General features: G+C 37.2%; 5 protein-coding genes across 5 annotated transcripts; 1 reads left to right on the top strand and 4 right to left on the bottom strand.

Annotated features, from left to right (window-relative positions):
* Nucleotides 1–9,208: 9,208 nt before the first annotated feature.
* On the bottom strand, nucleotides 9,209–11,009 carry LOC134670865 (spherulin-2A-like). The gene is made up of 2 exons (XM_063528681.1): nucleotides 10,962–11,009; nucleotides 9,209–10,265 (listed from the first exon to the last, which is right to left on the bottom strand). Exons 1-2 carry the CDS (start codon nucleotides 11,007–11,009, stop codon nucleotides 9,501–9,503), a joined length of 813 nt encoding a protein of 270 aa, XP_063384751.1. The 3' UTR covers nucleotides 9,209–9,500.
* A 1,998-nt stretch (nucleotides 11,010–13,007) lies between these two features.
* On the bottom strand, nucleotides 13,008–17,730 carry LOC134670864 (alpha-(1,3)-fucosyltransferase C-like). Its single transcript, XM_063528680.1, has 3 exons — nucleotides 16,639–17,730; nucleotides 14,537–14,647; nucleotides 13,008–13,209 (listed from the first exon to the last, which is right to left on the bottom strand). Exons 1-3 carry the CDS (start codon nucleotides 17,619–17,621, stop codon nucleotides 13,008–13,010), a joined length of 1,296 nt encoding a protein of 431 aa, XP_063384750.1. The 5' UTR covers nucleotides 17,622–17,730.
* Nucleotides 17,731–48,139: 30,409 nt separating this feature from the next.
* On the top strand, nucleotides 48,140–49,982 carry LOC134670863 (alpha-(1,3)-fucosyltransferase C-like). The gene is made up of 2 exons (XM_063528678.1): nucleotides 48,140–48,690; nucleotides 49,712–49,982. Exons 1-2 carry the CDS (start codon nucleotides 48,140–48,142, stop codon nucleotides 49,980–49,982), a joined length of 822 nt encoding a protein of 273 aa, XP_063384748.1.
* A 9,646-nt stretch (nucleotides 49,983–59,628) lies between these two features.
* Nucleotides 59,629–62,676, bottom strand: LOC134670551 (alpha-(1,3)-fucosyltransferase C-like). The gene is made up of 2 exons (XM_063528360.1): nucleotides 61,678–62,676; nucleotides 59,629–59,922 (listed from the first exon to the last, which is right to left on the bottom strand). The coding sequence occupies exons 1-2, from the start codon at nucleotides 62,625–62,627 to the stop codon at nucleotides 59,631–59,633; spliced, it is 1,242 nt and encodes a 413-aa protein (XP_063384430.1). The 5' UTR covers nucleotides 62,628–62,676; the 3' UTR covers nucleotides 59,629–59,630.
* Nucleotides 62,677–79,137: 16,461 nt separating this feature from the next.
* Nucleotides 79,138–138,406, bottom strand: LOC134670924 (carbonic anhydrase-related protein 10). The gene is made up of 11 exons (XM_063528757.1): nucleotides 137,940–138,406; nucleotides 108,805–108,890; nucleotides 108,294–108,341; nucleotides 102,730–102,866; nucleotides 92,055–92,246; nucleotides 89,989–90,084; nucleotides 89,468–89,534; nucleotides 88,441–88,595; nucleotides 87,664–87,801; nucleotides 81,059–81,104; nucleotides 79,138–79,301 (listed from the first exon to the last, which is right to left on the bottom strand). Exons 2-11 carry the CDS (start codon nucleotides 108,854–108,856, stop codon nucleotides 79,228–79,230), a joined length of 1,005 nt encoding a protein of 334 aa, XP_063384827.1. The 5' UTR covers nucleotides 108,857–108,890; nucleotides 137,940–138,406; the 3' UTR covers nucleotides 79,138–79,227.
* Between the last annotated feature and the right edge of the window lie 5,773 nt (nucleotides 138,407–144,179).

Below are 144,179 nucleotides of genomic sequence, written 5' to 3'. Positions count from 1 at the left end.
CGAAGGGTTCCGTACCATAATGCAAAAAAAAACAAAAAAAAACGGTCACCCATCCAAGTACTGACCACTCCCGACGTTGCTTAACTTTGGTCAAAAATCACGTTTGTTGTATTTAATCTTTATTTTATTCTTGGTTTTAGTATTTGTTGTTATAGCGGCAACAGAAATACATCACCTGTGAAAATTTCAACTGTCTAGCTATCACGTTTCGTGAGATACAGCCTGGTGACAGACGGACGGACGGACGGACAGCGAAGTCTTAGTAATAGGGTCCCGTTTTATCCTTTGGGTACGGAACCCTAAAAAGGTGCTGGCAAAAATCAAAACAGAGTAAGTAACAACAGAGCGCAGCGAGTGTCAGTAGAATTAATGGCGGTTTTTGCCGGCGACCGCATATCTATTCATCATTTAATTTTCATTTGAGCGGTCGCCCGCGCCAGTTGTTGCTGTTCACGGTGATAACTGAGTATGTGACATTTTTTTGTCATGTTAATTGTTTTTGTTCTATTGTTTGATGCTTTAAAGAGTTTAAAGTGTATGTGAGAGGTTCTTTAAATGGGTTTGATATCGAAACAATAATGTTCGCGCTTATTGGTGCGCGCACAATATAGGTACTGCGAGTTCATTAGGCATCTCGCTCGCTTTTATTACGTATAGTACGCTCGAGATGTACTGCGAGTCGTATTATAATGAAAACATGTCAGATTTTTATCTTAGAATCGTCGTCTTTGACGGGATATCCCGGCGAAATGTTGCGTTGGTAATGTTGGAATGAGTTTTCGCTACGAAAGGGGCCTTCTATGCGCTACGGCGTAGCATTACGAGTACGAAATCAGCCATCCAGGAGGCTTATTCTGATTAAGGATACGATTCTGATCTAGATTTGTTATGGACATGATCTGTCAGTGTGAAAAGTGATTTATTTTATTAACCAGATATGTCACTATAGATACTGTCAGATAATCATAATTATCTATAACTGTCTATCGTGATATTTAAATTAGTGTTTTGATATCTGAACTTATGCTTGCACAAAATATACAACACAATGTCATTTTTACAGCTTCTTTAGCTAATAAAACTTACGGTTTACGAGAAAAAAATCACGTACCTGATTTTCGTTACCGGCAACAAAACGCGCCGATGGCCTATACTTTTTACTTTCGAGTGAATGTGTAAAATATTAGTTGTGAATCGAGTTTGCTTGTGGGCGGCCATTGGCGGCGATAACAGTATTCAGCGGAGTACAATAAATGTGCGCAAAAACAGTTTTGAGGACGGTGTTTGCGGACAGTAATGAAATACTGTTTATTTATCTATTTAAACTTTATTGTACAAAATATATAGGTACAACAATGTACAAATGGCGGACTTAATGTCAAATGGCTTTCTTTATCAGTCAACCATAGGGCCAAACAGAGATAGGTACTTACAGTTAGTGGGGAGAGAGACAAAAATCAATGAATAAAAGAAAAGCAAACTAATGTACTATAATCAACTATAATATATAATGTAGCAAAACAGAAATACATTTAATCTGGCTCCACACAAATAAATCATCTTAATGTACAAAAATAAATTAAATATTTTATAAAATCTAAGATAGACAACCGTTCGCTAGTTGTAGAAATAAAAAGTGACATCTACCGGGAAATTGAGTAAACATAACTAATTAGGCGTTTTATACAGATACATATTATATTTCTTTACAGACATGTCTTTGCAGCAGGTGCGTACGTATAGCCGGTGGATTACCCGTTGACATTTTACACTGATGTAGGTGTCTTATCTAATACATACGAGTATACATGTATTAATCGAATTTAAGCTGTTGTGAGATATACTAACATTGAATAATTTTACGGTTTAGACTCACTTGTTTTTAGTCACTCGCGCGACATGTTTCGGAGAGCCTAGGTCTCCTTTCTCAAGCACTAACAGTGCGAGCAGCGTTCACGACGGCCGTGTATCGCGTACACATCGCGTAACATGTCGCGCGAGTGACTAAAAACAAGTGAGTCTAAACCGTAAAATTATTCAATATACATGTATTTGTGGTACAGTCACCAGTTGTTATGCCATTAAGGGCCACTTGTACCATCTCACTAACCGGGGTTAACCGGTTAAGCCTGGAGTTACCATGGTTACCAGTAAAATTTGACGCTGGGGAAACGGTTTAACCGGTTAACCGCGAGTTAGTGGGATGGTGCAAGTGGCACTAAGGGTTCTTGCTAAATCGGAAATTGTAAGTATTGACCAACCAATTTAGCTAGGACCTTAAACGGCGCAACAGTCGCGGAGCGTGATGGTACTTTTTTTAAGTTCTTGAATAATAAAAATATTATGGAATGTAAAAAGTATAAGACGGCTTTAATTTGCTGATTGAACACTTTCATTTTCGATATCATCTAAACTTTCTTCATTGGATTACTTGGAATCTTAAGGATCTTCTTTGGATTCGTGCTTTTTGCAATAGTGAATTTCTTTTTTTGTGCATATAATATATGTATTTTGAAGAAACACATTATACAACAACTGTAATTCACAATTAAACATTTTCGAATATCGTTTACGTAGTATGTACTTAGGTACATAACAGAAGTGCAAGTTGCAGAAAGTTTCCGAAAAGTTCTCGGAAATTTCAGTAAAATTTCACAGGTAATGAATGAAACGATCATTTTGGAAATAGTAACTTACGATTCCTAAAAAAAAGGGATAAGTTTCTGAAATGTTTCCATGTGGAAATTTCGCAAATTTTGAAAGTTTCCAACGGCACATAAGTAGATTTAGAGCCTTATACAACCAACTTACCAAACAAATACATTCTTTGCAGCAGGTGCGCCGGAACATGGATTATTCTGTTGACATTTTACGCTGATGTGGGTGTGTTATTTACGGCACACTTTTAAAATGAATACCGATTTCATTTGTCATTTTAAACTTATAATTTATTTGCGTATTTAATTATGAATGTGATGTAGTTTTAATTTGTACTTAGGTATATCTTCAGCAACGAGTTGTATTCAAAGAATTAGTATTAGAATTTTATAATAACTGGTATTTTTATAAGTTTTTTAACTTCTTCGGAGTCGTATCCACATTGATCGGAATTGCCATTAAATATATAAATAAATTTAAGGGGAATAATTTTTATTTTTATTATTTTTTTATATAAAAGTTTACCTCATAAATATGGCTTAAGGTAAACTCATATAAGTAATTACCTAATTAGAGTAGATTTTATTTATTGACCTTTTTGACAGTTACCTGTTCCTTGTGTATAGATATTTCTTGATTAATATAGGTACATTGTACCTAGTCCTAAGCGATGCATTTTCAACGCACTAAATTACTTTTAAACACCATTTTTATGTAGGTAAGTAATAAATATTTGAATAAACTTACATTGCGTTGGATCACATTGGTTCAAGAAAAAACAGCAGGTTGCACTCCGGGAGTGCCGGCAGAAGTGAAAACTCAAGGACATTGTAACGGTTTTTCGATCAGGTCACGTGTCCGTCTTACGAATCTTACGGTCACGTGACCTGTCGCGAGTTTAACATTTTTTCCCCATCACAAAAAGTGCACATCGCCGCTAAAGAAGTATTCACTTCAAAAAAAGTTTCAACTAAAAATAATCATCAGACCGAAGATTGATGTGAAATATTTACTAAGGATAAACTAAATTTTGTTTGTAATTTCGAATAAACGCCTTATGAAAAACACCATGTTCAGTTTATTCATCCCTCAGCAGTCCCCGTCCTATTTGTAAGTACTATAATTGAAAATGGCTCCATTTTACTCTCGGCTTTTTTCTCCGGCGGGCAACCTATCTTTTTCACATAAAATCGTTGCACTGTTTAGAAAAGTAACGTTCCCTATACACGGAAAGGGCGTGCACCGATGACTCAGGACTAAAACTGCGTCCAATAACGAAAAGTTAGTTTAGCTTTAACTTACTTCGCACATATTACGTTTCTCTTCTAAGCATTTTCTTTTGTTGAGTAAGATTCGTTTGCTTTCCAACCTATTTATGGGTCCGTAAAACGATTTTTACTGTCCTAAATAGTGCGACCAACTCGAATATTAACTGGGAAATTCTTATCCCAGACGATTGATAAAAAAAACCGGGCAAGTGCGAGTCGGACTCGCGCACGAAGGGTTCCGTACCATAATGCAAAAAAAAAACAAAAAAAAAGCAAAAAAAAAACGGTCACCCATCCAAGTACTGACCACTCCCGACGTTGCTTAACTTTGGTCAAAAATCACGTTTGTTGTAAGGGAGCCCCATTTAAATCTTTATTTTATTCTGTTTTTAGTATTTGTTGTTATAGCGGCAACAGAAATACATCATCTGTGAAAATTTCAACTGTCTAGCTATCACGGTTCGTGAGATACAGCCTGGTGACAGACGGACGGACAGCGAAGTCTTAGTAATAGGGTCCCGTTTTACCCTTTGGGTACGGAACCCTAAAAAGTGACTTTCTAGTAGATATAGTAGCTGTTTTTAGGATTCCGTACCTCAAAAGGAAAAAACGGAACCCTTATAGGATCACTCGTGCGTCTGTCTGTCTGTCCGACCATTCCCCCCCCCCCCTTTATCTCTGAAACTACTGGGCCTACAATTTTGAAAAAGTACACTATGTAGTACTTTACCTATAGATGACAGGAAAACCTATATTAGAAATGTGCAGTCAAGCGTGAGTCGGACTTATGTACGGAACCCTTCCAACGCGAGTCCGACTCGCACTTGACCGGTTTTTTGGAACTAAAACTGCTTTTTGTGTTACATTTTGAGTTACATACATAATACAAATCAGATTCGCAACAGACCATAACTTCTTGCTTGGCTGTTCGTCTTCTCCTTTCTGGTACAAAACTATGAGCATGCTTCTTAAACACTTCATTCGGTTTCGGCGAGCGGCCAAATCCCGCTCCAACCTAATCACCTCCAATATCTCAAGAGTCCCCGTAAGTACGGCCGGCGAAGTAGTGAACGAAACTAATTAACAAGTTGGAGCTCAGCGGCTGTATTCCCCTCGTATTCCTGGCTTTAGACTCGAATGAGCCGGTGTAAAGTAAGCGTACTAGTGCTCGACATGCTAATGCCCAATAGATGACACCTTGCTGTCACCTCTAATGACAATGACTTAAGTTTCAAGATGACACGTACTGGGACCGCTTCGAGCACCAGTACGTTTACCTTATATGGTAACAGAAAAAGTAAGAGGTACCTTTTACTTTCTTTCGTAAAAAAAAACACATAAAAGTTTGGGTTTTGTATAGTCAGAGTCATTATTTAAAGAAGTGTTTATGTTTGTGACGTTTATTGCATAAATTTTGTATAGAGCGTCACAATGTAGGTAAAGTTTTAACTGAAAGTCTTTACTTTTGCGCCAATCGAATTATCAATGAATATTCGTTCGCATTGTCTTGTGTGTGGCATTGCGCCTCCGATATATTATACGATACTCTCTCAAAAATGAGGCCTTAACTGGTTTGCAGAATTCAGACGCTCGCCTGCGCTAAGAAAGCAATAATAGTAATAGCCAAGCGGTGATTTTGTTAACGCCACAGTTATCAACCGAACTTTGCCACTAAAACTAATATCGAATCCAAAAGGTATTTCTTTCCACGAACTACTAATACGGCTTAAGCCTCTTACTAAAACCTTTCTAGTTTGATATAAGGTCGCAAATGGCGTGTCTATAGTAATGACATATTGTAAGCTGTTTAGTAAGGTGGCAAAAGTTCACTTTATTTAGTACTATTTGTAATCTAAGTAGTTATGGCGTGGTCAGTGAAGATTTTGACTATAATATTTTTCAAACTCGTAGGGTAGAATGATACCTGTCATCTTCATATAATTTATAACCTAATAAAAACGCTAAATGTCGCAAAATTGTATTGAAATGACAAATGTCATCCTACCCTTCGAGTTTGAAAAACATTATAATTGGGATTTCCTAATAGACTCTAATATGAATTTATATTTGTATATTGTTTCTTCGCTAAATAACAATACTTAATAACTTAGCATTAACTAACAAAAATAGCGGTTAATCCACCAAGGTTTTTTTTTATATTTATAGGTTGGTACTTTAGTCAAATCTGTAAAATAGAGTATTCGTTTTGGCTAAGTACTCATATTGTGACTTTTTTGTTTGGTTATTTAACACCAAGGTTTAGAATCTAACTATTTAGGTAAAAAACATTAACTGCAACAACATTAATTATTCTTATTTTTTAAATCGAAGTACTACAAATAGGGAAAAATGAAGTACCTATAAAATAGCTATTAAAAGTTGACAAATAGTCTCTTCGAGTTTCAAAGCTTCCTCAACTTAATCAAAACATAAATTAAGAAACAGGAGTTATGGAAGTCGCGCAACCTGCGCTTTCACAAGAGTTACACGGAAAGCGGGGGCTCGATTCGGACTTGACTTGTTACGGTTTTGAGATTGTTTTGATACGACCTTCCAGATCAAGTTTTCATGCCAAATGAAATAAGGGCCGTGAGTGAAATGCGTGCCAATCACAACGACAATTCTTTAATTCAAGGTTTATTAAACTTTTAAGGGTTCCGTACCCAAAGGGTGAAATAAAAACGGGACAGACATTATTACTAAGACTCCTCTGTCCGTCTGTCTGTCACCAGGCTGTATCAAATGAACCATGCTAGCTAGACAGTTGAAATTTTTACAGATAATGTATTTCTGTTGCCGCTATAACAGAGAATATTAAAAACGGAATAAAATAACTATTTAAGTGCGGCTCCCATAAAACAAACGTGATTTTTTGATAATAAATAAATAAATAAATAAATACATAAAAAAGTCAAGCGTTCGAAGTTCACATTCATTATGTTAGCCAGGTAGAGTTTGCTGTGAGTTTATTTTTGCAGTTTGCTGAAGTGGGAAGTGTGCTCGAGCTATGATTGGGATCCTTACCTCGACTGACAGCTAACTGTGGATATGGATTCAGAATCAGAGATTATAAGGATTAAGGTCTCCTGGGGTAAACAAAAATTCTTATAATTTCACATTTAAAACTTACAAAAGTTTAGCCGATGTCGATGTATCCGATGACTTAAGGTGACCGGTGACATCTGCAGAAATCACCTTTTTATGTCTCTCAAATAGAACCAACTCTTAACCTTTCATCTGTGGCTTGTCAAAGATGTCCTATTTAAATAGTGGCAATTGATGTTAAAAAATATTAAAATTCCGCAAAAATTGATGCCCGATTCGGGTCTGGCCACAGAAGAAAAGTTAAAATTCTAATTAATATATACAGATATACCGGATATATATCGGATAGTTGGCTGTCCAACACTTATCAGCCCGGCAGACTATCCGATCCGATCATGTTACATCGAATCCGAAAACCCTAAGTTGACCGCTAAGTTTTACATGAACTGTGGCGTGCCACTGTCACTGCTAAGAGCACAAACATAGCATAGTCTACACTACTTTGTATAACGAAATGGTTCTATTGACGTGATAACGTCTCATAAATTGATGAACACCGGTAGCATGCACAAAAAAGTGTCACGTTGTGGACAGATCTCCATGGTAACGTTACGTAATGTAATGGCAAAAAGAATAGATGGGGCATTATCTATGAAAAGGGACCTTATTGTCGATGGCGCTTACGCCGCACAGCGTCGCGCGGCATTGTATTTATATCGGAGCATCGTTAATAATGGCGTAAGCGCCGTCGACAATAAGGTCCCTTTTCATGGATAACGTCACAGATAGTATAGAGGGGTCCTGTCACTGTAAATTTTGTAGTCACAGTAAATTTACTGCCATCTATCGACACACGACTAAAACTCATAATGAAAACGTATAAAATTATCGAAAAAAAATATATATATGGATAAATGACTTTATTATTTTTATATCATTTTGATCCACGGTCATGTTATGTTATCTATGTGTTAAAATTGTTAAATATGAAACGATGTCGTCACGCCATGTAGCCGAGTATAGGCTAAAGGTGTGTGGGCCACCTATCCGAGAACGACTTTTTCTTGATTTCCGAGGCACGTTTTTTCCTTAGACTTTATTCATTTTATACGAAGTTACATATGTCTTTGGTAATGGTAATCTTTTCTTATCGTTATCACGTAAAATTATCGACCGACAGGTTTACAGACAGCCATTATTTTTTCGTTTTGATTGGAAGAAAATCCTGGGAATGTCCATAGCGTTTTTAAGCAGAACTCGTTCGGCGCCGCCAAAGTTGCAGTCAAATAAAGTTGGAGAACTGCGACTAATGATGTATGTCACCGACTTGTTTCGTTTGCTAGCAAAACACTACAGGGGTTTGCGTTGGTATGTTTATTTGAAAACTAAAACTAAAATAAGTATAATAATATGTAATTCACGATGATCAGAATATGTCATTTTTAATACGGCGCATAGTAATAGGGATTCAGTAAATTATAATTTTATTAAAGTAAGGTTTTATCCATTATACATTTTTAAACGTCATGGAAACGTTTTTTTTTTATGGAAACTGTATGTAAATGACAAAAAACTTACCTAAGTAAAGTAATTGTCAAGATCTCAAAAATGTATTATTATTATTTGGGCTCCTTTTTAGGGTTCCGTACCCAAAGGGTAAAACGGGACCCTATTACTAAGACTTCGCTGCCCGTCCGTCCGTCCGTCCGTCTGTCACCAGGCTGTATCTCACGAACCGTGATAGCTAGACAGTTGAAATTTTCACAGATGATGTATTTCTGTTGCCGCTATAACAACAAATACTAAAAACAGAATAAAATAAAGATTTAAATGGGGCTCCCATACAACAAACGTGATTTTTGACCAAAGTTAAGCAACGTCGGGAGGGGTCAGGCCGCGTAGCCAAGATGCCAATCGCTTACGCTCCGTAGCGATCGAAACGCAACTGTCACTGTCACGCTAATATGGAAGAGTGATAGAGAGACATATTGCTTTTCGATGTCGAAGCGATAGCGATTGTAACCTTGGCTAGGCCGGCAGTACTTGGATGGGTGACCGTTTTTTTTGCTTTTTTTTTCTTTGCATTATGGTACGGAACCCTTCGTGCGCGAGTCCGACTCGCACTTGCCCGGTTTTTTTTCGTTTGGTTAGAATCTTCGTTATCTTAATTCTGAAAAATTGTATTATAACACAAAATGATAATTTTAAACAACTCGCTATTAGGAAATGATTTTAATTTTTGTAGTAGTAATAGTAAAACACTTTAGTATACAAAAATCTAAACGATACAGGAAAAATAACATTCGTCATTAGTACAAAGGCGAACTTATCCCTTTAAGGGATCTCTTCCAGCTTTGAGCAATAGAGGGAAAATTTGATACGGTAGACATGCGTACACGCATGCCTACTGTTTTGTTGCTTGAGTCTAGACACTTCTAAGCGTCATTCCAATCAATCAAGTCAAGTGTCAATATGCTGGACACTGGTCGACACGATGTGACTTTTTCCACTAATCATCTTCCCAGTATTTTAATCAATAGCGTATGCAAATGCGTCGATAAAATATTCTATTGTGATTATATCAGTATTTCTCTGGACAGCCGACATACTGCCAACGGTCTCTATGAGCTCTCTTACATTATATACCCAGAAATGATGACCCTTATATCTTAGATAAAAGTTAGCAGCCACATGTCCAAAAACACTTGACTCATAGTCCACTAACACGTCTATATTAACTTTAGTAGCGTTTAATACGTACACAGCACTTTGGGAGGGTTTTAAACTGATTTTATCCTCAATTTGCAAATTCATAGCATCTTCGGTAAAGTTATTGACACCTAAACGTAACACCAATTTCCGATTCAAATTTACTAAATTTACATTATAATCAGCGTTTATTGACATTCGTTTACCAGTGAAGTTGTTGCTAACATAGTTATTAACATCTGTTTTTATATCACAAACTATTACAGTACTGTTTGACTGGTTGATACAGTTATATTTAGATAGTGTTACTACCTCAGTTGCGAAATTAATAATCTCTGCTCTTTTAACATCTGTTACTCTTGTAACTTCAGTCCAATTGAACTTTTCGTACAAGTTTCCCCATGGTGTAGGGCTTTTCACAAAAACGCCCTCAGGTCTGCCACCTGAGTATGCACGCACTGCTGCCATTAGCTTTGAAGTAGTCATGTTGAAGCTTTTCATTTCGATGTCGCTAATGATGTTTCTGTCAGTCCCATTAATTGTTACCGACGACTCGTTTTTCGCTGCTGCTGCTTTAACATTCTGCTGAAAGCCAGTGCGGGCAGTAGCATAATAATGAACCTAGTTCGCATATTGTAATCTTGTATGAATAATGGCTAGTATGCACGACCGATTGTTTTGATTTCCTTTGTAGTAGCGTCAAAGTTATCGAGCTGCCGACGTGTATCGTGTTGTTTATGAGGCATAGGTAACTCTTCCATCTATAGCAATTTTCCAGAATTCTTCAGAAACAATGTAGATACCGTACTTATACGATGTTGTATGAAGTATCCAGGACTTACATGTTGACAGATACAATTTATGTTTTGATATAAATATGGAAAACCGTTATCGACTGCGTAAGCTATTGTGCGAATGTGCGTGTGCGCAGCTCCGGATTTGAGTTATCGAATACTTTGACTGAATTAACTTGACTGGAAAAACCAAAAGAGCGCGAATGAGCCGAGTAAGTTATACCTAAAGCGATAAAGTAAAAATCGCCGCAGTTTGTTATTGGGAAACACGGCGATAACAAAACATAAAGTAGGCAGTTATTTTCATGGTCCCACTCTTTCTTATAGATATTTTCACGATAAACTGTAATTTTATTCTTTCTAATTCTTTATACCTATAGCATGTACCTACGTATATACTTAGCTATCGATGCCGTGATCGGCAACGGCGACCCTAGCTAATTACGAGCGTGAGCTCTAATAATATGGCTCGCAAAGCCGAACTTACTCTTAAAAAATCTGTCGCAGGTGGGGCAGTTAAGATGACCAGAATCATGATAGGTATGGTAAACGTACTCGTACTGGTGCTCGACGCGGTCCCAGTACATGTCATCTTGAAACATAGAGGTGACGGCAATCTATTGGGCATTAGCATGTCGAGCACTATACTTCGTTTTTTTAGCATTAGAAATTAGGTAAACACTCTTAATGTGTCTTTTAATTGAAAAACACGTTTTAAAAATAAGTTACGGCAAATATGTAACAATTATGAATCTAATACGATCATTTATATTCTTCTGCTATTATAAGTAATAGTTATTGATTTTTAAAAAGCGTTTTTCAATTAAAAGACATGCCAAGATCGCTTACCTTCTTTCAAGTTCTTTCTAATGCTAAAAAAAACGAACTATAGTACGTTTACTATAATTATACGACGGTTTAATTCTGAAATTGTAACAATAGCGTGTGTCATTATATTTAAAAAAAAAACCAACGTGATGCACTCCGGGAGTGCCGGCAGAAGTGAAAACTCAATGATATTGTAATAACGGTTTTTCGGTCAAGTCACGTGTGTCTTACGAATTTTCATTCTGTTGGTCACGTGACCTGTCGCGAGTTTAACATTTTTTCCCCATCACAAAAAGTGCCCAGCGCCGTAAAGAAGTTTTCACTTCAAAAAACCCTGACATAGTAACAGTAGCAATAGCAAAAGCAGTCCCCAAAACGTTTATTCGCAATCCTCTTACCGCGCTCGTTAAGACTCATTATTCAAAGCCTCAATTCGGGATAATTCCAATTACAGTCATCACCGTTGGCCGCCATTTTTTTACGAATATAATTAAAATTTTTGCTGACACCTTCGCCGCTAAGGCTATTATATTATGATGACGGCCTCTCGGTTCGATAGGCCGGTTGAATTTACGGATGGAAGTGAAAATTACAATTTCAGAAGGGTCATATTTAACTAGTATACTCGTAGTTCTGTTATTATTAACGCAGACGTTATACGTCACAGACAAATAGTACCAACATATATATTAACATACCATGAGACTCAACATATTAATATACTTTTTACCACACCAGCTCGGAAAGGCTTACTTTGCATTTTATTCACATGTGAGGCAAAGTAATCAAATGCAAATTTTGAGTTGTTTTCTTATGTTTGCTGGTAGAATTGACTTTTAAATGATAATTTTGGATGATAAATATTTAATAACATCCATTTGGATTTGATTTGGTTTGATTTTGTTTGATATTTTACATTTAATATTTGCTTCGGGTTGGTGTGATGAAAAATTTTGTGTTTCACTCGGGAGCAAATTTTGTTTAACTCTCGTGCTTTGAAACCCTCGCAACGCTCAAGATTCCATGTTTCGAACCACTCGCTATGCTCGTGGTTCAATTTTGGAATCTTTCGCTTGCTCGGGTATCAATATTAACACGAGCGGTTAAACAACAACTTTGCCCCCTTGTATAACAAATAACTATTCTGAATATTATTGTTTTGCTGATAGTTTTAAATTAGTCCTGTTAAGCCTAACGGTCACCTGCAATAATATGTTACTCTTTGAAGGCCGCAAGAATATGTGACACGCTCTTATGGCTCTACATATAAGATCGTGTCAGATATTTTGCGGCCTTCCTTGTGTATCATATTATTGCAGGTGACTGTACGTCATGGAATTATTATTATTTTAATTAATAGTATTTTTTACAATTTAGTAAAATAAAATATATATCAACTCCTCTAGGATCATTTTCAAGATTCACGTAGCTTTTTTCTAAATAAATAATAAGTGTGTAACCGTATAAAAACAAAAATGTGTATTTAAATTCTAACTATTTAAACACGTTTTAAAAATGTATATACCTAGGTACTTTAACATTCAGTAAATAAACTTTTATTAACTTATTAGATACTTGATACATAGTAATAAATATTACTTAGTTCTTAGGATATTTTAATTATTGTAGTTCTTGGATTGAAATTAAACAAATGATTAATATAAAAAAAAGACTAAGTATAAACAATTTATTAGTTCATCATAAATTATACCTTAGCACTGCTGGAATTTTTTTGACTATCTAATGCCTTTGCATCAGCCACCTTTTCCTGGCAGGCGCCCTCAGTGTTCCACCACTGGGTGAAGTTTCCAAGTTCAGAAGGCTGCGGGGAGTGGTTCAGCATTTCGCAGAGCCGGCACAGGTGGGACCCCAGGGAGTTGGTTTTGTAGTCGTAGTTATTGTGCCACCTGTAAAGAAACATAATTATAGTGCTTAAACTATAATTATGATGTAGTGCTTACACTATAATAATGTACCCTTAGGTAAGGGTAACATTTCATTTCTGACCGCAGCTGCACTACTAGTACGAACGCGTCGGTGTTATTATCAATTTGCATAGTAAAATGAATGGTAGCGCTGCTGGCGTTGGAAATGGACTGTCACCTTAAGTGTACCTATGTAGTATGTACGATATTTCATTGATCAACAAGATCGGCTACGTCAGCCACTTGTGAGCATACCAGAGACAGCAACGGAGTTGATAGCAGTCGCCGTGGCCGAATCGGCCGTGGAGTCCTTACTTGGTAGCTATTCCACCAATTCGCACGATGCGCTTTGCTTCTTCTTTCCTTATGCGCACTGCCAGGGAATGGAATTCCTTGTCGGCGTCTATATTTCCGTGTTCTTATAACCCGGCAACCTTCAAATCAAGAGTTAACAGGCACCTTCTGGGCGAGCTCGCTCCATCGTAGGCCATGTCTACGCCTCGGCTAGTCTGTAGCCATGAGTAAGCCCATTCATAATAAAAAAAAGGAGTCATTATTATTATTATTTCATTTGATATGTTACCAGTCAGTCATAATTTTACAGACGTACCTATACAAGCGGTTCAAGAATATAGCTCAAATGCGTAAAAGATGACTCAAAATAGAGTTACTTAGACCAAACGTCAAACTTCTATAAAATTATTACGTAATAAATGACACTTGCACTGCGTGATATCAAAATCGTTGCAGACTTATCTTGGTTCAACTCTAGAATAGTCCGGGTCCAGGTGGAGTCTATAGAAAACGTGATCCTCGTCACTCATCATAGATCGGACGTTTAGGCATAGAGAAATATAGTGAGAATAGAGTGCTCATCCCATAGGTACATCAGTTTTGGTACCAAAACGACTATTTTCGCAGTCGACATCTAGCGTCGAGTAGCGGAACTGTCAGTACTGCTAGTCGATACTAAAATTCTCTAGTGTCGCGACTCAGGAAAATTGTATTGAACAACAATTTACAACTAACATTAAAAACAGAAGTCGTTGAAAATAGAGTTCCGGTTAATCTTGTTATAATGTTAGCTGAAAATTGTTGACCATTAGACTTTTCGGTTAGTGCTACATCTATTGTCAAGTAGCAGTACTGATAATTACGCTACTCGATGCTAGATGTCTACTACGAAAATAATAGTCTTTTTGGTACTAAAACTGAAGTATGGAGTGAGCACTCTATGTATTTTTAACTCTATGGCTTAGGCCAGGACCCGGACCGTTCTAGCGTCAGCCATCCTGTATGTTTAACTTACCCGAAATATGTGTAATAAGTGACCGGGTCCTTAACGATCTCAAACATCAGAGATGCCAGCGCCACTGGGGCCATTTTTTTCGCGTCAATATACGAGTCTGGTGGCAAAAACCTGAAAGCAAAACAGTAATTCATCATCATCATCATCTCAGTCATAAGACGTCCACTGCTGAACATAGGCCTCCCCCTTTTGGGGGGGTGAATGCCATAATCGCCACGCTTGGCAGGCGGGTTGGCGATCGCAGTCGAGTACACCGAATTTGAGGGACGCTGCTGCCCGTCCACCGGTGGTCTTGGACGTAGTTTAAGGACATACCCGGGTCCTGGACGGAAAAAGCTGAAGCAGGCCTTGCAATTATATCAACTTGGCTAAGATCAAATCTACTATCACTAAACACCTCTAAAACTAACTTTATTTGTTTTTCTAAATATAAAATACTACAGCCGCCACACAAGCAACAAATAAAAATTCACAATTGTGACCTGACCGACCCCCTGAACTGTAACTGCACACAACAAATAGAAAAGGTTACGTCAACTAAATATCTTGGTGTAGTTATTGACCAGCGACTCTCGTGGCACGGACACATTGAGTACATTACTAACAGGATACGGAAGATTGTATGGATTTTTAAAATCCTAAAACAAATTGCTCCCACCAATTTGCTAATCAAATTATATATTACCCTTGGACAATCCATTATGTCTTACTGTATACCAGTCTGGGGCGGTGGCAATAAAAGCAAATTCATCGAGGTTGAAAGAGGACAAAGATGCCTAATTAAAGTTATGCTCTCTAAACCTCAACGCTTTTCCACTAAAGAGCTATATAGGACCACAGGTCTACTCTCTATGAGAAAGCTATATATTTTAAGAACAATATTAAAAATTCACCCTACCGTTAAATACAATCAGGGCGTAAATTCCAGAAGAAGGACATTAAGAGTAAAACCAGTACCATTATGTAAGTCTGCATTCGCAAAAAGGCAATATGAATCACAATCTGCCAGACTTTACAATGCTATAAATAATTATGTATCTATCTATAACCTGACATCAAACAAATGTAAAATTACAGTTACAGAAAAACTGAAATCCTTAACCTATGAAGAAATAGAATCCCTTATTTCTTTTGCAGTATAGATGTATTAATAGTAGAATCATACTCACACACACACACACACACACACACACACACACACACACGCACGCACACACACACACTCGCACACACTTAATAATAATAAAAATGTATATTTTAGCTTAAGTTAGTGTAAGGTAGTTTTTAGATTAGATTACACTAAACTAAATCAAATTTTAAATGTATAACGAATAAATTGTTAGAACAAAAATGTTAGCTGGGAAGAGCGGGGTCTCCTGTCACAGGTATAATTATACTTACTAGGAGACTCCATTAACTGTATTGTTAAAACGAAACCTTTACCTAAATATATAATTTTTCATTTTCATTTTTTTTTTGGACGTAGTTTAAGGACATACCCGGGTCCAAACAATAATTACTAATACTATATACCAGCGGTCGGCAACCTTTTAGCAGCCAAGGGCCACATAGTTAACGGAGGTGACGCGGGCCGTACTTTGTTAATATTTATGACTTTAAGACGTTGTTTTAGTCGTTTGTCACTATTACATACAAAATAGACAAGGTGGCTCTCGGGCCGCAAGTGACAGGTTCACGAGCCGCATGCGGCCCGCGGGCCGCTTGCCGACCGCTGCTATATACTATAATATAAGTTATTAAGTTAACTGGAGACTGATGACCCACAGTCAAACTCATTGTTGAGTTTTGCGGGGTTGACTATTTTTATTAAGATTACCTCTGTATTTTATTAAATAACTAAAATAATTTGTTCGTGCTTAGTATCCTTACAATGGAAGATATCTCCAATAGTTGATCACTTTACAGGCAATCATTCTCTAGGTTAAACAGGAATATTTATTATTTAATGGAATAATATATGTATTAACCGATATGTAGAAATTGAGTTATTGTAGAATAAGTCAAGTAGTAATGAAGTTATATTGAAAACTACAAGGTATTAGCAATAGCAACAAAAAGGCACTTAGGATGTATAAACTCACCTAGAATAATCAGCACCTCCGTAAACTATAGGCACAGTATAATAATTCAACGCATTCGACACTTTTTCCGTCACGTAATCCACATCTAACGAGTTTTCAAACGCCAGATAAAAGTAATAGTCTCTTTGCAACATCTCCAAACAAGAATTCGTATCATCCTTGGGACAAGCATGTTTACCGCACATACCATAAATGTCTATTGTGAAATTATACATTTCCAGATATTTATTCAAGTCGGATACAAGATGTTCCCTTTTACTTTTTGTATTGCAGTGTGATACAAACCAAGCGGCCAGCTTTGTTTTGCCTTTTAGCTTCGATTTTACACTGTTGGAGAGTGGGTAAGAATTATCAAGCCACTGCATCTTTAACTGAGGTCCAGCAATTGTACCGTTTTTGAAGTAGATATTGAAAAATGGTTGGGGGATTGTTGAGTCAAGCCTATAGCTCCAAGTCCAGTTGTAGTAGTTGTTGTATGAAGATTCGCAGATAGGGAATATACCGGCTGGTTCAGAAGCAGTAAAGATGTATTTCTGATGCAATGCTCTGATGCTCGGATGATAATCCCAATTGTTTTCAACGTCGAATAATATAGCGTCAAAATATCTAGGATCTTGCAGCATGCTTTTATCGTTTGTCATAAAACAATTGTAAATTGGGCAGTCGTTGTCCAAAAATGGCCGCTGTCCGTTAATAAAGTCCGGACTTGAGTAGTGAGTCATAGCTTGCGTCCACTTTAAAATATATATTAAATCTGTTGGTAATCTAAGCGGTTTCTGAAAGGTTAGATCAAAGATCTGATATTTGCTCTTATTTTTCTCATTCATCTTTTTAATTTCTCTCATTATCTTCTTGTAAGTGCCGGGAGGTCTGACGATGTATTCAATTTCGATTGCTTTCTGCGGTGGGCGTAAAAGTTTTAGGAATTGTATGAGAAGCGCTATATAGGCGGCAAATAATACGGCCTTCAGTATTTGAGACATGTTCGAGACGCGAGTGCCAGAGTGCGTGTGTTCTCTTAAATGACTGTTGTTTACAAAATACTTGTGTTGCGTGATTGTGGGATGAATGCGGAATGTATGACGTTAAATGATCAGGTTTACGTGGAAAGGTTGAATACTAACTATTTGTTTCTTCCTATTGTTTCTCCTGTAAAAAAGTAGGTTCGCCGCTATCCAAAATAAAACAACAAGATTAATGTTTCAACTGGTTTCAACTCTTTGTCATTTGGCTACGGAATGCGTTAAAATAACTAAACAATTTATACAAACACGTACCTAGGTATTTTTAAAGTATAAAATATATTTGAAAGTTTTAAAAAGCAAGTACATGACAAAATGAAATAAACAACCCGTATACATATACGTCACTGCGGAAGGAAATTAAACACAATTGGTTTTGCAATAAAGTCCATTTTCCATCGCTTATGCCCGGCGCCACTCGTCTATTTAGGAGGATTTGCATAGCGTCCGCCGAGAGGAGCGCACGTCTCGCGTACGCGATTCTAACCTAAAAAGTATAACACATTTCGCAGCAGTATGGTTTCTACGTCCTTATTCGACACGCGCTCGTCCGGACAAAGAGATTTTCATATTTAATTTTCTGTTTAGTATAATTGCCGACATATTTCGCTCTGTGTAGTTTTTGTACTATTTGCATACGTGAGTTTTACCGGGACATTATACAGCACGTTTGTTGAAATTGAAATATATTTTAAGTGTCTAGATTTTTTGGTATATGTACATATTTGAATTACGGGTATTTAGAGATTATGTACATTATATTTTCTAGAAAAAAGTACGTGCTTTTGCTTTGTGTACCTTCATAGAATGTAGAGAAAACTATAACCCCACTCGTTTTTTTATTTATTTTTATTTTCTATATTTTTCTATATACTAAACTCACTCTCCATATTTCTCTCCGCTATTGAATTTCAGTAATTATTTATAAATCACCTACTTACTAAAAATATTTATGGGCTTATTGTAAAAACTAAAGGCTGTTTTGTAATGTTCGGATTTGTTAAAAAAAATTTATCACAGATTAAATGTCAACCTACAAGATTAGATACCTAAAGTTTGCTCAATAGAATTTGGTCCCAAAATACTACTAATCAGCTAGCGCCTCATCTGAACATGAAAAATTCAATTCAAATATAGCAGAATGTGCATCCTTCTCAGTTTAGGCATTATGTCCTTTAATTAATAATTAATGAATCTAGAATTTCACATATTAATCGGACCAAAATGGAAAATCGTTAAGATATTAAATTGTAAATGTTCAATATGCTATAGGTACCGATTGTTCATTGTAAAAGCGATCTAATGCCGTACGGAATAACTTTTAAAATAAAAAAACAAATAGTTAAAGCGTTGAAAGGGTATTTTATAGTCGATATTGAATATGAAATGCAATAAAGCGACAATTCGGAGTGAAGAATTAATAGCCGTATGATTTAATGCACTTGTACTTTAGTGCACTTCAATACAATTTATCAAGGCTCAAATTGCATTTTATGGATTAACATGAAAGGTGGAAAAAAACAGATGGGGCCTGACACTTACCATACGACTACGACCGACATAACAGGGTATATAGGTAGGTATATTAAAATTAATATCTTCTTCTTCTTCCTGGCGTTATCCCGGCATTTTGCCACGGCTCATGGGAGCCTGGGGTCCGCTTGACAACTAATCCCATGATTTGACGTAGGCACTAGTTTTTACGAAAGCGACTGCCATCTGACCTTCCAACCCAGAGGGGAAAATAGGCCTTATTGGGATTAGTCCGGTTTCCTCACGATGTTTTCCTTCACCGAAAAGCGACTGGCAAATATCAAATGATAATTCGTACATAAGTTCCGAAAAACTCATTGGTACGAGCCGGGGTTTGAACCCGCGACCTCCGGATTGAAAGTCGCACGCTCTTACCGCTAGGCCACCAGCGCTTATTAAGAGTGGTCAAGTACATATTACAGTTTTGTAGAAAGAGAGAATAATAATAGTCATTAATATTAAATACTTAATTTTACATTTATGTGACTAGGGTCAGACCAAGAAAACTGAGCAGGGTTAATTAAACGCCATAGGTTTATAGAAGTTTGACGTTTAAAATATCACTTGCACAGCGTAGGCTATCAAAATCGCTGCGTAGTTATCTTGGTATGACTACCTACTAATACTTTTTATCGAAATAATTTAACTCTGTTTAACTATTCTAACATAGCCGGCACAACTCCATTCATGTCAAAATATATTCAGAACGGGCTCTCAGTACATTGTAATGTAAAACCGGTACGGTATGCAAAACAGGCTCCGAACCGACATCGTCAGCAGCTGTTGACATGCCAGTGTCTAAAGATGTTGACCGTACTTAGGTATAGAGTGTAGTACCCTAGATTGGGCTGAGATATTAGATACCTATTGAATTAATAATAGGTAATATGATTTTTAGAGCAACGTATTAAACTTCTTTCACGGAAATTTCATGGGACCACTTCGGTCTTGTGTCTCTTGTTTAGAACGAAGAATTCAAAAGCCCCTTATGGAGTTATTTTTATATAGTAATAGATTACTTAAGGAATTTGAGTACTACGTCAAAGGTGTTCTTAAAATATCGTATAATTTCTTCAATAAAAATATATATTCGTAACACAGAAACGTCGATTTGTTCATTAAATTGACGGTTGAAAAGCGCTGAGAAAGAAAATCAACTGTAACGTTCTTCTTATCGCTTACCTACAAATAATTTTATTGCTCTCCGGCAAACCAATTTATATCCGAAATAAGACCCGTAAGAAAAATATGACTATTTTACAAAAAAATGTCTTGCTTTCGTTTCATAAATTTTTCAATCATTTCATTTCATTCCAATGTTATACTAAACACGTAGTTTCAATCGAATATAAAGTATCCGTTTCAGCTAAAAAAATTGTCGATTAAATTTCTTGGGAATTATTCAAAATGGCGGAATAATGGGTTCGGGAGTTTTAAATCTCACAGAGCTAACTAGAGTAAAGTTATAAGTGAAAGACTGATATGGCGTTCGGTTTGCAGAGGATTATGTAGGTAAGTGCACTTAAAGCCACCATTCCGATTTAAAAGTGTGGGTGCGAGTAATTAGATCAGAACTACTAGTACACACGCAGAAAAAAACGTGTTTTATCTCAGCTCTTCTGTTCGCCTTCGCTTGGAAAGCTTTCAGAATGATACGGGAACGAACCGTCGACGTAATTCTCTGTCGCATTTTTAATAAAATGAAGTTATCTGCTGAGTCTACGGCGATAATTTCATATTCAACTGTCGGGGGTGCTGACAGGGTTTATTTTTTAAATATTTTCATCTGGTACAATCATTTTTACACTCGTGTTTTGGACGTTTCAATCTAGGCCGTTTGGAGTGGGACATGCCAAATATATGATGAAATCATGATACAAAAATATTTTTTTATTAGAAACTTCTAATGATTAAGTTTTTAAGTACAGACAATCTCCGGATAAAGAAATTAGGTCAAAGGATACAAGCAGGTTGCTAAGTTCTTAGCAGTTCCGTTTTAGTTCAAATAATAAGAAGCTTGCTATCATCTAATCTGATTTTAACTTCTTGAAAATCACGAGTTTTGGGTTAAAGTATGACTCACGCTAGACCGGGCCGTGGCCGGGCCGGAGCTTCCGGCCCTTTTTTTCTGTGGAAAGCACAACGTGATCACCGATCAGCCTTCATAGAAAATCACATGTCGGAAGCCTCGGTCCAGGCACGGCCCGGTCTAGCATGAATCATCCTTAAATCGACGTGATCACTTTGGTCTCTGATTTACATACTTACATTACAGAAATTTACAGACTAGGGTCGATAGGTACCCGGGTACCTAGCACTAAATGTGCCTAGCACGTTGCTGGCGTTGCCTCTTTGAACAGCCAGCGAAATATGCTGGCCGTCATAGAAAGTGATATATCGGACGTCTCGGTCCGGGCACGGCCCGGTCTAGCGATCTAATATATATCTCCGCTTATATTTTAATTTGAATAAGTACAGTTCAATCGGCGGTCTGCTGCATGCCTTTTGAAATTTGCCAAGAGTACCAAAACAAGGCGCTAATGACAATCACGAATCAGCCAAACTAGTCCGCGCTCCAAAAAATAATTGGAGACAGTCGAGTGCTCAAGTGCTCGATGCTCGAATGCTTGAATGCTCAAACTGCTCGGATGCTCAACGTTTGCAGGCGTAATTAGTGCAATCAGCGGGAATCACGTTTTAGTGAGGCGGCGAGATATTTGCCCTTACCTTTTTCCTTGTTTTGTTGAGGTAAAACATCAATTGACTTAGTCGCGTTAACTTTAATCTACAATTTAAATAGGTAGTATATGACAAAATAAAGATTATAGCTTAGAAAAATATAGTTCTTGTGTAAATATAAAGAAAATATTAAACAGCCTTGGCGTACGCCACCTGCATTTCTGTGTTGTGGAGGGGAGAAGGCTATGCGACCAAGCCTGGTTTAATTAATGCTTTAGATAACAGAAGGTGTCGCAGAAAGCAAACCGGGACTGGAACCTCAGGCGAAACGACTTCATTTCGTGTGAGAGCATGCACGACTGCACGTAACGAGTGGCACAAAATGGTGGGGAATTCTAACAAGCAAGGGCACACACTGTACCTATAAAATAAAAATAAATGAATAGTCAGCCTGTGTATGTCCCACTGCTGGGCACAGGCCTATAGTCTATAGTCCCCACGCAAGCCCAATGCGGCCTATAAAAACTTTTTTTTTCAGTTCGTTCATTCGATCCCGATTTTACCAACATTGTGGTGCATTGTTTACCAATGAGTTGCATTCGAGTGCACCTAGTAGCGGACACTGCACAGCGTAAACTGCTCTCGAGAGCGTGTACCAGTTTGTAGCTCTTCAAACAATGCCGTGACGTCAGCTTACACCTGCTCTATCTGCTATAATTAATTATCAACTAGTGAATACGTGCCCTAATAAGTAAGTGAAAATCGTGTAGTCTAAATCAATGCTTGTTGTTACTTTTCACTATACTTACTTCTCATCTTTGGGTACTTAAAAATAAAGGCCAAGAATAATTTGTACATTTTCGGGTAGTTATAACGTTTCTTGATTAACAAACCAAACCACCTGGATCAGTCACTGAGCGAAATGACTTTAACCTACATTACTTATTTGATCATGTAATAATTTCACCTACCTTCAACTGGCTTAAGAAGCCATTTGAGGGTAGATTTTGTTTACTCTTTTTTAAATATCTAAAGATAATACACACTATAAAAATAATTAATTAAGATTGTGTAGATATATCTCTTGGGCCTACTATTAATAAAATAGACGAGGCAAAGAGACAAAATGCTATTCGACATTTCGTTTTAAATCACCGAAATTGTAATAAGCATTTATAATCACAGAGCGCACTGAGGGCTCAAAGCTACGATTTTAATGAATTCGACGCCTTTGAAGTTAGTGGATGGTAGGCCGTGTTAATTATTCCTTTATTTTAAATTAATCTGTTATGATTTAAACGAAGTGCTGAATAATATTGAGTTGTATTTAAACAATAAGTATTTTGAAGGGTTCTAAGAATTTATACCAGTTTATTTTTGTCTTTCTTTCTTAATGAATTTCTGGCCTTTTTTATGTACTTTTAGGCTCCTTGAACATATTTTTTGACATCTGATTTCTAAGAATGTTTTTTTGTCTATTTTGTGTATTGTTTTTTCCATGTAATCGAAAAGATGAAACGAAAAGCTATTTTCTTTCAATGTACGACATTCCTACTTATAAAATTATGTTGCAACAGGTATTGTAGGTACATTAAATACAATTGTAAATACTTACTAGAAATTGTACAAGTCATCTATTTAACGAAAATTTAAATAAAGATTATAAAATCCGAATTTGACAGACAGCAATTAACATGGAATATTTTCAAAAGAAACATTTCTTGCCACAAGCAACTTCAGCCCGAGTCGATCCTGCAACTACGTTTTCATCGTTAGGTACGAAAAACCTTGAGTATAGTTTGTGAGACAAACGTGAAACTAAATAGATGATCATAAATATTGAAAACTAGTTTTTGCATGTGACTTCTTTTGCGTGGAATTAATTCTAGCGGTTAGAGTAAGTTTAGCGCCTAAATAAAATGTAATGGCAATAATTTTGAGCATAATATGCTTAATTGCTTACACCAATTCATAAATTTTCTCTTTTCCACTCCCCTTTTCACCTTCTTCAGGGATCACTTCTAACATAAAAATGCTATATCCTTCCCCTATCTATCTCTATGCCAAATTTCAACTTAATCAGCCAAGCGCTTTAAGTGCGAAGATGAAGAGGTAACAGACGGACAGACAGACACACTTTCGCATTTATAATATTAGTACCTATAGATTTTGTGCGCATTATATACCTTTACGTCGAATGATGGTCCCTATAACAGTTCATTTTTACATGGAGTATTAGCTATCATTTAAATTTTTTGTAGACATTAGGAGAGACCGAGGTGAGTTGTGACAGAGGAGAGTTGTGACATCGTCGATTTTTTGGAATCTATTAACTAGATCGCAATAGCGCGCGTTTGTTAGTTCAAGTTACGAGCTAACAAACGCACACTGTTGCGACCTAGTTTCTAGTTAATAGATTCCAAAAAAATGACGATGTCACAACTCTCCTCTGTCACAACTCACCTCGGTCTCCCCTAATCGGAAGCTTAGTACATTCATTAATTAAGAAATGTAGCATTTAACTAACAAAGATACCATCATTGGACGCGAGAAGTATAGGCGAGTAAGGTTTTATATCGGGCTCTCTGACTATTTAGTGAAATTTGAAATTCAGTGTTGTCGCTCGGCGGAGGCGCGGAACCGTTAAATGAATGAACTTTTATAACTTAGGGTTCCGTAATACCGACTTTAAGGTGATGAACAGCGCTCACTTTTTAATGACTTTTTGCTAATATTCTGCGCGGCTTTGGAAGTTTTGTGCGGTTTTTTCGCGTAGTTCCGAAGTGATAAGTCATTACTTTAAATAGGGCTGTTCAAAGGTAGAATGTTAATTTTCAAAGTAAAATTTGGACTGTGAATAAGAAAAATAAATGGGTATTGATATAGATAAAGATACTAGACCGTTCGATAACTGTTAATGTATTTTTATGACCAAAACATTAACGATCACAACTATGACGTTTTCAATGCACCAGCTAGTAAAGCTTATCTTTATTCTTCAAAAACCGATAGTAGGTAATTGCATTTTATCCTCTAGAATGACAAAGTGATTTGGTTGCATGGGGGGGTTAAACAACAACTTTGCCCCTTGTAAAAACAAATGAGTACCTAACTGTTTAAATAAAGGAAGTGTCGTTCACTATAAGTAGAAAAAACTAGCTAAAGGCATTAATGGTAATTCTTCTTATCTTATTAAAATGTTTAGAGTAAAATGCATGCTGTGCTGTAATTGGTGGCGCAATCATAATTTAATAGTACCGTAAAATGGGGTGAGTTGGGTGAAATTTGACTTTCAAACCTCGATAAAAAAATATTTTTACATGTGAAAACTGAATGGTGTATATAATAAGTGGTTCGGACGTTTGTATTTTATTTTGGGTAGTTCCATTTCATAGCTTTGACGATAAAGAGGAAAACCCACCTCACCCCGTAGTGCCTCGTATTTGGGGTGAGAGGTTTTCTCATACGAAGGTGATTCTGGAAGATTGTTGGATCGATTTTTTTTATTATGCGTATTACTATAGCCCCATTTTAAATTGGAATACATTATTTTTGTAGCAGTAGCCTTAAAATCCCTTCTCACCCCCCTCTCAAACCTTCTCTCCACATTCATAATCCAACTCTCCCCGCGAAACCTACTCACCCCGTTTTACGGTACACAAGTGTGTTAGTCCATCAGTTGTGGTTGCCACTTTTCGTGAACCTTAATAAAAAAAAAAAAAAAAATAATGATGCAGAAGGCGGTGATCTTGGACACAGCGTGGATAGTCCGCCGGTTCCTCCTTCTGCAGTCCTGACCACCGGCAGCTTGGGCCAATAGGTTAGGAGTTTTATAATGTTTTTATAGAGGTACGTATTTTTTCTTATTTAGTAAGTGCTTTTATATTTTACTTTATATTCATATAATAAATCACCTAGCCTAAGAGTTGAAATAAATAAGTACTTACAGAAGATAAAATAAAATAAAGACACTATTTATGTAGTTCGGAAATTTGTGTATTAATAAAAATAAAACCAGTATGTACAAAATTATGAAATTGTAAATTGCACTGCACGTAGTGGAAATTCATGAAATGACGAGTTTCCATCAGATTAAGCCAAGTTTTCAAGTTAACGCGAAATGAGCGCAGACCGCTGAATACAACTAGTGGTGTCCGATGCTTTCAAATTCCCGGGAATATTGCCACCGGCAATTATGAGCAATTTTCATCATTGCGTTATTATTACTATAAAGAAGCCAAACAATGAAATTGTCGCAATCGCAACCTTTAGGTACCACGCAACTGAAACGTCGTAAGTGCCGTGAAATTCATAGCGCTTGAAACGCGTTTAGAGTTACACCAAGAAAAGTCTGCAGCGATTTTGCTAGCCCACGCAGCGGAAGTTTTTGTACGTCATAATTTCATAGAAGTTTGACATTTAAAATGACACTTGCACTGCGTGGGCTATCAAAATCGCTGCAGACTTTTGTCGGTCTGACTCTAGGTCGCGATATTCATGCTCCGCTTCTATAAGTAGTTTATTGTCAGCCGACAAGAACTCTTGATGTAAAATACTGGGTCTCTGTGCCGTTTCTATATGTGGTCATAATAGATCAATGTTTTGCACTCAGTATCATTACTACTGATACATAAAACTTTGTAAGACTGGTGGTGTCTCAGTGTTAGCTTAGTTAAATACCTATGAAATATTTGCAAACATCGGTATTAGCACGGCCACATATTCCTTTAACTCAAACTACACGGCCTTATAATCGTAAATAAACTGAGTTTTTCAATCACTCCTCATCACGCATTGCGCATCTGCGAATAACTCTTACTTTACAGCATCAAATATATAGTGACGGTCAAAGTGGTCAAATATATAGTAATCCAAAGTCAGAATTAGGTGTAAATATTTTTTAAATACATTCATCTCTTTGTTGGTATAATTGCTGAACATAAGCGGCACCAAGAATTTTTTTCAAATCCTAACGTGTCATATGTAGCGTTTCTTAATAAATTAGTGGGCTACAATTTATATTTTTTCGTATTCTTTATCAATAAAGTGAACACTTCGACATCAATATTACCAATTTAACTGGCTGTTTTCAGCTAAATGCAATATTTCCGGACACGGTCCATCACTAAAAACAAGTCGATTTAATTACCAGTAATGCGATGAAAGACCCGATGGTGCGGAATCGAGACAAAAGTTCCAAGTTTTGCAAGTTTTTGACTTTAAATGCATACCGAACACCCAATGATTTAATAAAATACCCACTATTACATATATCTGTATCTTTAGGTATTTAAATAGAAGTAAACAAATAATTTGTACATTTTCGGATAGTTGTAAAAATTTTTGGTTAACTAACCAAATACAAAACCGCCTCGATCTGTCAATGAACGACCTGACTTTAACCTACATAATTTGATCATGTAATGTTTTCATTTACCATCAACTGGCTTAAGGAGCCATTTGAGGGTAGATTATTTTTATTTAAATACCTAAAGATACTATACAGGCTATAGAGAATGAAGATACTTTGACGCGTAGTCTTATTCGTTATTTTTGATGGTGACACTGTTTCGTAATATTAAAATGTTGATGATAAAAATCTTCTGAAAGAATCGAAATATGACTTAAATATCCGCACTCTTTCTGCTGGCAAGAGCAAGTCAAGTATGCCTCTCTGGCAAGGTTTTTTAGTAGTTTTACTGTATTTTTTGTTTACTAATGTTACTGGTTCGTTTTCTGTAGTTTGTCTAGTAGTTTCTTCTTCTATCCATGACGTAGATGTTTTACTGTATTTTTTGTTTACTAATGTTTCTGGTTCTTTTTCTGTAGTCTGTCTAGTAGTTTCTTCTTCTATCCATGACGTAGATTGTGATGTTTTACTTTTTTCTTCTGTAGATGTGTTCTCTTCCGAATCCTTCTGCGTTTCTACAGTGTTAACAGTAGTAACTTCTGTAGCATAAGAAGCATTTAAGAATATTAGTGTTACCGATGTCTGTGTGTCAACATCTGAGCTTCGTATATTAATATCATCTGTTTTTGAGATTTCGTTGTCGATGATTCTATAAGTCGCTTTGGCGTAGTTAGACCTTTGAGGTCCATTTATGCTTGACGTATCCCGCTTTGTATGTGTTTGGTTCTTTTCTGCTTCAGTATTGACTTTCTGAAAAGATCATACAACCATTTTGTAGAATCAACATGGTGACAAAAACTAAAAAGTTGTTAAACACAAAGGTAGAGCTAAACAAAGAAAAGTCTTCAAAGATTTTGATAATGATAACACACGCAGTGCAAATATTATTTTAAACGTCAAAATCTATGAAATTATGACGTATACTGCGTATGCTATCAAAATCGTTGCAGACTTTTCTTGGTCTAACTCTAGGTTTATCAATTATTTAATATGAATAACATATACAGTACATTAGTAACATCGGTTAATATCTCGTCACGTGAAACTAAGTAACAGTTTATTGGCAATAGTACCTATAGTGGAGTTACTTGAAACCTAACTACAATTCGAGGTATCTACGGTATTAAAAACTGTTATTAAGACGAAAAGAAACTACCGCTTCTCCATGCAAACGTAATCTTAATATTCCATTCTGGATATTAACATTATAGCAAATATTTTTATGCGATTTGATGCATATTAACAATAGCTATGCCTCTTCGTTGACTATTTTAAGAGTAAGGAGCAGTTAAAGATATGTATGGAATTTGAATAATTCAAAAATACAATTCAAATTCAAATTCAAAATTATTTATTTCATGTTATTTACACACATAGCTATACACATCAATAAACATACAATAATTACTCATAAACACAACATATACACATTAAAATTGACAAATAGATATAATACAGTGGTAGCCAAACTCTTAATTTTTGCTACCACTGTATCACACTTGTAGGGGAATGTAGTCCCTCACAGTGGAGCATTATGGGACAGTCTGGTTTTTCCGCTATCATTCTCAAGATGGTGTTGGGACTGTCCCGCACCCGGCGCATCAGGGATGCGGCGCGCCCACGCATGGTCGCCTGAAAACAATCGACGCCCGCCTCAGCAAACATCCGTGACGCGCTACAATACATTGTGAAGAAATATTGACAATAAATTGTGAAGAAATATTTTCCATGAAGTTAATCCAGGAAGGAAAATGGGGACTAGGTACGTATGGAGATCGTCCACTAGTCCAGGTAGTCCACTATCCTCTAAGTTAGTCACTTTGGTCAGATACAGTAAAACAGAGCACCTTGTGACAGCTTTTGCAACGTCTAGTGTTGATTGCACAACCCGTGGTGCGGGTACTGTGACAGGGCTCGGCGTTGCAGATCAGCATACAGCAGATATGCTATAAGTAGGTACAACATTTTGAAAAAACCGGCCAAGTGCTAATCGGACTCGCGCACGACGGTTTCCGGACCATTACGCAAATTAAGGCAAAAAACACGTTTCTATGGGAGCCCCACTTAAATATTTACTTTATTCTGTTTTTAGTATTTGTTGTTATAGCGGCTCATCAGATATACATTAGGCATTTGTGAAAATTTCAACTGTCAAGCTATCTCGGTTCATGAGATACAGCCTGGTGACAGACAGACGGATGGACAGACGGGACAGAATGACAGTGAAGTCTTAGTAATAGGGTCCCGTTTTTGCCCTTTGGGTACGGAACACTAAAAATGAGTAAATGTCTGTCATCGTGCGCAAATTTTGGGTAAAACTTAGAAAGTCCATTTAATATTAAGGTGCATAGGAGCAACTCCAAAAATGTGGTAGTTTTGAAAATCACTAATATCTACTAAACCAGCAGCTTTTCATGACGAAAAGAACAGTTAAACTACACGTCACACGTTAAACAATTTTCACGGACAATTAAAACAAATCATATGTTATTAGATCCTATTCCTTGAGAGAGGAAAAGACATCGACCTGCCCGATTCCGTATTAACAACTTGTTACGGTTTTGATCTTACTTTGATACGACCTTGGAGATCACTCAGGCTGATCGTTGTATGTGAAATGAAGTAAATGCGTGAGATGCACGCCAATCGGTAAGACGATTGTCGAGTTCGTACCAAAACCAGTTCAAAGCAAAACCGTAACCGTTAAATTTGAATTTAGCTCCTATTCTCACGCGCAGCCGTGGTTACGGCTTGTAAGTAATGGCAAATATCCATTGATTGTGTAATGTGTAAAGTATACGACTGCCTGGAATTATCATAGATGGCGCTGTACGGATCGGATCATTATGCGATAACTCTGGAAGCATTGTTGTACATAACGCTTATTTTTACGCTTAAAGTCTCGAGCCCTCTAGACTCGTAAGTCTTGAAGACTCGACAATATTTGAGAATTGTACTTATTTATTTTAGGCGTATAGATGTAAGAAATCGTAATTGCCGCCTTTGAGGCGTTAAGCCTTGAGAGACATAAGTGTTCTAGTCTTTAAGCTTCGAAATGAGCGTTATTCACAACAATCAAAGTCAAAAGTGATCACAAAAAATATGGCGCACTACAGCGTAATCTGGTTTGGCTGTCAAACTAGAAGAAACTATTTTGTCTTAGACTTTACCTCACTATCACAATCAATAACTCTTTATTAACAGATAATACACTAACCATAATGAGAAGAATCACTATGAACTTCGCACAAGTACACATATTAACAGTAGAATGGTCGAATCAGCACTAAAGAGTACCTACAAACGCGCACTTTTATTACCGAACAATGTTTACAACTATGATGGCCGATGTTTTTATACACAGCCGTACTTTCTTATTGTTCCGGTGACTAGTTTCCCATTAATGTCAATATACTTAGTCACCTCAAGAATAAACTAACATATGTAATGTAGAGCGACGGAAAATATAAAATCGTTAAGCGAAAGGTGGCCTTAAAAAACTTTTTCATCAATGGGAAACGATCGAAAAAGTAGTTCAAACTCAGCCAATGTTGCAAAGAAAGTGCAAAAAAACTGTTGTTTAATATTTTGCAGGGAGCGCAAAACTACAACATAATACCAGGGTGAAAATGTTTAACGTAGGTACCTACTAGAAGACGACATACAAACATACCTCAATATATTAATATATAAAAGAAAAGGTTGTTAAAGATTTTTTACGTTTTTGCGAACAAACATCCAATAGCTAGCTTATTAATCGCTCTATTATTACTTAGGTACTTAATTTTTCTACTTAATTTTACAGTGCATTGGTGTTAGCTGCAATGCTGTAAAATTTAATTTCAATAAATATCAATATCAATATCAATATAAGGGGCATTGGGGCAACTTCGAAGGGTTAATTTAGAAAATGTCTTATATCTACTTACTAGACAGGAAGCACTTTTACTTTAACAACAGTAAGCTAGACTAGACTTATATCGACCGGGTTATGAACCGTGATTACCTTTTGTTTTTGAGCTCCCGATATTCCGACGCAGTTACATTCTTGTTCACGGGTAAAGGATAACTCACGTTAGACCGGGCCGTGTCCGGGCCGGAGCTTCCGGCGCTTACTTTTCTATGACATGATCGTGATCGCCTGTCATGACAGGACACGGCCCGGTCTAACGTGAGTCGTCCTTAACTGAAGACAGCGGGTGGGTGTAACCGAGATGAATTCAAAATTTGCCCTTTACAATATTAACCCGCTTTCGAAATTAAGTCAATGACGCTTACTTAGATACATAGAAAACATCCTTAACTCAGAAACGTTCGCACACACAAGCGCGATAAGAGTTCAGTTCAAATTCTAAGCTCAAATCTCAGAATTTAATTCCCAAATAGCCATGCCCAAGATTCCCTGTTTCGGCTGTTTTCGGGTAACTACTTACGTCCCTCGCATTTTTGTCGTATCTCGAGATAAGATCGTATTTGCCGTATATTTACTGGGGGAAGCTCAACATCGCGCGGCATCCGTACATTGCGATATGAAGCGCGCGTGTCCACTGCATAACGTTACAGATTAGATATAAGGTGGTGGTAGTAGTGCTCGACATGCTAATGCCCAATAGATGACACCCTGCTGTCACCTCTATTGACAAATTAATTAAGTTTCAAGATGCAATGAACTGGGACCGCGTCGAGCACCAGTACCATCACCGTAAGAGTACTCCCATGACGAAGTCCCTTCCAAAAAAAATGTAAACCTAAGGAAGGTTTTTTTGATCAAGAATCATCAAGAGTTTAGAAAATTAGTACCTATAGATTGCCAGTAGAAAACCAGTAATAAGCCAGGTACTCAATAAAAGTTCTAACTCGACGTATTACATACCGGGTGTGGCCTGTAACAGGAGCAAATAATTAAAACATAGATTGTACTCCTCAAACGGTGAAACTTTTGTTCAACAACTTTTAAAAATTATGAAGAATTTAGACTTCCTATTTTTCATACAAAATAAATATTATTTTCAATGGACGCCATCGCCATGCCATATCATTTGTGATTGACGTTGCTTGTCATGCCTTAAACATAACGATATTCGCAATACATTGCGTCTTAGAATAAAATTTAAAGTGTATTAAAAATCAAACCACAAGTTATTTTTAAAAGTTGCTGAACAAATGTTGGTCAGTATGAGGAGTACAGCCTAAAGTTAAATTTTTTGCTCGTATTACAGGCCACACCCGGTATATGGGGTCCCTTTGTTTCCCATAAAGTTTTAAGTCATAATGTATTGTTTGTCATATTATCGTTAGTCATAAAACTGAAACCGTTAACTTTTCAGGATTTTTGTAAGGTTATTCTATAGATGGGTTAGGTTAGGTTAGGTTTGTTTTATGGCAATCCTGAAAAGTTACGCGTTTTTGAGAAAAATCAATTATGACTAACGAAAATTCGGACAAACAATACATTATGACTTAAAACTATTTGGGAAACAATAGAGACCCCCGGTATATGGGTTGAGGCCTTCGAAACTATAAGAAATATATAAAATGTTTGCTGTGGGATTAGGGCTTACTCAAAACGGTTCAAAATCCTAAATCTGCCGAAACTATGCGCAGCGAGCTGCAAAATTTAATGGACACATTAGGTATAAAAGAAATTAATCCATAAAGTGGCCATGCGCTTTTGCAGCTGGGTTTACGGGAATTTTAAATTGTGACTGCGAGTGTGACGTCATTAGCGCACACGCACACTGTTGAAGGTACTATTGGCTATAGGCTTATCCGCGTGCCATCTAATATGCCTATCGGATGACACACGCAAGAACGGACCGGGTCCGGGCCGAGGCATCCGACATTTCTGGATCCGGATTGTTCTAGCGTGGGTAATAGCTTTTTGTGCTCGCAAACCCTTGTGTGTGCCGTGTACCCGTCTCGTGTTTGTCAATGCGAACGCGCGCCGCTCCGCGCATCTCGTAAGTACGCTTATGATGCGGTGTTGCAGTTTATTTAATTTCCTCAAAGGCATTACTTGGAAAAAGCAAGTTTTCAAGTGCCCCCATCTCCCTCAGTGAATGTCTGTCTTGCGTCCCGCTTGCGCCTTTTGGAGGGAAAGAGAGCGTGGGTCTATAGAAGTTGTGGATGTTGGGTAGTTTTTGCCTTTTAGGCTGATTCTTTTTATTCGCTTGTAAGAAGGGGGAGCGGGTTTTAGAGTACATTGCTATTTGATAAGAAAAATTGACATCGGTGCATCAATTATTTCTTATCGTCATTATGACATAATAGTAGATTGTGTCACATGGGAGAAAAATGACATATCTATGGCGAGGGCGTAGATTGAATCCTTAACGAAGCGAAGGATTCTAAAGTAGAATCCTGAGAGTAGTGAGGGGTTCAAGTATGTCACGCTCAAGATGAAAATAATTTTGCTACCAAGTGACACATCTTTTCACTTGTGAAACATATATCACATGTGAAAAATATATAATATACTACAATTACTACATTCAGAGTACCTACAGACTGCTCTGCGAGTGAAAAGAAAATCTTGAAAGACCTCTTCGAGATTCAATGATACTCGTAATTCGAAATATAAGGCTTAAATATATGTACTCGTAATGTTAGTTATTTACAAATATGTACTAAGGATTTACCGATGAAGTCATGTTAATAATACCTATACAGAGCCTACAAAAAGCCCCGTAATAAGCATTCAGGCCACCTGGGAATCTCAAGAGTGGTCTCCCTCAAAGAAAAACGCTGTAACTGTATAAGAATTAAATACGAAGATACGTCCTTTTGGTTCGGAAGTGTAGGCAGGCAGAATCGAAGTTCGCCGGTAAGACTTTTAAAAGTCTAATTTTCCTTCATACGCGACCTGGGTACGGCGTGCTGGGAGCTGGGTAAGAATAGTGTGGATGAGTGTGTTTTTGTATAGTCCTCCTCATAATTTTTTGACACTGATTTAAACTTTCACGATTATTAAACATTATAAAACTGCACAACACTGTTCACATCACCACAACACAACAACAACACTTTTTTGTTGTTGTGGGTACAACGCCGTCCTCGAAACGTCGGAGGTAAATCTTAAAACTTAAATACGCGATTATGTCCCGTTGTGCAGTTTGATAATGTTTTTTATCACGACGACCCTAATTAAACATTATGGATGTTGTCTAGCGTGAGCCCTTATGTGGCCAAGCCGAACTTGGTCTTCAATACCTACTCTATTGCACGTGTGACAATAAAGTTGGCCAGCTTCGTTGAGCGTGTACACGTAGGAAGGCTTAGGTCTCCCTTTCTGTAACTGGCGTTTTGTGTCTACGAGTACATAAGCTTGTCAGGCGGTTATCCTCAAACATTTTGGCACCGTTATGGATGGTAGAACGTCAAGATGACAATGCGTGAGCATAAACGAAGCTAATGTCATAAACATGCATTGGTAACACGAATGTTATAAAGCTTACTGTTACTATTGATAAACTATTGTGGATTGTCTTTCTTTAATAGCGTTTACTGAAGAGCTGGCATTAGAGAGAGTATTCCATCTGTTACAAAATATAGTCTGGCAAACCCCATTTTTCTGTATATAAAAACAAGAAAAATTATACTCACTTTTTTCTTTTGGGTACCTACTAGTGCTAGTGTAAGACAAAGACAGTTTGATTCTCTCTGTCTATGTTTGAAATAGTCCCTGTAGTAGACAGTCCCTGGCAAAACTATAGTAAAATCATGTCCATATAATACAAACGTGTCTAGATGCACCTAAAGGTACAGTCGAGTAAAGTTGGCGGTCCCAACTAGTATTCCGCTCCCAATCATAAGTTTCGAAGAAAGAAATTACTATGCATGCCGTGCATTCATTTATGACCTTTACTTTTGCAATGCATTACTAGTTATTTGTTTCACTCGGGGGCAAAATTGTTGTTTAACCGCTCGCGCTAATATTGATACTCGAGCAAGCGAATGAACCCAAAATTGCACGACGAGCGTAGAGAGTGGTTCGAAAAATGGAATCTTGAACGTTGCGAGGGTTTCAAAGCACGAGGGTTAAACAAAATTTGCCCCCGATTGAAACATAAAATTTTTCACCACACCAACCCAAATATAAAATATCAAACAATCAAACCAAATCAAATCCGGATTAATGTTATTAAATATTTATCATCCAAAATCATCATTTAAAAGTCGATTCTACCAGCAAACATAGGAAAACAACTCAAAATTTGCATTTGATTACTTTGCCTCACATGTGAATAAAATGCAACTTTGCTATCAGTTTTTGAAGTGCAAAGTAAGCCTTTCCGAGCTGGTGTGGTGAACATGTATTTACTTCAGGGTTCAAGTCTGTAACATTTGTTTTGCAATGCACGTGGTTGGCGCGTCATAATGTTTGTTTGTTTGTTTTGTCTTAATTATAATACTAATTCTAGATATATGTAAGTCATTGTAATACCTAAACCTATATACCGTCGGTGCGAATAAAAAAATCACTATGTGTTATTTTACGATTTTTTGATTTTGGCATATTTGAATTTTTTGTCGCAATTGGCGACATGTTTCGGGCCCTTCGGGGGTCCTTCCTCAGGCTCGTTGTCGTCTAAACAGTTTAAAATATGTCTCACGAAAGTTTAAGATCGATATTTCATTTAATTTCAAAATATGTATATCGACACATACGTAATCGTTTAATGTGTCCCACACTGGGGGCTGTCCATAAATTACGTCATCTATTTTTGACGATTTTTGACCCCCCCCCCCCCTAAAATCATCCAAAAATCATGCTTCGAATGACCCCGTTTCCTCCTACGTCATGCTACCATCATCCGATGTCCAGACCCCCCCCCAAATTTGAAATGACGTAATTTATGAATAGCCCCCAGTGCGGTGGCATCACGGTGACTCACACCAATATCTTCCAAAGTAAGATAACCCAAACAATACAAACTGCTGTATTCGAACTTCAAGATATTCACAAGAGACGACACGTACTAGATCCATTCTAGATACGTTATAGTTTAGATATCAACTAGTTCTTTTTTGCAAGGCAATTCGGGCAACCAATGTCACTTTTACGTTAGATAGAGTAAGATATCTATTAAATGTGATCCCTAAGTCATATCCTGTGGAAATCGTTCAAGAGTATCTCCAGAATCGCGCAAATGTCAAATTTGATAGGTTAGATCTTAAACATATCGTTATCGTATCTTGGTGATGTCTAAAAGATATCTAATAGATATCTATTTCAAAATCCGAATCGGGCCCATAGTCTGCGACATAAGATCTTGTGTCACGGACGACAACACTCGTAGTGTCAGTGTTATCTTAGCTTCTGTTGCATCTGAGACTGCCTACGCCGTCCCAGTGCACTGCGGTGCACTGACTTGTAGCCACAAACAATATTCATGCGGCCATAGATCCAAGACGGGGTAGATGCAAGCATATACCGGGTGTGGCCTGTAATACGAGCAAAAAATTAAACTGTAGGCTGTACTCGTCATACTTTGACCAACATTTGTTCAGCGACTTTTAAAAATAACTTGTGGTTTGATTTTTAATACACTTTAAATGTTTATTCTAAGACGCAATGTATTGCGAATTTTCTTATGTTTAAGGCATGACAAGCAACGACAATCACAATGATATGGCGTAGCGATGGCGTTCATTGAAGACAATATTTATTTTGTATGAAAAATAGGAAGTCTAAATCCTTCATAATTTTTAAAAGTTGTTGAACAAAAGTGGCACCGTTTGAGGAGCACAATCTATGTTTTAATTATTTGCTCGTGTTACAGGCCATACCCGGTATTATGGTTACGTGTCATTAAAATTTTAATGCTGGTTAAACTACAACATACCGGGTGTGGCCTGTAATATGAGCAAAAAATTTAACTGTAGGCTGTACTCCTCATACTGATCAACATTTGTTCAGCGACTTTTAAAAATAACTTGTGGTTTGATTTTTAATACACTTACAATTTTATTCTAAGACGCAATGTATTGCGAATTTTGTTATGTTTAAGGTATGACAGGTAACGTCAATCACAATGATATGGGGTAGGGATGGCGTTCATTGAAGATAATATTTATTTTGTATGAAAAATAGGGAGTCTAAATACTTCATAATTGTTAAAAGTTGTTGAACAAAAGTATCACCGTTTGACGAGTACAATCTATGTTTAAATTATTTGCTCGTGTTACAGGCCACACCCGGTATATATATCTATCTCACTCTACAACATAATTATATGCGTCTAGATTTGCCGTTTGTTGAAATTTATGTACCTACTTATGTTTATAGCGTTATAGGAATGGAATGGTTTCGAGTGTGAATAGAAAAAAATGGCCTATAAACTTGACTTCTGGATGAAATATTTTAGAATTTTTGTATAACTTATCTAAAAATATCGAATAAATACAAAAAAACATATTTTTTTATTTTAATATTGCGTACCTAGCAGTGGCGGCGCGTCAAACATATTCATAGGCAAGCCGGGGCTAATTTGGGTTACATATTCCCTATACAACTCTACCCAAACGTCCAAAAACAGGCAAGCCGGTGGGAATCGGCTTTTATGGACGCGCCGCCACTGGTACTTACCTAGGTACTGTTAGGTATCTTTACTGAGCTAATAACTATAATTATTATCAACTTTTAATTTTGTTTTTAAGAGTTGATTGACCCACCAAGTTCGTTCAAGGTTTCCAAATGTCTAAAAGTTCACAAACAATATTAATAGGATATGAATGAAATATCTGTAATAAACGAGCATGAAACTCCGCATCTAAAATACACAAGTTAGTCTAAACCATAGACATCCTTTGTTGGTATTCCGACTAGCCACAATGTGCGATGAATCACTGCCTTCGATGTGTTTAGGTAGACCACCCGATTGTACAGTAAATCTTAAGAGTCACACATATCTAATATTAGCCGCTGCCATATAATCGAAGTTATGCTCTTATTTTAAAAGAACATTTGAAAATAACATGAACTTCGATACGAACATTCAAGCAACATACATACTATAATTTAAAAGACGTAGCTATAGTTTGTCAAAGGACTGTCTCATTTCAATCATAGAGAGAGAATCATTATTATCTTTATCTTACACTAGTAGGTAAGAAAGGGATGAGGTATAGTTCTCCTGGTTGTTTCTGACTTACAAATTAGTTTGACCAACTATAACAGGGTGTTTGGTACATTGTTTGCCAAATTAAAACGGCAGATAGGTTGAGTCATTTGCTATGTTCTCAGGCCTAGAAATTTTTATATTTAGTGCAAAAAAATTTTTTCACTTCTATGTTTATATTTGGTGCAAAAAAAATTTTTCACTTCTATGACAGTTTTTCGTAAATTTCAAATTATAGTAAAAAAAAACCATGGCCAATTTTGTTTTTCTAGGCATGAGGAGATAGCGAATGACTCATGCTATCTGCCGTTTTAATTTGGCAAACAATGTACCAATCCATGCAACACATTCTGTATTTATTTCTATTAAAAAAACTATCGCGCAAATACCGGTAAACTCGGGTTACTTTGATTTGATAAATCCAGACATTCCAGACACAGCGAATCTATTCAGAAATTATCGAAATGAGATATTCGATTTCGAACCGTAATTCTTATTGTAGAGATGCGTTTTTGTCTTAAGTACGACAGCAAGTAATATTGCCTCTACGGGATTAAGGGTTAAATCCTGTAATCTAGAAGCTTAATCGAGTAATCCAAGTCGGGCAGGAGCGTGGTCACCCGGATTGATTAGGTAGGGCTCATTGTGTCAACCACAATCCTGATACTCTCGCGATACACTGATGTAAGCTATTGTAGGACGTGTAAATACCTAGAAATACTGTAGGTACTCGTAGATAGCGCTGGTGGCCTAGCGGTGAGAGCGTGCGACTTGCAATCTGGAGGTCGCGGGTTCAAACCCCGGCTCGTACCAATGAGTTTTTCGGAACTTATGTACGAAATATCATTTGATATTTACCAGTCGCTTTTCGGTGAAGGAAAACATCGTGAGGAAAGCGGACTAATCACAATAAGGTCTAGTTTACCCTCTGGGTTGGAAGGTCAGATGGCAGTCGCTTTCGTAAAAACTAGTGCCTACGTCAAATCATGGGATTAGTTGTCAAGCGGACCCCAGGCTCTCATGAGCCGTGGCGAAATGCCGGGATAAGGCGAGGAAGAAGAACTGTAGGTAGATAGCGTTTTTTTAATACGACCGCATTTAATACGATTTTCCGCATTAAAAAACACCATTTTATAATGTGTTTAAGATGCGTTTTGGCGTGATCCCTTCAGTCGATCTCGCCACCAAAAACCAATAAAGCAGTTAAAAAAGGTTTTTATCCTTGTCGTACTTCCCTGTCATACATCTAAAGGGGCTCCTCTCATATTGCAACAAATTGCAAAAAATCAAAGGCTGGTCGAACTCTTTCACCTCGCCAAGGACAAACAAAAATATGCGGAGCTGACTGCTAACCTTCACTAGTTGGAGAGGCACCTGAAGAAGAAGTAGAACAAATTGCACTCTTTAGCAACAGAGTGGTCAAAGCTTGGAACAAACTCCCAGAGGACGTAGTATCGGCCCAAAGTGTCAATGAATTTAAGAATAAACTAGACAAGCACAATGCAAACTCTACTCAACACTGAAAACTCGATTGATGGCTCTAAATACAGGCATTATCAGTTATTTCAACTGCCTGCCTGCTTCACAAATAATAATAAAAAAACAAATTTAGATACTTGCCGGCTAAGATGGTGCAGTGCAATGATTACAATCGATCGATCACATACCGCCAATACGGATGCCGCACAGTACCGCAAATCTAATGCAATCATTAGTGACGTTTTTAGAAGCCTACCTAAGTATTTGCATCGTAGGCTCCATCGCAAATACCCCTTTAACGACCCTCAAAACAGTGAAAAGAAGTAAGATTTCCTCAGAGCCAGATAAAGGCTAAGCAACGCAGGTACCAGAGCGCCATAAATTGAGAACATCCTCCCGCGGACCAATTAGTGCAAGATGTTGCCTCGCGGCTCGCGCTTGGACGGCACATGCGAAAAGGAACCAGCAATAAATATGAATTTAAAAACTAAACTGTAATTTAAAAACTACATACAGGCAATAATTATAGCATCAGCGCCTACCTGAAATACACACATAAAAATAATTGTATCTAAACCTTTAAAAGAAAACCACATCTAAACCAACTCAAACAACCTTTTTTCAAACACCTTAAGGGTATTATTTGACAAATGAATGAACCTCAAAAAGAGTCTGAAAAGAAGTAAGAAAAGAAAAGCAACGCAGATACCAGAGTGCCATAGATTGAGAGCATCTTCCCGCGTACAAGATGTTGCCTGGTGGCTCGGGCTTGGACGGAAAATGCGAGAAGGAACGAATAATATATATGATGAAGTCTCTAATAGTTATTTGTTTTACAAGGGGGCAAAGTTGTTGTTTAACCGCTCGTGCTAATATTGATACCCGAGCGAGCGAAAGATTCCAGAATTGAACCACGAGCGTAGCGAGTGGTTCCAATAATGGAATCTTGAGCCTTGCGAGGGTTTCAAAGCACGAGGGTTAAACAAAATTTGCCCCCGAGTGAAACAAAATTTTTCACCACACCAACCCGAAGCAAATTTTAAATGTAAAATATCAAACAAAATCAAATCAAATCAAATCCAAATGAATGTTATTAAATATTTATCATTCAAAATCATCATTTAAAAGTCAATTTTACCAGCAAACATAAGAAAACAACTCAAAATTTGCATTTGATTACTTTGCCTCACATGTGAATAAAATGGAACTTTGCTATCAGTTTTTGAAGTGCAAAGTAAGCCTTTCCGAGCTGGTGTGGTGAGTAATCATTGATGACATCCAAACCTTAAAAAAATCTGCAACTCGATCGGTAAATTCGGTTTTGAGATAAAAAGGGACATTCGTTAGTGCACTCAAACTGAAAAAGTGTATTATTATACCGATACCGTTTCCTTAATATTGTGGGTAACAAGACTGACAATAGACTAAGAGCTAGACTCGGAAAATGCTACATCATAACGAGAACAATCTTTATAGCGGCATGATGATAATATGAATGTTTCGCAGCTTTCAGTAAGTTATTCATATTATTATGCTTAAGTCTACGTACTTAATAAATTTCTTAGTTCCAGTCATGTATAACGCCGTCCCGCCTTCTGCAGTCGCGGCAGACTCCAGTTTTTAACGAAACTCGTGAAAGCGTTAATTACTTTCACGGCAATTAATATGATTAAAACATCTATTTTGTAATCTTAGAATGTGTGGTCGACTGTCAGTTATTGAATAGCTGTGATATTTCTGAGTAGCAACTTCTAATGGCAGTTGTTGAGAGGGACAAAATTGTGGATTTTATTCTGAATTTTAATATGTTTTAATCAAGGGCAACGGCCGCTATGAAGCTTGACAGTAGTCACGTTTTCCATTTATTGTCTGCCTCTTTCGCACTCATGAAATTTCCATATACAATTGATCGCTCCCTTTTCACTTCAATTTTCTTAAAGCGTAAGCGTCATTCTTGACTTGTGGTGAAGGCCCGTCTGTAACAGACATTGTGTTAAAAGTTATGCTATTGGAAGTCGGTTAAAAAGCCCAAAAGTTGAATACACAATTTATTTCCCGTTATCAATACAGAACAACAATACCAACGGGATGCGGACCAACGAATTGTCATTTATAACTTCCTATCCGTTGGAAACAATGTCCGATGAACAACGGGCTTGTTTGTCCATCTACAATCTACAACGTATATTTTTGATACAACTACATATTATATGGACAGTTAAGGCCGAGCCACACCGGCTTGCGTGTGCGTGACGTGCGCGTGTGCGTGCGTTAAAATGTTGGAGCCGCACACGCACACGTCACGCAAGCGGTGTGCCATCTCTCATAAGGATCTGTATACTACAACGCCGCACGCGCACGTGCACGTCACGCACACGCAGCCGGTGTGCACAGGCATTTAGTATTATAGGCTCAAATTAATTGATTTTCTTATGTCTTACCATGCAACTTTTATTTTTAACGGGCTTCTAAAAGGGAGGAGGTTATCAATTTGACCATATTTTTTTGTATGTAGGTATGTTACCTCTGAACTCCGTCATTTCTGAACCGATTTGGAAAATATTTTTATATTTGAATGTACTCGTAGTCCCTAGTTGGTCCCGCTTTTGTCAAACCTCGGTTCTGATGATGGGATCCACGGGGCCTGGAATAGGTTTCATCTTTAACCGATTTCCAAAAAGTAGGTTCTATGGGAAAGAACATTTTATAATCAATTAAATACATCCATATTCCTCTTAGTATAAATCTGTATTACCTAGAAAATCTGTTTAACCAAGAAAAGTCTGCAGTGATTTTGATAGCCCACGCAGTGCAAGTGTTATTTACGTTTGTTGCGTATAATATTGACGTTTAAAATAACATACGCACTGCGTGAGCTATCAAAATCGCTGCAGACTTTTCTCGATCTAACTCTATAAAGGAATGTATCCGTTCACCCTAATTAACCCCGTATAATGACGTAACGAAATATTTACACCAACTAGAATCCCAGCCATTCGCAGCTACCACAGATTAGCGCTACGTCACAAATATTCCAAGATGGCGGACGCGCAGGCATGCAGGGCATCGTTGGTATTCCGCGAATTTGACTGGAATTCTGTCTGGCATGCCAATCAGCGATCGTTGCTAATAGTGGCTTCGGTATAGTTTTAGAAGTAAATTTCTGCAGTACGGTACGCCAATTTAGTAAGTACAAAAATGCGGTCAATTTGATAAATGTGAGCATGTGGTAAATAGGTAGGCCTATTTCTACTGACATCGGTTTAACAGCTATGGCGCAACACACACGGGCTAAATTTGCCCGAAATTTAGAGTTTGAATCTCTTCGTTCCCCAGAAAATGCCTGGAAGAAATCATTTTTTAAATTTTTAAGCGATGGAGTCGCCTCTCGTTTACTTCAACTTGTGTTGATGTTTTACTGTACTATTTTCTTCTATTAGGTGTTCTAAAAAGATAGTATTATTGTATTGTTCCTTTCTATTTCGCGACCTTAAAATATTATAAACATTTTTTTATATAATTTCCTCCATGTATATAGATAAATATCGTAGATACCTATACTTTACCATTTTCATATCACTGAACGAAACACTCAAACTGTCATTTTTATTCCCATTCAAAGACTTCGTTTACACAAAAACACATTTACTACATTTGGCTTAAATGGCGCTTACGCTTTTTTTTAAGTTTGTAGTCAAAATCAGGATTATCACAGTGAGCTTTCAAAGGGGTATTACAAGGCTTACAATATTTTCCACTCCTATGTTTGTTAAAAATACAAATAAGGGATTTTAACGGAAATATATTGCTTTCATAGAAATCGTTAAAAATAGTTGGTCAAGCAAAATCTTGTCAGTAGAAAAAGGCGCGAAATTAAAATTTTATATGGGACGATAGCCCTTCGCGCCTACATTTTTTTTTAAATTTGCCGCCTTTTTCTACTGACAAGATTTGCTTGACCATACTTACAAATGGGTTTTTACCTTTTATCTCAATTAGGAACCTAATCAAAATATGTACCCATTCCCACTTACCTTTATGTTTCAAATTTCGTTCGCCAGATTCCTTGGTTATATGTTATGCGTATGTAAATTCCAAATTCAAAATTATTTATTTGTTAAACATAGGTACAACAGGTCTTAAATGTATAATAAAGTATCACTATGCTTCGCCATATGGCATACAAATATAGAAGACATGTATGGCACATTTTAAACTAAAACTTAATAAGTAATTAAAATAATACACGTTAAATTAATAGTTTACAAAATTTCCAGAGTCTGACAAAAAATCTTGAATTGAGTAGTATGCCTTAGTTATTAGGAAATTATACAGCATTTTTTTAAATTCGTTTAAATCATTCTGTTTTAAAATCTCTATTGGTAGTTTGTTATAAATTTTTGGTGCCATTCCAAAAAAGCTTTTCGTTAGTAATGCAGTTTTACATGACCTAGAGTTTATTTTATGTTTTTGACGATAACTATTGAAATAGGAGAATTGGTCAGGATTAGACTTAATGTATAATGCGACTTCGTAAATGTATAGACAGGGAAACGTGAAAATATTTAACATGATGTACCTATAGGGTTACGATAAACTACTTATTTATTTATCGATATTATACTACCTACTGGAAATAAATGTCAATTAAAGATGTTTTAAGGATTTTTTTCTATCGAGCCTTCACCCTTTTAAGGTTTTGGTTAGAGGCTGCCCTTGCAAATAAAGTCTAGTTTCAGTTGGGACTATTTTGTATATTAAGGTCGCTGCTTTAGGTATTTTCTATTTAGTCATACCTTTTGTACAGTGAGCGCCTTACCCGCTCCGATATACCTATCTGACGGCGACTGTATATGATGTATGGTGTTCAAAGGGAGAAACCAAAATTGATTTCTGAACACGTCTTAGACGTCGCCCTTTATAAAACTATAAATATGCCTCCAAGTGTGAAGGCAGCCTCCCAGTTGTCACGTGCCCCAAAAGGGGTATATTTTTATGGAATACGTAATTTTGTTTGACTTCATACGCGATGTCCATATTTGCCGAAGACTCCACGTCCTACATGCAAAGAGCTGGACATGTGTCCATAGTTGTCCGATACCGTCACGATATTATATAGTATAGTATAACATATTATACATAGCGAATAAGCCGAATAGCGAACATTCATATGTGGACAGTTGAATGCCAGAAAAATGGACCTCTTATCGTGAATAGTCACTTCGGTATTCGCCTAGCCACAAGCATGCGTGTGAAAGATGGGCTTAAAAAATAAATAGATGGCGATCACTGATCCCTTAGGTCGTCTGAAGTAGCGTTTCAGAGAAAATACGATGGAAAACAATTATACTACATCGTAAGAGCAAAGAAAAGCAAGCAAAGATGGATGGAATGGGTGAGATTCAACTAAAGCGTTTTTTCTTAAGTACATTTCGTAAGTTTATTGTACTTTCGTATAAAATATACCCATGGCTCAATATAAATTAGCCATTTAGGAATACGGAGAATGACGACACGTCCATAACGTCAAGATTTAAAAAAGTTGGCTGTATGTGATTAATACCCGTTAGATAAAGATATTTGATGTATGTTTTTAGGCACTCCATATAAAGCACAAATGGATGAACAATCGTTATGTTAAGAAGAATCGATAAGTAAAATTGTAATGTGTAGAGTCTATGCGGAAAGAGAAGAATCATCGAATTTATGGGGTTCAATACATTCCACGACTTCTTTTTACAAGCTTTTATATAGTTTCACCTGACCGTTGTCTGTCTGTGTGTAATCAAATCTTGCAAGTTAAAATTGATCCGCTTCCCGGTTTCCGATTGAGCTGAAATTTTGCATACATATGTAAGTCGGGTGACAATGCAATATTATGGTGTCATCGAGCTGATCTGATGATGGAGACCGGAGGTGGCCCTATGGCCCCCACTTCCAGAGTTTCTATGAACTCTGTGATAAAACAACGAAACCTGTGTTTGTGGTTCTTAGAATTGTCTCGATGAGTATTAGTTGCCTGTGGAAAAAAAAGTACAGTCAGTGATTTATCACCATCAAGCTTGTACCAAAAATGAAATTTTTGCCAAAAACTTATCACTCCGAACAGACTCTAGCGATTTGGAGAAATATTTCGTATTGCTTGATAATGGAACTGCGCTCCGCCTCTAACGAAACAGGTCTTAGCAAATAGAGGGAGACATCGACGGATAGGAAAAAACGAGAGCTTTTCGGCGCACTGTCGCCTTTGACGGCAAAGTGCTTGCTGTTTGCCCTCGGCGTGTGATGGCCTTTACTTTGTTTATGGCTTAATTCCGCCTTATGTTTCTTATTTAACCCTTCAAAGTAGCAAGAAATGAAATGTTGAAAATACTTGTAGTATGCTAGTATAGAATGTATGGATTTATAATAAGCTTCATAGTTTATATAAGCTTATACTAGTTAATTATAATACCAAGAAACCGTCTAAGTTAACTTTGCACTGACTTCAACAGAAAAAAGTGATGAGTGTCATTTAAACGTCACAGAAGTTTTCGTACTTTTCGTAGAATGTGATTGCAAATACCATACAGAGTTAGCTCGGTCCAAAGCTCGGTCCCACTTTAAAGTCTGTGCGGAAAGAGTCATAGAATGTATTAAAATAGTTACTTGCGATACAAGTGCGGAAACGAGGAAATTCGAAAATGCGAATTACTTATTCGCACGTGTATCGTACAACGTTTTACAGTACATATACTATGGCCCTTGTTATTACAAGCCTTGTTATTACAATGCCTTTCATTATGTAGCAGTCACATAAACTACTATTGTAGTTTATGTGACTGCTACATAATGAAAGGCATTAAAACACGAGTGTGGGTTTAAGAAACGAACGAAGTGAGTTTCTTAAAAGGATCACACGAGTGTTTTAATGCATAATTATGTACAGTTACATACACTACTTTATCTACACACATATAATTACCTTCTTTTATACATTCACTAACCTCATATTTCAGCCGACATCCATCGTTACTCTCTAGCAGAACTCGCAGATTTGAAAGGTGCCGTCTCCTTAAATATCTTTTTATCACTAATTTTACATGAAACTTTTGTTTAAAACTTGTTTAAAAACAAGAAAACAAATTAATTTTATACCTAAAACTAATTAAAAGATAAACTGTACGTCAAATGGCGGAAAATGAAAACTTTTTTCACACATTTCACGCATCCGTAGTTTTTTTTTAATTCATAGACAAACGAATGAAGTCCCTATTCTCATGTCACTCGAGATAAAATGTCGTACGGCTTATATTAAAAAAATATACTGAATTGACGTTTCGTATCGATAATTGTTTTAATATCTATGGATACTAGAATAGACGCCCACTTGAGTTTTGACAGCTGTTCCAAATTTAAACTCATAACCTTACAAAAATCTATAAAGTTATAACTTTAAAGTACAGATTTTACCTACTACCACAGATAAGAAAGTACTCATAGTAAAATTGGTTGTCATAATGCTAGTCATTTCCTATGGTTTCTGAATGCATTTTAGAGCATTAATGATAATGTGCGTAGATAAAACTTTTTGTGGATCTAATTCGGACTCTACGTAGGTATAATCCACAGCGCAGGCTTCGTCACTATACAGATAGCTCATCCACCTCAGGTTATAGGCGTAGGTATAATTATAATGACACATTGACATTTATGTCACTGTCATATAAATAATTACAAAATTGTTTACACATTATTCCAAGAATAAATCTCTCGTTGTAATCACAACATACACCGACAGTTACTAGGAAATACGAGAGGAGAAATACCAAAGGCTTACGTATTTCGTTTGTTTAATACAAAGTTATTTGTTTACAAGAATTGCTTGTGTGCAATCTCCAGTCATTCTTCGCAATCGATGTTAAGACACCGCAATGGTCATTACAAAGTCTAGAAAAGTGGCAAAACTATTCTTCATACTTACTTTGTCTGGTTTAGTTATGTACGTAGTATTGGCTTTTTATTCTCTTCACAAAGCTCAAATGAGTGAGCATAACGCCGAAAAAAGAAGAAATTGGCAAGATGTTACCCAAAAGATCGATCTAAGCTTGAAATACATATTGCTGGAGACGAAAAATCCAGAGGTATTTTCACATATAGAAGGCCAAAAATTGTTTATCGATTACCAATGCCCGCATTTCTTGTGTTATTTGACAACGAATAAGAATCTTAAACAAGAGTTTGACGCTGTGATCATGAATGTGACTGATGTATCTAATATGGCTTTGCCTCTATCACGACCAGAGAATCAACGATATATATTCTATGGGATGGAACCATCAGACGAAGTGCCTGTCTGCAATCCGCACGCTGATAACTTTTTTAACTACACGTGGTCTTACAAACTGGACTCAGATATTGTAAGTCCGTTTTTTGTGGTCCGTGATATGAACGGCTCTGCTGTCGCTCCAAATCTGTATGCTGAATGGGCAATGAGCTTGCCCAAATCTTCTCAGAAGCTGGAAGAAGTCATGAAGTTTAAGAATAAAAATAAAGCTGTTGCTATGCTCGTTAAAAACTGTAAAGATAATGAAGGAAAATTCTATGCTAATAAATTAAGAGAGGCTTTGAAAGTGCATGCGGAAGAATTGGATGTTTTTGGATGTAAAAGGGATTATCCATTGGCAGGCAGTGGTGCAGTTATTGCGAGGGAATATTACTATGTTCTGGTGATGGCAGGGAAGGCTCACGACTATGTTACGGATAAAGTATTGAAGGCGTATTGGAATAATGCTGTGCCTATTATTAGGGCACGAGCGGATCTTACAAAGTAAGTCTTTAATTTTTTATCTTTACATCTTTTCTTACACACGTGTGAAAATAAATATTATGATTGTATTTGCATAGTTGTTGTCACACCAATGTAGTTGTATACGAAGTGCGTAAATATAAATATAGGTAAGTATTTATTTTATTTTATTTTTAAGAATAAATGTGTATTGCGACCACCAGCTGACCTATAACAATTTTATATGAAAATACAATTTTGCTCATGACGTGACTTTATCCGCGGTAATCGCAGTGTCTGTATTCGACAACAATTAAATAATTTAATTAAAATTCAATCTTTTGCCGCAAGCGTACGACCCAATTCGATTTGCATCATAAAATATATCATTAGCGTATGCGAGAATTGAGCACAAGTTTACAATGGGATGAAATCGCTTTTTAGCGATATGACTGCTTGTTTTCTACCTCTATATACTTAGGTAAAAAAAAAAACAGTGATCTCTTTTTTGTTCTTGTAGATATTATATGATATTAGTAAGTATATTTGTTTTATTGCAATAGGTCTGCGCTTAATAATAATACAACACAGGTAATAGATAGGTAGGTAGACAGATATTTAGCTCGATATTGTTTCCTGAACTGTCAAAGTTTTCATAGATATTTGGACATCGCCCGTTGGATTTCAGTGCATTCACATTTCGAGAGAATGTTCTAGCGGCTAACGAGCAAAACGTTAGAAAAAACTTTCAAAGTAACAAAAAAATGTTTACACGACCTAAATGCTATGACAATAAAGTCGTGTAAATAATTTTTTGTAACGTTAGTTGTAAAGATCTCTTTGACGTCGACTGTACATTCCATGATGAACTATTGTTACCTAGTTTGCGATTGTAACAGCGCCATCTTTGGTGAAATTAAGACATTAAACTATATCGGCTCGAACAATTACATATACTTGATATACTCACATACACACATAGACTTAAATTCGTTAACCCCTACTCTGTTAAAAGTACGCTTTATATGCCATTAAAAAGCTTAAACCCAGCTTTGCCTTTTAGGTTCCTCCCTCCAGGGTCCTACATCAACGCTCATTTCCACACCCCCGAGCAGATCGCAGCCATCGTCCACTACAGCATCAACAACCCCTCCGTTTACCGAAGCTTCTTCAAGTGGAGGAACTTCTACACCTTCCACAAACGAGAGGAGTTTGATGGGATCTGCGAAATCTGCAGTATTCTCAATGGTAGGGCTTTGTTTTACTCCAATTCTAGCGCGCATTTGAGGGAGTGGTGGGAATCCAGTCGCATAAGTAGAATTAAATGTGCGTAGGTACTAAATTATGTTTTTTTTTAAATATATTGAACCGATGTTAGTACAGTTAGCATCCAATAGATGGGGACGGCCAAATATATCGGAACTAATTCTTATTTTCCGTATACGACGGCAAGAGTTGATAACTCGAGATATTCTATTGGAGTTTAAACTTAAAATAAAATTATTTCTTTAAGTTTTCCCGCCGTTATTGTAATGACTTGGAATGACAAATTAAATGGCAATTAATTAATGTTGTATTCTTTTTTGGAACACTATTTTATCGATCTTACAATCAAGATGCCATATAGGAGAAGAGCGAGACAGACCACAGATTAGAGTGACAATAAAGGGGCCCACTGATTAACAGTCCGCCGGACGGTATCGGCCTGTCAGTTGTTCGGAACTGTCAAAATTTTGTTCTAACTGACAGGCCGATACCGTCCGGCGGACTGTTAATCACTGGGTCCCTTAAGGCACACGAGTATATCACAGGTATCATCTTCTTCCCGCCGTGAACGGTGTGTTACGATATATTTGGCTATGACTATTACAATATATTTGTGACGTTCCACGGCAAAAGGTACCTTATGGCGGCTGGCGCTTACGTCGCATAGCGCCGCAATAATACCGGAGCGGCGTTAATAGTAGAGTAAGCGCCAACCGCTATAAGGTACCTTTACCCGTGGGACGTCACATTTGCTGCTGATCGTACATAGTGTACATACAGTGGTATTTACTAAAATGATAAAGTTAGTGCAGCTCAAGGTATAATAATTATCAATGCGAATAATTATCGCGACATGAAGGACTGTTTTCTTAGTTATACTGAATATTTTCAGTGTTTTGTTTAATTTTGTTAAATTATTACGTGCTGCGGTTGTTACAAGAAGTTAATTTTAATAAAGAATTTACTTAGTACCTACCCATTTATTATTATTTTAACTATTTTTGTATCTCCGTCTTGGATTTCACGGGACTATAAATCCCGGTCTTTTGATAGGCTTGCGTGGGGATATAGATCCAACACGTAGAGGCCTTTTAATTTGGAGAGCTTTTATCGGCTCGATTCGGGACGACGTCAAATATCTTCACTATTTCATGTCTAGTGAATCTCTAATTCATTCCCCTAATCGCGGCGCCAGTCGCCATAAGGTACCTTTTCCGTGGAACGTCACATATCTTTACTATTTCATATCTAGTGAGTCTCTAATACATATCGTATCTAGTTAATCTCTAATTCATTTCCAGAATAGCGCCGTATGTCATGTAGAACTATAACAATTTTTATTGTATATTTGTAAGAAAAAACGCCACGCCAGCAGCGTGCTAGGCACATTTACCGGGGTACCTATAGACCCTAGTCTGTACATTTCTATAATATTACTTTTTATATTTGATATAAAAGTAATATAAATTATAGTAAGTATTAAACAAATCGCCCTTGAACTTATGAAGATATCCCTTTCTGTATTAATGACCTTTTATCATTTCAGTGACATTTTCTTGTCCCGAAATTTCCGAAGAAAATAATCTTGGCATTTAACTTAGATCGATTTGTTTGTTTCTTACCCTCGTATTTCATGGCAATATGGACCTTATTTGGAACAGGATAGGGTTTAAATTTCCTAATTATTTCTGGAATGTGTACGACATTAAGAAACTACTCTAAGGGAATATATCAACCATTCAACCCTATACTAAAGAACATTAATAAAAATCGGTGCTTTCATATTTAGTCGTAGTTTAGGGTAAATGATTCAATCCACAAAATTACCAAAACTTGAGTTAAGTAACTATAGGCACCGGAGACACGTTTAAGGTACATAAAATCATTCAGAAAAAATAATCACTCTTAGCTCACACAATATTTACAATGATTGATATTGATATTTATTGAAATCAAATTATACAGCATTACAGCTAACACCAATGCACTGTAAAATCAAGTAGTAAAATTAAGTACCTAAGTAATAATAAAGCGATTAATAAGCTACTAAGATATTACATGTTTGATTCGCAAAAACGTAAAAAATCTTTCAAAAGTTTATGACTTTCGTCGGCAAACAAGTCGGAGTTAGGTGCAAAAGATAAGAAATTATTAAGGAGTGTCCGGGAACGGACAATTGGAGAGTACTGGTGTGCAGTCGTGTGAATGGTTCCATTATCTAGGAGGTGATGGCTACGACAACGTAGGTGGTTGTCGGGAACAAAAAAGGTAGTCGTTTTCGTCACCAAGTCTAGGCAGTCTGATTCAATGATGGATGGTTTGATGGTTTCGGAATTAGCCAATATTTTGAATTTAGTTAGAATTACAAGTACATTAATATTGCAATCATAACAGAATTAATTTGCATTTATTTTAATACTAGCGACCCACCCCGGCTTCGCACGGGTTAACAAATTATGCACCTAAGCCTTCTTGAAGAATTACTCTATTAATAGGTGAAAACCGCATGAAAATCCATTCAGTAGTTTTTGAGTTTATCGCGAACATACAAACACACAATTCACACAAGCAGACAGACGCGGGCTGAGGACTTTTTTTTATATAAGGCGTAGTGAAAATAGCTGCAAACTGCTTAACCCAGAACCAAGTTTAACCAGAATTAGCTGACATACTTTCCATCTGATTATACTTTACTAGTCCATCATCATCATCATCATCATCATATCCGCATCCAGCGGACTCCCGCGACCTTTACCAGTCAGTCCACCTTTACTAAATATTTAGTCCATTAAAAGACAAATGTAACACCTTGTATTTCGATTTTAATTCTTTGATTCCACACTAATCTACTTCAAAAACGAAGTCAAAGAAAGCACAAGTGTAATTTACTAAATCACAAACATTACAAACGAAATTCCCCGAATCATATTCAAGCTCCAGGAACTGTCTCCCAGTATCAATCACTTGAATTATTAAAGTCACCTTTTGTATATTTCTTTTGCATCAGAATGGCGCGCCTGTGATAGACATCCCCCGAGACAGATTTATTATTGAATACTTTTTATCCCTACTTCATACACACAGTATCTACACTCTAGATAGTGCATATATGTTACACTGTGGAGAATACTGTGCTTTGGGTGGTGATCGGTAACGTTTTAATTTCATGACAGTGTTGTTGAGTTAAGGGGCCCACTGATTAACAGTCCGCCGGACGGTATCGGCCTGTCAGTTGTTCGGAACTGTCAAAATTTTGTTCTAACTGACAGGCCGATACCATCCTGTAAATCAGTGGGCCCCTTTAAAGGAATCTGTAAAGTAAATTTCAGCTGAAATTCTTGATTAATGCTAATAACCTTTACCTATATGGATCTTAAATTGACCGTTTCCATCAAAATTGTTACTCGACCTCATGGCAGCATATGAAATTAAAACGTTGTTACCGATCACTAGCTGTGGGGGCATTTAAAATCGATGACGCTTGACGTAATGAAAATATGCAGATTATTTATTCCAAACCCACTTAAATAAAATTTCATGAACATCGAAAATTTCATGAATGAAAATTTCATTGGGATCGGAACGGAATTTAAAAAAAAACTCCGTCTTAAAAAAACATCATTATGGCTTTGTCTACACACGCTCCCAAGAGCCTGTTTAATATTGCTTTATAAACTTCAGAGCATCTATGTGTGCCGAGTGAAGGTAAGTCATCATGATTGCTTCGGAGTACGGAATCCAGGGGAGGTAATCTACACGTGCCGTAGCCTGACAATACGACGATAGTCCATCCATCTTCCTTCGTTTTCTTCCTTGGATTTTTGGGTTGTTTATTCAGGATGGGCGTTTGGGGTGTTCTGATTTATTTTAAGTTTTGAATAAGTTTATGATATAAGAACGATGGTATCGACCAGTGAGGCTATTGGGAATTTTGATATAACTTTATAAGTTTTGTATAGGTTTTAAATCATTATTTAAAATAGTAAGTACCTAATCATGATTTTATGCGCTGTGGCTAGGGTTGTGAAGGAATTCTTATTCCTTTGTTTAAGTCTTAATTTTTATAAATATTTTTTATATATTTTATAATATACTGTCAACAGTAATGAGGTTGGCAACTGTCAAAGTTTTTCATAGATGGCGCTAGCATAGGTTTAACGCTATCTCTAGTTTTGTTGAAAATTGGCTTAAAGGGTAGATGAAGCTAAATTTCATAGCTCCAAAAAAGGCCATAGAATTCCAAAAACGAAAAAAATTACACCCTTTGTTGGACTGACAGGTAACACCTATGTGAGCGCCATTTGTAAAATACTTCAACCGGTAACCCCACTACATTAGGTATACTATCACTACTTAACCCAACAACATAATGCTGGTAGCGTCTAGCCCGCATTCGAAATACTAATTTCTTAAATAACGTTAGGTACGTTTCTAGGACCACGCATGCCCTGACTATTTTCTAAGCAACTATGCCAATTGATAGTGTCATGACACCCCAGCAAGCAATAACAAGGCCTGAGCAAGCTCAGCCACTCACCGGCGAGCCTTCTCGAATATTCAATAAGGTGTTGATCACAGATCTGGCTAAAACTAGTGTAGAATCTACCTGTATACCTATGTAAAGTCGACGTCAAAGATATGTTTACACTTTTGCACCTTACTCCTTTGTAATAAGGCGAAAAGTGTAAACATATCTTTGACGTCGACTGTACCAACAGCGGCACTGAAGGCCTACCGCGAACCAAATTCTACATGTTGCCTCTGTCGCACTTGTCATTTCGTACGTGAGTGTGATAGGGAGGCAACACGTCCCTCTGGTTATTGGTGGACCTTTGTCTTTGCAATAAGAATTACCAGCTGTGCGGTCAGTTTTGAGTTTTTATACCAGATTACGGCAAAATCGAAGCGAATAAGTTTTTGTCAAAAATTTCATTTTTGGTACAAGCTTTTATCACTGACTGTACTTTTCTTACGACAGACAACTAATACTCATCGAGACAATTCTACAAACCCCTAACACAATTAGGTTGCGTTGTTTCATCACAGAGTTCCTATGGCCACCTCCTGTCTCCATCATCAGATTAGCTCGATGGTACCATAATATTGCATTGTCATCCGATTTATACATGCATGCAAAATTTCAGCTCAATGCAAGATTTGATTACACACAGACAGACAGACAGGACTATTTTTCCGGTAGGTATAACTAAAAATCAAAATATCCCATACCTTTCACAATATTTCTTTGATATTATAGAATAGTATTTAGGTAAGTATAATGATTGATCACATAAAGCTCACTTGCACCATCCCACTAACCCGGGGTTAAGCGGTTTAACCGTCAACCCAGTGACAAATTGTACTGGTAACTCTAGGTTTAACCGGTTAGTGGAATGGTGCAAGTGGGTCTTAGCTAAATTAAGTGCATAAAATATATTTACATAAACAACCGTGATACTGAAATTTAATACCGGTTTATTTGTATGAAAAATATACCGGTATTGGGTCCCTGGCTTGAAAATAGACGCCGATAGTACACAACCCTCTTGACAGTACATTAGCATACCGTAGTGGGTAAGTAGGGCCTGATGAATATGCGCGTCGGCGGTATGCTAACCAGAGGGGCTGCTGACGGTACTTTTGGATATAACTAGCTCTCAGTCTGTGCTGACGGTACTTTTTATTACAGATTTTATAGTAGGTAGATGTATTGGGCTCATTTAGACGGTCCGAGAAGATTTAGAGAGTGCGTTTTTTTTTTTAATTATTATGAATGGGCTTACTCATGGCCACAGACTAGCCGAGGCGTAGACGTGGCCTACGATGGAGCGAGCTCGCCCAGAAGGTGCCTGTTCACTCTTGATTTGAAGGTTGCCGGGTTATAAGAACACGGAAATATAGACGCCGGCAAGGAATTCCATTCCTTGGCAGTGCGCATAAGGCAGTGCGTTTTTTAAAAGAAACAAAACTGCAATCTTTTTAGCGTTATTTTCTTTATTTAACAATTTTTACCAATGAAAACTAGAATCAGATATAGATTTATTACTTATGTTACCTATATGTTTATGTCGAGTTTCAAGTCAGTTAGCATTTGGGAGCGGCATTTCTGCGGCAGGAGTGATTCTAAAGCTTACTTTGCCTAATCGTATTCATAATTATACCTAAAACCGTATTTTGCATTATTTATTTATAAGGTAGATACAAACGTTAAAAATTAAAATAAACTAACTTATCTATTAAATAAAACTAAATTAAAACTAAAAACTAATACTAAATAAAATTAAAATACGTCCAAGAAATTGGGCCCCTTTGGCATGGTGCCGAGGACGCTGGCATCATTTCCCCGCTGTATTGCTAAGCTAATACGTTGAGCGAGAAAGCTGCCAGCTCTTCGGTCACCAGTGAAGTCTATAAGCCTTTTTCCAAGCTCTTTAAAAAGTTGTACAACATTAGGACCCCATGGGCCAAGGGTCTCAACCCCAAATGGCATAAAAATATAATATACTCGGGGCCGAAACCCCTGTACTTCTGGATTTGAGCTTTCCGGCCTCTTTAGCCGCCGCACCTGCGCATTTAGCATTTAGATTATCAATTACTTACCGTGCCATTATTTCGCCGCCTAATCACGTTAAATAACTGATCGGCTCCCGGGCGTATCACTGTTAGAAAGTTAACGTGGATTATGACGGATGACAGCTGGGATCATGGGAGCTTTGCCGTCAACCCGGCGAAAAGGTACTCGCCAAAACAATAGATTGTTGATGTAATTAGAGACAAAATTTGTGGTGATTTATTTTGCTGCTTACGAAATTGAAATTATTAGATACAATCATACTCTATAGACTAACAATATACCTATGTATATATCATACCTTTAAACGAGCAATTCTTGTATGTATATGTCTTTATATAATTATATTTCGGAAACGACTCTAACGATTTCGATGAAGTTTGCAATATGGGGGTTTTCGCGGGCGACAAATAGATTTAGCTAGTTTAGTTTTTATACGTTTATCGAGCGAAGCTCGGTCTTCCAGATATTTACTTACATTAGTGACACCTCACCCGCTTAGCAACTTCTGCTGCTGACTGTATTATTTCGATTTCACTTGCTTTCTGTTAGACAAAACTAAGTTACCTAAACTAAGTAATCATAATCATAATACTATATTGGGACCATGGTAATATACATAGATGTTACACAATATTATAAACAGTTTCACATGGGCCCTGTTAGGGCAAAGCAAGGATGTATGTACATACTATATTTACACTAGATAGAGTAGAAGTTTAACAGTCACTATATACAACTGGGGCTATATACAACTCGTGGGCAGAACCACGGCCGCAACACGCGCGGCTAGCACCTCCTGCTGGTCCCGCGCTGCCGAATGGCCAAGGCGCGGAAGTCACTCGGTGTTATGGGTGTAAAAATTTACAACACACTTCCGAAAGAGGTCATGCAGTGAGGCACTCAGCTAGTGAGGCAATATTTACAAGTATACTTAAGAAATTGTTAATTAGTTTAGCTTGTTACACAATAAGTGAATTTATGTTGAGAACTGCTGATGTCATTGTAACTAATAACTTAAATAAGTGATAACGATGTATATATTATTCTGCTGTGTGACGTGTAAAATTATTTATAATTTTATCAATAAATATCTCAATCTCTCAATCTCAGACGTTTGCTTTTGTGTCCTTTTAGTTTTTTCATTTCCTATTTCTACTTAACTTTTTTATTTAATCTTCTACCTTGTGTCAGGGTCCGCTTTGCCCGGACTTATTGCCTTAGGCATCCTCAGCTGTGAGATTGTCCGCTATCACCACGTTTATTTAATCTTTATTGCACCGTAAATATAAATTAAAAATTTAATTTATTTAACCAACAAAAGATCAATTTCGTTAGTGACACATTTCAATCTTGAAACCAATGTCAGTACACACACAAACCTTTTAACTAACTAATTACATATTTCCATATTTATTTAAGCACATGTGCAGTGCACCACAGAGGTTCAGGTAGGCCCCAAAAAAAAAATACAGTGACAAAAACGGACTTAACTTTTATACTAGGTAGGGGGAAGCGGGGTAGATAGGCACAAGGGGCAGTTTTGAACACCCACACTAATTCCTTAACTAAAAACTTATGTTCACCTTCTGCAACATTAAAACGTGGCTTTGTATGTGTGAGTGATGTACGTGCTTCGACACATCTCTCCTGACAGCCGTTGCCGCTTGGTGCGTGAAAACGTGTTTCCGCGGTCGCATAGTAAATAAATTATGATTTTTTTATCGAGTTGTGGTGCGAAATTTTCGACTGTACCGGATGAACATCATAATGAGCGCTTAGTACGTTTATTCAGTAGTAGGGTTAGCTTATTATTTTAAAGTAATACTTACTAGTATATTTTAAATAAATTATTTTTAATTTATTTGACCATTAGGGTACTTTGGTACAATAAAGATTGGGGCAGTTTTGAACATGTCAAAGTGCCCCTCTAGTGTATCTAAGTGCCCCTGCCAGTTTTTTTGTTGTGAATTCTTTTTTTTTATTTCTTTTTTACTGTATAGTGCGAACGTACAAAGAGAAAGAAAATTAACAAAGAAAAGTTAAAACAACCAAAGTAGCTTTTTGTCAGAAACTGACAATGATTTCATTAAAAGTTGTTTTTTGTAGTATTAGTGCACCTGCTGCTTAATAACTGTAGTATGCTCTAATAGCACCGCACTTAATAGACGTTTTATAATGTTTAAAAAGTTTACTACTGTTCAGCTAACTGAGTTGATCTGTAAAGTGTGCTCTGGGGGGCAGTTTGAAACACTTACCGGGCACTTTGATTCACGTGCCAAAGTACCCCAAAATGATGTATCAAAGTGTCCCATGTAATGTATCAAAGTGCCCTGCAGGTGGGGCACAATTGAACAAATCCCATTTTTTGGTAAAATCCATATATCTCTTTTACTGGCCATAAATTTAACAAAAAATTATACACTTTGTATACCTTGGTAAATTTATCATCTACTAAGTACAAAAAAAATGTATTTTGAGTTCATTTTGGGGCCTACAATCGATTTCAAAAAAAGGTGTACCAAGCTGCCCCGCTTCCCCCTACGTTTAAAAAGATAGACTACGTTTTATTATCGCACTTTTTTTGGAAATCTCAGTTCGGGTCCCATTTGTCAACCCGGTAATTCGGCACTGTATGGTACGAGTAGATTGGCTCGCAGTGTTGGACCCCGGCCGAACTCTTAATTGGCTTCAGCGGCCACCTGAGTCCCCTAAATAGTTCCAATATTGCCTGTTATACATATCTGTTCGTCGGGCATGACTGTATATGTTGTTCTACGTACTTGAAATTGAGTGCCAAGGCATAGGTAGGTACTTAAATAAGCTAATTTGTAAAAAAGGACTGCGTGGTACAATTTGATATACGTGTGCATATACCTATATATATATTTAAGTGTCGGTAAAAATAGGTATTTCTTTGGGTAGCACATAATACATATTTATATATATGACACTGTTTCACTGGTAAATCACGTAACAAAAACTTTTGAAAACCGGATATTCTCCTTTTTGGAATCCTTTAAAATTATAGTCCTGGTGAAATTCGGCAAACTTACACAGTTAACTTTAAAAGTAAATCCCGTTGTACACTTCCATCCTTATAAATGTATAGGTACTTGATGGGACTTTCTTTGTGTCGTAACAATTAATCATAATCCGATTCAAGGAACGGATCACTCATAGCAGCACACCTCTTTATATAATTCGGATTCCACCACTTTCTCACATTATTCAGCGATTGCGGCTTATAGTTCTCATTGAGCCTGGAACACAGATCGCAGAGGTAGTTCCTCGGTCGAGGTGTGTAGTAATAGTGGTTCTTCCAATCGAAGAAGAAAGAGTAGGTGTCAGGGTAAGTCATGAGGTAGTTCATGATACCGACCAGTTCTTTCATTGTGTGGGCTTTCGCGTCGATGTAGGAGCCGGGAGGAAGGAAGCTGAAAAAAAAAGTTATGCTACTTAAGGCCACTTACGCCATCCCAGTAACCCGGGGTGAAACCGGTTAAACCTGTTACAATGGTTACCAGTACAATTTGACACTGAGTGAACGGTTTAACCGGTTAGTTCCGGATTAGTGGGATGGTGCAAGTGGCCCTTAGTCGATATAAGTTAGAACCAGGTTAAATGGTAGTGGGCGTGGGCCATTTTGTTTAACCTCTAGCCGCCAATACGTCAAACCTTGCCAAGCAAAATTAAATTTTATTTTGTCAACACAAAGTTCAAATTAGAATGGAACAGGAGACCTATTTATAGGTCTCTGGGCGGCTAGAGGTTATAAAAGCGATAGCCACATGACAATCGGACATTGACAAACGCCAATGAAAATAAAATGTATCCGGAAGACCGATGCTACGAGAAATCACGTGACTATTTCTACACGGTGGCCCTCTCGTAGAAAATGGACCAGCCAAAATGTATGAAACAGTCAAATTATTTTTTAGCAATTTCGGGGTTGGTCCCATAGTAAAAGTTGCTCAGTATAACATTGTTTTCATGACTAAAAAGTTAAAACTGATTGAGATTTTACATAATATTATATTAGATTCACTCACTTTATTGTTTGTCAAATCTGTCATCGAATTTAATTTCGTGTAGCTACCGCTGGCGCTAGTTATGCGCGCTTAATGCCGCACCACGATGTGACCCGACCGGATTGTACAAGTTCGATCGGTTAATCCGTGTACTTAATTCATCTCTTTTTGTATTAGCTGTGTAAAATGTGTGTAATCTATTTTTCGGTTTATTTTATGTTTCTTTACTAATTTTTTTTGTCTGTTACCTTCCGTGATTATTTCTCACTTGATGGTCTAATCGGAAGATCAGCGCTGGAAGTCGCCAGCAACATGCTGAGATGGGACCATTTCGTGACACTTTATTTTTCACTATGTTTTTTCTATGTATGTCTGTTGTCTGTGTGTTTACGAATAAAAAACTATTCTATTCTATTCTATTCTATTCTATAATCCCAAAACCTCCCTGGCAATGGAAATGCACTTATTTTTTGGCCACCCTGTATACATTATTTAAGATTCCATTGGAGTTTTCAATCTAAGGTTGCCATTTTGGCTAGGCCTTAGAAGGAGACAAACGCTATAAGCTAAATGAACCGTGCTTATTGTAAGTACATCTTCCCTTAACCTATCTATGCTGTTATGAAAATAAATCGAGATCATTAATCACAATATCTCCAACACAATATCCAGTGGTTGACTGGTAGAGAACGCCTTATGGCATTAAGTCCGCCATTTGTACTTATAATTTTATGTGCAATAAAGTTTAAATAAATAAATAAATAAATAAATATCTTACCTAAAATTAACTATAAAATATACTTAACAAAATTCATACACTCTTAACGAAAGGATTAACATTATTGTACTGATCAGGGGGTTAAAAGTTTAAAATAGTAAGTTATCTGAAAATTGTAGCTGGATGAAAGTGTAGTTCCCTCATTCAGTAACTTTAATTCCAATCGGTAGAAACCAATGGTCTTCTCAATGAGATGCGATTTTGGTTAATAGCAACTCAAAAAAACAGTTGTATTGTGAACCATATTAATAGTACAGTAAGGTTCCAACTCGAAGAAGAGGAACTAAAGAATTAAGACTTTATGAAAACGCACTCAAATGACCGCTACTTAAAAACTTCGATTTGACTATCGTAAATTATAACGAGCAAAGTTCAAAATGTACCTCGAGTAATTAGCTCGTCCGACAACTATGGGGATGGAGATGTGGTTCAAAGTATTAATGATTCTATCAGTCACCCAATCTTCGCAGTTAATCTCTTCTGTTACTAAACTGAAAAAATAGTTCTTTTCTATCATCTTGTAACATTTGAATTTTCCTTTTTCTGAACAGCTTTGATGTCCACAAGCACCGTATACGTCTAAGGTATAGTTATAATTGGCTAATTCAGCTTGGAATTGGGTTACAAACTTCTCATGTAGCACTTTCGATGAGCATTCCGTTAGTAACCAGGCAACTGATTTTGTCTTCCGCTTTATCAAATCTTTATTTCTAGAATCATGCTTTAACTTATCAAGCCAGGTCATATTTATTTTAGGGCCGATAATTTCTCTCTTCAAATTATGGATGTTGAAAAATGGATGCGGAATATCTGAGTTAAGTTTGTAGGACCATGTCCAGTTGAAGAAGTGGTCGAGGTTCGAATTACAGATCGAATATTTTGTAGATGGATCTAAACCATGGAACACGTAAACTTGATGAGGGGATCGTTGGATATATTGATGAGGCTGCATCATGTAAGATTTTAAAACTTCTCTTATGTTGAAAATAACAGCGTCATAGTTGCGAACATCGCCTCCGAGCAAACTCTTGTTGTACGAAATATAACAGTTGAAAATCGGGCACTGTTGTCTCACGAAATCTTTCTGTCCCTCGTTGTGGTCCAAGAACGAATGATCTTCTCTCGTCGTCCAAATTAATACATACTTCAGGTCTGATGCAAATCTAAGCACCTGAGGCTGATATTTGTTGCTACTTGCATAGTGTAGCAGGAAGTTTGGCACAAAAGTGGACGCCAACACGCAGCATAATAAAGTTATAGCGATAAAATATTTAATCCAAGATTTCTTTTTCTCTTGACTGAAACTAAGTTCTTTCACTTGATAGGAGTACATTTTATCTACTTCTAAACACGAGACTTCACCGCAAGTTAGCTTAAACTAAGACTGAACTGGGAGAGGATGGCTTAGCTCTAAAGTAGGAACGAATGTTGATAGTTAAAGATATTTGTGAATACTTTTAAGTGAAAGAATGGCTGTTTGGTTACGATTGTTGTAAACGCGGAGAAAAAAAAATAAGCAAATATTTAGACACTTTCTAGCTTTGTTGAAGAATATTTGACAACTGGCGGCATGCCAATGGGAGTCTTTAGTACGCTTACTCGCACTTGTAAAACCTAGTATACCTTTTGAATGTATAGTTTGCATGTTGGATACACTCTATTTTTCAAGCAAATGCAATTCTCTTTAAATAAATCCTGCTGGCATTTTTTATTACGGAAATATTAACGTTACTCATTAAACACAAGCTGAAACGTAACATACATGAAAAAACCATTTACAAGGTAATTTATGCGTCCAATTTTCCAAAATGAAGTCGCAAAGTTAACCGACTGCCGCCAAAATGAGGAAAAAAAACTACGCGAAACCTTTTTAATTTATAGCGAAAAAATATCTCGCCGAACGCGTTATTGTAACGTACGCGTCTGCTAATCAAAGAATAAAAACGACTTAAATGTAGGGATATTTGAACGTACTTAAGTCAGTTTTGAAAGGAGAGAAAAGCGTTCTGATATTAATTTTGTCGCGAATGTGATTACTTTATATGATTTACTTTTCTTTGTTTTTTTTACGCGCGGATTAAATTGAGGAGGGACTCCGATGTTGTACGTTTATTTTAAGTTAGGTATATTCCTCTTGAATGTATCCCTCAAGTTCGATACTTATTTTAAGGATGATACATAGGCCAATCCGAACTGTACACTTGACATCAAAATAATATCTAAATGATGTCAGTTAGTTATCATTCTCGCGTTCATTTAGCTCAGACTTTTCAGTCGCCTCGGCCCGGACCCGGACCGTTCTAGCGCGAGTCATCATTTACCCCTACTTTATGTGACACACCTTTTATCATTTATGTAGGTGGCGAAATATCTACATAATTTTAGGCGTTTGTCAATCAGTAGGAAAGTAGGAATACATTATTTTAAATTCTGTTTTATTTTTGAAGTAGGTATGTATTTGTATTGCATGTATGTCAGTCTATTACAGAACCCCTAGTGTATACAATAGCATAACAAGCTGATGTACGTTCGCATTTGAATTATGTCTATTTTTGTGTGGGATTTTGAATAGCTAGCCAAGCGGGCCGTTTTGGAAAATCCCATACAAAATGACACTTAACGCAAACGCGTAGGTACCTACGGTACGTCACGCCATCAAATGAAATTTACACTAGAGCACCGAATAATAGTACTAATAATACTAATATAACTAATAATAATAGTACTAGGTACAGAAGACTCACTCTCTAAAAAAACGCGTCTGCTACGTTCAACACAGATATGGCCGCTAGGTGGCGACAGCGCCACGCGCGGTTTATGGCTAGCCAGCAAAATTGGTGTGGAACGGATGTACTTCTAGCTAAGCGACGAAATCGCGGAGTGAGCCACGCCTGACTAGGGGTACCTTAACTGGAGCAACATTTTAATGAATTGAAAGCGAGACCATTATTTGTGTTGTAGATTGTGAGCGTGCATCGTATTAAACGCGAGACGCTTATTTTCCGTTGTTACGCCTCAAATTGTAGACACTTGAGTACAGATTAGCTTCGTTACCCTGCGCTGGAGCGTACCTGGCTTTAGGGAGGGGAATGCTATCGATAGATTACTATAACAGCAGGATTAAATTCGTGCAAGTAACGGAGCGATATGAGATAAATAGCGAGAGCGCCGTTTTTGAGACGTGTTTTTCTTTTCACCTCGACACAGACTAAAACAGTTTCGAGAACAGACTAAAAATATTAGACACTTAGTTTTTTTGCTTGATAGTATAAGAGTAATTTATGTTTTGGCTGTCTTATCGATTCTATGCAAATAAGTAAAGTTTTCATTTAATAAAATCTCTAGATTAAAGAAATCTATTTATATTTAAATATGAGTTCTATCTTTGGATTCACTGAGTCATAGCTTGCTTGAGTCATAGATGTTGGTATATCTAACATCACACATAGTGTCGTGCTTGTTATATGTTGTTATAACGAATCGTATTGAACTGTGTGTGTTTACATACTGTGCTTAAATGCTCAAATGTACCTAATACTTAGTACCTATTAAATTAATCCACTACGCAGCATTTCGCTACATACGGAAACCCATGTTATCGGCTACGGCGTGGTGCTCCGACTTACTTGTGCTAGCGAGAATTACGCCTGTAGCTGATAACATGTGAAAACCCGTAGGTAGCGAAAAGTGACTACGGACTGAGCGCCCGCCTGGCGGATTTCTGGCAGTGAATGCGTAAACGATGTTTGTGATAAAAAAAAAACATATTTCACCACACCAACCCGAAGCAAATATTAATTATAAAATATCAAACAAAATAAATAAAACCAAATCAAATTGAAATGAATGTAATTAAATATTTACCATCCAAAATCATCATTTAAAAATCAATTCTACCAGCAAACAGCTAAAAAAACAACTCAAAATTTGCATTTGATTACTTTGTCTCACAGATGAATTACTGATAGCAAAGTGCAAGTTTGCTATCCAATTTTGAAGTGCAAAGTAAGCCTTTCCGAGCTGGTGTGGTGAAAAACATATTGTGAGTTATACGAGTATCACACCCGGTGTAGTTGAAGTAACTATCGATATCCCAACCATCGACATATTCCCACCCCTCCGTATGTTTCCAAGTGGTCGCGGAGCTCGCAGAATAATGATTTCTTTGAGTCCGTTTGAAGTGCTGCCATTACGACGATACGTTTGTGCACCTAATAGCGATGCCAGTAATTGTACCTTTGTACCAGCCTGCGGGGGATTCACAAAGCTTTGCTTTGTTTTAAATAAAATATTAGTGTATTGTTTTCGTATCAAGTATGTACCAATAACAAATCTAGTAAAGTATGCATTTTAATCTACTATAGGCCCTTGTTCCACCGCCGACGAGGAGCGATAAGCGAGTAGAACGATAAACTAGAAACGAGTGGGCGAGCGGCGATAAGCGAGTTTTAGCTCCAACAGTTTTGTCGCTCGGCTATAGGCGAGTATTCGAGTGCGACGGGCTATTACTCGAATACTCGCGTCACTCGCTCGGGCGGTGTAGCGTAGCCGAACACGCAGACTGATTGGTCTCGCAGCTTGAGTTCTAACTACGAAGCGAGCATCGCCGAACGAGTACCGCTGAGGATCTACATGGACAGGATCACAGGATCCTAATTTTTTGTTCGTTTCTTGGGCGAGAAAATCGCCGATAGTTAATCGCTTACTCGCTCTTGGTGGGACAAGTGCCATAAACCACACCACAGTATTTAACTTCTCACCGACCATTTCGGTTAAGTAGTAGACCTATTTCTTTCTAATCGTATTTTTTACCAGGTTTTTGAAGGACCACGAAGAAGATGCATGAAATTGTAATGTAATTTAAAATTTTATTTCACGCCATCATCCAGTCCTAGTATATTTTAATTTTAATTGATAACTACAAGTTATAAACATGTACAGCCAGCCAAGAAAGTTGTTTACCACTTTTCGACTCTATCAATCAGATAATAGAGTCGAAAAGTGGTAAAGCACTTTCTTGGCTGACTGTACACAACTGAAAAAAGCGGTCGCAGTTCCATACTAAATTAATGCGGGAGTAAATTAGTGCATGACATGATTGCGAATTATCTCATGTTAAATTTGGTAGTTTGGCTGATCACACTGTCGGCGTATTATGTACGGTACGTGATAAAATATTAAATAACTGTCACTTTTCAACACCGCGGGATAGAAAGTGACGGACACCGTTTTATCACGTTGCCACGTAGACAAGACCGACCATCATATCCGTACTGGTATCTGATTTGCATAGGTACATTGTATATAATTGAGACGCATGTAAAATAGAGGCCATGCCATGCCATGATTTTTATTTATTTATTTATTCAAACATATAATATTACACAGTATTACAGTGAGACACTAAGGCACTGTGGAATGCATACAATATTATTATTATCTTAAAACATTAACATAAAGTTGTGTTATACAATAACAATAATCTTAAATACTAACTGAAGACGGGTGATCATCCATCGCCTCACATAACCTCTTACATTCGTCACATAACGTCTTCCAACTACTGGCAAAAACATCGCATTCAGGTGCTGATTTGAGAAGTGCGTTTAGGTATTGTAAGGCGCGAACTAATGGAGAGTTCCTGTACGCCACAGTGCGCGCTTTGGGAACTGCCAGTAAGTCGCGGTTACGTGGCCCAAAATTAATCTTTGATTAAAACAGAGGGGGCACATGAAGGCGTACCAGTTGCAAGACCAGCTGGGGACAGTCTGAATCCCCACGTATTATTCGGCACGAATATCACATATCATAATCAATATCATATCTTAACACATGTTACTGTGTTTATGGCTTGCATGTTGCACGCCGATCCATTATGAGCGTGATCATGTCGAGCTGTCAGTACATGCAAACGGTTTTATTCAATTTTGTGAAGGCGAAGTACTAAGTAAAAAATTATACACGGTGTAACACGAGGAAACCGAATAATTTTAACATCGTATTCCTGATCATATTTAGAGACAAACATGTCCTAAAAACTTTTTTCAAATTCGGTTAGTTTCAGTAAACAATAAACTTAGCTATTTTATTTAAAGTAAGAATATCTAAATAAAAATTATGTATTGTATTAAAAAAATATCTTGTTTAATTGCTGTCATGTAATTAAGTCGGCAATTAAAAGGTGTGACTGGATATATTATAAGGTAATAGGAGAGATTGAAATTATAAAAAACGTTATAATTGAGTAGAACTAAAATTACGTTAAGTAAATTCACGTAACATGCTGCAGGTGACCGAAGAGCTGGCGGCTACCTCGCACAACGTATCAGCATTGCGATATAGCGAGGAAATGCCGCCAGCATCCTTGGTACAATGCATTAAGGGCCTATTTTATATTTAAGCTAATTATTAATATCGTTTACTAGTACCACTGTATATAAATAAATGTTTTTTTCTTTATTGGATTAATATCTCCATTCCCACTTCAATTTACGCGTAACCAAATACGAAAAACCAAACGCGTATAAAATAGAGCAAATAAAAACTGACGTGAAGTTTCCGAGTGCATTGGACGTCTAACACAAAGCGACCAATCAAATAGAGAGCCCAAGAAAAGGATCACTTGTTCAATTCAATTTCGTTTGTGCAACCGCACCCGCGGTTTAAGCCCGCTCCACACTCGTGCGCGAATCGCAGCAGGAAGTCGCGGACGCGAGCTTGGAGTTGATTTCGCAGATCTGCGAACGCGCACGAGTGTGAAGCGCGCTTTAGACATAGAGGAGGTTATGTGAAGTAGGTTAAATAAAACAAGTTTATTACTGCCATAACACGCATAATAAACGTAAATGACGTTGGAAAATAGTTATTTACGATACAAGTGCGGAAAGTAGGAAATTCGAAACGAGTGGCGATAAATTAAAACACGTCCGACGTGACGGGAGTATTTTAAATCGAGACGAGTTGCGAATTACTTATTCGCACCGTGTATCGTACAACGTTTTACAGTACATAATGGCCCTTTAAACTTTTCACATAGTCACGGAAAGTGCTCATTCTCGTACTAGTGTGGGAAAGTAGCGCCATATATGTACGTATGTACGTACAGTAAATCAATTTTTGAAATTCAGTTTAATTTATAATAATAAATCACTTGTCAAAGAACATGGTAATTAATTGAGTTTTTGAGTAGGTAATACCTATTGCTTACGACGAGACACGTAGTGAAGACACACTACTCATTAAAACGGGTTTAATTCGATCTTTGTTATCAAATCAGCTTAGTATGCAAAACTTTTTCTCAATCGAAAATCGGGGGGTCGATTCTTTACAAATTGAAGTTGATTTGATCTCATTTTCCACTCGCCCGGCTACTTGCTCGTAGTTAAATGCGAGTGAGACGTGTTGCAAGTGATAGCATAAACAACAAATCATTATTTTCTTTAGACTGGACAGCTTGAAGGCAATTAGGGAGCAGACGAATTGTCTCAACGTAAACCCATTTAAGTATGTGGCTGGCGAAACTGCGACCGCCGCTGTTTGCTTAACATCGCGGTTACAACGCATAAGCGGAGCGGAAATGCTAATCATGCACCCACTAATAATAGATCCTAACAAATCATGTCCGTTTTAAATTAAAATAACAACTCATTTTAGTGACTTCCTGATATTTTGACTTGACACTATAATATATTCACGGTTTAAAGTGCTACGAGTTTTTAATATAGTCTACATACTCACTATCTATGTTGTCTGTGGTTTGTCTGGTTAATGATTCACTTTTTACACACCACAGCTGGACATCTGTTAATACCGTTCACATTCTCTTTTAAGAAATTTACCAACTTTAAGAAAACCTTTTGCCTCATCTTTTTTGCTGATATACCTTTTTGAGCCACATTAAATTGTATTTCACAACCCTCTGGTTCTCTCGATAGAACGGCATGAAATACCCTGAAAGATAGACAATTTAAATATAATTTAAGGTTTTTCTGTTATGACTAAAATAATAGGTACCCTAGGTACCTATGTACTTCCCGGAGATAAGGTGGAGGAGAATAATATCAGAGATTATCTAAATAGTAGTAGGCTGTACTCCTCGTACTGACCAACATTTTTTCAGCAACTTTTAAAAATAGCTTTTGGTTTGATTAAAAATACACTTTAAAATTTATTCTAAGACGCAATGTATTGCGAATTTTGTTATGATTAAGGCATGACAAGCAACGTCAATCATAATGATATGGCGTGGCTATGGCGTCCATTGAAGATAATATTTATTTTGTATGAAAAATAGGGACCCTAAATTTTTCATAATTTTTAAAAGTTGTTGAACAAAAGTGTCACCGTTTAAGGAGTAGGTACAATCTATGTTTCAATTATTTGCTCGTGTTACAGGCCATACCCGGTATATGAGAAGACAATATTGTTACATAAATAAGGCGGTGTCACGCGTTGCTTGTGTCTGTGTCCTCTGACTAAGTGCGCTCACAGTGTAAATCACAGTAAACATTCGCTCGCGCGTGATTTAACACCTAGTTAGCGGCCGGCTCTCTGCACTTTGTACTGCTTATTATTTTACTGTGATTACTTTTAACGTGCTAAACTAAATTCTCTAAACAGCAAATGCTTAAATTGTCAGTAAATGCTGTAAGTTCATTCCACGGTTTAGCTGATCATATGATTAAAAGCGGCTTTAATGGCGGGCTACAATAAATGCCAAGATAAAATAAATAAAATATTCTTCTTATGTGAAGGGTTCATAACTAAATAGTATTTTGCCAATATCTTGCCACGAATATTTTGCCAATATTTTCTTTAAATAAAATAAAAAGCTTTTATTGATTCTCTACATTCTACAATATTACATAAAAAAATTTAAATGATAAAAAATATTGAAGAGACCCCTCTTCGGGTGAATGCCTCCTCCAGATTGAGCCAGTTTTGCCTGTCCTTGGCCTTCTGTGACCAGTCTTGACCGGCTATAGCCACGATTCGAGCCATTTTACTTCGACCTCCCCTCTATTCCTTGTCCCCGAAGGGCCCCGTCATGGGGTGGTTATTTTTGCCCACCTGTCTTTATGCATACGTGCTGTACAGTTTTGCCAACTTGGCATAAATGATGCCAGATCTGGCATATTTTTACTTGCTTTGGCACCTAAATTTTTCATTTAGCATCTGGCATATTTTTTAGCATAATTTAGTCTAAGCCCAGTTTGCACCAACTTGGCAGCAACACTATGCGCCATCGCCTTATGTGGTTCATATTTTCATATGAATTTTGACTTTTGTGGACGGATGGACGTCGACGGACTATATAAAGTTGGTCAAGCAGATCTTGTCAGTAGAAAAAAGCGGCAAATTTGATAAATGTATGTGTTTTAAGTGTCTAATTTCAAATGACATTTAGCATATTTCAAAAACTTTGACATAATTTTGGCATAATCTAGACATTAGTCTAGCCTTTTTTCAAAATCCGAGTTGGCAACACTGGTGCTGTATGGCCACACCATTTTCATTTTTGCGCAATTGATATTGCGTCTTGGTGTACTCAAACTACGCCCTAAAGCACTTTAATTCTTTGGCGCACTGTACCTATTATACTTCATCAAATAGCGCAAAGTGGAACACATCTTCGTTACGTGCTAATTTATGAACTTTCTTCTTCGAGGGCAATTTAGGGTTACGTTATAATTTAAATACCATTTAACACATGCTCCGTGTGTTTTACGACTATAGGCGGAGCGGAACTTTGTTATTTATTAGTTGTGAGCAGTATAGTTTAACCTAGTTTAAAGTGTAGTTTAGTTTAATTTTAAGTAATTAAAACAACGATTAACTAAAATATTGGTCCGATACATAACGAGACTATTACTTATTACTTAGATTGTATGGCGGCGGCTAAGCTCTCAGTGACTAGAAGCGTCTTTTTTATGATTCCGTACCCAAAGGGTAAAAATGGGACTCTATTACTAAGACTCCGCTGTCCGTCTGTCCGATGTCTGTATGTCCGTCTGTCCGTCAATCCATCTGTCCGTCTGTCCGTCTGTCCGTCTGTCCGTCTGTCCGTCTGTCCGTCTGTCCGTCTGTCCGTCTGTCCATTTGTCCGTCTGTCGGTCTGTCCGTCTGTCCGTCTGACCGTCTGTCCATCTGTCCATCTATCCATCTGTCTGTCTGTCACCAGAGAATTTTCGCAGATGATGTATTTTCTGTTGCCGATTTATAGGCGGAACGGAACTTTGTTATTTATTAGTTGTGAGCAGTATAGTTTAACCTAGTTTAAAGTGTAGTATAGTTTAATTTTAAGTAATTAAAACAACGAGTAACTAAAATATTGGTCCGATACATAACGAGACTATTTCTTATTACTTAGATTGTATGGCGGCGGCTAAGCTCTCAGTGACTAGAAGCGTCTTTTTCATGATTCCGTACCCGAAGGGTAAAAACAGGACCCTATTACTAAGACTCCTCTGTCCGTCTGCCTGTCCGTCTGTCCGTCCAACTGCCTGTCTGTCACCAGGCTGTATCTCATGAACCATGATAGCATTTGAAAATTTCACAGATGATGTATTTCTGTTGCCGCTATAACAACAAATACTAAAAATATAAAAAAATAGTATATTTAACTGGGGTTCCTATACAACAAACGTGATATTTTGCCGTTTTTTGCGTAATGGTACGGAACCCTTCGTGCGCGAGTCCGACTTGCACTTGACCAGTTTTTATTATCATTTATTTGCCTACAGAATATCGTAACGCTAACTTTGTACACCGTACATTACTCGCTAACAAGGTTGTTGGAACAATGAGTGCTGCATTATGCTGTCAATGAAGGGTAACTTAGTTGCGACCGGGGCCGAGCGTCAGCAGAACAAGCGGTAATGCCACAATATAAAATTACAACAGGGAGTATTATTGCAATGTTCTGCCGCCAGAGTGCAGCACTAGTGCACATACTAAACCATAGAGTAACTTATACATACTAGGCCTTAAACAGTTTTTTGATAAGTTTTCACTATGACGTTGATGCATCAAGGCAGTTTGTTTACAGGTAGCCTACGTCGAAACGCGAAAATTGAAATTTCGTCATCTGCCTCTTTATCGATCGAATATGCAAGAGTGATAGAGAGGCAGAAACCGAACTTTCGATTTTCTTGGCCTTGTTACGGCTTTTGCCTACGGCTACGGCTCATGGGATCCTGTAGTCTACTTGACAACTAATCAAAATTAGCGTAGGCGTCCATCTAACCTGCTAACCCGGAGGAGAAACTAGGTATTGTTTGTATTAGTCCAGTGTCCTCACAATGTTTTTCCTTCACGAAGAAGCGACTAAAAATATCAAATGATGTCGTTGTTGTACGTAAGTTCCGATAATCTCTGAAATATTGTATTATATATGCATGATTTTAGTTACTCCTATTTATATACCTCTCTCTGGTCGGTCCCTCATTACTGAGGATCGTGGTCACTGGAACACTTCAAATAAACAATCTGTCTCCATCGGTTGCGGTCCAAAGTAGCCCTCACTACTTGATGTAGCTTGGAAGAGGCGGTAGCTTCCTTTATTTGGTCAGACCAACGTGTTGGCGATCGGCCTCGTGTTCTCTTGCCTTCGGTATTGCCAACAATGACCAATTTTTCCAGATTGCTATCCTCTCTTCGCATGATGTGATCGAAATATGACAGTATGCGTTGCAGACATATGGTGGACAGCCGAGTCTTGATGCCTAATAACAAATAAATATTAACTTTAAATTATATACCTAATAACAAATAAATATTAACTTTAAATTATATACCTAATAACAAATAAATATTAACTTTAAATCGTATATCAATGTATTTTGTACGTAATCAATGTATCAAAAAAACAAAGTTTTTGAAGATCTAAACAATATGGTGTAGACGTTGTATGGATTACGGGCAGAAATAAATTAAAAAATAATGGCACTAGTTGGCAGAAATTAACTTTGCAAAGCTAATTTTTTGATAAATAAAATTGTAATAAAAATATATTTTTTAATGTATCACGTTTGCTGACGCTACATTGGGCTAAAACACCCATCAGGGGCATCCAGGCAAAACAAAGTTAGTGCCAAATATTTTGCTAAAAGTATTTTTAATCGAATTATTACTGAGTTTTTTGGCACTTTTACTATACTTATATGAGCAAACACGTAAAATATTTTCCAAATGCTGCAACATTTTAATCTGGATTTGTTTAATCATAAAAAGTAGGAAATAATCATTTTAAATAGTAGAAAGACAAATTTTGTTCCATTTCATTAAAACCGGTCTAGCCTAATGGGTAGTAGGGCAGTGACCCTGCCTGTGAAGCCGATGGTCCGGGGTTCGAACAGTGGGGAGACACTCCTGACTTCGGTCGAACTCGGCTCCATTCGGCTCAGCATTGCTCCGCAAGCAATTATTAGGGTTGGCACCACTTGACGTCCTTTTGAGTGCACGACCACAGATAAGATAATCACTTGAATTTTGACAACCCTAATTAGCCAAAAGGGATAGTGCCATATATTAGAAAGAGATAGCATGATTCGACCCTGAACCGCTGTCAAACTTCAGGTTTGTAGGAAGTGTCCTTTCTGTACGGTAGTACTATTATTTCTTCTGTGGTTCGAATCGGGTAAGGGCATTTATTTATTTGTGTGATGAAGACAAATATTTGTTCCAGAGTCATGGATGTTTTCTATGTATATAAGTATGTATTTATCTATATAAATATGTATGTCGTCGCCATTCGTCGCCTAGCATCCATAGTACAAGCTTTGCTTAGTTTGGGCCTAGATTGATATAGAGGACATCTTACACGGCCTGTGTAAGATGTCCTCTAATATTTATTGATTTATTTATTTATATTTTAATTTGTTAAATCTGAATCAGGCTCCTAAAACAGGTAGGTAGCTAAAAGTACATCCGTTCCACCCCAATTTTTCCTGATCGTAACAAACGCGCTCTGTTAGAGAGTGAGTCTTCTGTAACTAGAACTATTATTTTATTCTGTGACATTTGGGTAGCTAGCCATAAGCCGCGCGTGGCGCTGTCGCCACCTAGCGGCCATATCTTTCCTGATCGTAACAGACGCGCTTTGTTAAAGAGTGAGTCTTCTGTACCTAGAACAATTTATTCTGTGACAGTGTCCATATGATATATAGCATCAGGCACTTTGAAACGCTAATGCACTTCCCGTGCACGCCGCCATGTTTAAAAACATGTTAAAGTGTTACACAACTTCAGCAGGAAGACAACCGACGGCGGAACCGGAAGTTCAGCCGCAGACAACATGGCCGCCGGCCGCTTCCGCCGGCTCAGTTTCCGGTTTTAGCTTTCCAGTGGATGTAATAAGTTTTAAAAATGTCGCAGCCGAGGCGTATGTAAATGTGCAATGATGTGTTTCTGATAGGGTTATGCATACAGTATTTTTATGTTTTGGTAGTATATTTTAAAGCCATTAAAGACAGATACTAGACTAGATACATTAATTATTTTCGTTTGAATGGAAAATGGCCCTGAGAATGCAATGAATAAATTATGAATTATGAAATGTTTTTTTAAACACGTCGTTTGCTTATTAAATTATGTTTTATCAAAAATAAGTTAGCCTTTGGCCCTAAATAAGTCCCAGTGGTTGATTCTAATTTAACAATTTGTTACGGTTTAGATTTGATTTTAATTTTGAATTTCAAGGTCGAGAAGATCACGACAGTCGGACAGGCTACAGGCCTCTACGCCGTAGCACTTTCACGATAGCGTCTCAGTACTACGAGATGGCGTAGAAAGGAGAGTAACGGCCTGATTCGAACTTTAAGATACGTCAAATATTACTAAAGATACGACATGGATTGTAAAAAGAATCGTTTCTTCAAACAAAAACGTCACTATTGACACTGACACATTTAATCCATGTCGTTTCTAGATCTATTAATTGACGTATCTTAAAGATCGAATCAGGCAGTCTGTTGACTCATTTCTGGCCAACTTTTTGTGGATTAGCTTATAATAAAATAAAATACGTTTAGTTTCTATAATTGTTTAATATTTTTATCAGATTTAAGACGACACAAGCCTAAATCTACAATAGTATACACAAAGGATACAGTTTTTACAGTATTTATACAATACATGAGCTTTTTAAGAACTTCTATATAAATTCTTAACATTTAAAAATAACATAGCTACTAATAGCACTAGTTTGTTGGAGTATATTTTATAAACAAATATATATAAACTATTTATAAAAATGCAAACGTATTAAATGCTTTGGTTTGTTTGAACAATTTTACGGTTAAATGATGTAGGTATAACTAATATTAGGAAACAAAATAGCACACTATGTATGTTAAAAATTAAATAATGTTTTTTCTATAGATAAACTGCCCGATTCGAACTTTATGATACGTCAATTAATAGATCTTAAAACGATATGACTTAGATCTGTCAGTGTCAAAAGTGACGTTTTTGTTTGAAGAAACGTCATATTTGACACTGACATATCTAATCCATATCGTTTCTAGATCTATTAATTGATGTATCTTAAATTTCGAATCGGGCCAAAAGTCATGGGTATCATTAATAGTAAGTAGGTACGGTTATATAATCTACTCTTAATATATAAATTACGCATACGCATAGTCGTAAAAATATTGTTTCCATTTTAACAGTAGTTACCTAGTCATAAGCTTTGTTTAAATCTAATAATTAGTTTTTTTCTATTTTACCATACCTATTACTTAATATGTACCTTCCAAGTATATTAAGTAAATGATCATAACATTAAATAATTATATCATATTCACAGCTATAAGAAGAATAAAAGTCTTAGTAACAATAATAAATAAAACACCGGACTAAACATTAACCCCCTTATTCATAAACGTTTACTAAAGTTGACAAGCCGATAATAATCGTTTGTCCCTTTCCATCATACCAATACGTCGGAAAGGGACAAACGATTATTATCGGCTTGTCAACTTTAGTAAACGTTTATGAATAAGGGGGTAAGACTTTTATTTAAATGACGAAGGCTCCGTAAAAACAAATGACAGAACCTAAAAAGTAATTAAATAATAAGTGACGTCATTAAATTTGATAACAGATACCACTATTAGAAGCACTCTTTACGCTCAAGATCTAATGTCTGTTTTCACATGAATGTATATATTTTGCTCCCTTAAGACTAATCTACGCATATCTCTACTAAATTGAGATATATTATTTACACAACTAAAGTATTCTTAGCCGTATATTACAATTCGATTGTCTGGTGTCAAAATTTAAAATTTACATCGCCTACTGGCGTTATATCTTTTGAAGCATTATACCATAGTTATAGTTTTGCCAAAGCTTACCCATAGGTATAATATTCCTGTATACTTATGTTTTGGATAAATACAATTAAATTGTGGACGAAATCCGATACTTCCATTTATGATTAACCTATAAAACACCTATACATATATACAGGTAGGTAGTACATACATACATATACTCATACCGTTATGGTTTAATTAGATCTACAACTACATTTACGCAATAACAGTCAGAACAGTAGGCTCACTTTACACTTTACATTTCATGTGGGTATTGTTGTACCAATGGCGTATTAACTAAAATGTATTAGAGTTAGACCAAGAAAGAAAGATGGTAACCGGACTTTAGGATCAAATTAATGACGTTTCAATTTTCTCTCAACTTATTAACTTTCAGGGCTACACAAATTATGACTAAAAGTGCGACCCAGTGGAAATTCTATCGATGTTGCGCTTTATAATTGCATAATGATTTATGCAATTATAAAACGCACCACACTCACTCAGGGGCGCAAAACTGCGGACCGGAGAGCTGGCAGCTACCTCGCTCATTAGTCTTGCAGTTCAGCGGGGTAATGCAGCCAGCATCTTTGGAATCTCGCCAAAGCCTGTCGCAGGCTAAGTTCCCTGTCAGGGAACTTTTTTAGACTAGGTTAGTTTTAGTTTGTATTTAGGATACTTCATGTAACTATTTTTAATAAAGTATTGTTTATGACTTTTGTGTTTGTTTTTAAATTATAATAAATTCATGTAAAATTGTAAAACGTGTAAAGTGAGTTTATTGCTCTGAGGTTTCATCTGTGATACAGCGTACTAATCATAGTTAAAAGCATTGTTACACTTTCATATTGCTTAGTTTGTTATCCAGGGAGATATTGTCTACACAATTGACGTATTACAATAATATAATAACATAGAATAATAGAACGACCTGAGGAATAATAGGTTTTAAAAACCTACTAGTACCAAATGTAGTACGAGTAGACTGGTATTTTTAACGCTTATCTGATGGTTTAACCAAAATTGACCTACTGGTATTGTTTCAAATACAGCATAGTTTTACCTCAGGTCTAATGAAGTATAATCTGAATAAGTAGGCAATGGAAAAAAGTTACAAATTGAATCTAAATTCTATAAAACATTCCTATTTACAAAGCTTAAAAAATTACAACGACGCATAAATACTCGTAGATATTATAAATTTACATATGACTTTTGTATATGTCGGCGGCCGATCGTAAGATCAGGCAGATCGTAATGTTCCTGTGTAATGTTTTGACGATAGTCACATTAAACCAATATATAGGTAGGATAGTTTCGTTAGGTTGCTTCATATGCCCGAAGGGCAAACTGCCCAGAAATAGGAGCCCCGCGTAGCGGGGCTCCGTCGACTCAGAGATCGGGTCTAAGATTTTCATGTTTCACGATATGCCTAGGAATTTCACGATATGCCTGATCTTACGATTAGCCGCCGACATATAGATGGCTATTAAAGATTTAGGTAAAACAATCTTCTAAACAACAACATAATGCTCACCAATAAATACAACATGGATGCAGTTTTACCCTCCTAAGGCCCAGCCATACAAATGAAAAAAGCAAAATTTGCCACAGAAATTTGAACCTTTATTGTAGGCAATAGAGTTGATTTTGCGTTGTTTAAAAACTGAACGACACAAACCAAAAGCAACTCTATTCCAATCGAATATGATTTAAATTTCATTGAACTGAATAAGTACTGTAGGTAGGACCATGGGCCTTAGGAGGTTACACTACATCGATATTTTCGCAAAAGTTACTATTTTGTCGATTACCAATAACCTCCAGACTGTTTGCCCGATTCGAACGTTAAGATACGTTAATTAATAGATCTAGAAACGATATGGATTAAAATGGCGTTTTTATTTGAAGAAACGTCACATTTGACACTGAAATCTAATCCATATCGTTTCTGGAAATGTATGATAAGGATCCTGACCGAATTGACCGTACTTAGTTAGTTAGTTATGCAGAAAACGACCAACTACATTTTTTATCAATGCAGAAAGCTACAAATTCCACTAAGTTATTTATTTATTTACTTTACTTTATTGCACAGAATACAAATAAAATGTACAAATGGCGGACTTAATGCCTAAAGGCATTCTCTACCAGTCAACCATAGGGCTAAACAGAGATGTAATAAAAATGGTGCAAGAAGAAAAGTATGAGAATTTAATTAAGAACTATTGCAAACAACTGAAAAACATAATTAACACAAGTATTACTTATGTATTAGTTGTGTATTAGTTATGGTCACTTTGACAAAAATAAAAAGTTGGTCGCTTTCTTTAAAACTATTTTTGTTATCTTTTTGCATTTTTTCGAAAGCATATTTTATGCTCGATAAAGCACAATCGCGGTTTGAACCCAAAATTTTTTACCCCCACACGCATACATACGAAAGTTTAATAATGTACACAATGTCTCAAGCATTATGTAGTTATGATGTAATTTTTGTCGTGAATAAACAATATTTTAAAGTTTGATAGGTAACCAACAACATGGTATCATTTACAAGAACGTCACATTTGGTTCAACTAAATATGGACTTTATCAGAACGATGTAAAGATCTAATTGGGCTGCAGCATGGCTAGGTCTTCCGCGCTCCTGTACCGAAGGTTGTGTTCACGAGGCCATTGAGTTGCTGAAATATTAACACATTTAATAACACGGACATTAAATTTAATAACACGGACATTAAATTGAATAACACGAACATTAAATTTAATAACACGGACATTAAAAGGCACAAAGATACCGATTCTGATTTTAACGATTTGGTAAAATTTTCATTTTAGCCGTTCACGCTGATTTACCTATAGGACAGGTACAGTCACGGATATATTGGAGCGGCCAAGGTGCTCACGATATCTGAACAGGCACTCTAACGCCCTGACAATAGAGGCGTGTTCAGATATTTGTGCGCGCCTTAGCCGCTCCGATATATCTGATGGCGACTGTATTTAGCGCACTCTTAAAGATAATTGAAGTGTGCAAATAGGAAGCCATCACATAATTAAGTTAACATTCCACGTGCGCAAAAGGGACAGACTAAAAATGAAAAAAGTGACCACTTTTGAGCCTCACACCGGCTATTTCCCGTAAACAAATTTTTAAATCAGGATTGGCTAACGTGAATAACGTCTTCGCACAAGCTCCGAGCAATCCATCCATATGCACACAAATGAGCAATCTATATGCAGACTTTACGAGTACCTACAAATTATTTTATTGAAATATAAATTTAAGTTTTTTTTTTAATGGCATGCATCTATTATTAAAATAATTGAATAAAACAACAAAGAAAGCAAATTAATAAAATAACACTCGTGCAGGTAACAGGGTAGTTTTGAAAATACTTATAGTAAATTAAAAAGAATACTATCTATAGCATAAAAAATGTATTAACAAGTGCGAACCAGCAATACCTACTTTTCTGTGACACTTTTTTTGCACATGCTTGGGTTTACATGCAATACTTTTTTTGGTACGAGTCTTGCGTGAATATCGTGCTGAAAACATGTAACATTAAGATTATTAAAAAAACATATTTATAACAACTAAATATTATGTTGTGCCCACTGATTACCAGTACGCCGGACGATATTGGCCTGTCAGTTAAAAGCAAAATTTGACAGCTCCAAACAACTGACAGGCTGATATCGTCCGGCGAACGGGTAATCTGTGGGCCCCTTTATATCTAACTCAGAGGCCACGGAATGCACGCCGGACCGCACGCTTCGGCACGCTTGACGCTCGGCCGATCGTCAAATATCGCCATACATTTGTTATACTTAACTATGGCGATCGGCGTCAGCGTCGAGCGTATACGCTCAAAGCGTGGGTTCCGTGGCCGACGCGTTAGGGCCCCCCCACATCTATTCTAGCGTCTTTCGAGCGTCGGCGTCTATCGGCGTCTGGTCAGCGCTATGGAAAATGACGTCGCTGCACAGTTACGTCGACGCAGCGTCGACGTTGCGTCGAGCAGCGGCCATAGAATTGTAGACGTCGACGCTCGAAAGACGTCAGATGTGGGGCCCTTAGTCTATTAATAAGTGTTGTTTATTATTCCATTTTTATCCCCTCTTTGTAAAGTTAGAAAAGTTTCAACATGCTTCGTGCTTTTACACATATGAAAGGTAAAGATGGTAGTTTTATATTATAATAATCATTCACGAATAGGATAACATGAAGGTAATAAAATATCGTCATGCTACGTGCTAGTGTAGATAGACATAGAAGCGAAAATGTTAAAATTTCATGGAAAAATTATGGAATCTTTCAAGTTTTCTGACATGCTTCGTGCATTTGTTTCTGCCATCGTTGAATTTTGATATCGGATAATTAAATTAAATAAAGTAATACTAATAAGTAAACTGTATAAAATGTTTTAATAAATACCTGTATAATGCATATTCCGGTACATGTCGGGACAGTTGCTGTTGATCTGTGGAAGACATACAACATATATTATTAATATTATAAATTATATGCGAAGGTTTTTTATTGTATCCATGTATGTACAACATTATAAGAAATATTAAATTACATAAATTACTAAAAGACATAAATAGGAATATAAAACTAAAACTAACTACAATTAAAATAATTAAAACTAAAAATTAAAAATATCTATCAAAATTTGGTGCCCTCGGGAGGGTGCCCAACACGCAGGCAGCGTTCCCGCGCTGGATTGCGATGGCAATTCGCTGTGCGAGAAAGCTGCCCGCGCGAGGGTCACCCGTTGCCTCCCTCAACCTTTTCCCAAGCTCCTTAAGGAGCATATGTGCGCCAATATTATTATGTAATTTCAACAATTAGTACATTACTTAAACGCTGTCAACGAGTGGGCCTCGATTCTAATGTTTTTTTAGTCAATAGGTATAGTGGAAGTTTTATTAAGGGTTTACCAGAATACGACTATAAGTTAAGCATACAAATGTAAATACTTGTCTCCCAATTTGTGCCGCTGTGGCTTTAGCTGTTAAGGTACAATTGTCAACTTAAATAATAAACAATAAACAATACAAGTTATCTGCGACGGTAGCGCGGTCGCATTTTATCACTTGTCACCATGCCTGTCACTTTCGAATAAGTATGTAAGTGCGAAAGTGACGGGCATCGCTGTAGTCAATTACGCAAAATAAGAAACTAATAAAATAAAATCTAACATTTAAATCTCCTAACGTTTTTAGTCATTACGGTAAATAAAGCCTGTAGCTAGTTCGATAATAAATTGCGCATATGCGCAATGCGACGGTTACCAAGTCGCACGTTTAAATGACGTCATATGCATTCTCTCCTACCACACTCCACCTGCAAAACCCTATCTCACATCCCCGCTTAATCTAATTTAAACTTTAATCAGCTTGCGCTTAGGTCGTTTTTACTGTAACTAGTTTGATGGACATAGGATTTTTTGAGAGGTTTTGATGGGAATAGTTTGAATCGTTCAATTAAGTGTGGAACCTGGTTTAGCCAATATATATTGGCTGATAGAATAGCCACAAGCAATTTGGTATTATCTGTTGCAGTATTTGAGGGTAAGATGTGGTTAGTGATTTGACGCGTTATATTTCACTTCTTTATAGTGTAGAGCAGAATTATGTATTCTGTATTACTGTGAAATTTTACTTTTATGCTCCGACGAAGAGATGACCGAGATGGCGTAAGGCGGTGGGCGCAGTAACGTTGCAATACGTCCTTCGAAGTCACGCTGCGATATTCTCAATATTCCTACTGGTATTTAAATGTTAAGTTATCTTTTTACTTATGAGTCTATTCTATTACTAAGAAAGGTAAAGGATCCGGCATGGCTCAGAACGGGTTTTAGTTTCTTAAGTTTTATACATACAGGGTCATTTTTGGACCGTTAGCCATATTGTGCGAGGTGATTAGGTAGGCCATACTGAACAAGTTTTTCTAACTATGCGACCAACTCCGAAATCACAAAAATTTTCTTGGCAACACAATGTTTGTTTTGTATGGGAAGGCCATTTCTTTTTTTGGGATTTCGGGGTTGGTCCCATAGAAAAAGTTGTTCAGTATGACTTACCTAATCACTTCGCACAATATGGCTAAAGGTTCAAAATGATATGTAAAATGTAAGTATTAGATAATTAAATAAAATTTATAAATAAAAAAGAAAGGTAAACATTGTGCAAAAGGTTAAGATAGTTTTTTTTTAAACATTTTAAAGATACATTGAGATTTTTTTTCAGCAAGCTAACTTTGCAAAAATTGCATGGATTCTCCATCTATCGCGCCTTTTTAAAATCTGCCACTTTATGCTACTATAAAAGCTGGCTTGCCATATAGTTACCAAACTCAAGCAAGCATATTGTTTTCCTTACTCTATAGTTGCCATTATAGATGCAGACTATACCGGCCAGACTACAGATGTAGTGCACCGGACTTCCGCCTATAAATCGCCGGGGATACCCCAGCTAAGACGAGCTTGTTCGACTCACGGCGTAAATATAATTTACACCCGATGTTAATTAATTCTGCAGTGCTGCGGTTGTGGCTTGAGGGGTGGTAGCTTTAGGTTATTGACTATAGGGCTTTGACCTTGATAAATTGTTTATAGCTGGCAAAAATCGGTATAGTCTTGGGTCGTCCCAGTTCTTAAATTAGTCCTATTCTGCTTTCCTCACTCATTCTACATTGAAAGCCACCGACGATTGTGACGAATGTAGAATGGGTGACGAAAGCAGAATAGGACTAATTTATGAACTTGACGAAAAACGAATGGGACGACCCAAGACGATACCCAAAAATCGCTGAAATCGAACTCTTACTTATAGTTCTATTTTAATGGACTGTTCGTTCGAAGCTCGTTCGCTCAATTTCGGAGAATATTTGTGGTGAGACTTAAGAGCTCATGTAAAAGCGGTCCAGGTCCGGGCCGATGCGTCCCGCACTTCATTTTCTATGGACGATCGGTGACCACGTGATGACTTTAATATAAAATGAAGTACCGGATCCGGACCGTTCTAACGTGAGTTATTCGATAAGATCGTCTGTTATTTAACCTCTTCTTACTGTATTATTTGTATTGCTTTCTGTAATGAGGTGTGCAATAAAGAGTATTTATATTGTATTGTATTGTTATTCTTTATCTATATATATAAATGCAAGTGTCCTGACTGACTGATTCATCAACGCAGAGCCGAAACTACAAAAGATAGAAAGTTGAAATTTTCACATTAGATTACATTTATAAAGTGTGCAAGAGATAAGAAGCGATTTTGAGAAATTCAACCCTTAAGGGGGTTAAAAAGGGGATGAAGGTTTGTATGGGGTTCAAGTTTTATTTTAAGCTAGGAATTTGAAACTTCGTAAAAAGATATATTATTAAAATACAAGAAAACTAAATTCAGCGTTTTTGAAAATTCATCCCCTAAGGTGGTGAAAAAGGGGTTGAAAGTTTGTATGGATATAAAATTTTTTTTCGAACGCGGGACTTGAATCTTTGTATTTGGGGATATTATTAGAAGACAGGAAAAGTAATTTCAGCGTTTTGTAAAATTCATCCCCTAACAGGGTTAAAAAGGAGTTGAAAGTTTGAATCCACCACAAATGCTTTGAAACTTCTTAGAAAGGCGTAATAGCCGATTACAAAAAAAGTAATTGCAACGTTTTTGGAAATTCTACCCCTAAGGGGGTTAAAAGGGGGATGAAAGTTCGTGTTGGGGTGCAAATTTTATTTTAAGCTAGGAAGTTGAAAGGTATTAAATTAAATTACAAGAAAACTATTTATTTATTATTTATTTTAATCTTTATTGCACAATATATGAAGGTACAAATGGCGGACTTAATGCCTTAAGGCATTCTCTACCAGTCAACCAATCTAATTTCAGCGTTTTTGAAAATTCATCCCCTAACGTGGTGCAAAAGGAGTTGAAAGTTTGTATGAATATCAAACATTTTTTTTTCAAGTTCAAGCTAGGAACTTCAAACTTGGTAAAAGGGCATTAACATTACCTATATATTAAAAGTTTGTATTATAAAGTTTGCATCGATGAAAATTATAGTTACTTACTCAAGATGTAAAATGTTCAAGATTAAGAGTCCACGCGGACGAAGTCGCGGGCAACAGCTAGTTTCGTATATAAAAAAACTTTAAAAACGTTGCGTAGCGGGGGGCAGTTCATACAAGTAACTAAATGTTAAATAAATATTATCTACAGTGTGCTCGCAGTGTAAGCTGCGATATGTTCAGTTTAACAGTAACACCCCCATGAGTTATAGCATCGCTTAGTACACTGTTACAGAGTTCGATTGTACACCGCCGCCGTGCGGTATTAAACAAAAGGCCTACCGCGAACCACGTCCGACGGATTGCCTCTCTGTCGCACTTGTATATTCGTACGTAAGTGTGACAGGGAGGCAACACCTCGAACGCGGTTCGCGGTAGGCCCTCAGGCCTTGCCTCGGGTCGGACCAACACATGCCGATATTATCTTCTGGCTTGTATTGTGTCTAGGCGCACTTGGATAGTGAGGTAGGGCATTCGTTTATGGGGCTCTAAAATCTTGAAATTGATATGATTGATGTTTATTTGTTTATATTATAAGTTTACTACTTACGCTAGCACACTTATTGTTTATTTACAAAATATATACCTACCTAAGAATTACAGTCAACAAAAACCAACTATCAGTAAACAATAAACTTAAAAGTACTTAATTCAGATATTAACTTCCAAAGAACAGTTAAATACAACTTTTAGCTCTATGAGCTGTAGACCTCGCGAGCATGACTTAAAAGTCTTAAAACTCAACAAATGTAATAGCTCCGCTATTTTAAAAAGTTTTTAGAATTTAGAATTACCATGCGCTTTATATTTTTTGAATACAAAAGTCAAAGAAGCTTGTCCATTCAGTTGTAAAAGTAACGTTGATAAAATTTTCCTAATTCCTTTATCTTAATTCCAGTCTTTAGGGAATAAAACGGAGAAGCATCTAGTCTGTAACACAGGCGACTGAACTTATCCAAGGACTGTCTTGGAACTAGAAGCAGTAAATAAACTGTAATAGAAACTCAGACTAATGGCGTCCGTGGAGATGTCATGCGAATTATTTGGCAGTCTCTAGTCTTCTATAGTTTAGTCTTTAATTTCAGGACATATCATCGTTGACATTCCATAGTAAATATCAATATCTACCTTTTAACCGCTGTAGACTGATATATAAGACAAACAAAATCGGGCTCATTTCGCTGCGGTATGATAATTAAGACAAAACTTCGTGTAACTTCGTACCGCCGGCGACACGAGCAGGCTCGATGAAAAATTCTATGGCGATTAAAAGGTAAAAGGGTGGGATTATTTAATTTATGATACGGATTTTCACATAAAGATCACCTCATTTAGATTTATGTAATAGTTATCTGTACAAAATCACTAAGTGCATTATTATGACAGTGAATTGTTACAATCAAGTAACTTTTGGAAAAGTGACACGACAGCACTAATAAACGCTAGTCTACATGTATTTATAACTTTTACATACACATTTTCCTAATATCGTCATACAGTTTCCGTAGAAAAAGAAATGGTTAATATTCCTATCACTACATCTTATAAAACAACGTCCCACCACCGCGTCTGTCTGTCTGCATGTTCGCAATAAACGCCAAAACTACTAAACGGATTTTCATGCGGTTTTCACCTATCAATATAGTGATTCTTGAAGGTTTAACTGTATAATTTGTTAAGGTTTACTCATACAAAGGCGGGAGCTGGCCACTATAGTTCGTTTTTTTTAGCATTAGAAAGAACTTGCAAGAAGGTAAGCGATCTTGACATGTCTTTTAATTGAAAAACGCTTTTTAAAAATCAAAAACTATTACTTATGAAAGCAGAAGAATATAAATGATCGTATTAGATTTATAAATGTTACATATTTGCCGTAACTTATTTTTAAAATGTGTTTTTCAATTAAAAGACACATCAAGATTGTTTACCTTATTTCTAATGCTAAAAAAACGAACTATAGTTTAAGGGGCCCACTGATTAACAGTCCGCCGGACGGTATCGGCCTGTCAGTTTTTCGGAACTGTCAAAATATTGTTCTAACTGACAGGCCGATACCGTCCGGCGGACTGTTAATCAGTGAGCCCCTTTTGTATAAAACAAATATTTTTTGTATAAGACTCCATGCAACTATAGTTCCAAGTGCAGCACAATCTCTGTCTAGTTCTTGTTCACACGTTCTAAACAGCTCATTTGCGTTTGATAAACCGTGCTGTTTTTGCTATCACAGCCCGTTTTATTGCTCACTGCAGTTGCGGTTGATATCTCGTTTTTATTGTTCGCAGAAAAATGTGGATACCGCTGGGTGCTTTAAGCAGTTTTCTTGTAGTCTTTGGCTATTTTTACTGTTAAATTAATTTATTTTATATATTTACATAATCTTCGAAATTATTGATTTATTTATTAGATGACGGGCGACAGAGAGGTATGGAAGAAAGACATGCTGCGCCGACCACAAGTGAATGGGACAAGGGCAAGAGAATGATGATGATATATTAATGACATGGTACAACGATATGCTTAATGCTGTACCTACTATTGGAGAAGTTGGAGAACGGAACGAACCCACCAACTAAGAAATTTAACTTAAGATCATGACCTCCTCCTTCTTCTTCCTCGCGTTGTCCCGGCATTTCGCCACGGCTCATGAGAGCCTGGGGTCCGCTTGACAACTAATCCCATGATTTGACGTAGGTACTTTTAACTTAATATCATGACCATCGGTTGAAAATCCCGGGCGAAGGATTTTTTTTCACTAATATTAAATTAAGGCACTAACGCGCTGCTTTCTCCCCTTCATTGCCAAGACATTTGTTTGTCCATGCTGCCTGGGCTGTCGCTTCCAAGTGGAAATTAATATAATTAAAAGTCACTTTTGGAGGTGTAATTGTAGGTAATCATCCTGTTGATGTGAAAGGCTAGTGTTGACATCTTTTGGCTAGTGTGGTAATGATAAAAGACGATTTACCTGAGAGCCTTGCTTGTTGAAGTTGATGTTAGTCCGGACGGTGCGGTGGTGCAGTGGCTGAGTGGGACGTGCATTATTCCCTAGTGGAGCTTTTGGAGATATGTCCGAGCCTTGCATCAGGCGACGGAGGGCGTACATCTGTGAGATTGTTACCAAATTATCATCTAATTCTAGTACAACACAAGTAAGGGTTAACTGGTTAAATCTGGAGTTACCAGTACAATAGTGAATATTACGCAAAACTCTGCATAGGGGGCGCCACTACAACTATCCATCAATCTGGGGGTCTACCGCAAAATAAGAAAATCGAAATTTCGTTAATCACTCTTGCAAATTTGAGCGATAAAGAGGCAGAGCGATTTTCGTGTTTCTCGGTAGGCTCTTGTTAACAAATCGCTTTGATGAATTAATGTCATATTGTATTGTCTGTGAAAAGCTGTCAAAAAACAGTTTAAGGCACAGTATAGGTTACTCTATGGTTTACTAGCTAGATTAGTGCTGCACTCTGGCGGCAGAATATTGCAGTAATAACCTTATTAACCCGGTGTAACGGTAAACTCCGAGCTGACCCTGGATGGTGCAAGTCGCCCTAGACTAAGAAAGGTAAGGAAATAAATTTCTGGAAGTTCAAAAACATGTTAGCAAACGTGAGTGTTTAGTAAATAATAATTGGTGATGATGGTGATGCTCAATGGAAACTAGAGATCAGAGAAAGAGACAGAGAGAGGAAGGGAGAGAGAGAGAGAGAGAGAGAGACAGATAGAGAGAGTATATTACCTCTTGCTTGGAGATATAAATGGGCTTGTTAAAGATGATCCACACAGCGGTCTCCCAGCAGCCGGGGTGCGTAGTCGACCCCTCGTAGGTGAGATACTGCTGAGTGTTGGGAAGCAACGAGCTTAGCGGCAGATGCTTGATAGAAACCGAGCTACCTGTTATGTTAAAATTGGTTAAAGTAAGGACACTAAGGACTAACAGTAAAACTCTTTAGGTACAGAACAATTCGTTAAGGTTGACTGAACATTGGACTTTAGATCTTTATAATAAGAGCTACAAATCACCTAATAGTTTTGACGATTGTACCTAAACTTGGAAAAACTTTGTACATTTTCTATTAAATATTAAAGGACGTTAACAGTAGATAAACGTGCTATATGATCACCTGGGGGGTATCTAATAAGTGAGTATTTGAGAAAGTAAGACATAGGTATTATATCATATGCTGAGTGATACATTAGGTGGTTTTAGTGGGCATTGTGGTAGTACCAAGCATGTCTCACTCCGCGATTTCGTCGCTTTGCTACAGGTAGCTAAAAGTACATCCGTTCGGGCCCAATTTTGGGGTTTGCCATAAGCCGCACGTGGCGCTGTCGCCACCTAGCAGCCATATCTGTGCTGATCGTAACAAACGCGTTTTGTTAGAGAGTGAGTCTTCTGTACTTAGTACTATTATTTATTCTGTGGTAGTACACACCTACGGTGATTTTAAGTACCTAACTAATTTAAAAGATCGACTGATATGGATTTAAAATGCAATTAATAAAGTTTTATAAAGTGAAAAAGATATTTACTTTTCATCATAATTTTCAGTCTTGTACAAGAGTTTCCATAAAACTTAGAAATCCGTTAAAAGTGGATAAATTTACTGTCTCGGGTGAGGCTAGAACTCGCGACTCTGGATCACTAGCCCATTGCTCTGCCAACTAAGCTACCGAGAACTGAGCTAAAAATTTTGTTAATTCAATTTAGACACTTATCGTGCCATCTAGAGTAATTTTAGATAATTAGAAGCTAGAATACTTACCTCTGTAATTGACTCTGTTGAAAGCACTAGTTATTAACCTGAGCTCTTTATTAGTCGGTTCACCGATCTGGAACAAATATGCAACTATGAGAATAGTTCTCAGACTTTGGACAACTATCCAGTTTAGCCTGTAAAGTGGGGACTAATATACTGAAACTACTAGAGGATCTTTAATTTCAAGTAAGCATACTGAAATATAAAATGTACGTTTTATTTAGATCCCTCTTGATCTAATCGATGAATTCAATGTATGCAGACTATGCAGGTACTTTATGAAAACAGACTATTATTTGATTTCTCTAACATAAGCTGATAAAATAAAGATAAAAATACTCAATGTTATAAATATACAGTACAAATTTTTTACATCACGTTTTAAAAAAGTTTCAACAACATCCATTCAGCATGGAGCTGTGCATCACCCATTGCTCGTGAAAATGGAGAGCCAAAAACAAAATACATTACCATCCTAAAAAAACGTTGGCAACATAGATTACATAGAAAGTAGAAAGGTTACTTACTTGAACCATGAGCGAGATGCCCACGATGCCCTGCGACTTGTGTTGCGCCTCGGACATGTTGTGGTACAACTCCTTGTTGAAGCCGTATAGCTGGATCTGTATCAAATAGTAGAGGAAAGTCATTAATTACATGTATCATTACATGTACAGTAATATATATTTGATCATTTGGTTGGGATGGTTTTGGCCCTTTAACCATTTGACATTCCTTTCTAGTCATTCGATTTCGAAACGTAATTCTTATAGTAGAGATGCGTTTTTGTTTTAAGTATGATGGCAAAATATGTTGCCTCTACGGACTAACGGGTTAAAGTTGTCAAAAAGCTTGTTTTTTTTACTAGACTGTGCAAGTCAAAAGAAGACAGAATTTTATAAAATCATAGAAATAACTATCGTTTTTACATGTAAAAAAAAATTAAACTGTTTATTTTTAAAAAATAATTAACATTCCATTAGCTTAGAACTAATCTTACATTTTTAAGATTATCAGAATCGATGTGTGTTAGTAAACCTTGAAATGTTGTACCTCAAGTTAAGTAGGCATTACTTCTTAAACGTTTTTTCTGGCATAAATATGTAGGTATGTGTAAGTAAGATACTATTTCTAACATAATAACTTGAAATTAAACAAATGTTCGATTTATAAAAAAAACTCGCATGTATCTTTACAATGAACAATTTCTATCATAGAAAACTCGCATTTAAAATTTCACAATCGAGGCACTTAAAAATGAAACTCTTTCATTTGCAATTAGCACAAAAGTTGGAACCGGGGGCCCAGAAGTTGAACAAACGGATCGCGATAACGGCGATGGGGTAAAACTTGGACGTGTTAATTTGCTAAAAGTTGGCTTTAACGATTTTAAGGTCCAGTAATCTTATTAGGAAATTGAATTCATTGGGAAATTCTTTTAGAATATTTTAAACGTCTTTGTAGCTTAGCTAGGGTTGCCAGATAGATTTGGCCGGATTCTCCCGATTTTTAGCATGTGTTCCCGATTCCCAACAAAGTGAAAACTGTACCTACCGAAAAACAGCTTCACGTTATAAAACTATAATTTCAAGTTCCGAACTGTCGTCGAGCGAGCGAACGACCGACCCGCGTCGAGCCGCTCGCTGCCGCGAATTTTTCTTTGTATATGCTCACCGCTGGGCGAGTAACTATAAATATCGCCGTGTCTCTTTTATTTACACGGGAGTGCTTATCTTTTGTTCGTGTTTATAGCCGATAGCTCATAGCTTACTAGCTCGCGGTGGGACCAGTGCCATATTCAAGATCTCAAAGAATTTATACTATTTTTAAATAAAAACGTCTATGGGCAGAGCAACTGACGTAGTGCCAATAATGTAAAATATCGTTGTTTTTACTTTAATTTAATTTGACTGTTTTTTTTCCCGACTTAAGTCCCAAAATCCCGAAAAATGGATATTTTTTCCCGATAATAGCGCCTTTCGATCTGGCAACCCTAAGCTTAGCAGAAGTACTGAGCGAACTGTGTGTCTTTAGTTAAGTATTCATTTAGACGCCTAACGAGTTTTTATATATGTCAACATTCTCAACACATACGCAAAAAAAATATCGTATCATGACAAGTACAAAACCATAACAACCATTTGCAAAATCCTTAAATGTGAAAAGCGTGACCAGCCATTCTAGATCATCAATGTCTTTTTTTAGGGTTCCGTACCCAAAGGGTAAAACGGGACCCGATTACTAAGACTTCGCTGTCCGTCCGTCCGTCCATCTGTCCGTCTGTCTGTCACCAGGCTGTATCTCACGAACCGTGATAGACAGTTGAAATTTTCACAGATGATGTATTTCTGTTGCCGCTATAACAACAAATACTAAAAACAGAATAAAACAAAGATTTGAGTGGGGCTCCCATACAACAAACGTGATTTTTGACCAAAGTTAAGCAACGTCGGGCGTGGCCAGTACTTGGATGGGTGACCGTTTTCTTTTTGCATTTTTGTCCGTTTTTTTTTTGCTTTATGGTACGGAACCCTTCGTGCGCAAGTCCGACTCGCACTTGCCCGGTTTTTTACAAAGTAGGTTTTTTACCTACCTCTCCAGGAAATGTATGGTGGTCAATTTGGTGCTCCGAGCCCCGGTTATCCTCCAGTCCATAGTGGAAGTATATTTCCTCGAACTGGTAGCGGTAGGAGAGCGGCCCTCCGCTAATGTTGACCTGATGTTTTGAGTCCTTCTCCACTCGGAACACGAGGGACTGGCCAGTGTTTTGGAGGACCCCGCTGACCTGGTAAAACAGATATTAATTTAATTTTAAAAGGTTCCTGAAGAAAGGCCAGGTCAAGAGCACCCTAAACCGGCGATCGTGTATGAGGAATATTATGAATGTGAAGGAAGCGAAAGAGGTATGTCAGGATCGTAGCAAGTGGAAATCCGTGGTATCTACCTACCCCTCCGGGAAATAGGCGTGATTATATGTATGTATGTATGTTAAAAGGTTCATCGGAACATATACAATACCTACTCATTAGTATTTTTGAGCAGTTATAAAAACTCAACCTATCAGATTAAATTACGAATTTGAGATTAAGATAGAAAAGTAATAAGAACTCATTCTGTCATAGACAGGGAAGAAATAGTTATTTACGATACAAGTGCGAAAAATAGGAAATTCTCAACGAGTGGCGTATTTTAAAATAAGATCGAAGGGAGTGTTTTGAATTAGGTACCTATTCGCACGTTTATCGTGCGTTTTACAGTAGGTACATATGGCCCTTTAAATTTTCGACGTAGTTACGTAATGTGCTTATTATAGCACTGGTGTCATAATGTAGCACCAGATGTACTTACTGTAAAATATGTAAAGGGACAGATGTCATTTCTATCTCATATATAATCTGTTACGCGTAATAATTTTATAACCATATTGCGTTATAAGTGGCTTTCCAGATATAATTTTGCCCCGAAACAATGCACAAAGTCATTAGCGTTGAAAATCACTATCGCTGTTGAAGTGCCCGTCCCAAGCATTAATCACACTAGATTAAAATAAGCCCCTAAATGTAATCAACTCGAAAACTAATTCAAATAGCCATTAAATCCGCGTTGAATTTTAAAAGCCACATTCGCGGGTAACTTTAATTTGGTTCTGTTATGAATGATAACAGCCATTGGCCTCACAAAGAGTAGTGGACTGAAATAGGCCAACGCGGATATAGATTAGGAAACCACAATTTGCATTGACATGTTGTGTATTGCTTAACCCAGGCATTTTTATATAGTTCACAAAGTTCCGTTGTAGTTTCGACAGGTTCTTTTCCTGTTCTGTTCGTCTTATGGTAACATTCCGTTTCTAACCGCAGCTGCACTACTGATACTGAACGCGTCGCTGTCATTGTCAATTTCCATAGTAAAATTGTCAGTAGTGCAGCTGTCGTTGGAAATGGAATGTTACCCTTAAACTCAATCCAAGATACATTCAGAGATTTCTTGGCCTAAACAAAACTTTGAGAATCCCGTCATACCCGTAAAGGTGACATTCCATTTCCAACTGCAGCTGCAATACTGTTCATTTTACTATGGAAATTGACAATGACAGCGACGCGTTTCCATAGTAAAATGAACAGTATTGCAGCTGCAGTTGGAAATGGAATGTCACTCTAATACGCGTTAGTGGATACTCTGACGTCACGTCACGGAAAATTATAACAAAATAACATCATTATGATGTCCAAATGTATAGTTTGTCAAAGGACTGTCTCATTTAAATCATCATCATCATCATCTCAGCCATAAGACGTCCACTGCTGAACGTAGGCCTCCCCCTTGGACCTCCATACATGCCGGTTGGTAGCGCCTCGCATCCACGTCTTCCGGCGACCTTAACAAGGTTTCGACCCCATCCATTTCAATCATTGACAGAGAGAATCATACCTACTATCTTTGTCTTACACTAGTACTAGCGCCCAAAAAAAAGGATGAGTATAGTTTTCCTGGTTCTTACTGACTGACAAATTTGACCAACTATAAGTTTGGATTGGCCTCACGGTTATAATAGCGTAAGTCGCGCACTGACAGTCGAGGCGAACGCACGTGCGTATACGAGGCTGCTACTCAATTGATGCCCCGCTGCGTGCGGGGCTGCGTGAGGCAGCGCCAGGTCTATGTGCATCGCGTGTGCCGCGTATTGTTGCGGTTCTGTGCGAGATTTTTGTTAAAAGTGTAAGATGGAGGTCGATAAGGATTGTAAAGCGAGCGATAAGCTACCTATGAGAAGAATTGAGGCAAACAATGCCCCAATAAGTGCCAAAAATGGACAAGACGTAGTGCAGTGCTACTATTGTGATAATTCATCTGAAGAATCAAACTTTTATGACTGGATTGGCGATCAATCTATGTGTAAAAACCACAAATGTGTATGTGGACAAGTTAGTGCTGTGAAAATATTTATTCATAGCGAATTGGAAAGAACCTCGGACGGCTCCGTAGTATTGAAAACTAGGTATGTACACTACCTAACCAATATAAATAAACTTAAACAAGGCAAGGGTCCTCTGTGTGAGTGCTCAGGACCATTATTTGTGCAAGTAATTCCACAAAATGAATTCATTATTCGCGAGAGAATAACATGTACCTATTGTAAAAAACTGAGCCGCGTCGAATTCAGATGCGACAGCATAAAACCTATGGCGAAAAATCTAGTTGAGGGACCATGGACATCATCAGCTAGAGTTAAAAATGCAAAACAGAAATTATCTGAAGAAAATCTGAAAAAATATAATGATTCTAGAGGTATTACTAAGACGGTAACCATGGAAACCAATATGACAACAAAGGATGCTATACTGCCTAGCAATAGGATTGCGCACAAAAACAAAACGCAATCAAAGACTTATAAAAATACTGGATTGAGCACTATACCGAAGGCTAATTTAGAAACGAGTAACCCTTTCTCTATACTGCCGTTGACGGAAGATGAACACGATTACGAATTAGACGATACTATCTCAGTCCTGAGTGATAATGGAGCGGTCAAGCGACGCCGTGTTCGAAAACCTCGTATGTTACCTCTGGCTAGTCCTGTAACTAACCTACCTAAAGATGATCCGTGGAGTAACAATGTGCCTACCGCAGCTCCACCGAAAATGACTGAGCCTGTTCAAACTACTGATAAGGAAAAAAGCACGAAACGTTACCCTCCCTTTGTGTGTGAATATGAGGACTGGATCACTGATAAGAATGAGTGGAAGTCAGCGAATGAAATGGCTCGAAGTACCAACTGTGAAATACGAGCAGACCCAAGGAGTAAGAAAATTACGTATTTTCCGAAAAACAGAGAAGCATATCAGGCGATAGACTCTAAGCTGCAGGAAAACCCAATTAAATATAATTATTACTCGCACGGCTGCAAGGACGATCGCCGCCCAGCAAAGAAACTTGTAGCCAAGGGCATCCATGCAGATGGCTATACAGAGGATGAGATCAAAGCAGATATTCTTACAAGATACGGCCTTAAATTAGAAAGAGTAATTGTTATGAAAAATTCGACTTTAATTCTCATTTTTCCCGGGGAGACTGACATGAGGGTGGCTCGAGACATAAAGTATATCTTATGTCAACGGGCAACATTAGAAAAATATAAAGTTCGAGATACAGCGGTAACTCAGTGCAAAAGGTGCTGGCAATTTGGCCATGTACAATCTCACTGCCGTAGACCTCAACAACCAGAGTCTATAGAACAACAAGAAAATGGAGAAGTTTGGCATGTTTGCTATAACTGTCACGAAATCGGGCATACAGCTAGACAAGCAAAATGCCCATTGTTTCAGCTAGAAGTCCAAAAACAAAAGGACAGGCGTCAGGCATTCGCTAAAAATATCCAACAGACGAAACAGCAACCACGTAAACGTGATTATGTAAACAATTCTAAGGTTATAAAGAATGGCGCTAGTTACGTAGCAGTCACAGCAGGAATAACAAACAACCCTGATACCATGAGTAAATCTGGCGAAAAGGAAGAAAGTAAAGTCAATACTTCATCTGATTTACTCTCCAAGGCTAAAGATCTCATGAAGAGTTTACAAGCAAAGGGATATCCCGCAGAAACGATTCTTGATTTTGTGTTGGAACTCATTAATGGATAAGTTGCCCAACGTGCTTCGAAAAAGAAAACAGTGCTTGAGAATTGTGCACTGTAATATTCAAGGCCTTCGAAACAAATATATTGAACTTAAACAGTTGGCGCTAAAACATAAACCGGATATTTTAATATTAAATGAGTGTAAAATTGACTTCACTAAAAGCAAATATAATATACTGGGTTTCAATAAGATCTATGATGCCAGGGCAGCTCATCTTGTTACGGCTATGTATATAAAACAAGGTCTTCGCTGGAATCTTACTACAGTAATCCCAGGAGTGGAAGACGTAGACAGGTGTATAGAGGGTGTGGCCATTAGGTTGGAAACATTAAATGGCGGTATAATTATACGTGGTCTGTATAATCCACATCTACGCTTTAATCAAATCCGAGCAGATTGGGACGCATTACTGGAAGATAACACTACTTCAATTAATGTTGGAGATTTGAATTTAAGGATGCAGGAACTTGGACATACTCAAACACAGGGGGCTGGCAACTTAGTACGACATGCCATTAACAATAGAGAAGCAAAGCTAGTCCATACCAACTTACCATCGCGTCCATGTCACCGAGGAGACGGAATACTCGATGTTGCACTAGTTACACAGGAGGCTATGGAATTAACTTATCGAACTAAACAACTTGATTCTATCTCATCGGATCATTATCCATGGCAATTAGAGGTAGACATAGAAACGTCCGAACATATCCAACTTAGACGAACCATGCGGAATATTACTGAATCTAAAGAGTCTCGAATCAAATTTCAAAGCATTATTGAAGCTAATCTGCCGCTTCCAGAACCAAGTACTGATGCTGAAGCTGACTCATATGTCAATAAAATGGAAGAAATACTGACTGGGGCATTAGATGAAATGGCACCTCTGCGAGAGACAAACCGGAAAGAAGAACTACCGATGAACATCCAGTATATGATACTACATCGCAACCGCAGTAAACTAAAAGCAAAAAATGCACCACCAGGACATATTTTACGTCGTATATACAATACTGCTAAAAACATTCTGAAAAGAGCACTACAAGAATATCGAGAGCTTCAATGGAATACCGTCATTGAAAGCCCCGTTGATAACTTCTCTAAAATGTGGAAAATTCAACGCTCACTTAAAGTTAAGCCACAGCGTCTTCCTGACCTGCCAGGAATGTTGACAGAAGAAGATACAGTTAACACGTTGGTCGATACAGCAGTTGTTAAGGAAGCGAATATAGATAATGATCACAAGAACTCTGAAATATTTACACCATACCAACCACTACCGCGTACTGACGTGGAGGAGGTAGTACGAGCTCTTCGCCTCTTCAAAAACAAGAAAGCGCCAGGTCCTGATCAATTAAGGGCAGATGCATTGAAACTTGCTGGTCCAGCGTACCATAACGGCTTGGCATGCATTATAAACTATACTTTACACACGGGCTATTATCCAAAGAGATGGAAGCTAGGTGACTGTATTTTTCTGCATAAACCGGGCAAGTCCCATACCGAGGCTGCTTCGTATCGTCCGATTACGTTACTAAGTATCATGGGTAAACTCTGTGAGAGGATCATGTACAGGCGAATTCTGTCTGAAGTTAATCGACTAGAACTCGTTCCAGAATATCAACATGGTTTCACAAAAAATAAAGGAACGGGTACCCAAATCTTACGGACTGGCAAAGTCATTACCGACGCTCTGGCTCAGGGAAACAGCGTAGCCATGGTCTCGACTGATCTTAGTAAAGCGTTTGATTCGATTAATCACGCGGGGCTAAGTAAGAAACTGTTTGAGGCTGGAATGGCAAATAATGTAATAAAATTAATTGAGAATTACCTTTCTGGCCGAGAAGTGCGTGGTAAACTTCGCACGTTGTACGGAAGAACAATACCAGTTCCGCATGGGGTTCCACAAGGCTCCATTCTGGGACCAATCTTATTTAATCTATATGTGAGCGATATACCCAAGAATAACATAGCTGGCTTAACGTTATCACAGTATGCTGATGATTTATGTATTCTCAATGAAGCTTGTCGTCCAGATACTGCATCGCGACGTGCAGCATGGGCTGCCAAAACGGTGATCAACTATTATAAGGAATGGGGTTTGAAGTGCAACGTCAGTAAAACGGACTGCGCCATGTTTACTAACAAACGAAAATACAGTCGGGCCATACGCCTCCAACATGAGAACTTGCCAATCAAATCGAGTATTAAATATCTTGGAGTACACCTTGACCAAAGATTAGTCATGAAAGAACATGTAAAAAATACAGTTAAAAAGGTTAAACAGGTTCGCGGTATGCTGGCGCCAATTATAGGATGGTATAGTAAAGTCTCGCTGGAAACAAAAATAAAAGTAATAAAAGCGACTCTGTTACCAATAATAGATTATGGCATAGTTCAACTCTATCCTAGGGTGAGTAAATCTAGGTTGACTGAATTAGAGAGACAATACCGCATGGCATTGAAAACAGCTGCTAATTTTCCCCGTAACACGAGTTCAGAAATCATTTGGGAGATGCTTGATGAAGACCCATGGTACATACGTGCTAGAGACCTCCATGAAGACATGCTCCGTAAGTTAAAGGATCAGCAAATTCCGGGTCTTACGCAACCCGGGGACAGATATGATAAGCCGAACCACCATAATCCTATGTTGCCTGGTCTGCGTACTGGTGAAATTGACTATGTGTGTAGACACGAAAGAGGAAAACCACTCTCCAAGCGAATGGCCCCACCTCGTATCCCTGTCATTTAAATGTATACATAGCTTTCGCGTGAGCCAGTTCATGTCTGAACTGAGCCCCATTTACTTTACATTAGATCTTTTAATACCTAAGACATATATGTAAAATAATACTGCTTGCACTTGGCGGGCCATAATTCTGTAACTTAAATTATATAAAATAAAGTTTTATTCTATTCTATTCTATTCTATTCTATTCTATAATAGCGTGCCGTTATGCACGCCTTATCTAGTTCGGTAAGTCATCGTTCGCGTGTCAACGAGCAATACGTCATCCCCACTCAAAGTAACTTTCTGGATTTAATCAAGGTGCGACCATTGATTGATAGGATCCACCGCCCGTGGCGTTATGATCTATAAATACTAGTGACGTCATCGCTATCCGCGTCAATAATGGTCCCGTTTACAAGGCATGATAACTTGCATCCAATATTCGATACATTATTAACTAAAGTTTATTTTTTTTATACGGTAGACTAAAATGATACTTCATAGTATGAACATAAAATGTCATTTCATACTATGAAATGTCATTTTTCTCTACCGAAAAAAAAATAGATTTTACAGCACAATGAATTCTGTCAATCGACCAAATACAGAAATGTAAATCGTATGCATGTTCTAGAACAGTGTAGATAGGGCTTAAGGACTAAAATTATGCTTGTAGATAGGAGACTCTGTCAAGCTACTACTTGTGTAAATATCTGCCCACGCGTTTGGTCTGCGTCACAAAGGAATAATTAGAATAGAATAGAATAGAAAAAGATTTATTTTGCACAATAACATTATACATTAAATTTAAAAGCTAATTAACAAACATACCTACTTATATAGACTGGTAACTTGATAAGTCTGATAAGCAATTAAGCATATTACCATCCTTTGCGCTGTCGGGTAAAAAAAAAGAAACGGGTACCTACACCGTATCACAAACGCAGTCACAGTGAAGTATGCGAAAGATCAGCAAAGCTGAGATCGGGCATAAGATAGAGTCGGACCAAGAAAAGTCTGCAACAACGCATTGCAAGTGTTATTTATACGTCATAATTTCATAGAAGTTTCACGTTTAAAATAACACTTGCACTGCGTGGGCTATCAAATCTGTTGCAGACTTTTCTTGGTCCGAATCTATCTTATGCCCGATCTTCAGCTTTCCTTTGGCCTCGTGCGAGGGCTCCACGATTGGATACTTTTGGCGCTACGCCCCCTACGAGGAACTCTGCATTCGTAAGACCTCTTTGGAGGGCTAAAACCCGTTACTCAATTAAAATCTTTCGTGGTTTAAAAAAAATAGCTAACGTTGTTTCAATTCGTTTCATAAAACGTGTACATAACGTGTGGTCACATACTTTAAAATGCCGAGAGCCGAGATTTACGCATTAATTGCCCAACAGAATACTATCCACGTTCAATCCTTTGGTTAAAATCCTCATTTGGGCACAAATAGATAAATCTGAATAGAGTTGACAAATCTAGCTGCGGTACAAACAACTACCTGATCATTAGTAGACCTTACGTAGTCGTGATAAGGTTTCAATTTGGTCGGTTAATTTGTGTGGTAACGTAAAGCGATAGGACCAATCGGCCGCGGCAGTAATCCCCGCTTTTCACGGATTACCTGCATCCAACATTAGCTACCCGTACTACCGATTAAATACGATTAGAGGTAAAACAGTAGCTAGAATAGATTAGATCGAGTTTTTACTTTTTCAACTATACTGACTGGTTGATTGGTCTTGGGCGAACTTAATGCCTCATGGCATTAAGTTCGCCTTTTGTACACTGAGTTATTTTTTTTGTGCAATAAAATATACAACATACATTTACCTACTTTAATTTCAGAAATGTTATAATAACAGTGTCACATTTATGCTGAACCTCGCACTAGGCAAAGCCTGTCCCGTGGGGGAAATACGGTTTACAGTTTACATCCATGTGTATAAAGCAACGGACTATTAATTTCGTTGATTTTGAACATTGACACGGGAACGATGACCTACTCTCATTAAATTTTTTTCTTACTATTTGTAACAATTTTTCGTTGCCCTGATAACTCACAGTCAACGTAGCCCTGTTTTTCCTAAAGTCACCCCACTTTACTTATGCAAAACCCGTTCGAGGATACATCGTAAGCCGTGCTAATCCAGTGTATGTTGCAAAAACGCCTTCGATATCCAGCCCGATAGCCTATCGCACGCATACATTACCATAGCATTACCTCAGTAATTCACTCTAAATGAATAATTCTGCATGAACTGAGCCGTTACAATATTCATTAGCCGAACATTGCAGGCGATTATGGACTTTAAAGTATTAGAGGTAAAGTTAGGAATGGCGTACGTTTACGTGGTTAGTGTTTTGTTAGAGCTAGATTGGCGGCGCAGTGCTCCTTGCATTTTTTATTGGCAATTTCGTTCTTGTGAGTGAGATTTAGGCTTTGTGTCAGAGTTAATTTATTTGGTTTAGGAGCATCAAGTGCAGAAATGTATGGAGCAGTATGAGATGGACTGGACCGCCATAGCCGAGTTTTTCCCGTCCCTTGTTGGTGTTAAATGTAAATTTCGTGGCAGTCTCGGCTAGAGCATTAGATTAGCTTACTTAGTAAGATACAAAGAACGATTGTGCCAAGCGGCGTCGCCTGAGACAAAAGTGCAAACTCACTGCACTTACTTTTCTCACTAGGCTGATAACTACAAAAGCTAAAAGAGGTAAATTAAAAAAGTGTAAAAACCAAAAATAAAAAAAATCTTTCTTCTAGTTTGGTCATACATATATGGCCTAAGTGTTTCAGTTAACTATACCCACTAGTTATTCGAAATAATTCTACTCCAATGAAATATAAAACACGGTTATTTAACGGCAAATCGTAAAATCCACGTGCCGTTAATGGTTCAAATAAATAAACAGTCTCACATTTAGTGCCCGTATGCACTTTATATCGAGTACGTGTAAGTTTAATGAAAAAGCGGCAATCCCATACGAATCACACAGGGACTTACTTTCTTTCGGTTCAGCCAGAATGGCCGAATCGGAATGCTTTTGATTTATTTAGCTGCAATTTTTTCGAACTTCGCTCTGGTGTTAAAGTAAATTTACGTGCAAACTTGCTTTTGGGAATTCTATGCGTGTTCGATGTTAATAAAAATTCCGTGAAACGGTAGGTTGTGTTGAAGGGCCCTAAAATTTGTTTTTGGAACGCATATTTTTTAAAACCTTGTACTTATATCTTAACCTATTTGGAATCTCAGTCTCACCTTTGTGAATTTTTTTTTCACCACACCAGCTCGGAAAGGCTTACTTTGTACTTCAAAAACTAATAGCAAAGTTGCATTTTATTCACATGTGAGGCAAAGTAATCAAATGCAAATTTTGAGTTGTTTTCTTATGTATGCTGGTAGAATTTACTTTTAAATGATGATTTTGGATGATAAATATTTAATAACATTCATTTGGATTTGATTTTGTTTGATATTTTACATTTAATATTTGCTTCGGGTTGGTGTGGTGAATTTTTTTTTATTACTTATAACTAGCCTGCTAACTAAACTATTAGCCGCGGAAATTGCACACTAATTGACTTTAAAACGTTTTGCTGCCAAATTTTAAAAGCGTCAACACCCCGTCAAATCGAATGCCAATCCAGGCGGTCTAGCATAAGTTGCGTTCTCGCGCGCTAGTCCATACTTGAAGTCGCGCTAGATGTATGGAGTCGCGCGCGAGAACGCAACTCATGCTAGACCGACTGGTGTTGTTTGATAAGAAAGAAAAAACCAGTATATAATCAGTATTTAGCTTGGCACCGACTTCAAACGTTTCAGTTGTTAGCGCATATAAAACGGAATAATATTTTATTTTATCCTTTTTGAAGTCGGTTTTTTTTAACGTACCTTATGTTTGTCGAATTGTATATCCCTCAGCCAGGGGTCGAAGAGGAGCTTATCTGGTTCTATATTGACGGGGCTCTGCCGCCGGCCCTTGTTGCACATGCTCCACTGCGGGTTGATCAGACCCCAGAAGCCGGGACCTGTAGAACGGAAGAGGAAATAAATAAATTACAAGAAGAAAATAAAAAAACAATTTTTTAAAACTTTAAGTAGGTAGGTTAGTCGTTTGACCTTGAGGTCTAATCGAAATTTGACAATGGGTTACGATCGAAACAAGTCTAAATTCTTAAGATCCACTATCGAGTGAACGTCTATTTCTATATCGACAATACAAAATGATGTTACGCTATGACTATAATTGTAAAACAAAAGAAATATGAGGCATTATCTATGAAAAGGGACCTTATTGTCGATGGCGCTTACGCCGCACAGCGTGGCACGGCATTGAATTTATATCGGAGCATCGTTCATAATGGTGTAAGCGCCATCGACAATAAGGTCCCTTTTCATAGATAACGTCACATCTTCTTCTTCCTCGCGTTATCCCGGCATTTCGCCACGGCTCATGAGAGCCTGGGGTCCGCTTGTCAACTAATCCCATGATTTGACGTAGGCAACTAGTTTTTACGAAAGCGACTGCCATCTGACCTTCCAACCCAGAGGGTAAACTAGGCTTTATTGGGACTAGTCCGGTTTCCTCACGATGTTTTCCTTCACCGAAAGGCGACTGGTAAATATCAAATGATATTTCGTACATAAGTTCCGAAAAACTCATTGGTACGAGCCGGGATTTGAACCCGCGACCTCCAGATTGCAAGTCGCACGCTCTCACCGCTAGGCCACCAGCGCTTTTAGATAGATAACGTCACATATTAAATCTTAAATAACCAAATTCGGACTTTGACGCCTTTGATAGGAACTGGTGGGAGACGGGTCAAGACCAGGATACGTGGAAAGGGAGGAGGGAGGCCTTTGCCCAGCAGTGGGACTCTAGGCTCATATAAATAAATAAATAACCAAATTCGGAAATAAATGTATATTCCTACTATTCTTCCCCATAGTTGCCTTATCTGCCATTCCAAAACGCACGCAAAGCGATCTCCAGATAAGTAAAAGTAGAATAGAAAAGTTTATAGTTCGCGGTAAAGTTTGAAAGGTATCGATTGCCAACGGTGTTTAAATACATACCTACTATATATAGGTCACTAGATAAGTTTTGCAATATACAAATATAAAACAAGGAGGTGGCCTATCACATAAACTTTTTAAAACTATATTTCTATATAGACAATGATTGGGAGGAAAACATTTACTTTCTTTTTAAGTTTACTTGTTATTTACGGTAAATGTTTGTCTAATAAAAAAAATAATGAAGTATATTATTTATGAATTCAATACTTTCTATGACACTTGACATCATTCCGATTTTATCGTACTTTTTCATATTTGATATAAACCGAACGAAAATCCATGATATCCTAAGTATAGCCCAGCAGTATTGTGTTATACAGGGTGATTTCTGGGTCGTGATCCAGAACCACTTTTTCTGACTCTGTAAATGATCCACATTATCACATGATAGTATTTGATTAAAAGATAATTACTTTAATTATTCTTATTTTTCAAGTAAAATTAATGTTATACTAAGTAATTATGGTCACCCTATGACTTTTGACATACTCTGTATGGAAAGCGACAAGACGTCACATTGAGTAGGGTCACCAAATTGTATGCAAAAATGTTTTTTCCTACTTGTCATCTGGAAAATAATCATCATTATTGGATATAAACAATAATTAACAACATCATTAGGCTCATCTTTGGATTCTGTATGATGTCTGGCTCTCATGCTCCACGACCCCGAAATCACCCTGTATATATCATCCAAAACGAAAACTACAACAATAGGTACGTATTGTTCCAGCCTTTATCCATAGCGGCTCCATTTTCGAGAGCAAAATAACCGTTGTCCGTCAAATCACAGCGATTTTCAGCGAAAGCATACAAAAGCTGAACAGTTCCCAGCTTCATAATCATTTCCATCCGAACTACCGCATCGACACAAAACCTGTATTCCACAAAGGCCAGTAAATATCCAAGACGAATAACCTCTATACAACACTTCCTCGCCCTCGCCCCTTTAATTTTTTTTTCATTATAGCTTTAATCGTATAAAATATCTTGCTTTAATGACTTATAAAATTAAAATTCAACTTTCCTAGCCGCTGACATATGCACAAAAATATAGTTAAACAATAACAATAACAAAAGCATTTTAGACATATTCTTATTTAAAAAATTTCTAAGGGCTCAAAATGCTTTACGCTATCTACTTTTGTCACTGAAGCGCAGTCTATCAATTCCAATTTTACGTTTTGAAATTATAGATAACAAAATTTAGGACTTAAAAATGTATTAATTTAAACTTTAGGGAGGCAGTTTCCATACGCAAAAAAATGGATGCCATCGGCAACATTGTCGATTCTCGCGGCATTGTCAGTCCAAAGAGAATTAAATCACTACGGCTGTCAGTCTTATTTATTTACTATAGTCTTATTTCACTAACCCTACATTTTACAACTGAATTAACATTTAAACGAATCCTACGAATAGGCATATTTAAAACGATGACGCACCAAAATTATCCTCGCTACTCAAACAGAACGGCTATCCAAGCCCATGTAATACACTATCCAATTCAATGGGAAATCGGGACCGCAAAATTCGGCCATCGCTGTGCATTGAAACGTACGTAATGTTAGTAGGGTGTCCGTGTCATTACCGGGGTCCCGTCATTACCGTTACATTGGGATTTTTGTAGGTCAAATAAAATATATACCACGGTAATTATTTTTCTTTGTAAAAATAAAGGTGATAAGAGAATATGTTTACAACGTAAATACCCACTCTTGTTTAGATATGAATAGTTTGGCGATGTGTTATTAAAGGTAGATTGGAGATACAGTGTAATTAGGCTAGCATAATTATACGTGCTGGGTTTCAGTGTGTGTAATCTAATTTATAGTATCATGCAAGGCGCGTTTATTATTTTAATATTCAATGTCTGATGGAGCCTTAAATAAATACAGCGTTGCTAGAAATATTTTATAAAAGTATTTCGGGACATGTATCCGAAAATGCACTCAACAAATATATTTTACAATCCATACAGTCATGTATTATTTATAAGTCTGCCGTAAGAGTATAAATAATTATGATCAAAACGGTAACTGTAGGCATTCAGTATCTGGCGGCGATCTAGGCCAATTTTTTTTATCTGTAGGTTTTTATTGAATGTAAATAATAAATTTTATTTTGTTTGTTTATACAGAATAGAATACAGAATACAGAATACAGATATTTATTGGTAAAAATAAAAGTACATTCTACAAGTCACAATAAAATACAAATTATACAAGTAATAAAACAATAAAATTATAGATCAATAAAATAACAATAACAAACAATCATAATTTTCATTTCACAGTGTTGGGTCAATGATCTTTGGTTAAGGTTATACACATAAACTCATCAATTGAGTAGCATGCGTGTTCAATAAGCAATAATTTAAGATTATTTTTGAAAATTGAGTCACTATTCGAGTCCTTTAATGTAGACGGGAGTGAATTGTACAGCTTTGGTCCGATTACACTAAGCGACCGTCGCGACTTAGCGAGTCGGCAACTCGGAGCAACCAGTAGGGGAGACCTGCGGGGCGGCTGATCACAGCTACGTATGGATGCATTAGTTTTATACGTATGTATATTTGCTCTGACGTACATACAAGCCGACAGGACAAATATACAAGGTAAAGTTAATATTTTATGCTTTTTAAACAGCATTTGTGCTGGGTGGTCAGGGGGTTTACCGTCGATTATGCGGACAGCACGTTTCTGCATCCTAAACACCCTATCACGTTCAGCGGCTGTGGCCCAGAGCTCAACACCATGTGTAAGGATCGAATGGAAATATCCGTAATACGCTGTTTTGAGATTGACAGCAGTTAGACTGGGTGCTAACCTGGACAGTGCATAGCAGGCTGAGGCCAATCTGTCGCAGGTCGACTGGATATGGGGACCCCAAGTCAGCCCAGCATCTATTTCAAAACCAAGATATTTAACTGTATCAACCTGAGGGATTTGGATGTTATTAAGTACAATATTTAGTTTTGTTTTAATCGTGTTTCTTAACTGGAAGTGTACAATATTCGTTTTATCCAAGTTTAATAACATGCCATTGGCATTAAACCAGTTGACAAGATGGTTTATTACAAAATTAAGTTTCGTTTTTAATGTTTCAAAATCATCCGCATGTACAATCACACAAGTATCATCAGCAAACATGATATATTCTGAGCCAGGGCAAGCGCTCGTGATGTCATTTACGAGGATCAGAAATAAGTTATTACCAGCAATTGATCCTTGAGGAACTGCACAGTCACCTACTGCTTCTAGGTTTGACCTTGAGTTATGTACATACGTGCATTGTTTTCGGTTATTTAGAAAAGATGCAATCGTTTTATGAAATACACCAGTAATCCCATACTGAGCTAATTTAGTTAACAGGAGAGTATGATCAATCATCTCGAAGGCGCGCGACAGGTCGCAGAAGACTGCAGCGACCTGTCGGGCGTCCTCGAGGTGTCGCAGCACCCGTGACACAACATCCCGCGCAGCGTCCGTCGTCGACCTTCCCGGTTGATATGCGTATTGTTGACTATTTAACAAGCGGTTTGAAATGAAATGTTGCATCAGTCTCTTACTAAGTAGCTGTTCTAAAACTTTTGAAATGATAGGCACCAGAGATATCGGGCGATAGGATTTGGGTGAGTCGTATTCACCTTTTCGATATTAATAGTGTACATAAATCTAAAATAATTTGCCAAATAACCTAACTTACTAGTACCTACTTATCTGAATTAATGTAGAAAAATAATTTATCAATTACATTATAATTTTTTTATATGTAATATTCAATGTCAGTTTCACATACGTTTATACAGCCATTATAAATGTTGTCTATCCGATACTTCTCTTTAAACCGTCTGCAATACACGAAAGTCAATGATATATATTTTTTTAATATATGAGTGTTTATTATGTAATCTAATTCTGACCCTTTAACCTTATGTCCCAAGACCTTCAAATTACTACATACATACGTAGGTACGTCCGTGAAGCTAAATATATTCCAACCAATCATGACTGTTTGAATATTTCCTAAAATAATTATGTTTGGCTAGAGGTTAATCGCGCAACACAGTCATTACCATGTCATCAGATTCCAATGTCCTTTGACTGTAGATAAATGTCACCCGGGTTGGACACTAGCCTGTACAAATGATACGGGCCGTCATTAAGATGGTATCTCCGTCATTACCCTGTGTCATTACCGTGCCGGGTAGTTTTTCGAGTGAACGTGATTAGGGGAATGAATGAGAATTGATATGATAGTGTCATTTGATAGTTCAGAATGGTAATTACAAAACTATTAGATTTCTAAAAATATCATGAGTAATAATATTAGTTTGTATGGAAAATGACTGATAAATGTAGAAAAATGCTTACCAGAAATTCCATCGTACGTCCACCATTCCTCCCAGCTTCCTGATATATCTGTAAGGAAATAAAATAAAAGAAATAAATATATATTATATTAGGTACCTACTTGCAAAATAGAGAATACGAATGAGTATGTTTTTTATACATAAAACCTTTTTCTTCCATACAAAAACAATAGAGCCCACAATATCAATAAAGTCCACGTTTAAGAGGAAGTGAAGTAAGCCACACACACAAACACAAATTAATGCTTATAAGTAGATTGATTTCAAACAAAACTTCAGGATTTTTTAAACTTTATGTTTATAAAATTACCTTATTCGGAAAGATAAATAAGATAAAAGGAAAGTAGTGATAAAAGCACGAAAAATTTCGTACATTGATCCACGATTTTCTATCTACTTACTCTTGCATTGCGTGTCCTGTCAAAATCGTTGCAGAATTTTCCTGGTCTAACTTTAGACGAAATTTTTCGTGCTTACGCTAACTTTAGCCTAACTTTAGTTTAGCAACTGACCTTTGACTGAAACACAGAGGAGCGTGAGTATGAAGAGCGAGCATTGGTGCATGGTGGTTGAGGTCACGACAGCATCGGGTCTGGGGCTGTAACAACAAGAAATAATGATTATTCGTACAATATTCTTCTAACAAGTCTACAGGTCTAGAATGACAATGGTAATTGTGGTATGCAAAATGGAAGACACGTAGGTATATTACATTTCAGGAGTGCAAAAGTATCTAATCTACCAGATACGACAAAAACGTGACCACTTTTGAGCCACAGGTCGCGGCCGCTAGTGGCTACTAGCGGCCGCTATAAAACGTAAGGTTAGCGGGCTGTAAATTTAGAAAATGTTCAGATTTTTGTGTGCACCTTGTCCGATCCGATATATTTGATGGGGACTGCTCATACAAAAATACTGTCAGTCACAAATTACTACGTATTTCCACGCACCATCAATTTACAGCAACACAACATAACCCACTCCCTCCCCCCCTCCCTCCCTGCTCCCTGACACTGCGGGGTTGCGAACTGCATCGCAGCCATAATTTTGTTTTTAGTTTTAAGATATATTTTGTATTAATATGTATGCTAGTTTTAAGGTATTTATCTATGGGCCAATAGTTGCCTGAAAATAAATGTTTTCATTTCATTTCATAACCAAATCTACTACCGAGCTAGTGAAAATAAGATGCAGGGGCCAAATTCGACATGTACAACTGTCAGATTTCGCATCCACGTCAAATCAACAGTTGATTTTATTGCATAATGAGTGTTGATTCCATCAACGGTGGATAATATCATTTGGTACAACGAAAACTCAACTCTAAACTAAGGGTGGTTCGGTTTGGTTTGCTTGTCACCCTAACTGTGGATTGTTAATGTCAAATTTTGACATTGTACGTATTGGAGAACTTTTGATTTTTCCCACATCAACGGGAGATCAACACGATACCTCAAACGTCACTTGTCGAATAGGGGTCCAGATTTGCAGATGATAATATTTCGACATGCCTGGATAAATTAAAGCCGAATACAGATGCAATAAATATATGCAATAAAGCCGCTCACAGTGGTCGTACAGTTGGCTTTAGAAGCTGTCGTCGATTTCTTACATTTAAAGTTAAGTTAGTTTTGCTCGGAAAACGTATAAAAACTCAAAAATGCGCGTTTCCCAGAGATAAGACTCGATTTTTTAAGACCATTTTTATTTGTGTGTTTACTTATCAGTTTTATCACAAATATTTGTTCCTGAGATGTGGACCTATCTATTACGTACCTATCTAAGTAAGTATATCGTCACCTAGTGCCCATAGTACAAGCTTTGCTTAGTTTGGGACCCTAGTCCCATCGATCGGTGTAAGATTGTCCCCAAATATTTATTATTATTATATTAAACTGAAAATCCCGTAGTTCTAACGAACAAGATCGTCCCTTTACAATCGTGTTGTTCGAAACAACACACTTCCGTAACTTAAACTTCGCCTTATGTAATCCAAACAAGTGTAAAGTGCAATCAATTCACTTAATCAAGCCAACCTGTAATCACGGGCATTGTTGAGAGCTTATAAATGAATTCAAATGATAGCGCGGCTCGTTAAAGGGTAGCCGCGCCGGAACCGCTATCAGCGGGTTAACGGCGCGGCCTTAAGCATGAGCGATAGCGGAAATGGCTCTACTAAAAGGACGCTGAGCTTGATGAATTTCGCACATTGACACGCCACTTCCTATCTCTATCGCACGTGCATAAATCATATTGCTGCCTGGATCACACAGTGGCTTGTCCGCCGATCATTAGCGGGACAGCAATATAGTTATGCGTTCGATAGAGATAGAAAATGGCGGGTGAATGCATAAAAAGTTTCGTACTATATTAAGCGTTCTTGTTTAAAAAAATATTATGCTAGTAATTTACCTCGAAGTGTACGTATTCGTTGTCACTAACACTGCATAGCAGCGTCGTTTTCGTTTACCTCACATGATAATTAAAGAAATACATCAAGAAAATTGTTTTCTTTTCAAAACGTCGTTCTTACTGACCCTATATAAACGTCTTATTTATTAATGTCTTGATGAAATTACCTTTTTGACATTTTGGCAATGCAGCCGGCTGCATTTTACTGCGGCGCGTCATTACTGCCGCAAATATCAAAAATTGACAACTCTGTCCAGATTTTTAACGCTGGTGCAACCTCCATCTGAACGGTACCTTAACGCCAAAACATTTTCAGCTGGCTGCCCTAAGGAACTTATACTCATAATGATGACATCAAAACGATTTTTTTTTATTTCACTCATAGCGCTCATGCCTTGTGCCCTAACACCGACGCAAGTAGGAGTGGCTAACGACCAAAGATTGCCCGCGGCTCTAAAAGATATTTGGCGCGAAAGCTTTCGTTAAAGATTGTAATCGTCCCGCGGGGTTGTATCGGCCGTGTTTGCGCCGTTTTCTTAAGTGATTATTTTATATTATCCTTATACAATCTATACAATAAAATACACTTTATAAAACAAAGTCTGCCGCGTCTGTTTGTTTGTATGTTCGTGATAAACTCAAAAACTACAACGATTTTTACATATAAATAGAGTGATTCTTGAGGAAGGTTAAGGTATAGTGAAGACTTGTCTAAAACTGTTTAAGGCTTAGTATATTTAAGTTACTATTAAGCAAAGAGAATAGATAATTAGTAGCCCCTCTCTACTACTCTACTCCTGTCATAGTAAATTTTGTACTCACTGTAAATTTACTGCCATCTATCGACACACGACTAAAACTCAAAATAAACACGTATAAAATCATCAAAATAGTGTATATAAATGGATAAATAATTTTCTTATTTTTATATTATTTTGACCTTTCTTTCTTTTCTTGATTTTCTTGATTCTTTGATATCTACCGGGTGTGGCCTGTAATATGTGCAATAGTTATTTGTTTTACAAGGGGGCAAAGTCGTTGTTTAACCGCTCGTGCTAATATTGATACCCGAGCAAGCGAAAGATTCCAAAATTGAACCACGAGCGTAGCGAGTGGTTCGAAAAATGGAATCTTGAGCGTTGCGAGGGTTTCAAAGCACGAGGGTTAAACAAAATTTGCCCCCGAGTGAAACACAAAATTTTTCACCACAGCAACCCGAAGCAAAATTTAAATGTAAAATATCAAACAAAATCAAACCAAATCAAATCCAAATTAATGTTATTAAATATTTGTCATCCAAAATCATCATTTAAAAGTCAATTCTACCAGCAAACATAAGAAACAAACTCAAAACTTGCATTTGATTACTTTGTCTCACGTGTGAATAAAATGCAACTTTGTTATCAGTTTTCGAAGTGCAAAGTAAGCCTTTCCGAGCTGGTGTGGTGAAAAAAATTAAACAGTAGGCTGTACTCGTCATACTGACCAACATTTGTTCAGCGACTTATAAAAATACGTTGCTTATCACGCCTTAAACATAACAAAATTCGCAATACATTGCGTCTTAGAATAAACTTTAAAGTGTATTAAAAATCAAACCACAAGTTATTTTTAAAAGTCGCTGAGCAAATGTTGGTCAGTATGAGGAGTACAGCCTACAGTTTAATTTTTTGCTCATATTACAGGCCACACCCGGTATGAAGTTACATATATTATGTCTTTGCTATTAAGAAATTAGTGCTGTACTCTAGCGGCAGAATATTGCAGTAATACTCCCTATTGAATTAGAAGTACGCCTTTGTAATAATTTTAGTCCAGCCGTCCCACCGTTAAGAGGGCTTACCGCGAACCACGTTCGAGGTGTTGCCTCTCGGTCGCACTTGTAAACTCGTACGTAAGTGTGACAAGGAGGCAACACGTCGAACGTGGTTCGCGGTAGGCCCGCAGTTCGCGTGTCCACTCGCAATTACCTCGAACTCATAATTATTTGTCTTTAGTGTTAATTACAACCACTGATTCATGTCTGTAGGCGCAGGTCACTTATGTAGATGGATTTTCACAACTAATTATTACAATTTAGACCAAGTGACACGGGTCACTTTATTTGGGATATCCACACCGTCCTATTGTTGTTATTCTTTAGTGCAGCGGTCGGCAACAAGCGGCCTGGGAGCCTACCTGGTTATTTTGTATGTAATATTGACAAACGACAATGTCTGATAAAATCATAAATATTAACAAAGTGCGGCCCGCGTCTACTTCGGTAACTACTATTAAATTTGGCCCTTGCCTGATGCTAAAAGGTTGCCGACCGCTGCTTAAGTGTATGAACCAGGGGGCCTAGCCAAGTTGACCATCGAAGATAACGCTAATCGAAAATTAAAAAATTAAAATATCGTATCGTAGTCACGTGATTTTTCGGTAAATCTGTCATCCCTCCCATTTTCGTTTGGCGTTTGTCGATGTATCTACGATTGATATCTTGGCTAAGGTTTCTGAGATGTCTATAGCATAGCGGCCTGGGGGTACAGCCAAGATGACAAAAAACTATGGGCCCGATTCGGATTTTGAAATAGACATCTATTAGATATCTTTTAGACATAACCAAGATACGATAACGATATGTTTAAGATCTAATCTGTCAAATTTGACATTTGAGCGATTCTGGAGATACTCTTAAACGATTTCCACAAGATATGATTTAGAGATCCAATTCTCATCTAATAGATATCGTACTCTATCTAACGTAAAAGTGACATTGGTTGCCCGAATTGCGCTGCAAAAGAGAACTAGTTGATATCTGAACTATAACGTAGCTAAAATGGATCTAGTACGTGTCGTCTCTTGTGGATATCTTAAAGTTCGAATACTGCAGTATAATGGTAACATTCTATTTCTAACCGCAGCTGCACTACCGGTACTAATTGCGTCGCTGCCATTGTCAATTTCCATAGTAAAATGAACAGTAATGCAGCTGTCGTTGGAAATGGACTGTCACCTTAATGCCCTTAAAGTCTTTAAAGGTCACAGTTTGTCCCTCTGCTTGAGGCAGATAAGGTCAAGAGGTATCAAGTTGAAATTAATAAGAAATTCTCAAGTCATACTTAGTGTATTACTCGATATAAAGCTTCCATTAATTCCTCACATAGTTTCATATGAATGATTTTCCTTATACTCTAGCCACCATGCTAGGAAGATAGCTAATACTTAATAATAACAGTCTAAGTTTGCACCACTGCATAACATGCACCACCCCGCCTCGAGTTATGCGTGCTGTAAATAAATACAGTCGACGTCAAAAATATGTTTACACTTTTGCACCTTACTCCATTGTAATAAGGCTAAAAGTGTAAACATATCTTTAACGTCGACTGTACGAGCGTTTAATTTGCTTGGCATTAGCGTTATCTGCAGAACCGAGATACGGTTAATTTCCTCTCTGGAGAATCTTTTTTGCTAAGGAATCTAAGGATACGAGGAGCCCTATTCAGATATATCAACTTGATATGGTTTTGATCTCATTTTGAAGATATCTTACGCTGTTTAAGTGCATGCCAAATGAAGTGAGTCGTGTAAAAGCTGCGCGCCAATAACCAAGATGATCGTTAATGTCGTATCAAAACCGTATCACATTGTTAAATCTGAATAGTGTTAAAGATCTTGGATAATATGGAGGTAGGTTGTAACAATTTGAATACACATTGGTTAAATTTAAGTTGGTCTAAAATCTAGATGGTAGTGACCATGCTTACGAATCAGGTGAATCAGGTGGGCAATTATTTGTAAATAATTTTGATACTTGATCCTAAGTTATATAAATATAAATATTTTCCGAATGTCGATTTAAAATGAGAGTGTAGGAAATTTCGATTGTATGGCGGCGGCTAGGTGTGACTCTTAAAGGATGACTCACATTAGACTGGGCCGTTGCTGAACCGGAGCTTTCGGACGTCCGGAGATTTGTTTTTTATGGAAAGCACCACGTGATCACCAATCAGCTGTCATAGAAAATGATATGTCGGACACCCCGGCCCAGTCCGGGCTCGGCCCGGTCTAGCGTGAGTGATCCTTAACTCTTAATCATCTGATATTTGTGCGTTTTCAGAAATAAATATCGAAAACCCGATTCTCACAGATCCCGGTGTTTTTGGGTTCTTTTCAACTTAGAATCACTAGCATATTCAATTTTGATGATAAAATAAAATGTCCCAAAAATTTGTATGAAAATTGTACATTCCACTACGTCACGCACATGCAAGTGAAAAACTTTTTCATACTAAAACGTGACGTAATGGAATGGACATTTTGGGACATCTTTTTTTAATGGTCGGATGAAGAATGCTGTCGATTCTGAATAGAATGAGCCCAAGAACGTCCAGATGTGAAAGAATCAGGTTTTCAATATTTATTTTTGAAAACGCCAATTTTGCAAAAGCGTTGGCATTGAACTGCAAATCGATAAGCAAGTGAGCAAGCCATATCCCCCAACAATAACATTTGGGTCCCCCCGGCGCCAGCGCGGCGGGCGCCAGTCTGTCTGCGCCCGTACCCCGAGAGAATTGGGACAGATACTTTCTTGTACGCTAAAATTGTTTGAAACTGAGTGCCTACCGCGAATCACGTCCGACGTGTTGCCTCTCTGTCGCACTTGTAAATTCGTACGTAAGTGTGACAGGGAGGCAACACGTCGAACGTGGTTCGCGGTAGGCCCTCTGCACTCAGTTAACAGTACGCTTCTGCAATTTATACCTAGTGTAGGTAGAAAGTCGAGTCTTTTGAGTCTTCATTTGAAAAATTCGACTCGACTTTACAAGACTGCGCTAAAAAAACTTCCGAATCTTCTAAGGACCTGTTAAAACAGGTTTAGGTACACAATGATTAGTGTTAAATGCGAGTAACAAATGTAGAGTTAGTCCAAAAAAGTCTGCAGCGATTTTGATAGCCCACGCAGTGTAAGTGTTATTTATACGTCATAATTGAATAGAAGTTTGACGTTTAACTGCACACTTGCACTGCGTGGACTATCAAAATCGCTGCAGACTTTTTTTGGTCTAACTCTACGATCTCGCACTTTACAATCAATGTGTAAATGAGGCCTAAGACCCTTGTTGAGGCCTTTATTTATTCTTTTTAAGCCCAACTTAGAAGAACTTGCGCCTTTGAGTGTGTTTTTATTTTCATGCTTTACACACGACCGCCCAAAAAAGGAGTGTATTGTTGAGTTTTTTGTTCTAAAAAACCGTTTTCTTCATTTCAATTACAAAGAAATCTTTATATTATAAGATGTCGTGATATGAAAAACGCCTTTTAATACGAATAGCTCATTAAATGTGAACTTGTTTCTAACAGAAAATGTGTGGAAATGTAGAAATAACAAATTTCAACCGACTTTTCCACGACTCACGCAATTTTGAAGTTTATTTATAGCGTGGTAAAGATCAAAATGCGCTAGATGGTCGTTAAAAGTATTCCTCGCAACCGGAAGTAAACAGCGGTTGGTAGACAAAGCTCGTTCTGCACCGGAAGTGGGTGTATCTGCAAGTTACGTTACTTGTTAATGCAATACAAGTGTTTCTCTACCCTATTGTTTAGTTTTGACTTGGATTATCTGAAAGATAAGATGCTTATTCTCTCTCTTTCTCTGGCGATAGTTATAGGGCCCGATTCGGATTTTGAAATAGACATCTATTAGATATCTTTTAGACATCACCAAGATACGATAACGATATGTTTAAGATCTAACCTGTCAAATTTGACATTTGCGCGATTCTGGAGATACTTTTGAACGATTTCCACAGGATATGACTTAGAGATCCAATTCACGTCTAATACATATCTTACTCTATCTAACGTAAAAGTGACACTGGTTGCCCGAATTGCGCTGCAAAAGAGAACTAGTTGATATCTAAACTATAACGTATCTAGAATGGATCTAGTACGTGTCGTTTCTTGTGAATATCTTGAAGTTCGAATACGGCAGATAGTTAGTTTGACTATTTGCACAGAATAAGTAATACCGTACAGAAAGGAAACTTCTGACTGAATACTTTATCACCTACTACTGTAGGTACCTTAACAATTAACATCCTGTACTACATGTTGTTTTAAGTATCCTATCAAATAAAATTAATTCTGATTCTGATCGCAATAATGCGTTTCCTTTCTATATGGTAGTATATATTATTTATTCTGTGCTCTGGTGATGTCACGCTGCAATAAGTACTGCAGCTGTGACGCTGATGCAGTCTGAATCCAAACGGTACCTTTATTGAACTGCGTGCGAACGCTGCCTTGGCCTGCTTTCCGTAACCGAATATCACATTAATTATGTATCTATTATGCTCGAATGCGTAATTAACTGATTAATTATGTGTAATTACGACTCTTTAACATAACATTAGGTGTGTGAATCGGTGCCACTTTTCATGCCAGCTGTTTTAATATAATGAAAATATTACTCCGTATTACGGGGTGATATGAGAAAATTTAAGTATGGATTTTTTTTTATTGTCTTATTTGATTTGATCAAGGCCGATTTTTTTTCTTTAATATGACATACATACAATATATTCAATTAATTACTTTATTCGGAAGTACCTAACAAGATTCATCAAGATTAAGTGCTCGAGATTTTCTAATTCTGTCACAAGGAAGCAAAATGACATATGTAATATCTACAGGCCTATTCGGAGTTCAAGATAATCACAAGATCTAGAGACGATTTAGAGATCAACTAGATCTACAGTAGATATCAACTAGATGTGAATTGGATATCTTAGTCATAACTTGTCGAAATCGTTCAAGAGGACCTCCAGAATCGCGGAAACGTCAAATTTGACATATGTATCTTACATAATATCTTTAAATTATCCATATCGTAACTTGTTGTAGTCTAGTAGAAATCTAATTCATTTTCCGAATCGAGCCGCTAGTTACCTACCAATTTAGGGCGTAATGAGGGATTCAAGTTTTAATTAACGCCGAAATAGTTTTGCTACCATATGACCAACACTGCTAGCTACCGCGAGTTACAATGTCCACTTATTAACTATGATAGTGCCAAAACTAAGTTTCCGTTCCATAAAAGCAGGGGTAGTAGCTGTCGGGTCATTGACCTCGCGGCGCCAAAACGTCGCGACTGCCGGAATGTATCTCTATCGCAGATAAGGGTGCTTTCAAAGTGGGGGTGTGACGTCACTTTATTTTACTAAATATTTCAACAATCAACAGATGGCGCTGGAGGGCCTGTCGTACAGTCAGCAACAATAGTAACATATGAAACTAAACGCCAAAATTATCTGCACTCAGAATATATTTCCAAAAACAGATATAGCTCTACAGTTGGCGTTCAAAACAATGATTTCAAAGGTAAAGATAAACCCGTTCATATAATTACGACCGAACATTCAGGTTTGGTGTGCCTGAGTGGTATGATACAACGCGATTCGTTGATGAGTTTGCATTACACCCAAAATGACATTTAAATGACACCGCTGACCTGGCACCATTCTTAGTGCCGTCTTTACGAAGTAATATATAAGTCAATGGTTCAAAAATACTTGTCACAGTCTTATTGTTCTACGTATAACCTCGTAAGACCCAGGGCAATTTGGGCGCTTCTGAATTTGCAACTTTCTTTTTATTTCTATTATTATATGAGTTCAAAACTCGAATTTAATTTGTATTTGTACAAGTACACGGGGACTTACGAGGATAGAGATATAGGCAGGGGAGACCGAGGTGAGTTGTGACAGAGGAGAGTTGAGACATTGTCGATTTTTTGGAATCTAATAACTGTTAGTGAGCTCGCAACAGTGTGCGTTTGTTAGCTCGCAACTTGAACTAACAAACGCGCGCTATTGCGACCTAGTTTTTAGTTAATAGATTCCAAAAAATCGACAATGCCACAACTCTCCTCTGTCACAACTCACCTCGGTCTCCCCTACCTATCTCTTTTTGTTACGTTATTAGAGAATGGTAGACTTTTGACACTTAGTCTGATCCGTTAATATCAGTGCTACCTTCTAACTATTTTTTTAAACTAGATGCTAGGTAAAATGCTTCAGTAGAGAAACCTGAAAGCTCCCGACTCATTCATCAGTCGGCACTAGTAAATTACTATGGATGGGGCCCGGGGGACGCGATACTAGTTTAATACCTTAACGCAACCACTGAATAGTGATAGCACTAACTATATAGTGGGCAACTATCTATCTAGATATACTAATGTGTCACATACAGGTCAATACAGGTAAAGAATAACTCACGCTAGACCGGGCCGAGGCCTTCCGAGAGCTTCCGGCGATTCGTTTTCTATGGAAAGCACCACATGATCACAGATCAGCCGTCATAGAAAATGACATGTCGACCCCTCGGCCCGGGCAAGGCCCGGTCTAGCGGGAGTGATTCTTAAGTAGCTGCGGGGTAAGTGTAATTCTAGTCTTCATACGGCGCGGGGCCTGTTTGTGGTCGTATTTGATATCCGATATCGGATCGGACAATATGAAGCGCTTTAAGTCCTCGCTTCGGCCAGTGTGTTTTTTAACAACCTACATTAGTATGCAAAAACTACCCCAAATGAATAAGGTCAACTCCTCAAAATTCTATTTCGCCCTCAAATTTAAAAATAACCGCTACATTTAACCTCGTTCACCGTAATGCGGTGTTCCGTCACCAAAAACACCGTATGTAAACTGGGTTCTTTTGTCAAATAAGTCTTTTTGTACTGTAAAATGGCGGAGGGACAAAGGCTTATGTTACATTAGAGGAAATTAGATAGGGACCGCCGGAAGTGTTGTGTAGACGACAAAAATACTGACGATATTAAACTGGAGCCTTATTCAGACACAGGCAGTTGATGCCAATGTAATTTTAATTGAATGTGAATGTCGTTTTGAATATGCGTTGTTCCCACACTCAGGTCAGGTGTCATCTCAGCAATAATACAATTAATAACGTTCATCAAGGCTGTCATCAACACCATACCCAAGTTATTTGAAAAAATACTAATTAGAAGCACATACCTAATATCTACCTAATCTAAGAGCTATATATTCTATGCTGCATAATATACTTAAATTATACTGCTATGGTATGCAGGGTAACGATATTCAACTCAAAAAAAATTACAAATTGGACATGTTTTCGTGATTTCTAGCCAACTTTAACCCTTAAGGATTTGGTGGGAGTCTGCTCATGAAAATTATAGTCTAGTTTCCGTGTATAAAAATACAAGATAAAAACTACAATTTGGTTTAAGCCCCCTCTTAATCCTTGTATGTATTTCTCGTTCAATATTAATGTATATAGCAAATAAGCTTACAATAATTTTAAAAGTGGAAAAAATACTGTCTTGTGTGAGACTTGAACTGACGGCCTCTGGATCGATACTCTAGCGCTCTGCCATCTGAGCCACCAAGACCTCATCCATAGCCAGCACATATACATATATAGCATGTATATAGCTATCGATTCAGATTAGCACAAAGCCACAGGCCGCGTAGCCAAGATGCCGATCGCTTACGCTCCGTAGCGATCGAAACGCAACTGACACTGTCGCACTAATATGGAAGAGTGATAGAGAGACATAATGCTTATCGTTGTCGAAGCGATAGCGATTGTAACCTTGGCTACGCGGCCAGATACGTCACAGTACGGTCTGCAAGTACTCAGCGACTCGAAGATATCGGATTCCCGCAAACGAAATACAAATAAATGTTGCCGTCTATTACACCGTTTTGATCATATTCTTAATTATTGGAATTTTTTTGGACGTCACTGGTATGATTTAATTTATAGCATGGCAAAATAACTGACGATCACCGCTGCATTGCTGCCGCGACTATAAGGGTAACATTCCATTTCTGACCGCAGCTGCACTACTGGTTCGAACGCGTCGGTGTTATTTTTCAATTTCCATAGTGAAATGAATGGTAGTGCTCATTCTACCAATATAAATCTTTGTTTTACTTTAAAATTAATAACATAATTAAGGTCATGGACATGTGCATTCTCCCCATCCTTACCTACGGAGCACAGACTTGGTCTTTGACAAAGGCTCACAAATCCAAACTCAAGGTTTGTCAGCGAGCCATGGTCTACATCATACGTTCATACGTTCCAAAACCGGAATAACTGATATAGCTGAAACTGCCACGAAGCTCAAATGGGATTGGGCAGGACACGTCAGCCGTATGCCGGAAGACCTGTGGGCCAAAACAGCCACCACAGTTGGGTCCCACAAATTGTAAGGCGTCACGGTAGACCTCGTCGGAGATGGCGGGGCGAGCTTGACGCTTTTGACCGAGACTGGTGGAAGACTTCTGAGGATAGGGATACGTGGAAGAATAAGAGGGAGGCCTTTGCCCAACAGTGGGACAATATGGGCTCATAATAATATAATAATAATTAGGGTCATACTCAAAAAATATGTCTGCGATCTAATTCGCAATTAGACGCAACCGCAGACACATACTCAGAGAATGACGCAATTATTAAAAACGAATAATTTCCTTTCTAAGGGTAATTCGGGACCCTATTACAAGGACTCCGCTGTCCGCCTGTCCGTCTGTCCGTCCGTCTTTCTGTCACCAGGCTGTATCTCATGAACAGTGATAGATAGGCAATTGAAAGTTTCACACATCGTCGGGTGACAAGCGAAAGTCACTAAGTACTATCAAAAAATTAAAGTAACAATGCACTTTATTACACTTGTAACACGGTTTATTGTCCAATAATTTCAATGGTGTTAGTTAGTGACTTTTGCTTGTCACCCGACGACATGATGTACATATTTCTGTTGCCGCCTTGGAGGATATAACCAACGGAGACGCCATGTCTAAAATTTTCGGTACAAAATAGTCTGCCGTTTTTTGCGGGGGAGGGGCACATCAAATGTATAGGTACGTCATGTCAGATAAACGTCAGTCCATACATATGGTTGACATGAGGTTGACCATTGGCCGCCTATTTTCGACAGAGGGGAACGCCTGTTAATGGCGGCTCCATTGTTAATTACTCCGAGGTTGCCGCTATAACAACAAATACTAAAAACACAATAAAATAAATATTTAAGTGGGGCTATTCAACAAACGTGATTTCTTTGCCGTTTTTTGCGTAATGGTACGGAACCCTTCGTTCGCGAGTCCGACTCGCACTTGGCCAGTTTTTTTTTTACAATTAGGCAAAACCCAGTACATTGTGAGCGTCAGCCGACCAGTGAGTTAATTTAGCTGAGTGGATTTGCCATTGTCAACGCTTGTTTATCGTCGGCCGACCGGCTAATGGTATTAAACTTGAGGAACAACGCCACTCTTTAATAAACTTATTCACATGAATAGTGAGAATGTGTGGGTACGTAGCTTTGTTGTTTTGAATAGTTATTGTAGTAGGTATTGTTGTCGCAAGAATAGGCTATAGGTATTGCAAGTAGTTGGAAACTTGTTTTCTAGAATAGCGTAAAGTTGACATTTTGCATGCACTAATCAGCGTGAGTGATCAAGGTCGTATCAAAACAAAATCAAAACCGTTACAAGTTGTTAAATCTGAATAGGACTCCTAGAAAAAATAAAAAATAAATGATAAAATAACACTGACTTAAGGGGCTCACGACTTCAGGGGTCATATGACCTTCGATCTGAATCCCTTAGTTTTCTAATGTTTTTTGTAGCTTATCATATTAACAGCAACGGCTTTAAGTAATATAGTATTTCGTATTTACTTCAAAGTTCATTGTTTTCGAGATATTTGGCATCAAAATTGAACAATTTTAGGTTAAATAACTGATTTTCTGGCCATCACTTTTGTGTTAATTAGTTTAAAATTAAAACCGTTTTTTGAAACGCCAAAGACGTACCCAAATATATAGATTTCGTACATGTAAATGTTTTTAGACAATATTTAAAAACATAAGTATTCATTTCTTTCAAAATCCGGTAGACCAAAAAGGAGATAAAAGATCGAAGAACTGATAACCGTTTGTTTTATAATTCTGTCTGTAGTGCAAAAAAAGGAGATACGATACAAAACTTGTCAAAAATTGATGAAAACCTCTACTATTAAGTGTGCTTATCTAAGACAAAATACGCCTCGGAACCCACTTAAATCAGTGTAAATACGAGCCTAAAGCATCATACATTCCTAATTTCTTTTAGTCTAGCTACAATCTTTCCCGCATTCAATTTTCGTTCCTAGCCAAAATGCCGTATCTCCATACAGCTTTCGTTTTGACATACTGTGTTTCGACTTTAGGCGGTATTGTATTCTCTAGAGTAGTGAATAAGCCAGATTCACAGATTAAATAGAAGTAACTAAAGCAGACAACTCATCAAAGCCGCTATCTGGGCGTTGGAAAATAGCATTTACAAATAAATTCAATAAAACTACATGATTTTTTTAAATTGACACGCAACTTTTTTAAATTGTTACGTCATTTGTGAATGTATCCTCCATCATACGTAATTTTTGATGTTGATAATATAATACTACAATGCATTTTTTTCAGAGTATCTATCTCTTTCTAGCAAACAATTAATAAGAAGCTCCCGGTCTGTATAACTACTGTTATTATTGGTATTGGCTTGTATTTATGATTCTACCATTTTGCATCTAAATCATGTTTTTAATTAATTACTCATTACACATGCTGACAGTTTAAATAACGGTTAATTATCATCGCGCGGAAGGAATTGCCTTCGAATTGCACATCTGATATTATATCTAAATACAACGCATGCTGTAAAATTATCCCTGAATAAATATCAAATATCGTGGACAAAGCCCACTAATCAAATTTCGGGAACAATTTTTGGTTAGTGTCGAGGACTAATTTGAGGTTTATTTATACTTTTTATACATTTTGTCTATGTTTTATGGTATTTTGTTTTACCTTTGTTTTTAGATCTAAGTAGTTGTCATTAAATGCCATGGTGAAAGCCCAGCTTTTTCGTTTGCTCCCGATTTTATAGCTATCGAAGTGTAAATTGTGCTGGATTCCGGGACAGTTGGCGTATCTGTTGTATTAAATAATCCGGGGCAGAAGCAGCACAGCTTAATATTGCACACTCTAATTATCCTGGATTACGGCGTTACACCTCCGTCTGAGATGCCGTGAGATTGCGCCCGCTGAATTAATAAGCATCGCAGGTCGTGTAGGAGGGAAAAACTGATAGGGTAAGAGCAGATACATACCATACCAACCCCTATTGACAGAGCCAAAAAGAATAGACCGTATAGAGGGGTCCTGTCATAGTAAATGTTGTAGTCACTGTAAATTGACTGCCATCTATCGACACACGACTGTAACTAAAAATAAACACGTATAAAATTATCAAAAAAATTAATATGAAACGGTATCGTCACGCCATCTAGCCGACCATAGGCCAAAGGTGTGTGCGCCATCTATCCGAGAATGACTTTTTCTTGATTTCCGAGGCACGTTTTTTTCTTAGACTTTATTCATCTTAAACGAAGTTACATATGTCTTTGACAGAGCTTATAGGACGACTTGGACACTTTGTTCGCGACACAAGTCACCAAACTGCGAGGAAGAGGTAGTCGTGCTGACAGGGCGCATCAACTCGGAGCGGCGCGCGTGCGATATTTTATAAGACCTACGGCGCGATTCGGGAAATGATTTAGAAGTTCACTAGATATGAAATAGTAAAGGTATGTGACGTTCAACGGCAAATTTTGATTTAAATCGAAATAACGATTCAAATTCGAATGGAACGGGAGACCTTTTATAGGCCTCTGGGCGGCTAGGGGTTATATATTTTTTTCGAACGTACCGCAGTTACGCAGTCTTTTGTTTGTGCTAAACATAATTAATCGCCACACAATGAATCCGCAAAAGCCGTTGTTTTAAGAACGGATGAAAAGCCATTTATAACGCGTTAATTAATACTAATGATGTTATACAAAACGACCAAATGAGACAGGATGACTCGCCTTTATGCTAGTGATCTGTTTTAGTTAGAGCTTTATGGCTCCCCTACACGATGGGCCAGCGCAGGCCACTCCAAGGGACGCAGCCATGCGGTAGAATGAGATAGCAATATCAGTTGCTACCTCTAACGCATAAATGCATCCCTTGGAGTGGCCCGCGTTGGCCCATCGTGTAGAGGAGCCATTAGGCTAGGTTCACACCATGGTATAATAATATACTCCGCATAGTACTCTCTTCCGACCACGTGACTGACACAAAGCTATACAAAGTGGCATTGTTATTGTGACGTAGGCTTATGTCACTCTGGGAAGAGAAGACCATGTTTTATTAGACTATGGTTCACACGGTATTTAGTTTGATATCCAAATTTCATAAAAGATGGCGCTGTTACAAACGCAAACTAGGTAACGGTAGTTCATCGTAGAATATATATAACTGTCAAATACGGGAATAAATGATCGGTTTAAATTCAAGGCAACGAGTAATAGGGTCGGATTTTTCCGGCCGACTCAAATTTCAATGTTAAACAATAAAATAAAAATAATAAATGATTGGTATTGTTCTTTTGGTGGTCGTGTGTTATATTTATTTGTGTATTTATTCTTGCGGTGGGAGGGAGGGAGGGAGGGTGGGTGGGAACATTAATTGCATGTAAAAAACAAAGAGCATATAATCACTACGTTTTAAGAGTCGGCACTCTCGAACAATCCTCGAACCGAATTATGAACGTACATATCCCAACACACCAAATACAGGCTTAAAGATCTCGCATCCAGGCCATAATTGTTAAAAAAAGAAAAACCACACAATACTACCAACACAAAAAAAACAACGCTAGGGCTCGACACTTCCAGTACCTACTGTTTATCGATATCGATAAATGTGCGATACGTGCTGCTGTATTTACCTACTGTACTACCTATTAATAAAATAAAAGAACATTATATATATATATAAACAATTTTATTTTACATGATAAAAATAACATAGTTTATTATTCAAGTAGGCATATTACAATATGCTGAATTCGCGCGCATTCTTTTTTAATCTGGTCCCTTTTTATTGAAGGCACTGGATGGAGAATGATTTCCACAAATGAACTTGTTTCCATTCAGCTTTTGAATAGGTAAATAAATACGCCAAATCCTCATTTCCTTTTCCTCAGCTTTGCCCATAATCGACATCTGAAATAAAGAGATTATCGATAAAATTGGTCGTACACTATTCGTGTCATAGGTTACTTAGTTTTTTACTTAAAAATACTTTATTCACAAAATATTTTCGTTTTAATCATGGATTGTACACGACTAAAACTAATTAAATTAGTAACTGTTAACGACTCAAAGTAAAAAATGAAAATATTGCATACAAACATCAGTTTACCGATCTGTTCGGATCAAGTTGGAAATTTGGCCAAAAATGCGTCAGTAGTTAGTCTTCTTACACACCCACTACAAACTTCACATTTCCTTAAAGATTTGGCCCCCATTTAAATAACAGCTAAAGTTATTTTACCAATTACAATAAAAAATAACCACGTATTTTCACGTTCACGACAATTCAAATGACGTTTGACGTTTTACTACCAATCATACCAACCTAAAGAAAAGTAAGTATAATACGTCCATGTTAAAAGCAAGTATGGTATGTGCCACCAAAATGCAACAGCAGTCATTTTAATTCGATAAGATTATTTCTATGCCTCAATGTTGGTAACAAGGGCTTTCATAATTTATCAAAGTATGGGGTGTCGATGGGCTGGTAAAAAATACACAAGTAAGTATAACGGGTTAGCACTGATTGACTAGCACGTTATCTTTTCGCGGATTAGCAAAGCAATATTTTTGGTTTTAATTGATTGGTATTTGTAACGACGTAGCAACTTATTTAAACACGCGGTGTCGATTTTTCCCGTATACCGTATACGGGATTTTTTCGAATACGGTAGTGATAGCAACGTATCGTTCACACAGCAGGGAAAGCCGTCTAGCAGTGTGAACGACTTTGAAAATTGCCGTAGAAATTTTGTTATCACTACGGTATTCGATATTCGTATACGATGTACGGGAAAAATTTACACCGTGTGAACCTAGCTTTAGGCTGTTTATTGACCAAGTGAAAGCAAAAGTGTCCGCTTCAGCCTCGGTAAAAATGCTTCCGTATATCTCCGGCTGTTTTCTTCTACAGGTCGCAATTTTAAACCGATTCTCGTCTTCGAGATGTCAGTATTGTCTGCATTTCTTTATAATCTCCATGATCCCTTTCGTTTTATTTACAGTTTGAAAACAGTTTGACTTGTAAAATGCTCTAATCACGTTGCGAAAAAAAGCTAATAATTATGGAATTTATATGAAACATTATATCGTAACGTCACGGTCAACTCACCTACTCTTCATATTTCTATCAGATTTATTTTATTAAATAGATTTTTTCTTAAAATAACTCCTATCTATGGTTTTTTAATAATTATTTGGTGCTTTATTTCATGCATGGTGTAGAATAATTTATTTTAAATACAGTATAATACCCTATTATCGGTGACGGCTGGAGGTCTTATGTAAACACACCTACATATTGAAGTAGCCAGATGTTTTCACAAAAAGGGTAAAATTAAACCTGTGTTAAGGGTTGACTATTAACCCTGTTTACACCTCATTTGAGACAATAGTATTACAAAAGGAAATCTGATGTAGCCTACAATTTTCCTGATTATTTGGGCGTTGGATAACCTGCTTTGTTTAGGTACTGGTATTTTTAGAAAATGCAAATGAATAGAATCAGGCGTTACTTTGTAGAAATTCATATTATTTAACAGCGCTGGTCTGTTGTTGAATTTGTTGACTTTCAATTGCTTATAAGGTGAACTAAAAGTAGTATCTACTCGAGCTCGCACTTTAAGCTTTCCTTTGAGCGAAAGTTTTCCAGAAGTGATGTGAGAATTGTTGCAGAAATTGTGTAAAAAATATCATTTTATAAATTATCTATACGCGTACGAGATACGCAATAAACACTAAACAATGTGTAAACAGGCCCTTATGTGAAGGTAAGCCACTTGCCACAGTGCGACATAAAAGAGTAGAAATTAAATGAGGGCGCCACTTTCTTCGTAATTGGCACATTTTTGACGTAAAATGCTTAAACATGGCAACATTTTTGTATGAAAATTTTTTAGACATTTTATTTACTTTCTACTCTTTCAGGTCGCACTATACCCGTAATGACGTTATGTACATGTATTACAACATATTATTCTTCTAGTTACAGGCCAATTCGAACGTAGGTATCTACACTTACAGTAGAATGATATTTCAATCATGTTATTTAGTAATCGTGCGTCTCTCCCGCGCCCATACAAACTTGTCCAAGTACGAGCGAAATTCACGGTACCTAAATAACATGGTCCAAAATATATCATTCTAATGTCAATGTACGTTCAAATTGGCCTGCTACTCTTTATACTAATCTTAAGAAGAAACTCACATACGTGACATACCTATATACAAACATGAACGCTGAAAACAATACACTACTTTTTTTGAGCAGTTGTAAAAACTTATATTAAAAACCGTTTGAAAAGCCTTTAATAAAACCTTGAAAATACCCTATAGTTCACTTATCTTATGAACAAAATTCAAACACACGCCCGAAGTGTTAAAGAAAAAGAAAATTTAATCCAGAAACCATAACTTTGGTTAAAAGAGTACTCTTACAAAGAACCTTCTGCCATGACTACGTCAAAAAGTTGCTCCTATCTTTGCGATGGCGATGCGCGAAGAATTTCAAACGCGGTAGTATTTTATTTTGATGTAGAACTTTTACAGCAGAGCATGGAATTTTTGTTTAAATCTAGCGTATCCTTTACATGGCTTAATAGGTTTCCTGTCTTAATAGCAGTGGAAAGACGTCTACTTCATCCACAATTAGACGTACAAATTGAATTAATCTTGACATTGTACTAATCAAAATTATCTAAGTCTACAACAAAAAAAATGTACACTTGATATTTTTTCCGTTCCATAAATGTCTACAAGACTGTTATTATTTTGCGTGGACTTGCGTGACAAGTATAGCACGGCCATGAAATTTTTTACGAAGTCGGTATTAAAGATTTCGCCTAGACGAACTCTATTCTAATTAGTCTGCCTTTTTAAAAACCTTCCAATTATGACATGGGTGTGCTTGTAAATATTAAAAGCATATATAAATGAAACACAACCCACGCAATGCCACATCCATCCTCAGAAACTTTATGCGTCGAATCGTTTTAAGTTTTTCCATGAAATTGAGTGCGGGGTTTAATAAAACGTCTTTCACCTTCGCAAACAATATGCTAACTTTCACTGTTTGTCTGCACGTGAGGCGTTTTTACTTTTTATAGTTTAAGATAACATTGCTAAAGCTTTTGGGGAAGAAAAATATAGGTGGGAATTTGCACATGTGTACAAGCAATTTGAAAATATAGTCTAGCAAACCATTCGTTACCTACTTACTTAAAATTTTTGAAAATGAAAAAATGAAAATATAATATTGATCTCGTAATGCGAAAGTCAAAATGACATTCCTAACAATGGTTCCTAAAAGAAAATAGTTCCTTTTGTATGACAGGAAGTGGGTAAGTACTTATTCTATTCCGCGTTGCATCTATTAGGAATCCATCATTTTACGTAAAACAAATGAAAGTAAAAAAAACGTTATTTGAATTTAAACTGTTGTGAGACATACTAACATTGAATAATTTTACGGTTTAGACTCACTTGCTTTTAGTCACTCGCGCGACATGTTTCGGAGAGCCTAGGTCTCCTTTCTCAAGCACTAACAGTGCGAGCAGCGTTCACGACGGCCGTGTATCGCGTACTAAAAACAAGTGAGTCTAAACCGTAAAATTATTCAAAACGTTATTTGTTATAAAACTTTCAACAAGCAGATACGTCTGCGGGCGAATTTCCAAATTTTATATTATTTATTATATGTAGAAGGCAACTGACTTTTCATAGGAACTATGTACCTATATAGACAGAATGGTCCCTATTAATCTTCTTCATCCTCTTGTCGTATGAAATCCAGGAGGGCGCCATCTACAATTAGCTTTGTAACTTTTTATTTTTGCTCGTCAACTTGGCCGAAGTTAGTCGTCAGATTCGGTCAGATTAGCATATTTTAAAAGTGCTCGCACCTGCCAGCCGTGAAGTTGGGAAGACTCGAGCGTTCTGCGGTTTACACAGTTGGGCTGTTACAGTATGCCAGGGTGAAAATATAAGTTTGGTGTAGCTATATTGGGTCATAATAAAATATTTATGAGTTAGAATTAAGAGTCTTTTCTGTAAACGTCGTAAAATGTTTAAAGCCTGCCTTTTCTTGGGCCCTTTTAGGCATGTTTAAACCTACTACTTCTCATGACTTGTATCATGAAATTCATAATAAAATGTACGTTTCTCAGAACGTTTTTAGTTAACACATCACTCAAAGCTTATTTGAAACAGCTTACTACTTGCGTAAAGAACAGAGGGCCTACCGCGATTACCGCGAACCATTTGACGTGTTGCCTTTCTGTTCCACTTGTAAATTCGTACGCAAGTGTGACAGGGAGGCAATACGTCGAACGTGGTTCGCGGTAGGCCCAAAGATGAAGATTTTTTTCTCTTATCTATTCTTAGAGCGATAGCTATCTAATACACACTCGCAAATGATCTTCCTAGTTCCGGATACGAATTAAATTTATAAAACAATGGCTATATTATTTTGAATCTCTCATACAAATCAGATTCATCATCATTCTAGCCTTCAGTCGCCCACTGCTGAGCATAGCCTCTCTTCGTGTACGCCACTTATTCCGATCCTGGGCTAGTCTCATCCAAAAGTGCCCCGCGATTTTCCGAATGTCATCCACCCAACGAGCCAACGGACGCCAGGCGCTTCTTTCATCCGAAAGCGGCCACCAATCCGCCAACATTTTGGTCCACCTGCCATCACTCTGCCTAGCAACATGTCCCGCCCAACTCCATTTAAGCTTGGTGATGACGTCACCCACGTCTCGCACCTCGCACAAATCAGCTTACCTGCTGTTTACATTTCCACTAGGTACCCACAGCGTTTGCGTCTCTCTTCCCGGGTGTTAACTCTCAAATTATCATAGGTACCATTGAAATTAGTTTGTTGAGTATTATTTAATTAAGGCTTATTCGGGGTATTCTGCTTGGCCCTTGTTTTGACAAATTAAAAATAGTATACACAGAATGAATATAGGGCTCCAAGCAGGGAAAGTTAACAGTAGAGAAGTAATTACGACAAATTTTACGCACATTGGTGTCGTCGGTTCTAACAGGCCGAACAGGAGGAAGTAAGTCGTAATGGAGAAAGTGGAGAGAGTGGAGAGCAGCAGGGCCGTAATTCTCGGCGAAAATAATTGGCCAACATCTGTCAGCTACACGCCAGAGCAAAATTCGCGGGACATAGAATCAAAACTGTTAGGAGTGACCGTGGAACAGAGTTTATAAATAAAGATGTTATGGATTTGTTTAACAGGAACGGCATCACCCATCAAACATGTATATTTATATATATTTATTGTATACATGTACGTATATATTATTGTTGTATATATATTTATGTTATCTTCATATTATATTTATATTTGTGCCTATTAATTTTAAGCATCAAATTTAGTTTTAGTGTTCTTTACACATACCCCGCACCAACTATGCTTCTCTGTTTGGCCTAAAGGTTGACTGGTAGAGAATGCCGTGTAGCATTAAGTCCGCCTTTTGTCACTGTATATTTTTTACTGTGCAATAAAGTTTAAAAAAAAAAACACTTAATGCGGTGACTTTTTGTAGCCCTAAACGTGATTAGCTTCAATTAGGTAGGTACCATTGTAAATAAAATCAATCAATTTCCTTGGTAAAATGACTAACTTACTGAATGTGATAATCGCGGCAGTAATGCGGCGGCGAATACCAGTTACAAAAAACTATTTTCTGCTTGCATTGTGCTTATTGATTAGTAGATAATAGTAATTTTGCGTATGTACTCGTAGCAGTAACCGAGGCAATATGACAATTTTACCTTTAATTTGGTTTCAGATCCTATGTACCAACAGGAATTGCTAGTATAAATAGTGACGAACTGGAGCTAACCACAGAGTACAGAATTTCTTTCTTCGCAACAATCTACATAGGGTAAGACCACCAGTGAATGAACACTTAAGCAATTATCCAAGTTTGAAAAATCATTGCTCAGCATTCATTAATAATTGGAATAATTTATTGCAATTTAATCAATCGTCATTTAATAAATAAGAAAGTAATTTCTGCGATTTTTAATTACTTTCATAGTTTTTGAGTTATACCAGAATTTACCAAAAACTACCCAAAAACCTAATGAATGAACATAAAAACTAGTGAATGAACACCGAAAAACCCAGTGAATGAACATTATTTAACTCTTTTTAATTAGCATAATAAAATATTTTTTATCACAAACACCGTTTCCGGCTCTATTTTAATAGGTATAGCGATAGCGTTTATAAAGATAAAAGATAAAGATAAAGAGTTTTTATCCCTCCATATTGACTTCGAATCGATTAGAATGTAATAAAATGATGGTTATTCACCAATAACATAGAAACCCGTTACATATTAAAAGAAAAAATTAAATCAACCATTAAAACAAGAACCGACGTGCATATTTTGACGAAAAGGGGTCATGCTCACCAAATAATGCTTAATATAATAAACTTGTCACTGCATTATTCGTGGTTACCCTGTTCATACATAGAATTAGTAGAAATCCAATAAATGAACAAGCCAAATTTTGTATTGTTCATACATAAGCATGACAAATCTAGTAAATGGACTATAAAAATTTGGTTTGTTCCAATACTGGCTAAATGACTCAGAATCGTTTTCTATGCAGAATCACAAAAAACAAGCTCAATACGATTGCGTTTGCATATACATTTGGGAAAAAAATGAAATCTACGCGACACCAGTAAATGAACACACTGTTCATTTACTGGTTTCAGAACATTTGATGAGCCAGTAATGGAACTATAAAAAATAAAGACTTAATCGCATAATACGCCGACAAAGTGTACATAAATAGAAGGTTCAACTCTTAATCTAACCAAATAACTAAACTTTGTACTGGTAAAAATTAAATAAGCACTTCATATGTTGCTCCAAACGTACACTGTTCTTATCTGGGATCTAATATTTTCATACAAAACTTCAAATCCAGAAACACGTTAACTTCAAACGCCAGTCACATCCTAACTTGTCGAAAATAAATTTATTACGGGTTGTCATTGCATAGGAAATAGAGTTGTTAATAAGAAAAAAAATTAAACAAGTGGAAGAAATTGCTATATTTCTTATTTTAGACGAAAAACGTGATTTTGTTCATTCACTGGGGGGTGTTCATTCACTGGAGGGTTTACCCTAGCTATCCCACGCTAGCGTCTCCCGAACGTCGGCGTCTAGTCAATTCCATGGTTGCTGCTCGACGCAACATTGGCGCAACTGCGCAGCGACGCCATTTTTCATAGCCCTGACTAGACGCCGTCGCTCAAAAGACACTGGTGTCTAGCCACAAGCCTACATAAAGGTCTCCCATTCTATTGTAAGATATGTTTACACTTTTGCACTTTTTCTTCTTCCTAGATTCCTCGTGACTCAGGATCGCGACCATATGAGGTAGTTGTTTTGTGCACTGTAATGGAAAAATATTTAGATAACAAAATACTTCTATGAAGCCGGACGGGCGATTAAATCTGTGTCTCGAATAGTGTCGATGGACTGTCAAGTTGGCAGCGATTCCGTGTTGCCAGGGAGATAGGTCTGAATCCCTTCGACACCAGTTCGGTCGACAACTAGTTCTTACCAAAATAATTATTATCATTCTCGATGAACGGGTAGGAATGTATAGATTGTCGAGTCTTCCTTTCCCTTTCTTAAAAAATATCATACCGTGCTTGTCCAGCAGCGTTTACCACGCTCTGGTCTAATTTCCGTATTTAGAGTTTCACGTCAGTTTTGTTAAATGCCTTGGGATTGTAACCCTGGCAACATCGAAGAGGAGGCCCCGAGGGAGAGTGATTCGGCCATTTTGGACTTGGATTTTCTTCCCCGACCTAGCCGGGGTCGGCTTTATATTAAATAATTGGGACAACGTTCTCATCTTTGGTAAGTAATCTTACATTCGTTTGTGAAGACCGTGAAATTCGGAATCTGTTGTTGGATTATGCGATTATTGACGTGAACCGTTTATTTCAGCCTGCCCTCAGGTGTGCCTTGAGGTTAACCGTTTCCCGAAAGGGCGAACCAGGAGCGTCCTGGGCACTTCGGAGTTGATATTCGATCACTCATAAACCCCGGCAAGACGATTTTCCTCCGACAGGTAAGGCGTCGTTCATATACTTTCGTCAGAAATTGTATGGCGGGCCATGCGGCCACATAAAAGTATCCCGCGTAGCGCTGAATTTTATACTGTAATATAACCCCCAAAGGGTTACGCATGGAAACCCTTGTTCCTATGTGAAACGGACTCGCACGTGGCACGGACCACAGATTCTTGGCGTGACCTGAGCCAGTGGAACTAATCCCGTACCCGGAATTTTCCAGGAGGTGTCTACTAGGGGCGCGGCCTTTGGTAGGCCAGATTCTGTGCCAGTCGACCTGTGCAGCTGGCCCCGCCAGAGTCGGAGCTATTGGAACCTCCGGCCATCTGGTCGAGAGAGCAGTCGACTGTCGCTACAGTGCAGCTAAGCCTTTCACTACTTTTTCCTAAACTGCGATTTTGGACTATTCACCTTTTAGTATTAACTATCCAATAGCGCAATCGACCAAGTATCACCAACAATAATTAAAACCCGGTTAGATAAATGTAAATTTAGTTTACTACCAATAAGTCGTTAAGTAGTGTTTAAGCTCAAAAGTGTAAACTTAACCAGGCCGGCAATTAAATTGTACCTGTCCACTATCGGGTTGTTTGTTTTATCCCCTTCAGGACCCTTAGTTTAAAATAAAAGTATTACAGCACCAAGACTCTCCATTCTGCACGATTCTACAAGCTGGAGTAGCTTGCAATAAGGCGAAAAATGTAAACATGTCTTTGACGTCGGCTGTACCTGTTTTGAATCTTTATATTGACCACATATTAACAAATAAAAATTGCCACCACATATTGACAAATAAAAATTTCAATTGTCTCGGCAAGCGTTATTAAATTTTGTGGGTGGCTGAAACCTAAGCTGTAATATTGACTCAAGGTTGCTTTCGTTTGATTTTTAGAGTTCCGTACCCAAAGGGTCAAAGCGGTACCCTATTCTGACAAAACGAAGTTTATAAGATTCTCCATGCGGAAAACAGAGCCGGATGCACATAACATCAAACTTTACGCACATAACTGTAAGGAAAAATCGAATAATCTCTGTTCATGTCAATCACTAGCTAATACTGACAAAATTAAGTATTTGGGAGTCATGATAGATGAAACCCTCTCCTTCAAAAATCACATTGAAACATTGTGCAATAGAGTTCGAAAGTTAATGTTTGTTTTCAAAAAACTTCGTTCAATCGCTAACCCAAATTTAATCAAGCAAGTATATTTTGCACTATGTCAATCGATACTAACTTACTGCATTTCTTCCTGGGGTGGCACAGCGAAAACTACACTCCTAACCCTAGAAAGAGCCCAGAGAGCCTTACTAAAGGTAGCTACCTCCCGGCCCTTCTTATACCCTACTGACCTCCTTTATAAATCATGTGAAGTACTAACAGTTCGTCAATTATATATATTAAGCACAACACTAAAGCAGCACGCCAGAACTCCTCTCAACTCTGAATATAGATATAAAAGGCGCAAAGATATTATATGTATCCAAACAGTACAAAGAAAACACATTTTTTCATCTAGATATTTGTCTTTTTGGGCCCATTTTTGTACAACAGGCTAAATGCAATACTAGACTTATACCCACAAAGCTATGCGTGTTGTAAGAACACACTACGACGCGCCCTTCAAAAAATGACGTACGATGATACAGAGAACCTACTAATAGTCGTAAAATGATTACCTAATTCTGTTCTGTGATTTTTAATACTTAAGAACCTACTTCTTTGTTAAGGTGATATACAGTTGTTTTGTGTAATAAATATAGTTCATAATTAAGTGACTAATTAAAAATAAATAAATTTAATATTGTCCTTCGCTGCCTGAAACACAGGGAATCCTAGTTCAGGCATCTGTAAACCACGTGTCTCTATGTAAATTCTTAGTCTTTAAGAACAATCATTGTACTATACTTTTCTCAATAAATTATTTGTATTTGTATTTGTATTTGTATTTATTATATAAGAAAGGTAGGTATGTTGTTACCTTGTGCCACCTTGGTCATCACTGTCTATTTGATTCTTATTGATTGTACATTCGTGTATGGTACAGTCGACGTCAAAGATATGTTTACACTTTTCGCCTTATTACAAAGGAGTAAGGTGCAGAAGTGTAAACGTATCTCTGACGTCGACTGTACCTATATGTTACATTAATGCCCAGTGAAGTGTAATGAGGATAATCGACGGAAATCCAAATCACTTTGCGTGTGATTATGATCAGTTAAGTGCAGACCTTTGCTACGAATACATCATTATCATTAGATTTATAATCAACACATATACATATATCTATGTCAATGTTCAAAGTCAGTCAAAGGGCATTGGAGTTAGCTCTATTATGTGAGATTGAATTAGAGATGAGGAGACGCCAAAATGCCGCTTCCATAAAATCGCTCTCATTTTTCTCATCTCATTTTAAAAATAATACATGAAACTTGGCTTGAACATTTATGTAACATACGAGTATATCTATGACTGATCTAGTACCTACCAGTATTGTTAGGTGATACGAAAATTTTATTTTTACATTCATTTTTAAATTAATATAGACAAATAAAATAAATCGAGTAAAAGGTTTATGTGTAAATCTAGCAAAATTTGTTTAATTTTTACTACAACAGAGAAATAAATTAAAATTTTGAGTGAAATTAAGAAAAACTTACTAAGCCATCCGTTTTTCATCAATATAGTTATAAAAAATTATGCTTGCAAAATGCAAGGCAAAAATTGCCTTAAATTTTTTTGCCTTAGGTACATTTTTCTCATCAGAGCACGATACAGAATATGCCCTTAAACGGATCCCCACTATTTATGTCACACCTTGTAGAATACCTATTTAAAACTTTAAAATTTCAGGTTAACTTTAATTCAAAGTTTATATTAAGTCTTTGATCCAAGTTCGTACGAACTTCCGAACGAAGCAAACGGCAAGGGAGCTAGAAGTCGGAACTCTTAACAATAATAAGTTAGAATTCTGTCCCGAACACAGAAATACGTAGCTAAGGGGTCATCCATTAATTACGTCACACGAATTTCTAGGTTTTTTGACCCCTCCCCCCCTTCTTGTCACACTTGGTCACATTTGGCAAACCCCTAGTGTGACGTCACATTTTTTCTACGAAATCGCCAAATCGAATTAAGTAAGTACCTAAGTATTATTAATATTTCATCAAAATATTTTTGACGATATAAATATTAGTAATTTTATGACCCAAAACTGCTTAGGAAAGAAAATTAAAAGAATAAAAACGATTATAGTTTAAAAAACTTGTTATTTAAATGTATAGCGAATAAAATAATTTAAATAAATTTTCGGTTACTGATGAAGTTAAAGTGACGTTACAAAGTTTGTGTCTCCCCCCTCCCCCATGTCACAATATGTCACATTTTCTTGACCCCCTCCCTCCCCCTAAACGTGTGATGTAATTAATGGATGACCCCTAAAGTGAATTTCTAAAAGACATAGGTCCTTTTACACTTGAAGGAATACGCTAGAACTTGCAGCAGTAAGTTTTCGAAGTGCACAAATAATTGATTTATTTAGTTCTGCATTTCAATGCATTTTAGAGTGAAATTTTGAATTTAGTTCACCTTGAAGTGGGCAACTTTTGGTTTCAGATCGCTAAAGATATTTCTTCAGATGAGTCTTTTCAGACTAACTATTGCAAGAGACCATAAACAAGTTAAAGCGTTCCATTTATGTATTTCGGTGATGAGAATGTTGGTTTTTAAGTGTTACCTCTTTTAAAAGAAATTTGTCTATGTCCAGGATTTGTTTTTCATTATCCGTATTTATTTCGAAAAGTACCAGCCTTAATAAACAAAATTAAATATTACCTATCTTCTTTATATTATGTTTTTATCTTTACTACCTTCAGTTAAATATATAGTGAAAACTCACCCTTCAAAACAAGCACACACTCAATATTCACTTCGCAAAATCAAAAATTATCACTTTCACCTTCAGATTACACTTACGTAAAAGTTTTCCGTAAATTTGAGCGACAAGCGACACCTTTCCCCAAACACGGCCACCCGCGCGAATGCTCGCGGTCAACTAACTTGCCAGGCTGTCTCCACTTTCACGAAATGAACTGAAAGGTCCCACTCAGAAACAAAAGAGCTTTAAGGTAATTTTTTGATAAAGGATAAGAGAACTTATCGAGATGCAAAAAGGTTCAGTTTTACTTGTCTTAGATTTTGTTTTCGTAGTACTTCGTTGTTTGTTTGGGAGGGTCGCAGAGGCGGGAATGAGTGTGTCGAAAAAAAGAAGCCAACCACGATTCACTGAGTTAAGGCTTTGGGGCGGGTTTTCACTGAATATCTTTAATTAAAACGGCAACTTTGCTTCCTGTGTAATGAGTTGAAGTTGCAAAAATCTGAAGGACGAAGAGGCTTTGAAAACTAATGAGAAAAACGTAAATACCAACTGAGATAGGTGCCCGGGCTTTCATGAAGTTTTGTTTCTAGCTAAATTTTTCAGTACAGGTTTTACGTGAGTTAACCGAGTAGTAGACTTACTTTTGGAAGTTCTAAAAGTTTGCTTCAAATATTTATTTCAGTACTTCTTAAGTCATTCAAAATAAAAAAAAACGATAGAGACTTTCATTACCTACTTTTTCTGCGTGGGATGATAATTGATAAAAATATACTCTCCAGTCTATCCTGTTTCCATGTCCTTCCTTGGGCCTCAAACTATTTCCATACTAAATTTCATCTTAATCAGTTCAGCAATTTAAGCGTAAAGAGTCAACTGACAGACAGACAGTTTCTTCATTTACTTAAGCATTTATAATATTTGTGCCGAATTGTCCACAAAATTATCAAACATAAGTACAATAAGTTTCGTAATATAATAAGAATAATTAGTGCATTATGTTATGCCCAATTTGATAAAAAAGTAATTCAAACACTTATATGCCTTCGCTAACGCTATCGTCACATGACGACCCTGCCAGGATTCGACACAGATTTTTTTGTAATCCAAAATATGTTTGGAAGTCAGTAAAGAACTAAGAAACCAGAGAGAAATATCTTTAATATTGGCTACCTAAAGTTTTCTAGAAAAGATCGCTAGACAATAAGACCGCCTGGTTTTCACCTCACTACCTACTTAATTTATTTTCTATATTATTTTTCTTCCATTGAGGTCAGCAATAAAGATCACTTTGAAAGAATGAATTTGATTGCGTATTAAAAACAAATAATAATCTAAAATATATTCAATTACACAAACGGGTCTGACGCGATATAATTTCATCGTTTTTACCTTTAATTCCGACGTTTCAGCCAAATTGCACCAGCTGTGGTCACGGAAAGACTGACGTCCGAACAAATGTCAACGGAGATATTAATAAAACACCACTAAACTACCCGAAATTAGTTTATAAAAACGTTCGGGGTAGACAAAGAAATTGCAGAGTTTAATGTTTATTATTGTAAATATGTGTACAGAACGCGAGAGTTGAAAGTGTTATAATAATGTAAAATGTTCGTCTTATTGAAGTTATAATCAAAACACGATACTGCGCAAATACATTACTTTTGTAAACATTCATAAAATTCACCTTGACCTATTTAATTAAAAGAGGCTATCTAAGTTATTTGTTACAAACTTTTAATATTTTCTGTTACTTGGTTGGAATTAGTAATAAGTAGTTAATACAGTGAACAATATGTTTTGTTATACCGTTCCAGGGTCCATTATGTAACCTATGTAACATATTGGTATGCAGACAAAAGACATAAAAAATAATACTAACATATAGGTACTTCTTGAATAAAAACAAAAACTATATGGATGTTTTAATGTTTATTTGAACACAAACGGTACATGTTTCTTATAACTAATGTCTATAAATATTTCATAAACCAATACAGTTGCCACCACTTATTAGCTCATTAAAGAAAAACAAGATACGAATGGCATAGCGCCACTTGCACCTTCCCACTAATCCGGGGTTAACTGGTTAAACCTGGGGTTGCCAGGGAGGTTTTGGGATTATACTGAGCAACTTGTACTATGGGACCAACTCCCATATCGCGAAAAAAAAAATTACCCCCCATAGAAAATGGACCAGCCAAAATGTATGTAACAACCAATTTTTTTTCGTGATTTCGGGATTGTTCCCATAGTAAAAGTTGCTCAGAATAATCCGAAAACCTCCCTGGCAACAGGAGTGCACTTATGTTTTGGCCAACCTGTATAGATACATATATCTACTGATGGAAAACACCCATGACTCAGGAATAAATATTTGTGTTCATCACACAAATAAATGCCCTTACCGTGATTCGAAGCCATCTGCTTCACAAGCAGGGTCACTACCCACTTGGCCAGACCGGTCGTCTCAATAATGACATTTACTCACTTTGTTCTGTTCCACTCTACAACTACCACAAAATGCAGTCTGTCACCGTCAACGTCAACACAGTGCATCCTTAAAATTTCTGCCAATCTTACTGACTACAACACAACATACAAATAAATAATAATGTTGATGTTGTTATTGTTGATTATTAAAATAATGTTGTTGATGTTGTTATTGATTATTAAAATAATGTTGTTGATATTGTTGTTGTAAATAATGTTGTCAATGTCCATAATTGCTCATAGTTGTTGTTTTCCAAATTAGTTTTCTCACTACACCCACATTCGAGAACAATGGTGCAATAAAGAATTAAATAATTTCTGTTTTGATGTGGTTGACTGGTAGAGGATGCCTAAGGCATCAAGTTCGCCACCTGTACTTATATTTCATTGTGCAATAAAGTTTAAAAAATACCTTTATACACGAAATTAATACTTATCTGAATTGTTTTCTATTTTATTGTACCCCATCGAAACATCAAAAGAATCCCACATCTGCGGATGACCTTAAAGACCTCGTCTCAAATTTATCTGAAATCAATCTTCAGATGAATCAGATTAAACTTTTTAGAGCCCAGAAAAGTATATTCATCCCTTTCCCTCCAAGGCGTGGCTTATCTGCCACGCATGCGTATAGAAAACTTCTTAAGAATAAGAATCGTCATTTTCTTCTCGACTCCGATAATACATGAGGATATAATATAGGGATCTATATACTTGAAAGGTCTGTATATAAGCCTAGAATCCTTTTATGCCAGCCTTTCTGTCTGGAGTTAGGATGGGATGAGATACGATCTTATTCGACATAGGGAGGATTGAACTTTGAGGAATGGAAAGTTTGGATTTTTTCTTTTGTTATAAAATGTATACTTTAATAAAAAATAACATCATTACTAGGGGGCTATTCATAAATTACGTCATTTCAAATTAGGGGGGGGGGTCTGGACATCGGATGACGGTAGCATGAAGTAGAAGGAAATGGGGTCATTTGAAGCATGATTTTTGGATGATAATACGGGGGGGGGGGGGGGGCGTCAAAAATCGATGACGTAATTTATGGACAGCCCCTAGGGACGTTTTATTATGTAGTTATTTGGACTATTATGCTATAAAACTAATCTGGTTATTTGTCAGAGGTCCTGCATGAGTCAAAGAAGTTGTGAGAGATATTCAAAATGACCTGAGCACAACTATTGCATAACAAGGGATTAGAAACATGTGTAGATCATTTTGACCACCTCACTCGCTTAGCTACTTTCTCGCTGACTGTACCATACCAAATGAAACTGAATTAAAATAAGTTACCCACTTAAATGTGCGGTTTGCGCAAAAGCTCAATGTTAACAAAGATGACCAACAACTATGTAAGATTGAACATCACATCACATCGTTTTGTTAACAGAAAATTTACTGTTAGTAGGAATGAGTACCATTTGCCCACTTTGCCGTACAGTCGCCATGTGCCAGTGATATTGAATAAAGTAACTTAAGAAAACTAATTATCCAGAGCGACCAACACAACACTTCAGCAATAGGGTGGTTTCTTATACATAAATAAATTAAATTGTTTTCCAATCATGACCATGATCTCAAATTTATGAAAAGCAAGAAAAACAAGTCTTATATTTCGCAATTCCTATTAGTATTACATATTTTAAAATAAATAAATTCATTGAAAGAAATGGATTAATTGTGACATCAATGTCTTCGTTTCTTATAAAAACTTCACAGTAACGAATAATTTCGACTAATTTTCATAAAGAGTATTCGACTGCTTATTAGTCTACCTACCTACAACTACCTAACCTACACTTTACCCTGGAATAACACTGAAAGAAGTTCGAGACTTCTGTTGGCATTTTGCCATTTCCGATCCTCCTCGAATCCAATCTGTTCAGATTGAGGCTGTACTATTAGGATATACAGATCAGACTATTGATTCCAATTCATCCTTTTCTCCATTTTTATCACTTTATCCTCTAGCCGCCCAGAGACCTATAAAAAGGTATTCTGTTCCATTCTAATTTGAACTTTTTGTTGACAAAATAAAATTTCATTTTGCTTGGCAAGGTTTGACGTATGGGCGGCTAGAGGATATATTGACGTAAATTCAATGATATAATACCACCTAACACGCCGTGTTACAGATGTAGTGCATAATTATTTGCCTTCGTATTTTCACGGAAACTTACGAACGTATCTTGCTATTTCAGTCATTCTCGGTACAAAGAATACTGACATTAACTGAAGTAGCATGACAAATGAGAAAATTTCCTAGAAAATACGAAGGAAAACAATTATGCCCTACATGTGTACTATTGTTGTTGGGCGGATAAACCTTCCGTGACAGTGAAATATAGAGTTCACTTCACTGCTTATAATACGATAGAAACATGTTGAACACATGCTTGTTTTGTTGAAATAAAGGCACCAAGACGAATTTCTACCGTGATATAACTTTAAAAAAAAAAGGAAGCAAACATGGTAATCACAAATTGTCTTTTTTATAATACATAGTACAGTAAATTAAATATGGTTTAGGGTTCTATGAATAAAATATGCAAATCAATAACTCTAAGTAACGTCATTCTCATACACATGGAACCCAGTCAGTCGGTACAGTTTTATTGAATTCCATGTCTGACGCAAATACCTCCAAATTTACTCAAAGCTTTTCACCAGCGTCGCAAAATACATTCAATGGCATCCTAGCACTACAACTGAATACGAATTCGTATATCAACTTATTTTTCCAACCTCTAGTCTCCCCTAGCATAACAAGGATATTCAACTCTATTTTACTAAAGTTAAGGTTGCTTTCAAAAAGACGCGAGTAAGTTAGTAGGATTGGAAAGTTACGACGCGTATTTTGTTACTGTTAAACGTGACATATCCAGTTATTGCGGAGTTCGGTCACGGATGCTCTGCGTTCCGCTACTGGGCGAGAGGTGGCGCTGTCGAATGACAGTGAAAATTGGCGCCCAACGTGTGACTAGACGGTTTCTTTAAGCAAATACAGGAACGTGTTGCTGACTAAATGGATAAGTATTCGAGGTACAGATGGTACAGTCTTTATGAGATTACATCTTATTCTCTCTGTCTTTGCTACTCGTCCTAATAAGTGTACAATGTTGTGCTAGTAGTAATAGATCAGAGATCCTATGACTCAAAGTCATAAATTGAGACTCGGGTAACGTAATATTTCATTCACCTTTAACCTTTTCAACTTTATTAAAGGATACAATATTTAGTAGTCTCGTTATAATCTGTCACTTTAACAAAAATAGGCTACCAGTTTGCTTACTCGTAAATAGCTTTCATCGTCCAATTACAACGGGTAACAACCAAATAACCTCCGGTTATCGACTATAAATCTCATTATATCCCAAAACAAACTCCTTCAAGCATAAACAAGCGAAAGACGTTTTCCTGTAATCAAGTCAAGGTTCAAAATGAAACGCATCAAAGTCGTACGCGGGGCAAAGTTGAATGCTGTAGGTTCAAAATGCGGTTACGGTGCAAAGTCGACCGCGATTCACTTACAGACTCTTTCCCTGGGGAGACTCGTTTTATCTTCGGATTCCCCGACATTCTTCAGTGGGATGAATACATCAAACGCTCGTCTTTAATCGCTTGAAAATTCTCGGGGGAACTTTGAACGCTCTTTTGTAGAAAAGTATAGGTAATAGGTTCTCTTCGGTTTGTTAATATTTTCTTATGTTGGTCGGAAGCTACTTTCTTTACTGTGCATTTTTACTAATACAATTTTAT

The sequence above is a fragment of the Cydia fagiglandana genome, chromosome 14 (assembly GCF_963556715.1).
Source record: "Cydia fagiglandana chromosome 14, ilCydFagi1.1, whole genome shotgun sequence".
Taxonomy (NCBI): domain Eukaryota; kingdom Metazoa; phylum Arthropoda; class Insecta; order Lepidoptera; family Tortricidae; genus Cydia; species Cydia fagiglandana.
Note: the sequence above shows the minus strand (reverse complement) of the source record. Positions and strands in the feature narration are given on the sequence as shown.

Excerpts from the sequence above, each read along its gene's own strand:
- LOC134670865 (XM_063528681.1), bottom strand. The coding sequence starts at position 11,009 with ATGATTCTGGTCATCTTAACTGCCCCACCTGCGACAGATTTTTTAAGA. Across the intron at positions 10,266-10,961 it reads CTGCGACAGATTTTTTAAGA|CAGAATGTTAAAGCAGCAGC; the intron begins GTAAGTTCGGCT and ends ACTGGCTTTCAG.
- LOC134670864 (XM_063528680.1), bottom strand. The coding sequence starts at position 17,621 with ATGTCTCAAATACTGAAGGCCGTATTATTTGCCGCCTATATAGCGCTT. Across the intron at positions 14,648-16,638 it reads GGAGGTGCTGATTATTCTAG|GTTTTTGCCACCAGACTCGT; the intron begins GTGAGTTTATAC and ends TTTTGCTTTCAG. Across the intron at positions 13,210-14,536 it reads ACTTATTACACATATTTCGG|GTGGCACAATAACTACGACT; the intron begins GTAAGTTAAACA and ends GTTTCTTTACAG.
- LOC134670863 (XM_063528678.1), top strand. The coding sequence starts at position 48,140 with ATGGCTTTGCCTCTATCACGACCAGAGAATCAACGATATATATTCTAT. Across the intron at positions 48,691-49,711 it reads GCACGAGCGGATCTTACAAA|GTTCCTCCCTCCAGGGTCCT; the intron begins GTAAGTCTTTAA and ends TTTGCCTTTTAG.
- LOC134670551 (XM_063528360.1), bottom strand. The coding sequence starts at position 62,627 with ATGTACTCCTATCAAGTGAAAGAACTTAGTTTCAGTCAAGAGAAAAAG. Across the intron at positions 59,923-61,677 it reads GGACGAGCTAATTACTCGAG|CTTCCTTCCTCCCGGCTCCT; the intron begins GTACATTTTGAA and ends TTTTTTTTTCAG.
- LOC134670924 (XM_063528757.1), bottom strand. The coding sequence starts at position 108,856 with ATGCACCAATGCTCGCTCTTCATACTCACGCTCCTCTGTGTTTCAGTC. Across the intron at positions 102,867-108,293 it reads GACGTACGATGGAATTTCTG|GTCCCGGCTTCTGGGGTCTG; the intron begins GTAAGCATTTTT and ends TCCGTTCTACAG. Across the intron at positions 88,596-89,467 it reads CAACAGAGTCAATTACAGAG|GTAGCTCGGTTTCTATCAAG; the intron begins GTAAGTATTCTA and ends TTAACATAACAG.